Source organism: Lagenorhynchus albirostris, chromosome X (assembly GCF_949774975.1).
Source record: "Lagenorhynchus albirostris chromosome X, mLagAlb1.1, whole genome shotgun sequence".
Taxonomy (NCBI): Eukaryota; Metazoa; Chordata; class Mammalia; order Artiodactyla; family Delphinidae; genus Lagenorhynchus; species Lagenorhynchus albirostris.
The window spans coordinates 63222987-63367165 of record NC_083116.1 but is presented as its reverse complement, the minus strand read 5'-3'; the positions used below and the strand labels follow the sequence as shown (position 1 = coordinate 63367165).

At 37.0% G+C, this 144179-nt stretch overlaps 1 protein-coding gene across 1 annotated transcript; it reads left to right on the top strand.

Moving 5' to 3' along the window:
• Positions 1–33888: 33888 nt before the first annotated feature.
• On the top strand, positions 33889–125360 carry SH3BGRL (SH3 domain binding glutamate rich protein like). Its single transcript, XM_060137259.1, has 4 exons — positions 33889–34142; positions 105565–105750; positions 110172–110252; positions 123821–125360. Exons 1-4 carry the CDS (start codon positions 34098–34100, stop codon positions 123851–123853), a joined length of 345 nt encoding a protein of 114 aa, XP_059993242.1. The 5' UTR covers positions 33889–34097; the 3' UTR covers positions 123854–125360.
• Positions 125361–144179: the final 18819 nt, after the last annotated feature.

Here is a 144179-nt window from a genome sequence, read left to right as displayed (position 1 = left end):
CTTCCTAGTTTATTAAGAGGCCTTAGAAATTGATATGAAAAAGACAAGTAATCCATTAGAAAAAGGAGAAAAAGACATAAATGCACAGTTCAGGGAAAAAGGAATATGAATTCCCCATATATATAAAAAATGCTCAACCTCACTCATAATAAGAGAAATATACATTAAGATACAAATAGAATTTTTACCAATCAGCTTTGGGAAACAAGCATTCTCATATATTTCGGTAGGTTAATTCCTATGGATAATTTGGTAATTATCAAAAATACAAATGAATTTATTCTTTGACTCAGTACTCCTAATGAGAATTTCTGTCTACATATATACTTGCATATGTATACAAGGATATTTATTGGTATACTGTTTGTAATTAATAAAAGATTGGAAATAGCTCAAATGTCCATCACTAGTTTAGTAAATTATGGGATACAAATACAATGGAATACTATGCATCTGTTTACAAAACAAAGGAACCTCTCTATATATACTGATATGGGAAGACCTCCAGGATACATAGTTAAGTGAAAAAAAAGTAAGAAGAGGAATAATTCATCCTTTTGAATAAATAAAGGTTGGAAGTGATAATGACATATATCTTCGTTTTCTTGTATTTACATAAACAATGGAAGTATACACAAGAGCTAATAAAAGTAGTTACTTGGAGGATAGGGAAGAGTGGTGTAGATAGGGAGGGGATGGGACTTAATATAAACCTTGATATATTGTTATATTTTTGAACCATTTGAGTATATTACATATTCAAAACAATATAAATAAATAAAATTTTAAAAGTTAACTCCTCAGCAAAACTTCTTCATTTTATATCATACAAGATTAAGTCTTTTCCTTTACTGTTCTCCCACATTATTTTATATGCAGTTTTTTATAACACTCCACAGTTAGTAGCATAATTTTTGTTTATTTTCAGTCAATCCTACAAAGGTATGAACTTAAGTGTAGAAATCTTATGTTAATGCATCTCTGTCTGTTTCATAATGTGCACAGTGCCTGGCATGTGATAGTTGCCCAATAAATTGTCTTTTGAATGAATATAACTTTTTCAGGTACACCTTGTCTTAATGAATCTTTTCCTATAGCATCTTGCTTTTGCCTCTTTTATTGCATTTGTAACTCCCTTGTAGTAGAATTATTTACTTAGATGTGTTTGTCTTTATGAGATTGTGAATCCCTGAAGTATAGTAGGTATTCAATTAGGATGGTGAACTTAGAGACCTTGAAAAATTAGAAATAATTTTTCCATAACTATTAACAAATGATACCAATACTATCATAATATGTAGTGATATCTAAGATGAGCACTCTCCAGTAAAGTAATAGAGTCTTGGTAGTGGAAAATAAGAATCTAAACTTTGAGAAAATCTTTGTTCATTACACTGATACCTTTATCCATGGAGACTTCACACATCCTGCAGTCCTTTATTCAAGGGTATGCAAAATCTATTAAGCTATTTTTACAATCTATTTTTGGTTTAATTTCCAGAATTTCAATGATTAATTTTGAAATACATTAGTGGCATTTAGTCAGACTTTATAGAAGAACAACATTACATAGAACAACACTAATGAATTGGAATTGAAATTCCAAGAATGATAGGGATATTATGCTAGAGCACATAAATTACTTGAATGCATGAAAGTCCCTTGACCTAGCTGAAATATAGTTATTTATATATTCATTCATTCAGCAAATATTTTTTGAGCAACTACTATGCTAGGCATTCTGAAGTATCACAATATAAATAAAATATGGTCTTTGTCCTCAAGGAGGCATTATAGCATAGTGGTTAAGAACACATTGACAAAAAAAATTATAAATCACTATATTGTACTCCTGTAACTTATATAATATTGTACATCAACTATACATCAATAAATAAGAATGTGAAAAAAAGTGCACGTGAAATCAAATAAACCTACTTTTGAAATATTGCTTCTCTCTTTACTAGTTACATTAACTTGAGCAAGTTATTTAAACACTGTGCTTAGTTTTCTGTCAAACAGGGACAATAATAGTTACTTCAGAGGATTTTCATGAAGGTTGAAATGAAATAATGGACATATAGTGGTATACACAGTTGTTGGCACATAATAACCACTCTCAAAGTGTTTCTTTTCAGTCTTATCGCCTAAAAATAGAAGTGTTCTTTTCTCCAGTCAACCTTTTCATAATATTAGCATTCATCTGCTTTATTATAGTATATCACCCCATTCCAAATACTTACAGGTAGACTTGGTATTCACACATGGTACGCTTATCTTAATTCTCAGGCTCTATGAGGCATGGGGGAACAACTTCCTAGAGTAGTGAGGATTTTAGTGAATGGAATTGATGAATGATTATTAGTAATCTTAAGAAGAATAAAAGAGGTTCCATAAGACTGATGATGGGAGGATATCATGTTATTTATTTGAGTGAAACAATGGAATTCTAAGAAAGATTCTAAATGTACTAAAAGGTACTTTGAAAGGAAATGGTGATCACTAAATGTCAGTATGGGTTCACTAAGAATATATTATATATATTATGCTACTCCAGTAGACCACTGTTACCTAACTGGTATCCTTCAGAACATTGAATGTTAATAGGATAGTGCTGCTAAAACAAACATACAATAAAAACACACACACACACACACCAAACTTTTATATGACCAAATAAATTTAGGAAACATGAGATTAAGCAAAGTTAAACATGCCTTCACATGTATTTACTGTAGGACTTTTCAGTGTCTTAATACACTAAAGTGTGTTATACTTTTCCAGTAGCATAACATAGTACATAGTATTTCCCAAATGGTAACATAGAACTATTTTGTGGTGTGTGTGTGTGTGTGTGTGTGTGTGTGCACATTACTTATCAACATTACCCAAACTAATATATATATATACTTTTATATATTTTTATATATATATATATATATATACTTTTTTTTTTTTTTTTTTTTTTTTTTTTTTTTTTTTTTTGCTGTACGCGGGCCTCTCACTGTTGTGGCCTCTCCCGTTGTGGAGCACAGTCTCCGGACGCTCAAGCTCAGCGGCCATGGCTCACGGGCCCAGCCACTCCGCGGCATGTGGGATCTTCCTGGACCGGGGCACGAACACGTGTCCCCTGCATCGGCAGGCGGACTCTCAACCACTGCGCCACGAGGGAAGCCCCCAAACTAATATTTTATAAAATTGTTTTGGAAACACAGGTCTAGTTCTTTTCTTTATAGTTACTAGAGTAGTAGAAAGAATAATGAGCAGACATATTTCAGTTTTTAGAGGGCTGAAAAAATTAATTTTATGAATCTAAGATGAAAAACTGTCTTCTAGATGAGTCAGCTTTAAACATTTTTCTTGCATAACCCCTGAAAGAATTTTGAAAATAAATTATCCTCTCACACATTTTTAAGTTGACATCAAATGTTTTTCATCATAATTTAAAATTTATTTTTTTTAGTCTGTATTTTTTTTATTGGAGTATAATTGCTTTACAATGGTGTGTTAGTTTCTGCTTTATAACAAAGTGAATCAGTAATACATATACATATGTTCCCATATCTCTTCCTTCTTGCGTCTCCCTCCCTTCTACCCTCCCTATCCCACCCCTCCAGGCATTCACAAAGCACAGAGCTGATCTCCCTGTGCTATGCGGCTGCTTCCCACTAGCTATCTACCTTACGTTTGGTAGTGTATATACGTCCATGCCTCTCTCTCGCTTTGTCACAGCTTACACTTCCCCCTCCCCATATCCTCAAGTCCATTCTCTAGTAGGTCTGTAAAATTTATTTTTTTAAAAAGTTGGATCACAGGACATTTCTGGTGTTGCAGTGGTTAAGAATCCGCCTGCCAATGCAGGGGACACAGGTTTGAGCCCTGGCTCAGGAAGATCCCACATGCCGCAGAGCGACTAAGCTCGTGCACCACAACTAATGAGCCCACACGCCACAACTACTGAAGCCTGCATGCCTGGAGCCTGTGCTCCATAATAAGAGAAGCCACTGCAATGAGAAGCCCGTGCACTGAAATTAAGGGTAGCCCCTGCTCGCCACAACTAGAGAAAGCCCACGTGCAGCAACAAAGACCCAGTGCAGCCAAAAAAAAAAAAGTTGGATCACAGATGCTCAGAATTGCCTTCATTATAAACATTTTTAATGGCATACTCTATTTATTGGTCTCATACATAGAGTACTTTTAGTTATATATTTAGTAAATCAGTATTTATAATATAATAGCATGCACAAACCCAACACTCAAAAGGAAACTTTGGTCTTGACAGTAATTTGACTTTTAACCATATATTTTCCCCCTGCTGTTCCATTCCCCTGGGACACCTATCCTGAATCCTGTGTTCACTGTTCCCTGGCTTTCTGTTTTATTTAGCTTTATTGCATTTGTTTTTATTCTGAAGATATATATCTTATATATTATATATGTTATATATATATATATAATTTTTGATGTTTTAACTTTATAAAAAAGGCTTAATGCTATCTATAACCTTCTGGAAATTAATATTTTCATTCAACGTTATTTTTCTAAGGTTCATGCATATTTTTGGACATCTTTGTTTATTATTTTAAAAAAATATTTTATTCAAGTATATAACATATGTAAAACATATATACCCAAAAAAAGTGTGCAAATCATAGGTACAACTTGACGAATTGAAATAAACAAAACTGTCTTACTACTACCTATATCAAGAAATAGATTTATGTAGGTATTTGATATATTTTATATTATTTAAATGATGTTTCAAAAAGTTCATTTCCGAAGTTTGTTGTTAATATGTTGGAATAGTATTTTATTTATGTATTGATCTTGCAACCAGCTATTTTGCTAAATAAATTCATTTATTATTTAAAGTAGTTTATCCATACACTTCTTGGATATTCTATATACATGTATATTATTTATAAAAATACATTTAGATTTCTTCCCTCCTATAATTTATGTCTTTTTTCTTAACACCTTTATTGGAGTATAATTGCTTAACAATGGTGTGTTAGTTTCTGCTTTATAACAAAGTGAATCAGATATACATATACATATATCCCCATATCTCTTCCCTCTTCCATCTCCCTCTCTCCAACACTTCCTATCCCACCCCTCTAGATGGTCACAAAGCACCAAGCTGATCTCCCTGTGCTATGTGGCAGCTTCCCACTAGCTATCAGTTTTACATTTGGTAGTGTATATATGTCCATGCCACTCTCTCACTTTGTCCCAGTTTACCGTCCCCCCTCCCTGTGTCCTCAAGTCCATTCTCTAGTACGTCTGTGTCTTTACTCCCATCATGCGCCTAGGTTCTTCATGACCATTTTTTTAAGAGTATATATACATATATATATATATATATATATATGTTAGAATACAGTATTTGTTTATCCCTTTCTGACTTACTTCACTCTGTATGACAGTCTCTAGGTCCATCCACCTCACTACAAATAACTCAGTTTCGTCCTTTTTATGCCTGAGTAATATTCCATTGTATATATGTGCCACAACTTCTTTATCCATTCATCTGTTGATGGACACTTCGGTTGCTTCCATGTCTGGGCTATTGTAAATAGAGCTGCAGTGAACATTGTGGTAAATGACCCTTTTTGAATTATGGTTTTCTCAGGGTATATGCCCAGTAGTGGGATTGCTGGGTCGTATGGTAGTTCTATTTTTAGTTTTTTAAGAAACGTCCATACTGTTCTCCATAGTGGCTGTATGAACTTATATTCCCACCAGCAGTGCAAGAGGGTTCTCTTTTCTCCACACCCTCTTCAGCATTTATTGTTTGTAGATATTTTGATGATGGCCATTCTGACTGGTGTGAGATGATATCTCATTGTAGTTTTTATTTGCATTGCTCAAATGATTAATGATGCTGAGCATTCTTTCCTGTGTCTGCTGGCAATCTGTATATCTTCTTTGGAGAAATGTCTATTTAGGTCTTCTGCCCATTTTTGGATTGGATTGTTTGCTTTTATAATATTGAGCTGCAATGAGATGCTTGTAAGTTTCGGAGATTAATCCTTTGTCAGTTGCTTCATTTGCAAATATTTTCCCCCATTCTGAGGGTTGGCTTTTCGTCTTATTTATGGTTTCCTTTGCTTTGCAAAAGGTTTTAAGTTTCATTAGGTCCCATTTGTTTATTTTTGTTTTTATTTCCATTTCTCTAGGAGGTGGGTCAAAAGGGATCTTGCTGTGATTTATGTCATAGAGTGTTCTGCCTATGTTTTCCTCTAAGAGTTTGATGGTGTCTGGCCATACATTTAGGTCTTTAATCCATTTTGAGATTATTTTTGTGTATGGTGTTAGGGAGGGTTCTAATTTCATTCTTTTACATGTAGTTGTCCAGTTCTTACAGCACCACTTATTGAAGAGGCTGTCTTTTCTCCACAGTATATTCTTGCCTCCTTTACCAAAGATAAGGTGACCATATGTGTGTGGGTTTATCTCTGGGCTTTCTATCCTGTTCCATTGATCTATATTTCGGTTCTTGTGCCAGTACCATACTGCCTTGATTACTGTAGCTTTGTAGTATAGTCTGAAGTCAGGGAGCCTGATTCCTCCAATTCCATTTTTCTTTCTCAAGATTGCTTTGGCTATTCTGGGTCTTTTGTGTTTCCCTAAAAATTGTGAAAATTTTTGTTCTAGTTCTGTGAAAAATGACAGTGGTAGTTTGACAGGGATTGCATTGAATCAATAGATTGCTTTGGGTAGTAGAGTCATTTTCACAATGTTTATTCTTCCAATCCAAGAACATGGTATATCTCTCCATCTATTTGTATCATCTTTAATTTCTTCCATCAGTGTCTTATAATTTTCTGCATACAGGTCTTTTGTCTCCTTAGGTAGGTTTATCCCTAGATATTTTATTCTTTTTGTTGCAGTGGTACATGGGAGTGTTTTCTTAATTTCACTTTCACATTTTTCATCAGTAGTGTATATGAATGCAAGCAATTTGTATGCATTAATGTTTTTCTTCTTACTTAACCAAATTCATTGATTAATTAGCTCTACTAGTTTTCTGGTAGCACCTTTAGGATTCTCTATGTGTAGGATAATGTCATCTGCAAACAGTGACAGCTTTACTTCTTCTTTGCCAATTTGGATTAATTTTATTTATTTTTCTTCTCTGATTGCTGTGGCTAAAACTTCCAAAACTATGTTGAATAATAGTGGTGAGAGTGGGCAACCTTGTCTTGTTCCAGATCTTAGTGGAAATGGTTTCAGTTTTTCACCATTGAGGACAATGTTGGGTACAGGTTTGTCATATATAGTTTTTATTATGTTGAGAAAAGTTCCCTCTATGCCTACTTTCTCAAGCGTTTTTATCATAAATGGGTGTTGAACTTTATTGAAAGCTTTCTCTGCCTCTACTGGGATGATCATACGGTTCTTCTCCTTCATTTAGTTAATATGGTGTATCACGTTGATTGATTAGCATATATTGAAGAATCCTTGCATTCCTGGGATAAACCCCACTTGATCATGGTGTATGATCCTTTCAATGTGCTGTTGGATTCTTTTTGCTAGTATTTGGTTGAGGAGTTTTGCCTTTATGTTCAGCAGTGTTGTTGGCCTGTAGTTTTCTTTCTTTGTGACATCTTTGTCTGGTTTTGTTATCAGAGTGATTGTGGCTTCGTAGAATGAGTTTGGGAGTGTTCCTCCCTCTGCTATATTTTGGAAGAGTTTGAGAAGGATAGGTGTTAGCTCTTTTCTAAATGTTTGTTAGAATTCACGTGTAAAGCCATCTGGTCCTGGGATTTTGTTTGTTTGAATATTTGTAATCACAGTTTCAATTTCAGTGCTTGTGTTTGGTCAGTTCATATTTTCTATTTCTTTTGGTTCAGTCTCGGAAGTTGTGCATTTCTAAGAATTTGTCCATTTCTTCCAGCTTGTCCAAATTATTGGTGTAGAGTGGCTTACAGTAATCTCTCAGGATCCTTTATATTTCTGCAGTGTTAGTTGGTACATCCCCTTTTTCATTTCTAATTCTATTGATTTGAGTCTTCTCCCTTTTTTTCTTGATAATTCTGGCTAATGGTTTATCAATTTTTTTTTATCTTTTCAAAGAACCAGCTTTTAGTTTTATTGATCTTTGCTATTGTTTCCTTCATTTCTTTTTCATTTATTTCTCATCTGATCTTTATTATTTCTTTCCTTCTGCTAACTTTGGCGTATTTTTTTGTTCTTCTTTGTCTAACTTCTTTAGGTGTAAGGTTAGGTTGTTTATTTGAGATGTTTCTTGTTTCTTAAGGTAGTATTGTATTGTTATAAACTTCCCTCTTAGAACTGCCTTTGCTGAATCCCGTAGGTTTAAGTTATCGTGTTTTCATTGTCATTTGGTTCTACGTATTTTTGATTTCCTCTTTGATTTTTTCAGTGATCTCTTGGTTATTAAGTAGTGTGTTGTTTAGCCTCCATGAGTTTGTATTTCTTACACATTTTGTCCTGTAATTGATATCTATTCTCATAGCGTTGTGGTTGGAAAGATGCTTGATACGATTTCAAATTTCTTAAATTTTCCAAGGCTTGATTTGTGACCCAAGATATGATCTATCTTGGAGAATGTTCCATGAGTACTTGAGAAGAAAGTGTATTCTGTTGTTTTTGGATGGAGTGTCCTATAAATGTCAATTAAGTCCATCTTGTATAATGTATCATTTAAAGCTTGTGTTTCCTTATTTATTTTTATTTTGGATGATCTGTCCATTTGTGAAAGTGGTGTGCTGAAGTCCCCTACTATGATTATGTTACTGTCAATATCCCCTTTTATGGCTGTTAGTATTTGCCTTATGTATTGAGGTGTTCCTATGTTGGGTGCATAAATAATTACAATTGTTATATCTTCTTCTTGGATTGATCCCTTGATCATTATGTAGTGTGCTCCTTTGTCTCTTTTAATAGTCTTTGTTTTAAAGTCTATTTTGTCTGTTATGAGAATTGCTACTCCAACTTTCTTTTGGTTTCCATTTGCATGGAATATCTTTTTCCATTCCCTCACTTTCAGTCTGTATGTGTCCCTAGGTCTGAAATGGGTCTCTTGTAGACGGCATATATACGGGTCATTTTTGTATCCAGTCAGCCAATCTATGTCTTTTGGTTGGAGCATTTAATCCATTTACATTTAAGGTAATTATCGATATGTATGTTCCTATTACCATTTTCATAATTATTTTGGGTGTATTATTGTACATCTTTTCCTTCTCTTGCATCTCCTGTGTAGAAAACTTCCTTTAGCATTTGTTGTAAAGCTGGTTTGGTGGTGCTGAATTCTCTTTGCTTTTACTTGTCTGTAAAGGTTTTAATTTCTCCATCAAATCTGAATGAGATCCTTGCTAGGTAGAGTAATCTTGGTTTTCTATTTTTCTCCTTCATCACTTTAAATATGTCCTGCCACTCCCTTCTGGCTTGAAGGGTTTCTGCAGAAAGATCAGCTGTTAAACTTATGGGAATTCCCTTATGTGTTATTAGCTGTTTTTCCCTTGCTGCTTTTAATATTTGTTCTTTGTATTTAATTTTTGATAGTTTGATTAATATGTTTTGGCGTGTTTCTCCTTCAATTTATCCTGTATGGGACTCTCTGTGCTTCCTGGATTTGATTAACTATTTCCTTTCCCATATTAGGGAGGTTTTCAACTCTGTTCTCTTCAAATATTTTCTCAGTCCCTTTCTTTTTCTCTTCTTCTTCTGGGACCCCTATAATTCGAATGTTGATGCATTTAATGTTGTCCCAGAAGTCTCAGAGACTGTCTTCTATTCTTTTCTTTGTTTTTTTCTTTATTCTGCTCTGTAATAGTTATTTCCACTAGTTTATCTTCCAAGTCACTTATCCTTTCTTCTGCCTCAGTTATTCTGCAACTGGCCCCCTCTAGAGAATTTTTAATTTCAGTTATTGTGTTGTTCATCACTGTTTGTTTGCTCTTTAGTTCTTTTAGGTCCTTGTTAAACAGTTCTTGTATTTTCTCCATTCTATTCCCAAGATTTTGGATCATTTTTCTGAATTATTTTACAGGTAGACTGCCTGTTTCCTCTTCATTTGTTAGGTCTGGTGGATTTTCTCCTTGCTCCTTCATCTGCTATGTGTTTCTCTGTCTTCTCATTTTGCTTAACTTGCTGTGTTTGCGGTCCTCTTTTTGCCGACTGCAAGTTCGTAATTCTCGTTGTTTTTGGTGTCTGTCCCAGTGGCTAAAGTTGGTTCAGTGGGTTGTGTAGGCTTCCTGGTGGAGGGGACTAGTGCCTCTGTTCTCGTGAATGAGGCTGAATCTTGTCTTTTTGGTGGGCCATTCCACTTCTGGTGGTGTGTTTTGGGGTGTCAGCGGCCTTATTATGATTTTAGCCAGCCTCTGTGCTAATGGATGGGGTTGTGTTCCTCTCTTGCTAGTTATTTGGCATAGGGTGTCCTTCACTGTAGCTTGCTGGTCATTGATTGGAGCTGGGTCTTGGCGTTGAGATGGAGATCTCTGGGATATTTTCACCCTTTGATATTATATGCAGCTGGGAGGTCTCTTTTTTACTAGTGTCCTGAACTTGGCTCTCCCACTTCAGTGTCACAGCCCTGACACCTGTCTGGAGCACCAGGAGCCTGTCCTCCACACGGCTCAGAATAAAAAGGAGAAGAAAAAAGAAAGAATAAAATAAAATAAAGTTATTAAAATAAAAAATAATTGTTAAGGAAAAAAAATTAGGTAATACAATAATAAAAATGAAAAAAAATCCGGACAGACAGAACCCTAGGACAAATGGTAAAAGCAAAGCTATACAGACAAAATCCCACACAGAAGCATACACATACACACTCACAAAAAGAGAAAAAGGGAAAAAGAAAAAAATATATATATATATATAATTGCTCCCAAAGTCCAGCTCCTCAATTTGGGATGATTCATTTTCTATTCAGGTATTCCACAGATGCAGGGTATATCAAGTTGATTGTGGAGATTTAATCCACTGCTCCTGAGGATGCTGGGAGAAACTTCCCTTTCTCTTCTTTGTTTGCACAGCTCCCGGTTTCAGCTTTGGATTTGGACCCCCCTTTGCGTGTAGGACACGTGAGGGCGTGTGTTCTTCGCTCAGACAGGACGGTTTTAAAGGAGCAGGTGATTCGGGGGCTCTGGGTCACTCAGCCCGGGAGCGAGGGAGGGGTACAGATGCTCTGCTGTGGCAGAGGCCAGCGTGTCATTGCGCCAGCCTGAGGCACACCATGTATTCTCCCGGGGAAGTTGTCCCTGGATCACGGGACCCTGGCTGTGGCGAGCTGCATAGGCTCCCAGGAGGGGAGGTGTGGATGGTGACCTGTGCTTGCACGCAGGCTTCTTGGTGGTGAGAGCAGCAGCCTTAGCTTCTATTGCCCATCTCTGGGGTCCGCACTGATAGCCGCGGCTCACACCCGTCTCTGGAGCTCCTTTAAGCAGCGCACTTAATCTCCTCTCCTCATGCACCAGGAAACAAAGAGGGAAGAAAAAGTTTCTTGCCTCTTCGGCAGTTCCATGGTTTTTCCCGGACTCCCTCCCAGCTAGCCGTGGTGCACTAGCCCCCTTCAGGCTGTGTTCACGCAGCCAATCCCAGTCATCTCCCTGGAGTCCTACCTCCGAAGCCCGAGCCTCAGCTCCCAGCCCCTGCCCACCCCGGCGGGTGAGCAGACAAGCCTCTCAGGCTGGTGAGTGCTGTCCGGCACTGATCCTCTGTGCGGGAATCTCTCTCTTTTTCCCTCTGCACCCCTGTTGCTGTGCTCTCCTCCGTGGCTTCGAAGCTTCCCCTCTCCGCCACCCACATTCTCCGCCGGCGATGGGGCTTCCTAGTATGTGGAAACCTTTCCTCCTTCACAGCTCCCTCCCACTGGTGCAGGTTCCGTCCCTATTCTTTGTCTCTGTGTTTTCTTTTTTCTCTTACCCTATCCAGGTACATGGGGAGTTTCTTGCCTTTTGGGAGGTCTGAGGTCTCCTGCCAGAGTTCATTCAGTGTTCTGTAGGAGTTTTTCCACATGTAGATGTATTTTTGATGTATTTGTTGTGAGGATGGTGATCTCCACGTCTTACTCTTCCGCCATCTTGAAGCTCCTCCAATTGTGTTTTTATATTGCAGTTACAGACATTCTAACTTTTTGAAAGAAAATATAAATGACTACAAACAGACACTTAATGAAGAAGGCCACAATAGGAGAACTTGCTCGACAAGTTTTCAAGATGCCTGTCTCTGTGGTCTGCGCCAGAGGTGGGCATAGTAAAATTGATAGTAATTAAGGTAGTGTGGTATTGACACAATGATAGATAAACAGACAAGTGGAATAGAAGGGAGATACCAGGAGCAGACACATGCATGTATGATCACTTGATCTTTGGCAAAAGTGACATTGCAAAGTGGTGCAAAAAGAATGTTTTTTTCAATTACTAGTGCTAGAATAATTTGATATCTATTTGGAAAAAAATTAAATTTTATCTATATCTCATACCTTACATGAAAATCAATTCTGGGTGGATTGTAGCTCTAAAAGTAATTTAAAAACCACCACAATAAAGCTTTTTTAAATGAATATGAGAACATCTTCATGCCCTCAGGGTCTGGAAAGACTTCTTAAATAACTGACATGAAGCCAATTAACCATAAAGGAAAAGATTGATGTATTTAAATAAATTAAAATTAAGAGCTATTGTTTATAAAATGAAACTATTAAGTCAGGCTGGAAGACGTTATTTACAGTACAGATAAGGGACACAAAGCTGCTATTTGGGATGCAGACAAAGAAAGGCACACAAACTTAAAAATGAGCAAAAGTTCTGAACAGATATACTGCAAAATAAAATATCAAAAAGACAATAAATGTATGAAAAGGTGCACAACTTCTTAGTATACAGGGAAATGCACAATAAGATTACCATTCCCCACTAACAGGAGAGCTAAAAGAGAAACACTGGGTCCTGAATGAGAGCCCCATAGTACTCTACATGATGCTAGTCATACCATGCTTGGAGCATGATATTCAGTTCTGGGGATCACCCTTTGCAGAAGAGAGAAATTGACAAACCAGAGCATATTCAGAGGAGAGACCTCTAGACATCTATTACAGCATATGAACAATGGTTAGAAAAACTGGAAATATAAACTTGGAGGAGAGAAGTCCTCCGTTACAAAGGCTTTCACAAGAATAGAAATGAGTTAATAACTGGAAATTATTAGTATCAAAGAAAAATAAAAGAAAATAGTTCTCAGCTCAACCTCATAAATTATTTTCTAAAGTTTTGAGCTCACGCCAAAATGGAATGGGAATGCCTCAGGAATTGTGAGTTCACTGTAACTGGAGGTGTTCACAAGCATTGCCCAGGCAACTACTTGATGAGGTTATTATTACTAGGGTGTGGAGGAAGCTAGGGCTTTAGACTGACTTCTGAGGCCCTTTTAAGATTTATAATTACATAAATCATGGTGTGTTTGCATGTGTATGTGTTTGTGTGTGTGTGTGTGTGTGTGTGTGTGTGTGTGTGTGTGTGTGTGTGTGTGAGAGAGAGAGAGAGAGAGAGAGAGAGAGAGAGAGGGAATGGGACCTCAGAGCAGGCCACTCTTTGGAAGAAATAATACCTGAGAAATCACCCTCCACCCTAACTTCGTCACATTTCTTCTAAAGACAAATGAGTTATCTTCACAGGTTGACTCACTACTTTTCTCGAATCAGTGATAACCAATGAAAGAATAAGGGGCCAGTGACCCTTACTCTAGGTATCAAAAGGTTTTCAGAAATAGTTGTTTCTCTTGCCTGGAGTCCCATTGTTCCCTGAGATATTTTCTTGTTACTGTTCAGGGACAATGGATGAAATGACATTCTAACTCTCTTCTGGAATTCTGTACAGAGCTAACAATGTTGTCTTGCTTTTCCAAGCACAGAACATTTTTCCCATGAGTATGTGGCACCCTCTAGTGGCCACAACTATGGACATAATGTCTTGGGAGAAATCAGAATTCTAGACCCAACCAAGACAATTTGTGGCACCAAGTCCTAAAGTCGTGTCCTGCTGATGCACAACACCATGTAGCAGGTGACTGAGACAGTCTTAGAAATCCTAAGTACAACACTCTGTCATTGACCTACCCTATTTCCACTGCAGATATTGCCCTTGCTGCTGAAACTTGGAAAGAACAACAGTAGGTCCTTCAGAGTGCAGGGGGTTTTTGTTTTTGTTTTGTGTTTTTGGATTTAGATATTTTTGTAATAATGTGCTGTCTCTTAATAGAAGAAAAATGTTATATTCCTAGTCTCCCATCTGCCAGAGCAGTCAGAGAGGTGGGGACCAGGGAATCATTGAATAACATTGTTGGTGGTTCCAGCTAACTATCAAGGCTCTTTGACTACCATCAAGATCCCAGCCACTGGGCGACCTTCAAGATGGCAAAGGACTAAGACGCAGAGACCAACTTCCTCTCCACAAATACATCAGAAATACATCTACATGTGGAACAACTTGTACAGAACACCTACTGAACACTGGAAGAAGACCTCAGATTTCCCAAAAGGCAAGAAACTCCCCAAGTACCCGGGCAGGGCAAAAGAAAAAAGAAAAAACAGAGACAAAAGAATAGGGACGGGACCTGCCGCTCCGGGAGGGAACTGTGAAGGAGGAAAGATTTCCACACACTAGGAAGCCCCTTCATGGGCGGAGACTGCGGGTGGCAGAGGGGGAAAGCTTCGGAGCCACGGAGGAGAGCGCAGCAACAGGGGTGTGGAGGGCAAAGCGGAGAGATTCCCGCACAGAAGATCATTGTGGACCAGCACTCACCAGCCTCGGAGGCTTGTCTGCTCACCTGTTCACCTGCCGGGGTGGGTGGGGGTTGGGAGCTGAGGCTCAGGCTTCAGAGGTCAGATCCCAGGGAGAAGATTGGGGTTGGCTGTGTGAACACAGACTGAAGGGGGCTAGTGCACCACAGCTACCCTGGAGGGAGTCCGGGAAATAGTCTGTACCTGCCTAAGAGGCAAGAGACCATTGTTTCAGGGCGCGCTTTGAGAGGGGATTCAGAGCACCGCCTAAATGGGCTCCAGAGATGGGCACGAGCCACGGCTATCAGTGTGGACACCAGAGACTGGCATGGGACGCTAAGGCTGCTGCTGCAGCCACGAAGAAGCCTGTGTGCAACCACAGGTCACTATCCACACCTCCCTTCCCAGGAGGCTGTGTAGCCCGTCACTGCCAGGGTCCCGTGATCCAGGGACAACTTTCCCGGGAGAACACATGGCGCGCCTCAGGCTGTGGCAGCGTCATGCTTGCCTCTGCCACCTCAGGCTCGCTCCGCATTCTGTATTCCTCCTTCCCGCAGGCCTGAGGGAGCCAGAGCCCCTATATCAACTGCTACTTTAACCCCATCCTGTCTGAGCAAAGAAGAGACACCCTCAGGTGACCTGCACACAGAGGTAGGACCAAATGGAAAGCTGAACCACAGGAGCTGTGTGAACACAAAAGAGAAAGGGAAATTTCTCCCAGGAGCCTCAGGAGCAGTGGATTAAGCGTTCATAATCAACTTGATGTACCCTGCATCCCTGGAATACCTGAATAGACAACAAATCCTTCCAAAATTGAGGTGGTGACATTGCGAGCAACTGTAGACTTGGGGCTTGCTTTCTGCATGTAGTTTGTTTCTGGTTTTATGTTCATCTTAGTTTAGTATTTAGAGTTTACTACCATTGGTAGATTTTTTAATTGATTTGGTAGCTCTCTTTCTTTATATATATATATATATATATACATATATATATATATATATATATATACATATACATATATATTTTTTTCTCTTTTTCTCTTTTTGTGAGTGGGCATGTGTATGCTTCTTTGTGTGACTTTGTCTGTATAGCTTTGTTTTTACCATTTGTCCTGGGGTTCTGTCTGTCCATTATTTTCTTTTTTTTAAATTGCTTTTTAATTTTTTTAAAATTTTTGTTAATTTTTAATTTTTTTTACTTTAATAACTTTTCTTTCTTTCTTTTTTCCTTCCTTCCTTCCTTCCTTCCTTCCTTCCTTCCTTTCTTTCTTTCTTTCTTCTTTCTTTTCTTTTCTTTTCTTTTCTCATTTTTCAACTGAGTTGTGTGGCTGAAAGGGCCTTGATGCTCCGGCTGCATGTCAGGCCTGTGCCTCTGAGTTGGGAGAGCCATGTTCAGGACATTGGGCAACCAGAGACCTCCTCGCTCCATGTAATATCAAAGGGCAAAAGCTCTCCCAGAGATCTCCACCTCAGCGCTAAGACCCAGCTCCACTCAATGACCAACAAGTTATAGTGCTGGACACCCCACATGAAACAACTAGCAAGACAGGAACACAACTCAACCCATTAGCAGAGAGGCTGCGTAAAATGATAATAAGGTCACAGACACCACAAATCACACCACCGGATGTGGTCCTGCCCAACAGAAAAAAAAAAGATCCATGCTCATCTATCAGGAAACAGGCACCAGTCCCCTCCACCAGAAAGCTGACACAACCCACATAACCAGCCTTAGACACTGGGGACAGACACCAAACACAATGGGAACTATGAACCTGCAGCCTGTGAAAAGGATACCCCAAACACAGCAAATTAAGCAAAATGAGAAGACAGAGAATCACACAGCAGATGAAGGATCAAGGTAAAAACCCATCAGACCAAACAAATGAAGAGGAATTAGGCAGTTTACCTGAAAAAGAATTCAGAGCAATGATAGTAAAGATGATCCAAAATCTTAGAAATAGAAAGGAGAAAACACAAGAAAGTTTAAGGACTTAGAAGAACAAAAGAGCAAGTAAACAATGATGAACAACACAACAAATTAATTTTAAAATTCTCTAGAGGGAATCAATAGCAGAATAACTGAGGCAGAAGAACAGATAAGTGACCCAGAAGATAAAATATTAGTAATAACTACCACAGAGCAGAATAAAGAAAAAAGAATGAAAATACTTGAAGACAGTCTCACAGACCTCTGGGATAACATTAAATGCACCAACATTTCAATTATAGGGATCCCAGAAGAAGAAGAGAAAAAGAAATGGACTGAGAAAATATTTGAAGAGATTATAGTTGAAAACTTCCCTAATATGGGAAAGGAAATAGTGAATCACGTCCAGGAAATGCAGAGACTCTCATACAGGATAAATCCAAGGAGAAACATGCCAATACACATATTAATCAAACTATCAAAAATTAAATACAAAGAAAAAGTATTAAAAGCAGCAAGGGAAAAACAAAAAATAACACACAAAGGAATCCCCATAAGGTTAACAGCTGATCTTTCAGCAGAAACTCTGCAAGCCAGAAGGGAGTGGCAGGACATAATAAAGCAATGAAAGGGAAAAACCTACAACCAAGATTACTCTACACAGCAAGGATCTCATTCAGATTCGATGGAGAAATTAAAACCTATACAGACAATCAAAAGCTAAGAGAATTCAACACCACGAAACCAGCTTTACAACAAATGCTAAAGGAACTTTCCTAGGTAGGAAACAGAAGAGCAGGAAAAGACCTACAATAACAAACCAAAAACAACTGAGAAAATAGGAACATACATACAGATAATTACCTTAAATGTAAATGGATTAAATGCTCCAACCAAAAGACATAAACTGGCTGAATGGAAACAAAAACAAGACCTGAATATATGCTCTCTACAGACCTAGGGACACATACAGACTGAAAGAGTGGGGATGGAGAAAGATATTCCATGCAAATGGAAATCAAAAGAAAGATGGAGTAGCAGATCTCATATCAGTCAAAATAGATTATAAAATAAAGACTCTTGCAAGAGACAAGGAAGGACAGTACATAATGATCAAGGGAACAAATCAAGAAGCAGATATAACAATTGTAAATATTTATGCACCCAACATAGGAACACCTCAATATATAAGGCAAATGCTAACAGCCATAAAAGGGGAAATCAACAGTAATGCAATCATAGTTGGGGACTTTAACACCCCACATTCATCAATGGACAGGTCCTCCAAAATGAAAATAAATAAGGAAACACAAGTTTTAAATGATACATTAAAAAAAGATTGACTTAATTGATATTTATAGGACAGTCCATCCAAAAACAGCAGATTAAACTTTCTTCTCAAGTGCTCATTGAACATTCTCCAGGATACATCATATCTTGGGTCACAAATCAAGCCTTGGTAAATTTAAGAAATTGAAATTGTATCAAGTATCTTTTCAGACCACAACATGATAAGACTAGATATCAATTACACGGACAAATCTGTAAAAACTACAAACACATGGCGGCTAAACAATACACTACAAAATGACCACGAGATCATTGAAGAAATCAAGGAGTAAATAAGAAAAATACCTACCCACAAATGACAATGAATATGTGATGACCCAAAACCTATGGGATGCAGCAAAAGCACTTCTAAGAGGGAAGTTTATAGCATTACAGTCCTACCTCAGGAAACAAGAAACATCTCAAATAAACAACTAATCTTAAACCTAAAGCAACTAAAGAAAGAAGAAGAAAAAAAAAAACAAAGTTAGCAGAAGGAAAGAAATCATAAAGATCAGATCAGAAATACATGAAAAAGAAATGAAGGAAACAATAGCAAAGATCAATAAACCTAAAGGCTAATTCTTTGAGAAGGTAAACAATATTGATAAACTATTAGTCAGACTCATCAAGAAAAAAAGAGAGAACACTCAAATCAATAACATTAGAAATGAAAAAGCAGAGGTAACACCTGACACTGAAGAAATGCAAAGGATCATGAGAGATTACTGCAAGCAACTATATGCCAATAAAATGGACAACCTGGAAGAAATGGAAAAATTCTGAGAAAAGCACAACCTTCTGAGACTGAACCAGGAAGAAATAGAAAATATAAACAGACCAGTAACAAGCACTGAAATTGAAACTGTGATTAAAAATCTTCCAACAAACAAAAGTCCAGGACCAGATGGATTCACAGGCGAATTCTATCAAACATGTAGCAAAGAGCTAACCCCTATCCTTTTCAAACACTTACAAAATATAGCAAAGAGACAAACACTCCCAAACACATTCTACGAGGTCACAATCACCCTGATACCAAAACAAGACAAACATGTTACAAAGAAAGAAACCTACAGGCTAATATCACTTATAAACAAAGATGGAAAAATACTCAGCAAAATACTATCAAACAGAATCCAACAGCACATTAAAAGGATCATACACCATGATCACGTGGGGTTTATCCCAGGAATGCAAAGATTCTTCAATATATGCAAATCAATCAACGTGATACACCATATTAAAAAATTGAAGGAGAAAAACCATATGATCATCTCAATAAATGCAGAAAAAGCTTTTGACAAAATTCAACACCCATTTATGATGCAAACCCTCCAGAAAGTAGGCATAAAGGGAACTTACCTCAACATAACAAAGGTCATATATGACAAACCCACAGCCAACATCATTCGCAATGGTTAAAAACTGAAACCATTTCCGTGAAGATCAGGAACAAGAAAATGTTATCCACTCTCACCACTATTATTCAACATAGTTTTGGAAGTTTTAGCCACAGCAATCAGAAAAGAAAAAAAAAAATTGGACAAGAAGAAATAAAGCTGTCACTGTTTGCAGATAACACGATACTATACATAGAGAATCTTAAAGATGCTACCAGAAATCTACTACAGCTAATCTTTGAATGTGGTAAAGTAGCAGGACACAAAATTAATGCACAGAAGTCTCTTGCATTCCTATACACTAATGATGAAAAATCTGAAAGAGAAATTAAAGAAACTCTCCCATGTACCACTGCAAAAAAAAGAATAAAATACCTAGGAACAAGCCTACCTAAGGAGAAAAAAGACCTGTATGCAGAAAACTATAAGACATTGATGAAAGAAATTAAAGATGATAGAAACAGATGGGGAGATATACCATGTTCTTGGGTTGGAAGAAGCAACATTGTGAAAATGTCTATACTACCCAAAGCTATCTACAACTTCAGTGCAATCCCTATCAAACTACCACTGACATTTTTCACAGAACTAGAACAAAAACTTTCACAATTTGTATGGAAACACAAAAGACCCTGAATAGCAAAAGCAGTCTTGAGAAAGAAAAACAGAAGTGGAGGAATCAGGGTCCCTGACTTCAGACTATACTACAAAGTTACAGTAATCAAAACAGTATGTTATTGGCACAAAAACAGAAATATAGATCAATGGAACAGGATAGAAAGCACAGAGATAAACCCATACACCTATGGTTACCTTATCTTTGATAAAGGAGGCAAGAATATACAATGGAGAAAGGACAGCCTCTTCAATAAGTGGTGCTGTAAGAACTCGACAGCTACATGTAAAAGAATGAAGTTAGAACACTCCCAAACACCATACACAAAAATAAACAAGAAATGGATTAAGGACCTAAATGTAAGGCTAGACAGTCTAAAACTCTTAGAAGAAAACATAGGCAGAACACTCTGATATAAATCACAGCAAGATCCTTTTTGACCCACCTCCTAGAGAATTGGAAATAAAAACAAAAATAAACAAATGTGACCTAATGAAACTCAAATGCTTTTGCACAGCAAAAGAAACCATAAACAAGATGAGAAGACAACCCTCAGAATGGGAGAAAATATTTGCAAATGAAGCAACTACAAAGGATTAATCTCCAAAATTTACAAGCGGCTCATGCAGCTTAATATCAAAGAAACAAACAACCCAATCCAAAAATTGGCAGAAGACCTAAATAGACTTTTCTCCAAAGAAGATATACAGATTATCGACAAACCCATGAAAGGATGCTCATCATCACTAATCATTAGAGAAATGCAAATCAAGACTACAATGGGGTATCACCTCACACCAGGCATAATGACCATCATCAAAAAATCTACAAACAGTAAATGCTGGAGAGGGTGTAGAGAAAAGGGAACCCTCTTGCACTGTTGGTGAGAATGTAAATTGCTACAGCCACTATGGAGAACAGTATGGAGTTTCCTTAAAAAACTACAAATAGAACTACTGTATGACACAGCAATCCCATTACTGGGCATGTACCCTTAGAGAACCATAATTCAAATAGAGTCATGTATCACAATGTTCATTGCAGCTTTATTTACAATAGCCAGGACATGGAAGCAACCTAAGTGTCCATCGACAGATGAATGGATAAAGAAGATGTGGCACATATATACAATGGAATATTACTCAGCCATAAAAGGAAATGAAATTGAGTTATTTGTAATGAGGTACATAGACCTAGATTCTGTCATACAGAGTGAAGTAAGTCAGAAAGAGAAAATCAAATATGTATGCTAACACATATATATGGAATCTAAAAAAAAAAAGATTCTGAAGAACCTAGGGTCAGGACAGGAATAAAGACAAAGACATAGAGAATGGACTTTAGGACACTGGGATTGGGAAGGGTAAGTTGGGACGACGTGAGAGAGTGGCATGGTCATGTATACACTACCAAATGTAAAATAGTGGGAAGCAGCTGCATAGCTCAGGGAGATCAGCTCAGTGCTTTGTGACTACCTAGACTTGTGGGATAGGGAGTGTGGGAGAGAGGCTCAAGGTGGAGGGGATATGGGGATATATGTATACATATAGCTGATTCACTTTATTATAAAGCAGAAAGTAACACACCATTGAAAAGCAATTATACTCCAATAAAGATGTTAAAAAAATATATAAAAGAGGCACTCTCATTTTGGAGACACTACTCCACAGTGTATCAAAATATAAAAATTCAAATGTACCTACACTCTTACCTAGATATAAATATTTAAAAAAACTATTATTAAGATTTTATAGTTTGTTTTAAATTTAAAATCATTCAGCACCATGCAATTGATTAAATTATGCTTGACAGTTATTTCTCTGCAGCTATTGTATATACTTGGGAATTCTGCTGATGTAGAAAAAAATCTAAACTCCAAATTATTTTCAAATGAAATGAAATTTTTATGAATACCAAGTTTAATATTTAAAGAAGTTGACATGGTAATATTTTGTAGAAATGTCATTAAATATTTCCTAATTGTGGTTTTATAGTCTTCTTTCTGTTTTATAGGGTAAATAATATATTAGCTTTCTCACAGTTTAAAAGTAGGGGAAATTTCTGCTCTAGCAATGGTGGACTTGGTAATCTGAACAGCCCTCTTATCAAAGGAACTTTAGAATTTTAGAACGCACTTAACAAAATCTTAAAAACTTCAAAGACCTTGACAAGAAAGAGAGGAATTACCAGTGTAAGAAAAGGGGATGAGAGAAAAGGGAATCGGGAAGATGGCAGAAGAGTAAGACGTGGAGATTTCCTTCCTCCCCACAGATACACCAGAAATACATCTACACGTGGAACAACTCCTACAGAACACCTACTGAATGCTGGCAGAAGACCTCAGACCTCCCAAAAGTCAAGAAGCTCCCCACGTACATGGGTAGGGCAAAAGAAAAAAAAAGAATAAACAGAGACAAAAGAATAGGGATGGGACCTGCACAAGTGGGAGGGAGCTGTGAAGGAGGAAAGTTTTCCATACACTAGAAGGCCCTACACAGGAGGAAACTGTGGGTGGCAGAGGGGGGAAGCTTTGGAGCCGTGGAGGAGAGCACAGAAACAGGGTTGCAGAGGGCAAAGTGGAGAGATTCCCGCACAGAGAATCGGTGCCAACCGGCACTCACCAGCCCGAAAGGTTCGTCTGCTCACCCACCGGGGCGGGAGGGGCTGGGATCTGAGGCTCAGGCTTCAGTCGGAGCTCAGGGAGAGGACTGGTGTTGGCGGCATGAACACAGCCTGCAGGGGGTTCGTGCACCACGGCTAGCCGGGAGGTAGTCCGGGGAAAAGTCTGGACCTGCTGAAGAGGCAAGAGACTTTTTCTTCCCTCTTTGTTTCCTGGTGCGCAAGGAGAGTGGATTAAGAGTGCTGCTTAAAGGAGGTCCAGAGATGGGCGTGAGCCACGGGTAACAGCGCGGACCCCAGAGACGGGCATGAGACGCTAAGTCTGCTGCTGCCGCCACCAAGAAGCCTGTGTGCGAGCACAGGTCACTATCACCACCTCCCTTCCAGGGAGCCTATGCAGCCATCCACTGCCAGGGTCCCGGGATCCAGGGACAATTTCCCCGGGAGAACGCACGGCGCACCTCAGGCTGGTGCAACATCACGCCGGCCTCTGCCTCCGCAGGCTCGCTCTGCATCCGCACCCCTCCCTCCTCCCAGCCTGAGTGAGCCAGAGCCCCCGAAGCAGCTGTTCCTTTAACCCTGTCCTGTCTGAGCAAAGAACAGATGCCCTTCTGTGACCTACACACAGAGGCAGGGCCAAATCTAAAGTTGAGCCCCTGGGAGCTGTGCAAACAAAGAAGAGAAAGGGAAATCCCTCCCAGCAGACACAGAAGCAGCGGATTAAAGCTCCACAATCAAGTTGATGTACCCTGCATCTGTGGAATACATGAATAGACAACAAATCATCCCAAATTGAGGAGGTGGACTTTGAGAGCAAGGTTTTTTATTTTTTCCCATTTTCCTCTTTTTGTGAGTTTTTATGTGTATGCTTGTGTGTGAGATTTTGTCTGTATAGCTTTGCTTTCAACATGTGTCCTAGTGTTCTATCCGTCCGTCATTTTTTTTCTTTAAAATTTTTTTTTCTTAATAATTATTCTTTATTTTAATAATTTTATTTCATTTTATCTTACTTTATTTTATTTTATCTCCTTCCTTCCATCCTTCCTACCTTCCGTGCTTCCTTCCTTCCTTTCTTTCCTTCCTTCCTTCTTTCTTTCTTTCTTTCTTTCTTTCTTTCTTTCTTTCTTTCTTTCTTTCTTTCTTTCTTTCTTTCTTCCTTTCTTCCTTTCTTTCTTCCTTTCTTCCTTTCTTTCTTCCTTTCTTCCTTTCTTCCTTTCTTCCTTTCTCTCTTTCTCTCTTTCTCTCTTTCTTTCTAATTATTCTCCCTTTTATTCTGAGCTGTGTGGATGAAAGTTCTTGGTACTGCAGCCAGGAGTCAGAGCTCTACCTCTAAGGTGGGAGAGCCAAATTCAGGACACTGGTCCACAAGAGCCCTCCCAGCTCCACATAATATCAAATGGCAAAAATCTCCCCGAGATCTCCATCTCAACACCACCATCCAGCTTCACTCAACGACCAGCAAGCTACAGTGCTGGACACCCTATGCCAAACAACCAGGAAGACAGGAACACAACCCCACCCATTAGCAGAGAGGCTGCCTAAATTCATAATAAACCCACAGACACCCCAAAACACACCACCAGTACATGGACTTGCCCACCAGAAAGACAAGATCCAGACTCATCCACCAGAACAAAGGCACTAGTCCCCTCCACCAGGAAGACTACACAACCCATTGAACCAACTTTAGCCACTGGGGACAGACAACAAAAAAAACGGGAACTATAAACCTGCAGCCTGCAAAAAGCAGACCCCGAACACAGTAAGATAAGCAAAATGAGAAGACAGAAAAACACACATCAGATGAAGGAGCAAGCTAAAACCCACCAGACCTAACAAACAAAGAGGAACTAGGCAGTCTACCTGAAAAAGAATTCAGAATAATGATAGTAAAGATTATCCAAAATCTTGGAAATAGAATAGAGAAAATGCAATAAACGTTTAACAAGGACCTAGAAGAAGTAAAGATGAAACAAGCAATGATGCACAACACAGTAAATGAAATTGAAAATACTCTAGATGGGATCAATAGCAGAATAACTGAGGCACAAGAATGGATAAATGACCTGGAAGATAAAATAGTGGAAATAACTACTGCAGAGCAGAATAAAGAAAAAAGAATGAAAAGAACTGAAAACCGTCTCAGAGACCTCTGAGACATCATTGAAAACTTCTCTAATATGGGAAAGGAAATAGTTAATCAAGTGCAGGAAGGACAGAGAGTCCCATACAGGATAAATCCAAAGAGAAATACACCAAGACAAGTATTAATCAAACTGTCAAAAATTAAATACAAAAAAAAATATTAAAAGAAGCAAGGGAAAAACATCAAATAATGCACAAGGGAATCTCCATAAGGGTAACAGCTGATCTTTCTGCAGAAACTCTGCAGGCCAGAAGGGACTGGCAGGACATATTTAAAGTGATGAAGGAGAAAAACCTACAACCAAGATTAGTCTACCCAGCAAGGATCTCATTCAGATTTGATGGAGAAATTAAAACCTTTACAGACAAGCAAAAGCTGAGAGAGTTCAGCACCACCAAACCAGCTTTACAACAAATGTTAAAGGAACTTCTCTAGGCAAGAAAAAACAAGAGAAGGAAAAGACCTACAATAATAAACCCAAAACAATTTAGAAAATGGGAATAGGAACATACATATCGATAATTACCTTAAATGTACATGGATTAAATGCTCCTACCAAAAGACACAGACTGGCTGAATGGACACAAAAACAAGACCCATATATATGCTACCTACAAGACACCCACTTCAGACCTAGAGAGACATACAGACTGAACGTAAGGAGATGGAAAAATATATTGCATGCAAATGGAAACCAAAAGAAAGGTGGAGTAGCAATTCTCATATCAGACAAAATAGCCTTTAAAATAAAGACTATTAGAAGAGACAAGGAAGGACACCACGTAATGATCAAGGGATTGATCCAAGAAGAAGATATAACAATTGTAAATATTTATGCATCCAATATAGGAGCACTTCAATTCATAAGGCAAATACTAACAGCCATAAAAGGGGAAATCGACAGTAACACATTCATAGTAGGGGACTTAAACACCCCACTTTCACCCATGGACAGATCATCCAAAATGAAAATAAATAAGGAAACACAAGCTTTAAATGATACATTAAACAAGATGGACTTAATTGATATTTATAGGACATTCCATCCAAAAGCAACAGAATACACATTTTTCTCAAGTGCTCATGGAACATTCTCCAGGATAGATCATATCTTGTGTCACAAATCAAGCCTTGGTAAATTTAAGAAAACAGAAATTGTATCAAGTATCATTTCTGACCACAATGCTATGAGACTATATCAACTACAGGAAAAGATCTGTGAAAAATACAAACACAAGGAGGCTAAACAATACACTACTTAATAACAAAGAGATCACTGAAAAAATCAAAGAGTAAATCAAAAAATATCTAGAAACAACAATGGAGACACGATGACCCAAAACCTATGGGATGCAGCAAAAGCAGTTCTAAGAGGGAATTTTATAGCAATACTATCCTAACTCAAGAAACAGGAAACATCTCGAATAAACAACCTAAAATTGCACCTAAAGCAATTAGAGAAAGAAGAACAAAAAAATCCCAAAGTTAGCAGAAGGAAAAAAATCATAAAGATCAGGTCAGAAATAAATGAAAAAGAAATGAAGGAAACAATAGCAAAGATCAATAAAACTAAAAGCTGTTTCTTTGAGAAGATAAACAAAATTGATTAACAATTAGCCAGACACATAATGAAAAAAAGAGAGAAGACTCAAATCAATAGAATTAGAAACGAAAAAGAAGTAACAACTGACACTGCAGAAATACAAAAGATCATGAGAGATTACTACAAGCAACTCTATGCCAATAAAATGGACAACCTGGAAGAAACGGACAAATTCTTAGAAATGCACTACCTGCCAAGACAGAATCAGGAGGAAGTTGAAAATATGAACAGACCAATCAAAAGCACTGAAATTGAAGCTGTGAATAAAAATTTTCCAACAAACAAAAGCCCAGGACCAGATGGCTTCACAGGGGTATTCTATCAAACATTTAGAGAGCAGCTAACACCTATCCTTCTCAAACACTTCCAAAATATAGTAGAGGGAGGAACACTCCCAAACTCATTCTACGAGGTCACCATCATCCTGATACCAAAACCAGACAAGGATGTCCAAAGAAAGTAAACTACAGGCCAATATCACTGATGAACATAGATGCAAATACCCTCAACAAAATACTAGCAAACAGAATCCAACAGCACATTAAATGGATCATAGACCATGATCAAGTGGGGTTTATTCCAGAAATGCAAGGATTCTTCAATAGACACAAATCAATGAACGTGATACACCATATTAAAAAATTGAAGGAGAAAAACCATATGATCATCTCAATAGATGCAGAGAAAGCTTTCAACAAAATTCAACACCCTTTTATGATAAAAACCCTGCAGAAAGTAGGCATAGAGGGAACTTTCCTCAACATAATAAAGGCCATATATGACAAACCCACAGCCAACATCATCCTCAATGGTGAAAAACTGAAAGCATTTACAGTAAGATCAGGAAAAAGACAAGGTTTCCCACTCTCATCACTCTTATTCAACATAGTTTCAGAAGTTTCAGCCACAGCAATCAGAGAAGAAAAGGAAATAAAAGGGATCCAAATCAGAAAAGAAGAAGTAAACCTGTCACTGTTTGCAGATGACATGGTACTATACATAGAGAATCCTAAACATGCTACTAGAAAGCTACTAGAGCTAATCAATGAATTATTAAAGTAGCAGGATACAAAATTAATGCACAGAAATCTCTGGCATTCCTATACCCTAATGATGAAAAATCTGAAAGTGAAATCAAGGAAACACTCCCATTTACCATTGCAACAAAAAGAATAAAATATCTCGGAATAAACCTACCTAAGGAGACAAAACACTTGTAGGCAGAAAATTATAAGACACTGATGAAAGAAATTAAAGATGACACAAATAGATGGAGAGATATACCATATCTTGGATTGGAAGAATCAACATTGTGAAAATGACTCTACTAACCCAAAGCAATCTACCAATTCAATGCAATCCCTATCAAACTACTACTGGCATTTTTCACAGAACTAGAACAAAACATTTCACAACTTGTATGGAAACACAAAAGACCCCGAATAGTCAAAGCAATCTTGAGAACGAAAAACAGAGCTGGAGGAATCAGGCTCCCTGACTTCAGACTATACTACAAAGCTACAGTAATCAAGACAGTATGGTACTGGCACAAAAGCAGAAATATAGATCAATGGAACAGGATAGAAAGCCCAGAGTTAACCTACAGACATGTGGTGACCTTATATTTGATAAAGGAGACAGGAACATACAGTGGAGAAAGGACAGCCTCTTCAATTAGTGATGCTGGGAAATTGGACAGGTACATGTAAAAGTATGAGATTAGATCACTCCCTAACACCATACACGAAAATAAGCTCAAAATGGATTAAAAACCTAAATATAAGGCCAGAAACTATCAAACTCTTAGAGGAAAACATAGGCAGAACACTCTATGCCATAAATCACAGCAAGATCCTTTTTGACCCACCTCCTAGAGAAATGGAAACAAAAATAAAAATAAACAAATGGGACCTAATGAAACTTCAAAGCTTTTGCAAAGCAAAGGAAACCATAAACCAGACCAAAAGACAACCCTCATAATGGGAGAAAATATTTGCAAATTAAGCAACTGACAAAGGATTAATCTCCAAAATTTACAAGCAGCTCATGCAGCTCAATAACAAAAAACAAACAACCGAATCCAAAAATGGGCAGAAGACCTAAATAGACATTTCTCCAAAGAAGAGATACAGACTGCCAACAAACACATGAAAGAATGCTCAACATCATTAAGCATTAGAGAAATGCAAATCAAAACTACAATGAGATATCATCTCACACCAGTCAGAATGGCCAACATCAAAAAATCTATAAACAATAAATGCTGGAGAAGGTGTGGAGGAAAGGAACACTCTTGCACTGCTGGTGAGAATGTGAATTGGTACAGCCAGTATGGAGAACAGTATGGATGTTCCTTCAAAAACTACAAATAAAACTACCATATGACCCAGCAGTCCCACTACTGGGCATGTACACTGAGAAAACCATAATTCAAAAAGAGTAAATTACCAAAATGTTCATTGCAGCTCTATTTACAATAGCCCAGTGATGGAAACAACTTAAGTGTCCATCATCGGATGAATGGATAAAGATGTGGCACATATATACAATGGAATATTACTCAGCCATAAAAAGAAACAAAATTGAGCTATTTGTAATGAGGTGGATGGACCTAGAGTCTGTCATACAGAGTGAAGTAAGTCAGAAAGAGAAAGACAAATACCATATGTTAACACATATATATGGAATTAAAAAAATGTCATGCAGAACCTAGGGGTAAGACAGGAATAAAGACACAGACCTACTAGAGAATGGACTTGAGGATATGGGGATGGGGAAGGGTAAGCTGTGACAAAGTGAGTGAGTGGCATGGACATATATACAGTACTAAACGTAAAATAGATAGCTAGTTGGAAGCAGCCGCATTGTACAGGGAGATCAGCTCAGTGTTTTGTGACCACCTAGAGGGGTGGGATAGGGAGGGTGGGAGGGAGGGAGATGCAAGAGGGAAGAGATATGGGAACATATGTATATGTATAACTGATTCACTTTGTTATAAAGCAGAAACCAACACACCATTGTAAAGCAATTATACTCCAATAAAGATGTAAAGATGTAAAGAAAAAAAGTTCAAAAAAAAGATACTAGAAAACGAAAATCATATTAAAGCTAAAGCAAAAAAAAAGAAATAAGATCAATGAAGAAATCAATATGACTGAAAAAGAAGATAGAAAATCAGTGAAATCCAAATCTGTTTCCCTGAGAAGACCAACAAACTCAATAATCTTCTAGCCAAAGAGATCAGAAAAAAAAATAAAGATGCAAATTTCCAATGTCAGAAATGAAAGAGGCGATACCAGTAAAAATTCTACACATATTAAAAGGAGAATAAGACAATATTATGAACGACTTTATGCCAATAAATTCACAACTTAGGTGAAATTGAAAAAAAAAAAAAGAAAAGAAAAGGGGATGAATTTTAACTTCAAAGAGCTCAGTGATGAGTTAGCACTGCTTTTGCCCAGAGTGGGAATTTGCTGAGCAAGATAATGAAGCTTCTAGGCAGACCTTCTCTTTCAGCATGCGGAATGAAAATAACCCACCTGGAGACAACTAACCCTGAGAGGGTTGTGAAAGCATAAGCAGTCTCCACTTGCAAAAGGTAAAAGCTGTCCTGACGAAGTAGGTATCAGTTAAGGCAAGGAGATAGAAGGAAAATTCAGAGAAATGTTGATGTAGGAGAGTTTTCTCATCATAAAGCAGAACCTCTAGTGAATACAGCAAAAATGTTTCAGAGGAGTGAAGCATGGAGATTGAAACCTGAGGTAGAATTTCTGGATGTGAGACGTCTTCTAGTTTACATCCTATGTCATATGCACGACCCATATCTACCAGAATTTATTAGACACCTGTGTGAAACCATTCCATGTGACAGATATCCTCAATTCTGTAACCTTCATATTCTATCTGTTCACCTGTGCCCATGCCATTCACCCCAATTCTACCACTGTATGTACATCTCACTGAAACTGTCCTATGCCCTCCAGCTCAGCAGTTGGCCCAAAAATTCAGCACAGAGAACCAAAATGTATGTTTCTGTGTAGTGCTGTATTCATTCTAATGCCATTACCAGTATGAGTGCCTGGTGCATCTAAGGAGGTATGGGGCAGGGAAGTATATGTAGGAACTTACCTGCCACCTCAGCAAAGTTCCAAACGTTAGGGACTTATATCAGGAAAATCAGTGAGGGAGAAGAGGAGAGTAAAACCTGCCAAGAACTGTCCTTAGATTCCATTCTCTACAACCATGGCCATAAAGCCTCTACTCAAACCTCCCCAACCGAATTCTTGTGATTGGGAAAACATCAGCTAGTTTTTCAATGAAATCAACATTCTTTTCCTCTCAGATCAGGGCAATACTGGGTCCAAATTATAACATTATAACAATAGGCTGGAGTAACTCTCCAGTTTGCCAGCAATTGCACATCTAGGAATTTACTTTGAAAAAATTTTTAGAGATGTGGGCAAAGATTTATTGATAAATGTATACTGCAGTCCTAACTACATAGAATAATTAAAAACAAGCAATATGTTCAATAATACAGAAATGTTTAAATACATTTTGGTACATCTGTAAAATGGAATCATGTAAAGCCATTAAAATCATGTAGGATAATATTTTCTGTCCTGTGCTAAGTTTTAAAATATATTTTCTAAGTGACAAAGAGCAATTAAAAAATAGTATGTATCTTGTAATAAATTGGAAAAATACATTCTCTCTCTCTCTTCCTCTTTACCACTTCTCTCAACCCCTCAACCCACCCTCATCTATCTATCTCTGACTAGGTTGGAAAGGCTTATGCCACCATATTAAAAGTAGTTATCTCCAGATACTACTTTTAATATAGTAGTATTACTATATTAAATAGTAATGTGGGTGATTTTTTTCTTGTCAATGTTTGTTAAGTTTTCTGCACACAGTATAAAATCATTTTATAAGTTATGAAAAATATTATTTCATTAAAAAATGAATAGATTTCCTGTGGCAATTGGTCACAAATACTGTTTGAAAACCCTTGATCCATCTTCTTTAATCAGACCTTAACCTTTCCAGTTGAATTATATGAACAGATGGTTTTGGAGACTGCTCTATGAACTATTAAAATGAAGCAAAAATGACCATTCTAAAATGTACATTCCAGAGATGGTTAACTATAGTAAGGAACAAGTATAATATAACCTACAATGTTATTTTCTAGGATAAAATCATTGGTAAAGCCCCCCTGCCCCTTGTATCCCAAGTATTGTTAATAAGGACCAATAGATTTTGTTTATATATGAATTTATGGGGAAAATTTTCACTTAGGTTAATACATCTGTATTTAAAAGAAATGAAACACCAGGAATTGTCTTCCCATTTCTCAAAGTTCCTGATAAGATCCACTGGACTCATTGCTAATCCTGTCTGCCACTCAGTTTTCTGGAGATGTTAATTTTGTCATATGCGTATGTAGAATACATAGAAGAGTTTTCCTTTCTTTCTCTTTATTTTTTTATCAATTCAAAATAAACTATAGGTCCAAATAGAATATATATTGACCACTGAGAGGTGGTAGGTTAGATTATGTTATTACATGGCAAATTATGCCCATTATGCCAAATCACAACCTGAAGGAAGATTTTCCTGTTCTGTGGTCTAGGAAGCACAATAACAGTCACCCTGATGTTGACCATGATGAGGGTGGCTAGGTCACCCTGACTTACTTCAGTCTGATCATTTGTATAAAGATTTTGATTTGCATCTAATAAAGGTAAGAGTTGGACAGATGGAGAAGGCAGAAAAGTATGACGATGTGGGGAAAAGGCAAAGAAAGGAACAGGAAGAGCAAAGGCATGGAAATGGTAATAAGTATGGTTATTGCAGTGGGGAGTCACCAATGATTATTCAAGGAAGTTAGTTTGGGGGAGCAATGGGTAAGACTGTATGGATAGTGTAGGGCCAGATTACGGTGGGAGCACTTTAGAAACATAATCTAGCAATGGAAACCTATCTTTTTTTTTTTTTTTTTTGCTGTGTGCGGGCCTCTCATTGTTGTGGCCTCTCCCGTTGCGGAGCACAGGCTCCGGATGCGCAGGCTCAGCGGCCATGGCTCACGGGCCCAGCCGCTCCACGGCATGTGGGATCTTCCCAGACCGGGGCACGAACCCGTGTCCCCTGCATCGGCAGGCGGACTCTCAACCACTGCGCCACCAGGGAAGCCCTGGAAACCTATCTTAAGTATTTCAGCCTACATTGTCTTTAGTGACACATGAAACTGATATTTTAGGAAGAAAAATAGCTAACAATTATTGAGTACTTTCCCTGTTACAGGCAGTGTATTAAAATGATATTTAGGAGGGTGGCCTTTGGAGTTGGTTGGACTTGAAGACCAATCTTAACTCTGGAATTTACTAGCTAAATAACTTTAGGAAAAGTATTTTCCTGGGTTTGTTTCTTCATCTGAAAAATTGATGTGATAATATCCACCTCTTGAGGTTGTTGTATGGATCACAGAGTTTGGAGAAGGGAGAATCTGTGAACAGGGAACAGTTAGGAAGCTGTTACAATTACTGAACCTAGACAAAGATGATAAATCACTAGAATGGAGAGGGAGGACAAACTTCAAAGTAAAGGTAAAGAAGTAGGGCAGGCGACTGACACCCTTTCTCCACTCTCATTCATCTTGCAAGTTCCTTATTTCTGTTCATTTGACATAATTTGGGAAGGTGAAATTACACTTTTGAAGTATATAGTCCCTCTCTGGGCATTACCAATTGTTTGCTCATTTCCCTAGAGCTACAAATAACCATTTGCTCTCTCTGTTCACCATTTCCACATCTCCTGCAACATATGATACAAACTCCCTTTCCCCAGTCAGTTAGAAAGCAAACAAAACGTAACAGAAATCTTTCACGTTCTTACACTGTATTTTCCTTTTTTTTTTTTTTTTTTGATTTGCAGTTTCTTCCTCCATTCTTGAGTTTGCCAGTCAATCAGGTTTCCTGCAAATTCTCACGGAAGCAGGATTCCGTAATTTAACAAAAAGCAAAACTCAAAAAGAAAACCAATCCTGCTGTTTCTGGGCTTTGGGAAACTTGACACTTTTCCTAAACCTTCCAAGGCAGCGCTCAGTGCTTCAAAGTCCAATTCCTGCCACCAGCTAACATCAGAACAATCACTACGTAATAGGAGTCTTAAAATGCACAAGGCTTTGAGAACTTGGTCTTTATCACTAGTGTCTGGATTCAACGCAGAACTTCCTCTTTTAAAGAAGACATCTTATTTGCATACACTTCTGAGCAGGAAGTTACACGCAGAACTTTGAGTCTATGTGGGAAAATATCCTTCATCGCAATCTAATTTAATTCAACGCTCTCTCTTTCTTTTTCTTTCTCCTTTCCCTCTTCTCAGAGAAGGAATGGTCAAAAATAAATGTTTCAACAGATCTCGCGGTGCTATTCGAGATTCCCAATTAAAAAAAAAATTAGAAATGATGTAAACGAGCCTGTGCCTTCCGGGGTTTGGGGCTGGGACTGCCGCCCTCTGAGCCCAGTGAAAGCAGCCAAGGGAGGAGGCGGGGCTCTGGCGAGTTCCCCTTCCACCTTCCCCCACCCTTCTTTTCCAACCTCTGTAAGGCCCCTAGCTTGATTCCAGCCTTTGCTGCAGCTGCTTTCCAGGCGTTTGCAGGACTCAAACAACTACAGCCGCTGTTCCCAACCAAGATGGTGATCCGTGTGTATATTGCATCTTCCTCTGGCTCCACGGCGGTAAGGAGGGTGGGAAGCCCACCTTTGTTGTTTTTCTACACATCAGTCTCCTGCTGCCCCAGAACCGTTAAATTGCAGAAGTTAGTCTGGCAGTTTCTCCTTCGTTAGACACCCGCATTTCCCACCCCACCCCCTTCTTCCCTTTCTTCTCTTTGTTGCATCGATTTCATTTTTCCATGGAGTTTAGCTTTGTTTGCCTAGTGATGTTAGTCCCACATTTCTTCTCTGAAGAAAAAAAGAAAGCTACCGAGTTTTGGTAAATGGGAGATGGTGGTATAGGGTCTTTGGGGTTAGGTGAAGAAGTCAAGAAAGTCTCACACTGGTAAGTTTCAAGAGTGGGACATTTCACATATTTGCTGTAGGTACTGAGGCAGGGGCAGGAGTGCACATCTGTAAAGGATGTAAAACATGCTGTTACTGATGATGACTGAGTGGAGGCCTACTGAGGCACTGTGATTATATTTCACAGAGTGAGACCCTTGTAATCAAATAGTTATATTTTGCCACTGTGTAGGAGGGGGTATTTAACTTCAGCCTAAAGAGTCTGTTAGAACTAGACAGAATGGGAGTAGAAGTTGGGAACAATGATATAAAGTTGTGGGTTTTCTTTTTAAACAATGTAACAAGGGACCTGTTTTTCCCTTCCATATTGTCCCTTATTTTGACCTTTTCTTTTCTTTCAAAAGATGCTACTTCAAACAGTTTCTAACTGCTTCAAATACATTGAGAACTGGAAGGGAACTAACAAGTGCCTTCTTGTGTATTTGCGGATTCCAGTGGTGGCTTCTTCAAATGATAGGGAAACCCTCTCTCATCCCCCGTGCTCTTAATTTAGAATAACAATTTTCACCAGTTGTGGGGAGAAATAGGCTAAGCTGGAGTGAAAGCAGAGTGTATATTCATGGTAAATGAAAGTGTCTCTGTGTTTCACAGCTCAGGAGAAAAGCCAACAGTGGCAAGAGCAGATGTGTGGGATCAGAATGTAGAATGTATGAACCCCCTCCCTCTTCTGAGCTTCAGAGCAGCAGCTATCCCATGTTTTCTGTTGCTGTTGTGTTTTTGTTTTTGTTTTGTTTACCCCCTAAGAGGGTTTGGAATAGAACTGAAAGTTGCGTGAAATCACAAGGAGTTTGAACCTTCAACTTGTCTTCTCTGGCTACCACTTGTGGGTGTGTTTAGACAGTTTTGAAATAGAATACTTAAAGTTACACTTTTGGAGCAAGTTTAGGTTGGAAAAAAGAAAACTTTTTATATTGTCTTTGAACTTCACTTTATGAGCCTCTTGCCTTATTATTTTCCATATATATTATGATATTTAAAATATGTTAAAGCTGCCCAGAGTCTCAATTCCAATAAAATAATTGTAAAATTTAAAACATCAGCTTAATACCTTTAGTTAAATCCCTAATTAGGTTGGGCAGATCAGAAAGCTAGTTTTGGTGATTTCACTTTGGGTGACGTGCAGTTTCAGTACTGCTATTTATTCTTTGCTTTCTTGCTCTTCTACCCCTCCCTGAAAAGCAGATTCAAGAAGAAACTCCTTTCAGAATTTCTATTCAAATAAGAACAACTATACCTCTCTCTTTGTTAAGACTTAAGTTTCTTAGGGCCTTAAAAATGACTACTGTCTCCTACTATGTACATTATTAGATTCCATTGTTGAAGACTATGCAAATAAGAAATATTTATGCTTTTTTTGTTTTGTTTCAATTGTTTTTCTTATGGGTAATTATAAATTTGTTTGTTGTTGCAGTAATTATAGTTCCTATGAACCTGATATCAAAATTCTACTGCATATTGCCAAAATAAATTCTTATTGTATTATAATCTTATAGTACTTTTAAATAATATTAAAACAGGATAAAATGAGTATACTTCAGAAGAGCTCCTTTGTAACATAAATGGGGACTCTTCAGCTTGCAATACTAAGGTTTTTTCCTTTAAGAAAGCTGTCATGTTGTTTTTAACATACGGTTTAGAAATTTTGGGGCAAACATCCTAACACGAATCCAGCAATTGTACAAAGTGAGATGCTTCTATAAGTGACTAAGTGTAGTTTTCTGAAGAGCATTTAAAAGAAAGCTTTTGGTTTTGGATTATGAATCTTTGACTATTTTCTTACTCCTGCTAGTGATTTTCATAAAAATAACCAATACTAGATGTTGTATCAGGCAAGGGAGGATCTATGATGATTGCAACTTAGTGTGACCTTAAGACTCCCTTTCCTTCATAGACCAATTTAAAAAAAAAAACTTTTCAAACTTGTACTCAACTCTGCCGTAATACAGAGGTATAGCACTTGCTTCTCAAAAGTTTATAAATGAGGGCTTCCCTGGTGGCGCAGTGGTTGAAAGTCCGCCTGCCGATGCAGGGGACACGGGTTCGTTCCCCTGTCCGGGGAGATCCTACATGCCGCGGAGCGGCTGGGCCCGTGAGCCATGGCCGCTGAGCCTGCGCATCCGGAGCCTGTGCTCCACAACGGGAGAGGCCACAGCAGTGAGAGGCCCGCGGACCGCAAAAAAAAAAAAAAAAAAAAAAAAAAGTTTAGAGATGAAAGCAGGTATATTGGTTTTTTTTGTTTGTTTTGTTTTTTTTCTGCCTCTCCCGTTGCGGAAGACAGGCTCTGGACGCGCAGGCTCAGTGGCCATGGCTCACGGGCCCAGCCGCTCCGGAGCATGTGGGATCTTCCCAGACTGGGGCACGAACCCGTGTCCCCTGCATCGGCAGGCGGACTCTCAACCACTGCGCCACCAGGGAAGCCCAAGATACATTAGTTTTTGCAATGGATTTCTTGATAGTAGCCATAATAGTGTTAGTAAGTAGGAACACTTAAGTGTGTCGGGTAGATTCTCATTTTTTCTTGGTAATTTCTAGTCCTATGAGTTAGATACTATGATTATCTCTGTTTTCAAGATAAGGAAATACAGGTTCAGAGAGGTTAAACAACTTTCTCAAGGTCACACAAATAGTAAGCCACAGAGCTTGAATTCAACACAAGCTGTTTGAATCCAAATGACATATGTTTAAAGAAATACATTGTCCCAGTGATGCATGACATCTAGGAGGCGTGCAGAGATAAATGTGAACATGAGATGAGAGGTACAGAAGGGAGTAAGTCCTGTAAGTGGAATTGCTTGGGCATATACATACAGGAGAATAGAAAAATGAGGAGCTAGTGTAGAGGAGGGATAGCATGTCTAAAGGTGAATGTCAGTAAGTAGGCTAAATTCACTGAAGGCCAGGAAGATAGAGAAGATGCAGATTTGGAACTGGTCTAGTATAGGTCAAGGTGAAAATTCAGGTCTTAATACTTTTTTTTTTTTTTTATGAAAACCATTTAGCAAGAATGCACCTCCCAAGTTGTTTGTCAGTAGGAAGTGATTTCTGCCTGTTCAAAACTGTTTGTGCATGTTTTGACCTATTGTAACAAAATAATATACGCCATATTTTTCCTCGAAATTGTAATGTCCTGTAAGTTTGCATTTAATGGAAAAAGACTAGTAAGCACAGAACCTATAATAAACTTAATAAATTTCAATAACTTTTAACAAAAATCAACATTGGCCTTTGATCAGGATTGCTAGAGAGATGATAGCTTGGAGAATTATAACTGGTTTGGAGCTTTCTTCCCATACTTCTTTTCCTCAGATCCATAATAATCTGCATTTCACAGTCTCTATGCATTTTAGGTGTACTTGATGTAGAAATTTTAAGATTGTGGTAGATAGATAGATTGTATATTTCTGAGGGTGTTATTTATGGTCTAACTTTTGTAAAATGATCTCTTTTATGACTGTTAAAACATAAACTAGTTGTAGCTTGGATTGTCCATATAGTAAATGAAATATATGTGATTTTCCTCTGTGGCATTATTCTGTGCACAAGTTATAGAAACAAGCAAATAAAATGAACACTTGCGATTGCCAAATCATTAGTCACTAGGCAGTATTTTCTTCATTGGGATAATATGGATGTAGAACAACAAGCCACAGTTCTTCATCTATATGATTCAAAAGTAATTGCATTTAGGTGAAGAGTATTTTGCTCCTCTGTCTCTTTTTTTTTCATGGGAAGGCATTTTATTTTAAATATGACAGTGTGTGTATGTCAATCCCAAACTCCCAATCTATCCCCCCCACATCCCCCCTGGTAACCATAGTTTATTCTCTAAGTCTGTGAGTCTGTTTCTGTTTTGTAAATAAGCTCATTTGTATCATTTTTTTTGATTCCGCATATAAGCGATATCATATGATATTTGTATTTCTCTGTCTGACTTACTTCACTTAGTATGATAATCTCCAGGTGCATCCATGTTGCTGCAAATGGCATTATTTCATTCTTTTTAATGGCTGGGTATTATTCCATTATATATATATACCACATCTTCTTTATCCATTAATCTGTCGATGGACATTTAGGTTGCTTCCCTGTCTTGGCTATTGTAACAGTGCTGCAGTGAACATTGGGGTGCATGTATCCTTTCCAACCATGGTTTTCTCTGGATATATGCCCAGGAGTGTGATTGCTGAATCATATGGTAGCTCTATTTTTAGTTTTTAATGAACCTCCATACTGTTCTCCATGCTCGCTGTACTAATTTACATTCCCACCAACAGTGTAGGAGATTTCCCTTTTCTCCACACCCTCTCCAGCATTTATTGTTTGCAGACTTTTTGATGATGGCCATTCTAACTGGTGTGATGTGATATCTCAATGCAGTTTCGATTTGCATTTCTCTAATAATTAGCAATGTTGAGTGTCTTTACATGTGCCTCTTGGCCATCTGTGTGTCTTCTTTGTAGAAATGTCTCTAGGTCTTCTGCATATTTTTGATTGGGTTATTTGTTTTATTTTTGATATTGAGCTTCATGAGCCGTTTGTAAATTTTGGAGATTAATCCCTTGTCAGTTGCTTTGTTTTCAAATATTTTTCTCCCATTCTGTGGGTTGTCTTTTCATTTTGTTTATGGTTTCCTTTGCTGTGCAAAAGCTTTGGGGTTTATTTAGGTCCCATTTGTTTATTTTTGTTTTCATTTCCATTACTCTGGGAGATAGATCAAAAAAGAACTTGCTGTGATTTATATCAAAGAGTGTACTGCCTACGTTTTCCTCTAAGAGGTTTATAGTGTCTGGTCTTACATTTAGGTCTTTAATCCATTTTGAGGGTTTTTTTGTGTGTCTGGTGTTAAAGAATATTCTAATTTCATTTTTTTATATGTAGCTGTTCAGTTTTCCCAGCACCATTTAGTGAAGAAACTGTCTTTCTTCCATTTTATAGTCTTGTCTCCTTTGTCATAGATTAATTGCCATAGTTGTGTGGGTTTATTTCTGGGTTGTCTATCTTGTTCCATTGAGCTATAATTCTGTTTTTGTGCCAGTGCCATACTGCTCTGATGACTGTAGCTTTGTAGTATAGTCTGAAGTCATGGAGCCTGATTCCTCCAGCTCTGTTTTTCTTTCTCAAGATTGCTTTGGGGCTTCCCTGGTGGTGCAGTGGTTGGGAGTCCACCTGCCAATGCAGGGGACACGGGTTCATGCCCTGGTCCAGGAAGATCCCACATGCCGCAGAGCGGCTGGGCCCGTGAGACATGACCACTGAGCCTGCGCGTCCGGAGCCTGTGCTCCACAACGGGAGAGGCCACAACAGTGAGAGGCCCACATACTGCAAAAAAAAAAAAAAAAAAAAACACAAAAAACAAAAAAGATTGCTTTGGTTGCTTGGGGTCGTTCGTGTCTCCATACAAATTTTAAGATTTTTTTGTTCTAGTTCTATGAAGAATGCCATTGGTAATTTGATAGCGATTGCACTGAGTCTGTAGACTGCCTTGTGTAGTATAGTCATTTTGACAATACTGATTCTTACAATCCAAGGACATGGTATATATTTCCATCTGTCTGTGTTGTCTTTGATTTCTTTCATCAGCATCTTATAGTTTTCGGAGTACAGGTCTTTTGTCTCCTTAGGTAGGTATATTCCTAAGTTTGTTATTTTTTTTTTGATGTGATGGTAAATGGTATTGTTTCTTTAATTTCTCTCTCTGATCTTTCATTGTTAGTGTATATAAATGCAACAGATGTCTGTATTAATTTTGTATCCTGCAACTTTACTGAATTCATTGATGAGCTCTAGGAATTTTCTGGTAGCATCTTTAGGATTTTCTGTGTACAGTATCATGTTGTCTGCAAACAATGACAGTTTTTCTTCTTTTCCAATTCGAATTCCTTTTATTTCTTTTTCTTCTGTGATTACCGTAGCTAGGACTTCCAAAACTATGTTGAAAAAAGTGGCTAGAGTGGACATCCTTGTCTTGTTCCCGATCTTAGAGGAAATGCTTTCAGCTTTTCACCATTAGTATGATGTTAGCTGTAGGTTTGTCATATATGGTAGCTTCTCTGTCTTTGTATTTATAAATTGAACATCAATTTGATGTATGCTATGGTCTTTGTTGTAGCTGCCAAGGTTTGTTTGAATGCTGTGTAAAGTTATTCATAAACTAAGAGAAAACTTAGAAACTCTTCATGAGTTGACTGTTTGGATATGCTTTCTGGATGCCCTGAACAATGGAAAATGGCAGCTCTCCCATGGCAAATGCGGGAACTCAAGATCATTGCCTTCAGATTGGTGCCCTATATTTGGTGACTGATTTCCTTAAACACACAGCAACAATGGCAAAGCCTTTGGAATACTTTGGCCCAATTTAAAGAGGCTTGGGAAACACAGTTATCAATGATGGTGATTATATGGTACTTGAAAGTAGAATGGTTATAAGAAAGAATATATTGCAGAAGGGTAGTAAAAGTTTCCTAATCTGGTAGGATAAAGGGATAAAATAGGTTCATTTTTGCTCAAAGACTAGTTACTCTATTGAGGAAAGGGTTTTGATCAATAAACTGTAAGGTCAACCCTCCCCCTAGGTTGAGCTGGAAAAAAAAAATTGAAGCCCCAGACACAATCAGATAGAATGTTCTAATTCTCTGTAGTTAATCTCTAAATTCTTTTCTAAAATATATATTGTGCCACAAAACATATATATTTTACAGGAATATTTTCTGCTTTAATTGAATTTTCAAGGGTGAATGTTGTGTTTCATTTCTTACCGATAAAATTAAACAGGTTGATAATTTGTTGATGACTATCTGACCATCTGTTTGCTTTCAGCTCTAATTTGCAACCCACCAGAAAACCTTTTAAACCCAGTACTTAATTACTTCTTCTGATGCAGACCAAAATTAAACAAACATATGTTTAGAGAGAAGGGGCAGCTCATTTATGATGACTATTTTTATTAATATGAGAGCAAAGCTGACTTTTCACACTTGGCCAATAGAGAAGAATTCTAAGCAAGGGGATTATTTTCTAGCTCAGTCCCTCACGTTCTGGCTTTATTAGTTTGTTTGAACTGTTTTAGGTTGCCAGAACATCAGGCAAAAGTTAAATATAAACTATAAAATATCATGACCAATTAAAAAATTATTATATTTAATAGTATTCAGTATTAGTGATGCTAGATTTTTGTTTCATTACTTTTCATTAATGTGACTAATCAAGATTTGACTTTAGTAATAGTAAAGCCTAACATTTATTTATGCATTGTGTATGTCAGGCACTGTATCCAGTGCTTTACATACTTTATTTCAATTAGTTTAATACTTGTGGTAACATTTTGAGGTAAGTACTAGTAATAGATCCATTTCATGTAAGTGGAAGGGATATCTCTAAGACCCAGAAACTAGGTACATTGCTCAAGATCAAACAGTTAAAAATGGCAGAACTGGGATTAGAACCCAGGTTGTTCTGACTCCAGAACTGGCTCCTAAACACTGTGCTATTTACACTCCCTTTTAGAGTAGAGATATTGGACAGAAATTGTGTCAATAATACATTAAAATCTTATCATGTGATTGGGAATCTATAACTGCCATTTAATAACTGGATGATGCCTGAAAAGAAAGAGAAAGGCTGGATGATGCCTAACTAGGCAAATGTGCCTTCATCCATAATCTGCATGTGAGAGTTAGGTGGAAGTGAGGGAGATAGGTTAGTAGCAACAATTTCATATACAATTTAGTTCTTTTTAAAATAAAATTGCCTAACCAAGGGCACATTTTTAAATAGCATTTGTGACACATATTAAACTTTTATGACTTTGGTTCTCTTCCCTGAAAACTATCTTTGTGTGGTTATAGACCAGCATAATTAAAATGTGGCTTTTTATGATTCTATAAATCTGAATTGATCAAGAAAGCAGTACATCTATGGCTTGTAAACTCTGGTTCTGGACTCTAGCCTTTGAGTTCTGTTCTTTTTGCTTAGTCCTTTCTGGAAATAAGACCCTATCATAGGGTTAGAGCAGAGCCAGTTTTGCTGAGGGGATTTCCAGCAGTGAGTCAAGACAAAAAGAACTTCACCTTTTAGACACCGGAGAAAGTTCATCCCAGTTAAGAGTTACAACATGGGAAAATTTTGTCTGTTTGTTTCACCACTACTCAGCCAATTGTTTTACCATTAGTGCAGCATATTTCTCAACACTGAAATTAAAACAGTAAATATATATTTAATAATGGCTGTATTTTATGAGAAACCATTCTATCCAGTGTGATTTGGAAGCAAGATGAGTGTAGACAAGTACTTAATATGTTAAAAATATGGTAAAACATTGCACTTTAATTTCTCATGCAAATAATTTGTCAGCTTTAGTTGATAATAATAACAGCTATCATTCTTTGAGCTCTTAAAATGTGCCAGGCATAGTGGTAAGAACTTTAGGTGTGTTATTTAATTCTTGTGACAACCCAATGAAGTCAGTATTCCTATTATGTCCATTATTTTCTTCCTTTTTTTCCTTCTTTTTTATTGTGATATAGTTGGTTTACAATATTATATGTTTTAGGTGTACAACCAGTGATTCACAGTTTTTAAAGGTTGTGCTCCATTTATAGTTAATATAAAATATTGGCTATATGCCGTGTGCTGTACAATATATCCTTGTAGCTTATACATTTTACACATAGTAGTTTGCATCTCTTGATCCCCTGTTATTTTTCCTATTTTTAGGAAGAGGAAACAGGCTCAGAGAGCTAGCAATGTCAGAGAGCTAGCAAAGCACCCCTCGTGTCTGTCTGATTCCAGAGCCCATAATCTTATCCTTTATGCTGTTCTGCCTACTGAGTGTTATTTATTCATAACCCAGTATGAATGTAGCTATGAAACTACTTTAAAAGTCATTGTAAAATTGCTTTTCTTCTGAACTTGGAAAATCATGAAAAGTACTTCTTAATTGGTCTATAGCAGTACCAAGAATAATTCTAGTGGCCTGTTACATCATGTAAAAAACTTAAAATTCTTTAGAGCAGAAAATTAAAGTCATAATAGCTTAGTGTATATGATTAGTTAGATTGCAGAACATGTACTTTTATCCCAATATAAGAAAATTACCTTGTGTAAGACAGTCTAACTAAAAGTAGATAAGACACATTGGTTGGGGAAGGGAATTTAAGTTTTTAACTAGAGCATGTAGATTTAGGGTGAGGTATGCGTTATGTCCTGTTGTCTGTGTGATTTGAGTACATCACTAAACCTTTGTTTCTCATTACCCTAACAAGTGAAATATAAATGACATAAAATTAAGGGTATTATGGAAGAAAACTTCTGCAAGTATCGTCATTGGAAATCTATTACTGAAAATTGTAGAACCTGATCTCATACTTTCAGAAATTTAAACATAATTAATTGGTCTTGCACATCAACTAAATATTTTGAACTCAAAAAACGGAAGTGGTTGGGGTGAAGATTTTTCAATGAGTTTCTACTTAAAAAATTTAGAAATAAATGTCTTAACTTAAATCTTCAGAGCAATATTGAGGGGGCACTCAGGCGTGGTGGTGGTGATATAGAGACTGGGCCAGGCAATAAGACAAACACCTGGTGAGTTTTTTAACATCTTAATTGGAGTATAATTGCTTTACAATAGTGTGTTAGATTCCGCTGTATAACAAAGTGAATCAGCTATACATATACATACAACCCCATATCTCCTCCCTCATGCATCTCCCTCCCACACTCCCTATCCCACGCCTCTAGGTGGACAAAAAGCACCAAGCTGATCTCCCTGTGCTGTGTGGTTGCTTCCCACTAGCTATCTATTTTACATTTGATAGTGTATATATGTCCATGCCACCCTCTCACTTTGTCCCAGCTTACACATCCCCCTCCCCGTGTCCTCAAGTCCATTCTCTATGTCTGCGTATTTATTCCTGTCCTGCCCATAGGCTCTTCAGAACCATTTTTTTTTAGATTCCATATATATGTGTTAGCATATGGTATTTGTTTTTCTCTTCCGGACTTACTTCACTCTGTATGACAGACTCTAGGTCCATCTACCTCACTACAAATAACTCAATTTTGTTTCTTTTTATGGCTGAGTAATATTCCATTGTATATATGTGCCACATCTTCTTTATCCATTCATCTGTTGATGGACTCTTAGGTTGCTTCCATGTCCTGGCTATTGTAAATAGAGCTGCAATTAACATTGTGGTACATGACTCTTTTTTTGTTGTTGTTTAATTAATTAATATATTTTTGGCTGTGTTGGGTCTTTGTTTCTGTGTGAGGGCTTTCTCTAGTTGTGACAAGCAGGGGCCACTCTTCATTACATTGTGCAGGCCTCTCATTGTCGCGGCCTCTCTTGTTGTGGAGCACAGGCTCCAGATGTGTAGGCTCAGTAGTTGTGGCTCACGGGCCCAGTTGCTCTGCAGCATGTGGGATCTTTCCGGACCAGGGCTCGAACCTGTGTCCCCTGCATTGGCAGGCAGATTCTCAAGCACTGCGCTACCAGGGAAGCCCTACATGACTCTTTTTGAATTATGGTTTTCTCAGGGTATGTGCCCAGAAGTGGGATTGCTGGGTCGTATGGTAGTTCTATTTTTAGTTTTTTGAGGAACCTCCATACTGTTCTCCATAGTGGCTTTATCAATTTATATTCCCACTAAAAGTGCAAGAGGGTTCCCTTTTCTCCATACACTCTCCGCATTTATTCTTTGTAGATTTTTTGATGATGCCCATTCTTACTGGTGTGAGGTGATACCACATAGCAGTTTTGATTTGCATTTCTATAATGATTAGTGATGATGGGCATCCTTTCATGGGTTTGTTGGTAATCTGTATATCTTCTTTGGAGAAATGTCTATTTAGGTCCTCTGCCCACTTTTGGAGTGGGTTGTTTGTTTTTTTGTTATTGAGCTGCATGAGCTGCTTATAAATTTTGGACATTATTCCTTTGTCAGTTGCTTCATTTGCAAATATTTTCTCCCATTCTGAGGGTTGTCTTTTTGTCTTGTTTATGGTTTCCTTTGCTATGGAAAAACTTTTAAGTTTGATTAGGTCCCATTTGTTTATTTTTGTTTTTATTTCCATTTCTCTCAGAGGTGGGTCAAAAAGGATCTTGCTGTGATATGTCATGGAATGTTCTGCCTATGTTTTCCTCTAAGTGTTTGATAGCGTCTGGCCTTACATTTAGGGCTTTAACCCATTTGAATTTATTTTTGTGTATGGTATTAGGGAGTGTTCTAATATCATTCCTTTACATGTAGCTATCCAGTTTTCCAAGCACCACTTATTGAAGAGGCTGTCTTTTCTCCATTGTATATTCTTGCCTCCTTTATCAAAGATAAGGTGACCATTGGTTCATGGGTTTATCTCTGGGATTTCTATCCTGTTCCATTGATCTATCTTTCTGTTTTATTGCCAGTACCATACTGTCTGGATTACTGTAACTTTGTAGTATATTCTTAAATCGGGAAGCCTGATTCCTCCAATTCCGTTTTTCTTTCTCAAGATTGCTTTGGCTATTCGGGGTCTTTTGTGTTTCCATACAAATTGTGAAATATTTTGTTCTGGTTCTGTGAAAAATTCCATTGGTGATAGGGATTGCATTGAATGTGTAGATTGCTTTGGGTAGTAGAGTCATTTTCACAATGTTGATTCTTCCAATCCAAGAACATGGTATATCTCCCCATCTGTTTGTATCATCTTTAATTTCTTTCTTTCGTGTCATAGTTTTCTGCATACAGGTCATTTGTCTCCTTAGGTAGGTTTATTCCTAGGTATTATATTCTTTTTGTTGCAGTGGTACATGGGAGTGTTTCCTTAATTTCTCTTTCGGATTTTTCATCATTAGTGTATAGGGATGCAAGAGCTTTCTGTGCATTAATTTTGTATAGTGCTACTTTACCCAATTCATTGATTAGCCCTAGTAGTTTTCCGGTAGCATCTTTAGGATTCTCTCTATATAGTATCATGTCATCTGCAAACAGTGACAGCTTTACTTCTTCTTTTCCAATTTGGATTTCTTTTATTTCATTTTATTCTCTGATTGCTGTGGCTAAAACTTCCAAAACTATGTTGACTAATAGTAGTGAGAGTGGACAACATTTTCTTGCTCCTGATCTTAGAGGAAATGGTTTCAGTTTTTCACCATTGAGGATGATGTTGGCTGCGGGTTTGTCATATTTGCCCTTTATTATGTTGAGGTAAGTTCCCTCTATGCCTACTTTCTGGAGGGTTTTTATCATAAATGGGTGTTGAATTTTGTCAAAAGCTTTTTCTGCACCTATTGAGATGATCATATGGTTTTTCTCCTTCAATTTTTAATATGGCTTATCACATTGATTTATTTGCATATATTGAAGAATCCTTGCGTTCCTGGGGTAAACCCCACTTGATCTTGGTGTATGATCCTTTTAATGTGCTGTTGGTTTCTGTTTGCTGGTATTTAGTGGAGGATTTTTGCATCCATGTTCTTTATTGATATGGGCCTGTAATTTTCTTTTTTTGTGGCATCTTTGTCTGGTTTTGGTGTCAGGGTGATAGTGGCCTCGTAGAATGTGTTTGGGAGTGTTCCTCCCTCTGCTATATTTTGGAAGAGTTTGAGAAGGATAGGGGTTAGTTGTTCTCTAAATGTTGATAGAATTCACCTGTGAAGCCATCTTGTCCTCGGCTTTTTTTGTTGGAAGATTTTAAATCACTCTTTCAATTTCAGTGCTTGTGATTGGTCTGTTTATATTTTCTATTATTTCTTCCTTGTTTAGTCTGAGAAAGTTGTGTTTGTCTAAGATTTTTTCCATTTCTTCCAGGTTGTCCATTTTATTGGCATATAGTTCTTGTAGTAATTTCTCATGATCCTTTGTATTTCTGCAGTGTCAGTTGTTACTTCTCCTTTTCATTTCTAATTCTATTGATTTGAGTCTCCTCCCTGTTTTAATCAATGAGTCTGGCTAATGGTTTATCAATTTTGTTTATCTTCTCAAAGAACCAGCATTTAGTTTTATTGATTTTTGCTATTGTTTCCTTCATTTATTTTTCATTTATTTCTGATCTGATCTTTATGATTTCTTTCCTTCTGCTAACTTTCAGGTTTTTTGTTCTTTTTTCTCTTATTGCTTTACGTGTAAAGTTAGGTGGTTTATTTGAGATGTTTCTTTTTTCTTGAGGTAGGATTGTTCTGCTATAAACATCCCTTTTAGAACTACTTTTGCTGCATCCCTTAAGTTTTGGTTCATAACGTCTTCATTGTCATATGTTTCTTGGAATTTTTTGATTTCCTCTTTGAGTTCTTCAGTGATCTCTTGGTTATTTAGTAGTGTATTGTTTAGCCTCCTTGTGTTTGTATTTTTACACATTTTTTTCCTCTAATTGATACATAGTCTCAGAGCATTGTGGTTGAAAAAGAAACTTGATACAGTTTCAATGTTCTTACATTTACCAAGGGTTGGTTTGTGACCCAAGGTATGATCTGTCCTGGAAAATGTTCCATGAGCACTTGAGAAGAAAGTGTAATCTGCTGTTTCTGGTTGAAATGTCATATAAATATCAATTAAGTTCATCTTGTTCAATGTATCATTTAAAGCTTGTGTTTCCTTACTTATTTTCATTTTGGATGATCTGTCCATTGGTGAAAATGGGGTGTTAAAAGTCCCCTACTATGATTGTGTTCCTGTTGATTTCCCCTTTTATGGCTGTTAGTATTTGCCTTATATATTGATGTGCTCCTATGTTGGGTGCGTAATATTTAAAATTATTATATCTTCTTCTTGTATTGATCCCTTGACCATAATGTAGTGTCCTATTTTGTCTCTTGTAATAGTCTTTATTTTAAAGTCTATTTTGTCTGATATGTGAACTGCTACGCTATCTTTCTTTTGATTTCCATTTGCATGGAATATCTTTTTTCCATCCCCTCACTTTCAATCTGTATGTGTCCCTAGGTCTGAAGTGTGTTTCTTGTTTTTGTATCCATTCATCCAGTCTATGTCTTTTGTTGGGAGCATTTAATCCACTTACATTTAAGGTTATTATCAATATGTATGTTTCTATTACTATTTTCTTAATTGTTTTGTATTTGTTATTTTAGATATTTTCCTTCTCTTTTGTTTTCTGCCTAGAGAAGTTCCTTTAGCATTTGTTGTAAAGCTTGTTTGGTGGTGCTGAATTCTTTTAGCTTTTGCTTGTCTGTAAAGTTTTTAATTTCTCTGTCAAATCTGAATGAGATCCTTCCAGGGTAGAGTAGTCTTGGTTGTAGATTTTTCCCTTTCATCACTTTAAATATGTCCTGCCACTCCCACTCCCTTCTGGCTGGCAGAGTTTCTGCTGAAGAATCAGCTGTTAACCTTATGGGGATTCCCTTGTATGTTATTTGTTGTTTTTCCCTTGCTGCTTTTAATATTTATTCTTTGTATTTAATTTTTGATACTTTGAATAATATGCGTCTTGGTGTGTTTCTCCTTGGATTTATCCTGTATGGCACTCTCTGTGCTTCCTGGACTTGATTGACTATTTCCTTTCCCATATAGTTTCCTATTTTCAACTATAATCTCTTCAAATATTTTTTCAGTCCTTTTATTTTTCTCTTCTTCTTCTGGAACCCCTATAATTTGCATGTTGGTGTGTTTAATATTGTCCTAGAAGTCTTTGAGATTGTCCTTAATTCTTTTCATTCTTTTTTCTGCTCTGCAGTAGTTATTTCCATTATTTTATCCTTCCGGTCACTTATCCATTCTTCTGTCTCAGTTATTCTGCTATTGATTCCTTCTAGAGAATTTTTAATTTCATTTAGTATGTTGTTCATCATTGTTTGTTTACTCTTTAGTTATTTTAGGTCCTTGTTAAATGTTTCTTGTATTTTCTCCATTCTATTTTGGATCATCTTTACTATCATTACTCTGAATTCCTTTTCAGGTAGACTACCTATTTCTTTTACATTTGGTTGGTCTGGTGAGTTTTTACCTTGCTCCTTCATCTGCTGTGTATTTTTCTGTCTTCTCACGTTGCTTAAGTTACTGTTCTTGGGTTCTCCGTGTCGCAGGCTGCAGGTTTGTAGTTCCCGTTGTTTTTGGTGTCTGCTCCCAGTGGGTAAGGTTGGTTCCGTGGGTTCCATAGGCTTTCTGGTGGAGGGGACTGGTGCCTGTGTTCTGGTGGATGAGGCTGGATCTTGTCTTTCTGATGGGCAGGACCACGTCCAGTGGTTTGTTTTGGGGTGTCTGTGACCCTTTTATGATTTTAGGCAGCCTCTCTGCTAATGGGGTGGGGTTGTGTTCCTGTCTTGTGAGTTGTTTGGCATAGGGTGTCCAGCACTTTAGCTTGCTGGTCATTGAGTGGAACTGGGTCTTAGCGTTGAGGTGGAAATTTCTGGGAAAGCATTTGCCCTTTGATATTACATGAGGCCAGGAGGTCTCTGGTGGACCAATGTCCTGAACTCGGCTCTCCCACCTCAGAGGGTCAGACCTGACACCTGGCCAGAACACCAAGACTGTTTCAGCCACATGGCTCAGAAGTAAAGTGAGAAAAAGAAAGAAGAAAGAAAGAAAGAAAAGAAAGAAAGAAAGAAAGAAAGAAAGAAAGAAAGAAAGAAAGGAAGGAAGAAAGAAAGAAAGAAAGAAAAGAAAGGAAGGAAGAAAGGAAGAGAAAGGAAGAAAGAAAGATAAATTGATAAAATAAAATAATATTATTAAAAAAGAAAAAAATATTTAAAATTAAAAATGAAAAGATCTAATAAAAAAAGAAAGAGAGAAAGAAAAAAGAAAGCAACCAAATCAAAAAACAAATTCACCAGTGATAACAAGTGCTAAAAAACATACTACAAAAAAACAAAATGAACAAAAAAAAGGACAGTCGAAACCCTAGGACAAATGGCAAAAGCAAAGCTATACAGACAAAAATCACACAAAGAAACATACACATACACACTCACAAAAAGAGAAAAAAGGGAAAAATAGATAGATAGATAGATAAAAAAGAGATCAACCATATCTATAAAGAAATCTACCAATGATAATAAGCTCTATATGCTAAACTAAGATAAACATAAAACCAGAAACAAATTAGATGCAGAATGCAAACCCCAAATCTACAGTTGCTCCCAGAGTCTACCACTTCAACTTTGGGATGATTCGTTGTCTATTCAGGTATTCCACAGATGCAGGATACATCAAGTTAATTGTGGAGATTTAATCTGCTGCTCCTGAGGCTGCTGCGAGAAATTTCCCTTTCTCTTCTTTGTTCTCATAGCTCCTGGGTTTCAGCTTTGGGTTTGGCCCCCCTCTGCATGTAGGTCGCCTGAGGGCATCTTTTGGGAAGTTTGAGGTCTTCTGCCAGAATTCAGTTGGTGTTCTGTAGGAATTGTTCCACATGTAGATGTAGTTTTGATGTATTTGTGGGGAGGAAGGTGATCTCCATCACTTATTCCTCCACTGTCTTGACGGTGCCCCCACACCTGGTGAGTTTTAAAGGGTATAAGTAGGAAGTGTGACAAGATCCAGAATAAGGCCAATTCTGTACCAGACTTGGAGTTTATGTGATTTTTTAAAAAAGAAGTTGTTGAAAGGCAAATATAAAAATATTGTAGGATAATGTGACTAAATATTTACTTTGTCCAGTTGCATTAGGACTTATCATTATACTTTGAAGTTCAAATTGAAGAATGATTTTTGTTTAGTATGTATTTGTATCCCTTTTATTGTATGGTTATGATCAGGGTCTGCATGGGGGCTTAAAAGAGGTGTATGCATATATCTGTCTTGGCATTTAGTCTGACTCTACCGAAAAGTTGACCTTGAACTAAAGCTACACATCCCAGTGGATCCTTACACTGCCCAAATGTCAGGGACTGTGTGAGGGAGGTCCCACCAACCACACAGCATGTATATTCTTTCAGAAATTTGGTGACTCTAGATTTCATGAAAAGTGATGTACCATGTGATGTTTTGAAACACAAAGCATCTAACACAATATTATCTAAATAATTCATGTCTGGATACCTAAGTAGATTTACTATAAATCAATATCTAATTACTTTTTGAAAATCATTCATTTACAGAGATGGATTTTAGTTTTTCACTGCATAACGTGGTTGAATAGAGAAGTATTAGAATTGTACCTTCAGGTTAATGTATAAAACTAGGGTCACAGTGTGTAAACGTCTTATTGCTTGGAATATATAGAGAACATCTAAAAAGGGGCTATCATTATAAGAATTAAATACCATATTGTGCAACAGCTTATGTTAAGAGATTCTGTGGGAAGAAAAATTGCATAACCTGAACTTTTGGGTTGTCAAAACATGTATCTGTCCAGTAAGCAATTAAAAGGAAAGGTAGTTAGACAATTTCCTAATGAGTGAGATAATTATGACCTAATTCTATACCCATGTTTGCAAAAGGACCACCATTTAATGTCCTTATAAGGCTTTGTGAAAATATTTGAAGTTGCAATGGTGGACATTAATTTATGTGTCTATTTTGTTTTAATAAAAATGTATAGCAATTTTCATTTCATATGATTAGTTGTGAACCTTTATTATATGTAAAAGAATATGATAAAAAAGACAGATGCATGTTGTTGTATATAATAGCATTAATTTTTTTTCTAAATATTTTCTCAAGCTATAGAGATTGTTTCTACTATAGTAATTGTTTTCAAGTTACGTAATGCAGGTTTCTGTACATAAAAGAACAGATATTAAAGCCAAGTCAAAACATTGAACAAACTTAATAGTATATGTATACATACATACCATATAAACACTTGGCAGAGATGCTCAAGTGCAGAGCCTTACATAGGGTAGACAGTTTGAATAAATTATATGGGCAGGTCCTGCTAATGCTGGACCTATAGGCTGTGTTGGGAATTTTCTTCCTTTCACCCCCGAATTTATTAATTCATTGAGAAAATATTTATTGCCATCCACTGGGCTAGACTCTGGACCCAGGTCCTCAAGGGAAAAAAGCCAGGAATAAAGATTCCTCAGCCTCTTCCCTGAGCCAGAGGATGTGAGGTAGTATGGAGATGTCAATTTTAGGGACTATGTTATACAGTCTACAAATAAGGAGTTGTATGTGAGGGGCTCAAAGGCAGAAGTACCTCAGGAACTACTTGCCTGAAATTTGGTATGCTGTCTCACAGGAATCAACATTCTACCTCCCAACGAATGTCTCAAAGTACTTTGTCTACCCCTTCTAGTCACCCTGATGATGATCTCCTCCTTGAATAACTATTCTGAAAACAACAATAGTTTATTAGTTCAATTCAAGCTTTACTTAGTTTTCCTGCCATTTCACTAGAGAAGGGTGTGGGAAGTAGATCCTAGGCACAATTTGCACTTTCTTCTTATATGTGAACATTTTTCACAGGCATGATTATTATACAGTTATGATTAAAGCCAAATGTAGCAGTGATGACAAATTAAAGATTTGTGGTATCATTGCCTAACTATTTCTATCAGTTACCTTGGGATTCTGGAACAAAGCATGCTATGCCCCTTTTTCATTATCTGAAAAATGCCTTTTAGATTTCTCTATAATTCCTTCACTTTGGGACCACCCTGACCTTGAGCTTTTGTGTAAACAATTATGCCTTACAAAAATCTGAGGTGTATTCATTAACTCTTTTATTTATAACACCCCAACCATTTTATGTTCATTCTCCCTTCCTGTTTTCCTTGGCTGTTTCTTTTTTTTTCCCAAGGATTATAGGATTAAACCAACAATATGGTTTAATGTTTGGTTCAGGGTTCTACGTATCAATGCCCTTTATTTACTTTGGGTTTAACTCATGCCACTGCTATGCTAAATTTGATAAGGATCATCTCTTGAGCCAGACTTTCCAGTGTGGAAGCTATTCAGTGTTTGCCTTTGGTCAAGCATATAGCAAAGAGGCTAAGTGCTGAAATAATCAATATTTCTCCCTACGTTTCCACCAAATCATTAGATAAATAAAGAAAATTTTAGCTCCTCCTTCCCCCTCCCAACATATTTCTAACTCTCCCCACCACAAGCATTTGAACCTGATCAAAAATGGTTCCATCCATTACCAAGATTAATAGCATCGAAATCCAGTTGGGCCTTATTGTTCTTGTGGATAAATTTTCTCCTAGTACCAGACTGTTCTTAAAATAGCATTATGGGGAATTCCCTGGCGGTCCTGTGGTTAGGACTCCACACTTTCACTGCAGGGGACACGGATTCTGTCCCTCGTTAGAAAACTAGTATCCCGCAGGCTGCGTGTGGTGGCCAAAAAAAAAAAATAGCATTATGGCTTTCAAATGTTTATAACAGTGCTTTAGTGGGCTAAAGCAACTATATCTAGATAGAAAGGGCATGGTAAAAATTAATCTATTTTTTGATTAATGTCACTTGTTATTAAGAAACCTAGAGTATAACACTGGAAGTCCCTTCTTCATTGTGAAAACAAAAATGGCTTTCACTCTTTTCCATTTTTCTCAGCATCAAACAGGCTAAAAATAAAATATTAAAAGCATCTGGGTAGAAGGAATCATAGGAGGTCATCCAGTCTATACACATAATGACTGCCTGTGAACTGTCCCAGAAAGATCGTAATCAATTTTCTCTTAGAAAACTCTCCAAAGAAGGAAATATACAACCTCCCTTGATAATATGCTACAGTACTACTTTCTATTCCTTGTTGTTCTAGACTCTGGGACTAAGATTGTGGAAATCTGGGTGACCAGTGAAGGTTATTTTTTACCTCTTTTTGTATAGTGAAGAGAAAGATTAGATTCTTGAAGCCGTGGAAGCAAAGGAAGTAAAGCACTGTACAGTACATAGAGATCCACCAGTAATCAATTCAACACATATTTCCTGAATACCTGCTGATAAAAATATTCAGCTCTGTGGGGGACAAGGTATTCATCCTGAAAGAGTTTACAACCTACCTTGTTTTAGAAAGCTTAAAATAGGTCTGATTTTTTTTTCCTCTTCTCTTCTGCCCCTCTCTTTTTTAGGAAGCATTCTGGGCCTTGTTCATGCCTGTAGATTAGTACACTCTAAGATCATGCCATAAGAGAATATTCCCATATATTGGTTATTTTGTGAGATGTGATTTATTGAATTTATACTAATCTCAAAATCAGCATCAGAGTAAAAAAAAATCATGAAAAAACATTTTAAAATCAATAATCCCCTAAGTCCAAGTATTGGGCATTGTTCATTCATAATAGTTGAATGTGTTATTAATGAAAAAAATCATATGGCATGGCTAACGTAAGACCTAATGTGATGCCTTTAAAAGGTTCAATTTTGAGAAAAATATTTTGTTATAAAATTATGGATTATACTACTTACTGTTGTAGAGAAAACACAGCTGTTTTAGAACTCTGAACTGAAGGCTGTGATTTTTTAATGTTGTTTAATAGTAATTTGTTTGGAATCCTTCCGATCATTAGTGTACTAATCAACAAGGGAGCCTTGGATCAGGGAGTAAAGGCGTTAGGATAATGATTAATCTCTATGCTTTTTTTCCCCATGTAAAATAGAAGAAATGACCTTATCTCCACTTCCCATGAATGTTAGATTTTTTAAAATGTGATGAATAGCAAGTACTTTGAGTTTCTTTGAAAGGAAAGGATTTTTCTTTAGCAGCCTGAAACATTTTGGCAAAACTCTTAAGGCAGAATGGTCTTTTCTATTTTTCTTTTATAAGTTGGCATTTTGCATTTTGTTTTTAGTAGTCCAAGATTAGGCTTCAAGAGAACCTCAACTCCTTGTTTTCTTTTGAAATCCTAATATTGCACATGAGAGAGTTTTACCTATCATTCTTTTCCATTGAAAATTAACTAACCTGTCTCTCACTTTGTCACAAGCGAGAGAGAGGCATGGACATATATACACTACCAAACATCAGATAGATAGCTAGTGGGAAGCAGCCGCATAGCACAGGGAGATCAGCTCGGTGCTTTGTGACCGCCTGGAGGGGTGGGATAGGGAGGGTGGGAGGGAGGGAGACGCAAGAGGGAAGAGATATGGGAACATATGTATATATATAACTGATTCATTTTGTTGTAAAGCAGAAACTAACACACCATTGTAAAGCAATTATACTCCAATAAAGATGTTAAAAAAAAAAGAAAATTAACTAAACTCTTAAGGAGAAATACTATAGACTTTTATGTTGTCTCTCTCCTCTCTCTCTCTCTCTCTCTCTTTTCTTTCCTCCACTTCCTCCCTTCCTCTCTCCCTCTCTCTCTGATTCTTTTCTATGCCCTTGTAAGAATGCACAGTGATATGCAGTTAGTTGAATGTGACGTTTAATAACAAAGTTGAGACCTGAAGAAGTTACATTTTAAGCTAGGAAAAGGGTACTAAGAAAAGATTATACAGGACCTTCAACTCAACTCTAGAAAATAGGCTAATAATGCTGTTTGTGACATTCACATTTCCGAATTGGAGTTGACACATATAAAAACTTATAAATGTATATTATTGTGTTCTAGAAAGAGAATTTTATGCTATTGAAAATGATCACATTCTTTTCATTGATAATCACTCTTTTTGGATGATTTCCTCCTTATCCTTCATTTCTTCTGAATCTATGTCAGTAGCTCTTATGCTTATTTGTAAAATATTAAAAATCTACTCTCTTTGGGTATTTTTCAGCTATTTCAGGCAAATTTACAATAGGTTCCGGTCTCAAGACCTTCCTAAAATTTAAACAAATTTTGTGAAACCGTATTATATATACCCCAAATATGGCTTCTTTAAAGTAAAATTTATGAACCAGGAAGACAAGCTGAGGCACAGGTTATGTGCTTAACCCCAAACTACATAGTTCGAAGCAAAACTGTGAGTGAATCAAGAATAGACACTAAAAGGCCTTTTTGGGGGGTCACAATCTGTGAGATTAAGATGGTTTGTATATACTAACTTAATTTTATACAAAAGCTTATTTTGAGTCTCCTTTATGATTCCACTGCATTTGTCTTAAACTCCATTTTTTGACATAGTATAATAAAAGGACCACTAATCATCCTTTGTTCAGCCCTTTTTTTTTTTTTGTCAACAGTCTTTTTCCCCAACTCTGGGACTGGGAACACAGTTTTGTTTTGCTTTTTGTGTTTTTTGAAAATTTTTTTGGCTGTACCTCATGGCATGTGGGATCTTAGTTTCCTGACCAGGGATCGAACCTTTACGCCCTGCATTGGAAGCACGGATTCTTAACCACTGGACTGCCAGGGAAGTCCCCAGTTTTGTTTTTTTTTTTAAACAAAGTCATTACAGAAACCATGAGGGGGTGGTGGTGTTAGTTTCTTCTTGGAGATTGCTGCTTAAAGCTGACTCAATTTCTGTCTTTTCTAAAGAAGATAATAGATCAGATAATGACCTGATGAGTGAAATGTAGAGCTAAGTAAACCTGGCATCCTCCTAAAGGCCCTGCACAAATGGAGACTATATTTCACTCAACACCCATGCCTTTCTTCAAGGCTTTCAAGCCTGAAGAAAGTTCTGCCACCCCCAATACCAGTTCTATTAATTTTATATAATTAAGAGTAAGGAAACATAATGATCCTAGTTGGACTGTTAATCAAAATTTGGGCCACTACCAATTATATTGTAAGTAAAGTCAAGGCCTCAGAAAGACGATTGCTGTACCTTAACCTAAGTATGGGTAGTAATTTAATTTTTCTTTGGAAAAAAATGAAGTTTCTTTTTAAAATTAGGCCTTTGTCACATTTTTAGGCATCTGCATTCAGCCCAATGTTCTTCTGAATATTCTTTGGTGAAACCGATGTATTTATAAATATTAGCTGACCTTTTGCTCCTATAAAGTTTTTTTCCCCATAATGAGTGAGGTTATGTTGATAATATTAATCTTGAGAAATAGGAGGACATGAATTAGGAATCTTAGCATCCATTTGATAATATATATATTTCTGAGAACTACAGGGTAAAATGCCAGCTGACTTAAATTGATACTTTATCTTTTATTGGGAGAAAAATCGTTCTCTCAATTGTCTCTCCCTCTGCAATCCATTCCACACAGGATCCTCATATTAACCTTCCTAAATATACTTTAATCTTTTCCAGAAGACACCCTCAACTTAGGTTATGTGTCTTTTTATAATCTAGTAGCACCTTGTGCATATTTTTATATCATAGCATATTGGATTGGCCAAAAAGTTCGTTCGGGTTTTCATATGAAAACCCGAACGAACTTTTCAGCCAACCCAGTATTATAATTTTCTGTTTATATCTGTCTTTCCCACTAGACTGTGAACTCCTTGGGCTCAGGGTCTTTGTTTTGTGCACCTCTGTTGTATTCTCAGTCTGTAGCACAGTGCCCAGTCCCCAGAACTATGTAATGAATACATGCTTATGGACTTAGTGGATGTATAAATGAATGCATGTGTGAATAAAGCACTTGATTTATCCCAAACAATGATTTCAGTAAAATCATGGATTTAATGTGCTAATTACCTATTTTTTCTATTACACATTAGCATAAACACATACAATTAAAGAAACATCTTTAATCAGGTACTAAAAATCACCTTGTGTGCCATCAATGGAAAGCGCTGCACTAGAGGCACTGTTTGGTCCAGACATCTGAGTTTACTACTTCCTGCATGTGTCAGGTATATCATCACCTCTGTGCCTTTGCTTCCAGTGTTTCCTCCACCTGAGTTATCATTCTTTTCCCATTCCACAGGCCTTGGTCTTACCCATCTTTACCCCTCCTCCCTAATGAAGTCTTTTCTGGCTACTTAAAGTAAGGCAGTTCTCTCTACCTCTAAACTCCTTTAGCATTCATTTTCTATGTTTCATAAGGGGTACTCATCATACTGTTAGCTATGTTCTGATTACTCCATTAAAGTCTCTGAGGATGGAGACTATATCATATATGTCTTCAGTCCCTAGCCCAGAGAGACGTTCAGTAAATGCTTGTTGCTCAATTACTTTTCTCAGTGATGTTATTGCCTTAATAAAATAAGCAACATTAGTGTAAGATTTTATGTGAAAGGAATTGTATCTATCAGTGAAGTCTAATTCAAGACCCATATAATTTTTTAGGTGAACTGGACCTATAGCCCAATCTGTCTAACATTTTACCCAATGCAAACATGTTTTTTTAACAGCCTTTTAAATATTGACCTTCTCCATGGATACTTCTAGTAATTCTTCAAATAGATTGCTCCATTGTCAGAAAACTCTGGTTAATGTATACTAATAACTACTACTATTAACTCCTAAGTTAGTAAATAGAACTTCTAGAAGATATCCAAGTCCTAATTTCTGGAACCTGTGAAGATTACCTTAAAAAGGGTAAACTTCACAGGTTCCAGAAAAAGGGACTTTGCTGCTATGATTCAGTTAAGGATCTTGAGATAGGGAGATTATTCTGGATTATCTAGGTGGGCACTAAATGTAATTATAAGGGTCCTTATAAGAGGGTAGCAGAGGAAGATTTGATGACAGAAGGGAAAATAGGAGATATGATGATGGAAATAGGTTGAGAGTGATGCAAGGAAGGGGTCATAAGCCAAGAAATGCAGGTGGCCTCTAGAAACTAAAAGAGGCAAGGAAAACAGAATCCCTCCTAGAGCCCTCAGAAGGAACCAGCGCTGCCACCATCTTGATTTTAGTTCCATGAAACTAATTTCAAACTCTGACCTCTAGAACTGTAAGTGAATAAATCTGCATTGTTTTAACCTACTAAACTGGTGGTAATTTCTTTTTGTGACCATAAGGAACTAATAGAACTCCCAGCTCTGCCATTGATAAGTCATATATTCTTGGCCAAGTCACTTAACTCTGTCAATATTTTTGTTTCTCTTAGGTAAAGAGAATGGATTTAACATTGCCTATATTACAGATCATTCAAGCCTGTTGTGAGGAAATTCGTAAAGTTGTACCTGAAATAAATGCTTTGGGCTTTTACAACAGAGATATCATCATGAAAAATGGAGGGCCAAAGACCAAATGAGAAATTGGTTGTTAGACCCCCAACACCAGTTAAAAACGTGGTGCAAATTTTTAGATACTTCATGGATTTTAGACTGCCACATTTTATTTTGATCTGAAGGAAATTCCAGAGCTATTACTAAGGCAATCAGTTAGTCTCTCATTTAAGAGTTCTATTTTATTTTTCTGCTTAAAAGCAACCAAAATGTTCTCTTCTGTACATTTCCCACCGCCATATGCCCTTACTCTGCTGATCTATTTCAGAACAGAGAGCCTGTCTCATTGCTTACAAAACCCTTGAGGCTCGAATCTATGTGGAGGATGCACAATAATTCCTGAACAAACTATCAGATGGGACTGTTGACAGCTTCCTAGTTTGAAGGAAACCAGTTGTCTTATGTTTTCACTTTTGCTTTAGAAATGAGTTATTTTTTACTTGCTGTCTTGATAAGTTTCTAAAAGGCACAATGATTTCATTTGCTTTTTAAGCTTTTAGTAATAATAATATTTTACTTGCAAATATTCTTTAAATCATAGGATTTTTGAAAATCAGTTGTTTTTTAGTTATTGTAAGCTAGACGTGCTATTAAATTGCCTAAACCAAGAGTGGGTTGAGTACAATGAATGGTGAAATAATGCTTGGAGTATTAACCCACATGATAACATATTTCACTCATTTCATGGATTTGCACTCTCTTGTAATTCACAGAAGTTATTACAAAATAAACTGTGACCATGTTCATATGTTCATGTTCTCTCATATATTTCACTAAGCAGGGAATTTTAGGTACTAGGGCTCTAGAAAATACGATTACAGTGATTGCACATAAATATGTATAGACATTTCTTTGTGATAGTTAATGTGTTTACAAGAACAGTCCATTTTAACAGTCCAGAGTATATAGCTAATCCACTTTGTTTATATGTTTTGTGTATATAACTCTAAATTCTTTTTTTCAACAAAATGACATGAAGTGTGACACATGAGGTATAGCTTGTGAGTTACATATAGAACTTAGAGGTTTTAAGATTAGCCCCACTGAAGTTTGGGAATCCTGAGTGGCCTGGATGGAATGGTGGTCCTCTTTTGAAAAGAACATAGATAATTGGTTAACTCTTTTTTAGGGAAGTCTGTGATGCATATTCATCTCAGCTGCCTAGAATTCATTTTCTAGGAGGCTACAGAGGAGGTATCAATGATTAAATTACATGGAGTTACTAGTAATTAGAGAGTTTCCGGCCATGTGGTATAGTGGAAAATATACTGGATTTGGAGTAGAAAGTTCAGAGGTTGAGTTTTAGTTCCACCATTCATAGCTATCTTATAGTTTCCCTAGTTTCTGTGAACCTCGGTGACCTCAACTAAAAAATGAATATACTAATACTTGTTCTACCTATTCCATTAGGTTATCGTAATGAATGAGTGAATATATATTCATTTATCAAGTATATTTTGAACATTTTCTATGTGCTTGGTTCTGTATTAGGCCCCAGGGATTCTGCAGTGAACACGATTGACATAACTCCTACTTTCATTAATCTTACATTCTGATGGAAAAATTAGTAAACACATAAATAAATATGTAATTACAACTTGTGATAAGTGCCATGAAGGAAGAAGACAGGGTTTAGCATGAGAGAGTAACAAGAGACTTACTTTAGGTAGTGTGGTCAGGGAAGGTCCCACTGTGAAGGTGATAATTAAGCTTAGTCCTGAAGGGAAAAAGGAAGAACCTGGTAGATGACATGAAAGAAAAAGAATATTTCAGGCAGAGGAATAGCAACTGCAAAGACCAAGAGGAGGAAATGAGCTTGGCATACTTGAGGAATACAGACAATCCCTGGTGTAGCTGGAACAAATTGAAAAATTTGAAATAAAAATGGAGTAGAAGTCAGAAGATAGAACAAATAGAGCCTTGATAGTACAATGGCAAACTTTATGAACTGTAAAATCTTCTGTAAGTTTAAAGTGGTGATAGCATTGGTGGCACCACTATTATCAACATAATATCCCTGAGTTCTTTCATCCCTTTAATATGTGGTCTTAAGTGACTCGACATGTGAAGATAAAGCCTGTGGATTCCTGTATTTGTACTTAGAGCTAAATGGGATGAAAACCAGATTTCTCTCACTTGCCTTAAGATCAAAAGTATGCTAGGTGTCTTCCATGATTACTTTCCCCCAAATGAGATTATTGGTTCCTTGGAGTTTCTAATCACTTCATACTAGGTTGAAGAGTTTTAGCTGTTTGTAACATCAACAGTTTCATTCATGTAAAATGAGTAGAGAATTCTTCTATCGAGAGTGGCCACTAGAAGGTATACGTCTTTACATAACACTTTTCAGGTAAAACAAGGGCTTACTTTTCCAACTAGTTTCTGGAGGAGATAGAGATTCAGGGAGAACTGCACATCCCTTACCCTACCTGGATTATCTGGTTGTTAAAATGGAAGACTTCTTGGGACAACAACATAGCAGAGTAGGAAGTGTCCTTAGAAATTAGCTATTTCATATTCCTTGTTATATATATAAAGAACTGTAGCTCAGGGACTAGACTCCAGGTCACCTGACTCCCAGGTCAGTGCTTTTTAGAACAATGTGTTCATATGTTGAAGTAAGGCAAATATGTTCTCTAGTTGGTGGTCTGTGGCTCTTCAGGGAGAGAAACCAGAAAAAGCATGTTGAATTGCCCTTGGAAAATTTTCAAGTAGAAATGGGTCTAAATATTGTTTTAGTAGAAGCCTGTGAACACAAGCATTGTTCACTCTTAATCTTTTATGAAAATAGTTTTCTGCCAACAAAAATAATACATTTCACCAGACATATCTAAAAAGATGGACTTGCAGATGAAGTTTTATTTGTAAATTCGGAGGCAAGCAAATACTTATCACTCCTAACTCCTTTTGTCATTTAAAACAGCTGTGAAGAACAGTGTCTTTTTTTTTTAAGTGAGGAGAGTTGAATTTCATTTTGTGTATATTATTAGCCTTTGAAGGTATCAGTATATATCGTTTGTCATTTTTAGAACAGAAAAATTAGGTTATATTTTTGGACACTTCCTTTTAATAATCTTTTCTATCTGAACCTAAGGATCTAAACAAAGTAGTAAACTGTATTATGGGATTTTTCCTCTGTTAGAAAGCAGTCAACTTGTTGCTATAGCAGATTAGAAGGGGGATTCCTAACTCTTAACAACTGCTAGTAGTTATCAATTTAACTGAATTGCTATCTGTTAAATGATGATTGTGTTGTCAATTTTTGTGAAGAACTAGTCAAATTTTTGCTGAAAAGTTAAGTATAGTTAAGTTCAAAAGAGATTATCCAATATGTGTAAGATTAAGGTGTGCTAGCAGTTTTCAAAATGACTCATAATTTAAGTATTTGAATAACATTGTGATATTATATATATATATGTGTGTATATATATTTTTTGTCTGTCTCTGGTTCCTGGCACAGAACTCCTAAAACCTTTGGAGTATCCTTAGAGATAGGAGTGCCTTTTGTTATTCATAATGGCACCTTTCAACCACACCTGAGTTTATGCTGATGAGGTGGCTCTTGTCAGAGTGGGGCCTCTAGATAGCTTCCAGGATTGGGGGGCTGGTCTCCAGAGACACCAACCAATAGATTAGAAGGTTGGAACATTTACCCCCCACAACCCCGGGGAGGGAGAAGTTCTGGAGATTGAATTCAGTCACCAATGGTCAATGATTTAATCAATCATGCCTACATGAAACCTCCATTAAAAACTCCTAAATAACAGGGTCTGGGGAGCTTCCAAGTTTGTGAATACTATATTCACATTCCAGGGGGTGGTTCACCTTGACTCCACAGGGACAGAGGCTTCTGTGCATGGGACCCTTCCAACCCTCACCCTATTTACCTATTCAACTGGTTGCTTATTTGTATCCTTTATAATAAACTATAATAGGAAGTAGAGCACATTCCTGAGTTCTATGGGTTGTTCTAGTGAATTAGCGATGCTGAAGGGGGCTTGTGGGAGCTTGAATTTGTAGTTGGCCAGGCAGAAGTGTGAGTCACCTGGGAACTCTACTTGTGGTTGGCATATGAATTGAGGGCAGTCTTGTGGGACTGAGCCCTCTAATTTGTGGGATCTCATCTAACTACAGGTAGTGTCAGAACTGTATTGATGGATACCCAGTTGGTGTTGGAGAATTGGTTGTTGGTATAGAAAAATGACATGTAGTTGTCAGAAAAACCACACAATCATGTTGGTCAGTTTCTTTTGAGATTAGAAGTGAATATTTGCCATTTAAATTCCAAGAGTCTTTTTTGATTCTGGTTTCATAACCTTATTAGCTTCTGTAGGTTATAGCAGTAATATCTCTATGAGAACATTTTGGAGCCTTATACTATATGGAACTCAGTCAGATAAAGACTAATGCCAAGTTGATAGAAGGACTCCAGTTGTAAAAATGGCTGCTTTGGGTTCAAGACTGCAGTAGCAATATTCTCTGGGCATGAGCAAATGAAATTAAATGAGACAATGTATGTGGTACTTAGCATAATAATCTGCCACAAAGTAGATGCTAAATATATTACATATATGTTCATATATATGTGTACATATATATGTATCTATCTATCTATCTATCTATCTCTATATATATGGTTAAAAATGATTAGATAAAACAATTTAGGAGATACAAACTTTAACACTTCATGAAGCAGGCCGCCTCTATTCAGAGAACTGCAAAATGGGACAGAGGGCAGGAAACTTTTATAAGATAAAGAATAATGAACAAGGAAGAGAAAAATAGAAAATACTTAATTGGTTGGGACCACATAGTCAACCTTGTTTGGGGTAAGAAGGCCCAGGGTTGGCTTGGCGTTTGGGGATTGGCTGACTGGATATACTGCATTTCGGTCAAATGGAATATTTACAGGGACATGAAAATGGTCTATGTTTGGGTTTGCTGACACGGCACCCTGGGCAGGAGCAGCTCCATCTTGTGTCTAGAAATTTATTTCAACTATACAGTTGACCCTTGAACAGCAAGTTTTGGAACTGCACAGACCCATTTATAGGTGGATTTTTTCAATAAATATAGTATCTGTTTTTTTTCATTTTACAGATCTTTAAGTTAACTAAGTTTGGGAAAAGTTAGTGTTTAATTAGAGATCACAATATGTGGAATCACAAGAACTAGGGTTTGAATCCTGATTCTATCCAAACTGTTTCAGCTTCCTGCTGGTGGGTGAGTCATTTATCAATCAATTTGTTTTTGAGGCAGAGATTTCCCCTGGGGATTTTTGACTGTGTCAGGACGCAACACCCCTAACTCCCACCTTCTGCAAGGGTCAACTGTGTGTGTGTGTGCACGCACGTGCATGCACACACACACACAGACACACAGAGAGTAAAAACAGTGATAGTTAAACCTAACTTCCTTGGCTGCTATAAAGTTTAAGTGAGATAAAATGTTTAGCACAGTGCTTAAAACAGTAACTGTTCAGTGTTATTTGATATTATTGTTTTTATTATTTTTAAAATTATTATTATTATTTTATTAGTTATTATTTATTTTTATTATTGTTTTTATTATTGTTATTATTTTAGGTATACCTGGATATATTCATATTGTCCCTAAACTTCTTTACTAGGTTCAACACTGTATACAAGTCATTTAATTCCTTCTGAAACCCAGTTAATAAAATGGGGGTAATAGTACATATACATCACAGAATCATTGTGATGACTAAACAGGATGAAGCTCTTAATGTAGTGTTTTGCATACTGTTAAGTATTCATCAAATAGTAGTGATGATGATGATGATGATGATAAAGAAGATGATGTCTCCTGCCCTCTGGAAAATAAGTGTAGGCTAGCTGTCGCCTTTCCAAACAGTAAGACTTTTACTGCTTCACTGATACTCTCCCAGAACTCTTTTTCCTATTACTAAATTAAGACTTTCAACATGTATACCCATCTCTCTCTCTGTTCTCATGCCTTCCCCAGAGCTCTCATATTTGCAGTGTTCTTTGTGTGCCAACGGCAACTTTTTATTTGTGAAAGCACTCTCGGCATGGATTAGCTTACTCTTTTGGAGATCCAGCTAAAAACTGTAATGAACACTGTGTATTGTAAAATAATGGCCCAGTATTTGATTCTTCTTTAGACATTCAGGGTCAAATCCTCAAAATGCCTATGAACCAGAATCTGACCCTGCACTTGTCTGACTCATCTCATTTACCTCCCCACAATCCTGGCCCTGTCAGATCATGTCTTATTTAAAATTTTGGTATTTTGTTCATTATCTATATTTGCATTAATTTTTAATTAAAAATTTCTTTAACATGTTATCTATCTTGATTACTGCGCTTTTCTGTGACCCTCAAATTTTCAGTTGAAGTGAGTACCTCACTTCCTTCACCCTAGTCCAGGCTTGCTCGAAACAACTGGAGAATGTCATACAACAGTAGAAACACGTGATAGTGGGAGTCAGCTTTTTCAGAGTATAAATATGGAAATCTACCATAATATTAGTTAAATTTTTACTATCCTTTGGCTAAGAAAATAAATAACAAAAACTACTATACCACTTTCTATGGGGATATATGTATAGCTGATTCACTTTGTTATAAAGCAGAAACTAACACACCATTGTAAAGCAATTATACTCCAATAAAGATGTTAAGATTTCAAAAAAAAAAACTACCATAAATTTGCTAACACTTTGAAATGAATTTGTATTTTAATTTACACAACAGTATCTATACATATTAGAAAAGAGTTGTATGTTTTAGTGCAAAACTTATTCTTTTAGTCTCTAGAAAATGCTTTGTGTACTTAGAGATTTGTCGGCTTTTTGCAATAACTGTTCTTCCCTCTCCCTCCCCCTCCCCACAGTGATCTCTGGACCACAGATCAAAAACTACTGCTATAAGAATTCAGATCTAAGAAAAATCAGTGCGCCTAAAATATATTCTAGGGAAGGTAAGGCTTGAGTTTGAAGAATGAGTAGGACAAAAGGAGGAGATGGGTGTGGAAAGACTTTCTATTTATTGAGTGCCTTTGGGGATCCAGGCTCAAAGCCAGGCACTTTATATTCCTCTTCTCATTTAGCCCTTACATCTCTAGGAAGTAGGTGTATTATGCCCATTTTACATATAGGAAAACTGAGTCTCAAAGTGCTTGAATAACTTGGCCTAGGACTTACAGCCAGTAAATTTGCAGAGCCAGTATCCATACCCAGCATTTTACATTATCGTTAATCTAATAAGAAGGGCAGAAGTCAGCTACTGTTAATGCTGGTAAAGAAAGTGTGAATTTGAACTGGTAAGCCTGGAGAACATAGAAATTATAGCAGTTGTACTTTCTCACTTGGCAGACCCATCTTAATTACCTCAATGTTTTTGAATATCCTGTTGAGAAAGCTTATGTTGTTTCTAGACTATCATTCAACAGATTATTTCATCTTTGACTTTACTATTAATGTTTAAATCTACTGCCTGGACTCATTCTATGGTCCAGAATAATCTATTTTCAACAGGCCATCTGAAGCAGGGCATAAAAACATCAGTGGTCCTGTGATTGACTCTCTAAATTCCTCAAATTGCACATGAAGAAGTAGCTTCCCATTACAAATAGGTTGCGCCAAAATAGAAATACCTTAACTTGCTCACTTGCTGAAAATAATAAAGCAAGAAGTATAAAATCAATTCTGCATTATTCATGAGGAAATGGTTTTCCTTACTTTCTCTTTAGTTGTCTTTGATTAATTTTGCAAAGTGCATTTGTGAATAGTTCACTGAAACTTTTATTTTTAAGATTTCAATGATTCTTTTCTTCCAATGTTGTTCTGATTATTTTACATCCAAAGATAGCCAGTAGATGTGATTGTTGATTACATTATTTTAAGATTTCTGTTACAGCAAAGTGTTCTTCATTGAGTTTTTTTTCCCTATAACATGGAAGAACTTTCTTCTATTGTCAGAGGATACAGGACTTTTAACATAGTAATAGACTTTACGGAAATTTCAAAATTTTTAGATGAGATGTAATTGGAATTACTCATCATTGTATCTCCCCCATCCTGTCTCCCTCTAAAATTATTAAACCTTTCTGGATCTTGAGGCACACAAATACTTGATCATGATTGTAAAACTTGGTGGTAGAGGTTTACCAGGTATGTTTTAATATCATGAAGGATTTTAATTCTGGGCTTTAGACTGTGTCCTTTTTCCCTACCTTTAAAATTTGTGCATCAGTGTCTTTGCCTCATGCCAGTAGTTACTGAAGATATTTATGAGCTGGCAAGTAGTCATGAAACACCTGTGTTTCCACAGGCTGCATAAGTTCAAATCCCATGTAGTAGTTTAAACCACCATTTACTGGCAGTTGTCTTGAGTAGGTTACTCAACTTTTCCCGCTCAGAGACTCTGTTCCTTTATCTGTCAAATAAATATAATAATATCAACCTTACAGATTTCTTTTGAAGATTAAGAGAAAATGTGATATGCTTCACACTGTGCCTAGTGCATAGTGGATACGATAAAATGTAAGGGATGATGATGATGTTTAACTTTAGCAAAGTAAACGTGTTTATGAGCTTAAGGATTTGGGATCTAGTATGCCTGTCAGAGACCACCTACCAAGCTGTCTCAGAAACGTAGTTGTCCTTATCCTTTGGAAAGTTTAAAGGAGTTTCTTCCCATTTAGGTCACCACAGAGCATTGAGTAGAGTTCCCTGTGCTGTACAGTCAGCTCTCACTAGTTATATATTTTATTCATGGTATCAATAGTGTATATATGTCAATCCCAATCTCCCAATCCATCCCAACCCCCTCCTTCCCCCCTTGGTATCCATACATCTGTTCTTTACGTCTGTGTCTCTATTTCTGCAAAGAAAAAGGAGTTTCTAATTTAAAAAACCCAGATCTTGGAAGAATGGGGCAAAGAGGACAGAGGGAAAGAGGTCAGAGAATTTATCTTTTTAATGCTTGGGGTTCCTAGGTAGTTGGGTATCTCTGAAAGGCTGAAGTGGAAATAGGGAGAAGGAGAGAAATAGTGCCTCAAGCAAACTGAGAAGCAGTAGTTCAGTTTCTTATACATGATTTACACACTGCTCACTTGCACCTAGAGGGGTGTTTTTTAATGCAGATCCCTGGGCCATGTCTAGAACTCCTGAATTATATTCCAAGTCACATTAAGGTTTGAAAATCCATTAGTACAGAGAAATCAGATTGATCTGGGTTCAGATCTCTATTTTGCCATTTATTAACTATACTCATGGCTTCCATCCTTCTCAAGTGTCCCTGCCATCTCTGCTCTTAGCTCCCTCTTTCCCTTCTTTTCCCCTTATTATTTTATAACCTACACCAACCACACAAACTCACTTAGGCAGTTGTGCACTAGCCATCTTTTTCCCTGAGACCATTGAGGTGTTATCACTTGACTAATCCTTACTGAACTTGTACAATTTTCTAGCTGACAGCTATTTTTATTTGTTTATTTCTCATTCTCAATCGTTGGTCCTGACATGGCTGACAGCCCTCCTTTCTAGTTTCTATGTGGTTTGAGTTACTACCCTGACCAATCAGATGCTGAGTATTTTTTACTTTTCTATTAGTCTACCCAATTTACAGGCTTTATAGCAAACTTAACTCAAGGGCACAGACTCAGATGTAAAACTTCAGCTTATAAAATCTAAAGACCCTATCATCACTTCCTTGTACCCCAGTGCTGATAATGTCCCATAGCTTGTTCAATAGAAAAGAGCACATCTGCTGGGTATGGGGGAAATGGACCAGGAGGCTGCATTTGAGCTGGATCTCAAAAACTAAGCAATATTTTCATTATTAGAGAAAGGGAAAGATCATTCCTGAGAGAGGCAACAGTAAGAGCAAAGATATGACTAGGGGACTCAATGTCAGGTGTTCAATAAACATTTCATTGTTTCTCACAGTGTATAGGGGGATCACCTGCTTCAGAAATCTCACAGGATGCTTGTTCAAAATTTCATTCATGGATGCTGTAAACCTATTGAATTAGAATCTATGGGAATATGACTCAAGAAGCTGCATTTTGAGCAACAGGGACAGTGTCAAAAAGCAACAAGTAGCTATGTATAATAAGACTACAGAGCTGAGGACCTGGGAAGACAAAGCCAGCTGTTTTTTAAAGGGGTAAAAACTACATAATTTGGAGAATGAATACTGACTTTCTGAAAGAAGTGGCAGTGTTTGAAATTAGTCTCAGTCCATGGAACCAACCGAGATATAATACATAGGATTTTAGGAGAAAAGGAAGGAAACTGATCTGAAGTCCAGTAAGTTTTGTGGTTGTATGTGTGTATGTGTGTGTGTATGTGTGTGTGTGTGTGTGTGTGTGTGTGAGAGAGAGAGAGAGAGAGAGAGAGAGAGAGAGAATAGGATAATAGTGCAAAGAATTACTGATATGGCTTTGAAGTACCAGGGAACCTATAGTAAGAAAGCAGACACAGCCTGGAGACTTTGAGACCATGGGAATTAGATAGACTTAAGTGAGGAGTACGATAGTGAAAGAAAAGTTGGATGATTATATTGAATTACATCTTTATTTGATTATATTTTCAAAGTTCTTTCACATACATTTGCAGTAATACTCATGATAACTTATAAGTGTAAGCACCCATGTTACTCTATTGGACATTAGGAAGCAGAGGCCCAGAAATTTAAGTGACTTGCTTATGATTACATATCTAGTAGGTAGAATAGACAAATTTTTAAACAAGCTTTCTGACTCAAAGTCCAGTATTATTGCCAATACACCAATACTGCCTCTCTCACCTCTGGATATAATAATAACTTCAGTAATAACAACAACTTAACATTAATTGAATCATATGTGTCAGACATTGTTTAAAGCACTTTATATATATTAATTCATTTTGATCCTCTTTCTTATTGAGTGATTTTTGTCTGTCAAAGATTGGTTTCCCATCCTGACTTCTAAAATCTTTATATTTAACATATGTGCCTTTCCTATGTAGACCCGCATAACTCTATGAAACAGACCAAAAGAAAAAAAAAAGTGTGAGAAAAGCCAAGAAAAAGGAGTGGTGGAAGGACACATAAATTACAGAACTGGACAGGTCATGTTTACTTGAGTTATGTTCATGAAGCCATCTCTGCCAATCAGTTGTGATACAGTAGATAAGTAGTAAGGCACCACCTAATTTTAAAGTGTTGATCAACATGAAAATTTTAACTGAGCCTCATCTTTTATGAACCTTGAGGAATTATGACTATACGCAGCACATAATTTCATGCCTGTAGCTCAAAGGTATATTTTTCATCTTTGAATTGTTTCCCTTCTCAAAATAGACAGGGAGAGAGCAAAAAACAGTTGTGTATATATAGTAATCTTTGAACTTTAACCAATTCTAGATAGCTCTTCTAGTGGCTCATACATCAAGTATTTGGTTAACAGCTTTAAGAAAGAGTCTTTACTGTCCACAAACAGAGGACATTTTAGGAGTTGGGGAGAGGAAAATAAAATCCTAGGAGTAGTCAGAGATGTTAGCAAAGCATTTTTACTTACTTCACTCCTTTGCCTGACTCTTTTCTGGCTTAGTTCTTGGGCCTAAAAGTTCGTATATTCTGCTTTTCTTGAGTTCCTTTACTTCTTATTTAGAATTAGACCAAAACAGGCTTTGATTAAAAAATGAAAATACTGCTTACAGTGGTAACAGTGCCAATAGAATAAATCCAGTTAGTATTCTCAGGACAGGAGAACCATCAAAGTGATGCATTATGTTTTAAATAAGATCTTGAAGGGGTCTTTACTTAAAAGTATTTATTGAGTACTAGCAATGTATAAGGCATTCTGTTTGGTATTCTGAGGGACACAAACATAAATTAGGTAAGTAACCTGCCCTTGAGGAGATTGTAATCTAGTAAGGATAACAAGACTTATATGTTAATATGTGTATATATTTTTTTCAGAATTTTTTTTCCACACAAGGACTAGTAGGATGAGCAAGCGTGCTTTTTCTCAACAGTTAACTGTGAGAGTAGAAAGCAAAAGAGAAGCACAATGAATTGATTTACCAATTCTTCATTCTCTACTGTGAATAGCCATTATATGTTTATAATAAACTGAAACCTCTTCACTTGTAAAGATAGCATTTACTGAATATATCATCTTGTTTTGCTGTACCAAGGTAGTTTTAAAAAAATTCTGATAGTACATTTGTTATCATACTCATGGGTTGTTTCCTCCTGAAAATAGAAGTCTTCTAGCTCAATTTATTTAAAACTTAACTCATCGTCTTTACTCTCTGCCACTCCCCTCACCATTCTTCCCTTCTTAGATATACTGCCCCCCAACATATACAATACACATACATATCGAAGGTCTGCCTTCACAATGTCCTGTGTTTGCCAATGGTTCCATGTTATTGTAAGTATCATCTTTTAATTAAATGAGATAATTTGTCTTAAAAAGCCTAGTCCATTAATTAGTACATATTTAGTTCCCTTGCACTTGTCCCTTTGTATCCTGGAAGTCATCTTTCATACTGATACTTTGATAACTTATGGAATTTATCAGTTAATCACTGTCTGAAATTATTTTGTCTATTAATTTGTTTTCCTATTATTAGATTATAAACTGTTTCCTCTCATTAGATTATAAACTCTGTGGGGGAAGAAACCTTCCTTGTCTGTCTTGTTTATTGCTCTTTCTCTGATGCCTAGAACCAGTGCCAGGAACCTAATAGACTCGGCTCAATAAATACATGTTAAATGAGTGATTGATTAAATAAATCTTATTCCTTAAACTTTCCCAACGTATCCATCAGTGAAGCCTATCAATTTTTCTTTTAATAATGTCTCTTAGATTCTCCTCTGCACTTTTACAGCTCACACCTTCCAACTGACCCTGTACCCTTTAAACCTAAACAATAACTTCTTACCCATAGTCTGTTTTCAACTCATCCATATCAACTCATCCATCCTGCATACTACTGCTATTCTAATTTTCCTCAAACACTGTTTCCCTCATCTCATTTCATGGCTTAAGAACCTTCTCCAAATGCTTCTTGGTTCAAATGAAAGTAATGGGTGTAAAAGCTTAAAGTTCTATGTGAAGGTTGTCTTTCTGTTGCTTATTGGATTGTAAGATTTACCAGCAATCATTTCCATCCTGCCTCTTCCATTGTTATTTCCTTTCTAAAACACCTATGGATCTTTCACTGTAGTCACCCTGATAACCTGATGGAAGCTCTGGAGCTTCCTCCCAAAGACATACACATATACATTTTAGGGGAGTCACAGACCCTAAGTTCTAAGTTAAGAATCCCTTTCATAATCTCACAACTAAGCATTCCATCAAATAACGTCTTGTACTGCTGTAAAGTTTCACATGCCTATGAGCTCCCTTCTTATGTAGTATTTTTATCTTCTCTTGTAGTCCCCAGAGAATGTAGTGCAATGCTGGGCCCAGAACAAACGTTTCATAAATACTTGCTGACCTGACATACAGACCCTTATCCATTTGTTTCTGTGAAAAAGCTAATAATAAGAATTCAGCAAAAGGGTTGAGAGAAACTGAGAAACCAGTAAGTAACTAGTAGTTAAGAAGAATATCTGTGAACTGAAATTTTAATTATAAAGACTAATGCTGCAAGGGGGGTAGCACAAGGGAATTTTCGGGGGAGTCAGAGAATTTTCTGATTGTGGTGGTGGTTACATGATTCTATGCATTTGTGAAAATCCATAGAAATGCATACCAAGTGAGTGAATTTCACAGTGCATAAGTAAAAATAAATTAAAAATATTTTTAATATAGTAGAGGTTTTTGTTTTTTGGCCACACCACGTAGCTTGTGGGATCTTAGTTCCCCAACCAGGGATTGAACCTGGGCCCTCAGCAGTGAGAGCATGGAGTCCTAACCACTGGACCGCCAGGGAATTCCCTATAGTAGAGGTTTTAACTTTTAAAATTCAGTCTACTAAGCAGCATTCTGGTCTCCATGCTTTAGAATTATGGACTTGTGATTATTCTAATCTAAGTCATAATACCTTCTATAATGCAAATTTGGTGTTGTACTTCCTCTTCCTCGTCTCCTTTTTCCTCCTCCTCCTTTAAAATTAATTTTTTGGTATGGTTGGTGAAAGTTTGCATTCATTGGTATACAATAGCCTAATTTATATAAAGTTTACAAACTTCAGCTAAATTTTTTTCCTTTAAAGAACAAATTTTCAGGGCCAAATTGTGGTTCTTCATAAGGGGAGCCATATGTGCATTAAAAATACAGAATTTAGACCTTAATTTAAGCTTTTTTTCCCCTCACTAAATGGTGTTCACAAACAAGCATATCTTTTTTTCAATTGTACGAGTAGATTTATTAGAATCATGTATTGAATGTATGCAAATGTGTTCCTTCCCTCTGCTGGATGAAAGAGCTAGAGACCTTCATTCTGTGTCCTGCTGCCCCCGCTGAATAAACAGAAATTATGGGTATCTCCTTTCTAGACCAGGCCATGCCATATAAATCAGTTCTCTTGCCATGAGGGAGGGTTTGGTGAGGGCCCTACTCTGTGCTAGGCTAGAGGGAAAATTACTCCGATATACCAGATATCTTGATAGAAAAGGGTGAAATAATTGCAGCTGTCCTTTCAATGGAAAATTTTAACATTGCAAATAAATTCCATCTGTGTCTGCACATGTAGTAGTTACAAAAAAATATGCCACCCTTAACTTTTGGTCAAACGACTTCACAGTGTTTCGATAAGAAAGACCAGAATTTCCAGATCTTCACTAAACACACCTTCATCTAGATGAATGCCACAGATCATACTGATCAGAAGTTGTAATGAGAATTGTTCTCCGAACTGGTCAGCAGCTGTGTTGATTTAGAAATGAATGTATTCAGTACAGCCTCAAGGGAAATATATTCGATAATATACCATCTGGTGGAGAGTAGAAACGAAATACAGTTTTAACTTATACCATAGATCTTACTCTAAATTTCTGATATTTCACAAAAAAAAAAGCCTGCTGGTTTTAAATGAATACTACATAATTAAAGAAATTTCCTAGGACTTTCCCAAAGCAGGGAACACCTAGCTCTCTCCTTTTTATCAGAAACTAAGTTGGGCAATCTAATAAATTGTATGGTTATTGCTTGCTTTTTATACATTTTAAATCCATTTTTAATTTTAGTTCTAGTTTTGAAAAGAAAGTAATGCTGGGAAAATGTATTAGACAAAAATATGTACTAAAATGGATAAAACTGCTTAAACTATGTTTCTGTAAGTCTTAAAAGAAAGTAATTTTATATTTTAATCTTATACTTTTCTAAAGCCATTGGTTTTTTCATTGACTACTGGTTACCTTACTCCTTTTCAATCCTTAGAATGAAAACTTTCCTAATTATTTAAAATATACTAGCATTATTTTCTTATTTATACCTCAATTACTTAACTTCCATTTGTATAATGTGGTGGATTCAAGCAGCTGGAGTCAAGCTGCTTACTTTGAATCTCCATTCCACCATTATCTCACTGTGTCTTCTTGGGAAAGGTTAACTGCTCTAAGAGCTGTATTCTCATCTATTAAAATGAGATAATGCATGTAAAGTGCTTAGTGTAATATTTAGCACATGACATAAATATTTTAAAATATTTACCTATCACAAATATTTTACTGAAGTGTAGCAAATTGAATTTAGTGTCCTACTAAATTTTAAACTTTTCTAAAACAGGAATGGTGTTTTCTCCTTTTATGTTCCCTGAAGAGCTAGGCTGTGGAACAAGAACTTATCTACAAGATTTTGGGGTGGGCGGGGGGAGATTTCATGGACTGAAGAAAATAGAAAAAATATTTAAAATTATTTTTAAATTAAGTACAGTATAGCAGCAAATCTCTTTAAACTATGTTCAACACTTTTACTTGTTTTTACACTAAGAAAAGTAGATTTAGTGATTTTTCCCTGTTACCCTACAAGACTAGTCACCGAAGTGTTTATGTGTCTAAAACCTAATGTTAAAAATTTGCAGGATACTATGATGAAGAATCATTAACAAATACTTCTCATGTAGATCTTTTAAAAGTTCCATTAATGCTTAAGGAAACTGCATATCTGCCAATCAACAAACAGGTATTATGAGATTTTATTGCTTTGGTAGATTGCACAGAGTTAATAAGTAACATTCAAATTTTAGAAAGGCCATGATAGGCATGGATTCAATACTTGTTTTCTGTTAATTATACCTGTGATTCTTTTCTATAGAATGAGTGAGTCAGATGCTTAGGGAAATTAGATATATGTCAGTAAATTATCTACTATCAGATCATGAGGTGATTCCTTGGAATAATTCATTCCCCTGTGCGTATAAATTTTAATGAAGAGAATATATCTTATTGGCTTCCCATGGAAAATGTCCTATAATCTGTTGTAAGCAGTGAAACACTTTAAAAATCATAAGGTAAAATGAGTATTTTAATTTCAGCAATTTATATTCCTTACAATTTATGCTTCCTTTTAATATTGATTAAAATCAAAACAGAACAAAATAGAAAGCAATTATCCTACATAGCATTTTAGTAGTAACACCAGACATTAAAATCCTTCTTTCATATACTTTACTTTCAATAAGAATTCTGTAAATATAACTGCCGTTTTTTTTTCTTTTTTAAACTTGACTAGTATTAGATTTATTTCAACAAATCTTTTCCTGAATCAGGAACAAAATCCTTAGGGTAAAAGCATGTTTACAGAGAGAATAAATGCTTTGCAGCTTGTCTAGACTTTAAAATGAGATCATGATTTAGTTTCTGTCTTTTGGCACACATATGGATATTCGGGTTTAGAGTGAGAGAAGTTAAAGATGTAACATTGGTCACAAGAATTGATTTTACCAATAAACAACCCATATTATGAGGGACTGCTGAATGAATGTGTTATCCCTGGATGTAGAATAGTTCAGTCTTACAGAATCCATGATTTCTATTTTTAATTGAATTGCTATACAACTTCACTCCTACAATTTTCTATTCAGCCAGGTGGTGAAATTACAGGATTTCATCACCCAAAACTGCATTTAATGTTGATATTAGCTTCACCTTCAGAAATGTATAGGACAAGAGCTGAGAACTCTATAATAGCCAAATAGGTTGTACATGGTAGATGCTGGCAGACAGTTTTCCATTCATCTCTTGTATTTGCGTACATCTTGTAAGCAGAGGCAATGACTTTTTGTTCTGTATTATCTTTTCAAGGATGCAAACAGCCTTAAAAAATGAGATAGTGTCTGTCTCTAAAGCAAAGGGAAGATTTGCTTACTGCTCATTATGAAAGATCCAGGTTCCCTAACCTGGCACCCTGTGTCACCCTATAAGAATTGAGGATCAGGGAATAGGTACAAGAAAATGCTGATACTCTGGCTACTGCTGTTGCTATGACCCAGAAATCTCATGTTTTCTGCCACCATCCTTAAAACTGTGGCAGGTTTACTTATTAGTTTGCAAGTGGAGTAAAAATAGCAGACATTTCACCATCCTTGACAGCAGTTCCTATTGCTGGACATGCTGTTGTTCTCGATGGTCATAGTCCAAATAACAATGGTAGCAATTAAATTGCACCAAAAAGTCACTGATGAGCCCACAGAACTACCTGACTCAGGCCTCTTTTGTTTTAGCAGCCTTAGCTTGCTAGTTGGTTAATTTCTTGGACCATTTGATCCTAGTCTTATTTAACTAATTAGGTAATACATGGCAATTGTTCTCAGCTGGACAGTTTGGAATATGCTTTATGGCTTGAGTCTGGGAGTACATTCATATTGTTCTCTGGAATGTTCATGTGGGGCACACTGTTCAGGCTTCAGACTAATTTTTTCTCCTATGGCAAATGGATTTGTTTGGGCAAGGATACAGAATGCTCTGAGTTGCCATGCTCCCTTGAAAGGAAAGTGTTTAATTTCCTTTGTTATGAAATATTAATCACCTCACCAATTATAGAAGAAAAAAATCAGTACTACAGCGAAGTTAGTGTGAAATGGTAGTATTTGGGTTTTGTTTGTTTGTTTGTTTATGTGTTTTCTGAAATCACAGGCAGCCCTTTAGGTGTAAGGATTATGCTATGGACCCACCATTAGCTGGATGTGGTTAGCAGTTATTTTCCCAGAAGGGTCTAGAGAGAGTGACCAGGGACATGCAGTTTTTTGTGTATGTGAAGGTAACCAGACCAAGAATTATCTACCAACTGAGCCTACAACCCTGAAGAAACATTCATATAAAAAACTTTTAGATTGTTAAACATTTAGTAATATACATTTCTTTGTGGATATTCTCACAAATTCCATTAAAAAAGCAAAAAACATGTAATCATCATATGTTTGTGTAAGGCCACTTAAAGTCCTTTACCTTAAATAGACTGTAACTGAGGGTAGCTTTAAATTGGGTGGCTATATTTGTTTTCAGTATGAAAAAAAGTGAAGTCATACCTATTTGTCTCACTATATGACAGTAATAAAGCATGCTATTTAGTTAGATAAGGTTTTAATTATTTGGAAAGCTGACCCTGTGATCTAAAATCTGACAACTATTTGTGAAAATTGCCCCATTAGATAACGTATACAAAGATTCACTATCTCCTGTTATTACAGATTTGATAAAATAGTAATTTTAAGGGTAAATAAATTGAATTTAAGGAAGATGAACTGGAGCATTTTGTGTCATTTCCATGAATTTGATCAATGTGAAAAGATTATGGTTCTTTTCTGCATTTGATGCTTTGCTTCACGGTGGGTGTTAGACTGAGATTCTCTGCCTACTTTGAGTGATGCCATTAGCAATATGTCAGACCTCCCTGAAACATTCTTTATGTTTTGTTCCCCTTCTGTCTATTGCTACAATAATATGACTCTTGAATTTGAAAAAGTAATTGCCTTAAAATATTTTTATTGTACTGAGGGAGAATTTGGTCATAGCAAAGAGATGTCTTTGGGTTGAAAATTCAGTAAGTCATATGTAAATACAGCTTCCTTTCCCTCTGAAAAAGTAAAAGGAAGTGGAGAAATCATTTTCTTTCAACCTAGAGTGATTAGAAATTGCATTTCTGAGAATGTGCATGTGTCTTTGTCTGTGTGAGTATTATTTTTTTTCTTCACAAAATGATTTGGGGGACTTTCAGAGATTGAGTCAATGACTTCCTTACTCATTGTTCACCAATATTTTTGGTCTTCCCTTTTTCACAGAAACAAATATTGGTGGATTTTTACAGTGACCACTAGCTGAGTATTGTGGGTATAAGTTTTGTGATTCAAGTTGACTTAACTTTGGAATTTTTTCTACTGCTTCAGATTTATTTATCAATTGGGAGCCTTTTAATAGATGCCAGGAAAAGAAGCCAATCTATGAAAAAGAACAATTTTACAATATGGCAGGATGTTTTTAATGGAAATTGACTAGGTCTCAAGGAATGTATTGCTAGACAATATTTAACTGCCAGTCAATTTTCTATTAGATTCTCTTATATTAGAAGTACTTTTTAATGGATTGTTACCAGAGTAATTTTTTTTACTTTGGTAGACACTTTTTCTGAACACAATGCTGGGATTTTGATGTAACGCAATAAATAGTTGCATCTTTCTGAGGTTTCTCATGGAGAATTTTACAGTCTCTGAGTGGTCCCTCAAACATTTCCTGGATGTGCTAAATAGCCCACCTTACTTCTCAAGAGCCCCATGAAGTGACTGAGGAAAGTCATTAGACATTACAAATGTTCAGGCATCAGTCCAGCATTTTACAAACCACTCATCGTGACTATCTAGTGACTACACTGCTTGATTTAAATACCTCTTTTATCATCTTCATATAAGTATATTTTCTATTGATATTGATAGCAGTTTATCGAAAGATTACATTGAATTGTGCAGATACAATTTTCTTATGTTTGATTCCAGAGTCTGGCTCCTTATCTGCATATCCTCACTATCATACTGCTCCAGAAAGGCTGTCCTATATTGTGATTGATGCACTATGGGGTAATTCATTGTTTTTAATACCTTGAAGGCAGGGGTTCTCTTTCAATTATGTATAACTACAGTTCCTTATGTATATTTAAAGTAGCTACATTTCCTTGAGAGCTTATCTCATTTATTTATTCATTTGGTGCATATTTATAGAACACCTGCTATGGGTCAGATATGATTATAGACACTGTATAGAATGATAAGCAAGATAGATGAGGTTTCAGCCTTCAGAGACCTTATAATTTACAATCTAGCATATTTTGTGGCAGTCAGTTTTAAAGGCACATTGCTTCTGTTGTCTGTAATTTTCTGTACAACAGTTCTGGGAGGCGAGTATTATTACTCTCAATTAATAAATGAGGAATTTGAGAGTCAGAGAGGTTAATCAACTTGCTCTGTCACACAGATAATAAGTGAAGGATCTGAGATTCAAACCCAAGTCATTTGAGTTCTGTATTAGTTTTCTATGCTGTTTAACAAATTACTATAAATTTAGTGGCTTAAAATAATACACATCTATTATATCACAGTGCCTGTAGGTCAGGAGTCCTGGTATAGCTTAGCTGGGTCCTACAATGCTGTAATCAAGGTGTCAACCAGGACAGGTTTCTCATCTGGAGACTCTACTATAAAAGAATCCATCTCAAACTCATGTGGTCATTGGCAGAATTCATTTCCTTGAAGCTGTTGTATTCTTGGCAGTTGCTTCTTTGTATCCAACAAAGGGGAGAGAGACTCTAGTGTGAGTCAGCTAGAAAGATAAAGCCTGGTGTAATAACATCATCACTAGAGTGACATCCCAACACTTTTGCCATATTCTACTGATTGGAAGCAAGTAACAGCTCCTGCCCACACTCCAGGGGAAGGGATTCTATAAAGAAGTAAATGCCAGGAGGTGAGGATCATGGGGGCTATAGTCAGTGGTCTTTCCATTATATTGTATTGCCTCTACTATGAGTTCAATATACATGAATTGATTTTTTTGAAATTTTTTTTAAAATTATGTAAAGCTATATAAAACCACTGGAAAAGTTTGGCAGGGGGAATTCCCATAATCTCATAATCCCAGCACAGCTTAATTAGTCGTCTGAGCAAGGTGCTAAGCCCTCACTCCTGTTCTAAGAGGTTGTGATAATTGTGTTTGAATTCCTGTCTAGTCTTTTAAAAACATACATAGTTCTCCTTTTCACAGTTGGAATCACAGCTAAAACATGATTCTGTAGACTTCTTTTTTCACTCTTTATATCATAACTATTTTTCCTTGTTGCTACATAATTGTACAGTGGTCAGTTTTAATGTGTTCATAGCAATCATTTGAATGATCACATCACTGTTTATTTAACTAAGTATAAATGGTTGGACATGCAGGCAACTTTCAATTCTCCACCACTAAAAAACAAACAAATTAATGAAAACAAGAAAAACACACCAAAACATTGCATAACCTCTTCAGGCACACAATTTCTACCCTCTTTTGGATTATTTACTTAGACTAGGAATCTAGAAGTGAAATTACTGGATCAAGGAACATGAAGGTTTCCATGGCTCTTGATGCACCCTCTCAGAATGCTTTTGGTTTTATTTGACTTTGACTGAATTAGCAGCTTTCAAAATTACCAAGGCATATTGATAATGCTAATTAGAATTCTATGATCATTGGAAAAAAGGACAGTATCTTACCTGCTGTTAATCATGGGGTTTTGGTAGTGAGAAGTAGGGGAAATTATCTTTTCTTTATGTTGTTCTATTCTTGAGTTTAAATGAGGACAAGGATCCCTGCAGGCCTTATCTTTAGTATCAAATGATGTCACTTATATGGATATTTTTCTTAGTCATAGTGTAGGACAGTGCCTTCCTTACAATGGGGCAGACACTATTCTCATGGAGCTCTTGGGAAATCTGTATTTCTTTCTGTAGGCAGATTGGACTAGTTTATTTAGATGTAATACCCTGTTGCCCACTTCGGCTGCACATTTCACAGTAGCCTTTCCTGCCGCAGAAAAGGAAAGGATGAAAAAGGCAAAGCTGGTGTAATATATGGTAGACTGGATCATATTTGTCATCCAGTCAGCACTAATAAAAATAGATTAATTGCTTATTACTTTTCTTGTGATTCAAGAACTTGGAGTTCATGGTTGCAGGTTTTTTTTTTTTAAGTATCTGTTGTGAGCTGGAGAATTTAACTACCATATTTGGTTCTCATGTGCCTGCCCTGTGACCTTACATCAGCCTGTTGGAGGATTTGTGTGTTTTTGCTTACCCTTATATGGCTGCCTGGCGAATCTGTCTGACTGGAATTTGAAGCCCTGTAGCATTTGCAGGAAGTGTGGCTTTAGGAGAAAGCTGTGGTTTTAGTAATTAGGTTTCCTCACTGCCAGAATTTGTTTCATAGAGAGGTGGTGAGTTGGAGAACATCTTTGCTGACTATAAAATCACCAGCGTTTTATACCTCTTCATTTTATATCTCTTCATATACCAAATTCCCTTCCTTCTATTATGACAAAATTCTCCTAAAGAGGAATGAAATCTGTATAGTAACTCACTGTACTGAGTTGATAATGATAGTGATTAAGGCAGGGAGGTGGAAGCTGAAATGAATTGGTCCGTTTATTTTTAAATTCTTAGTGCAAGCAATCTGAAATTTTATGGAACATAAAATCCACCTATGTTAGACTAGTAATTGTCACAAATATTTAGCTCTGATGTTTGATTGTATTGTAACAGTGTGATTTGTTTCAAGGAAGGCTTTTGCTTTAAGGACACTCCAAAAGCTGCCAGAACAGCCTCAAGCACCTGTTACCCTATTTCCCCCTCAGCACTCATTTCCCATAGGCACCTTTGGTCACAAGTCACTGATACTTTTGTGGAAACACTTTGGACTGTTCTCAACTTCATATTTTATTTGTCCAAACAATTGGACTGTTCTCAACTTCATATTTTATTTGTCCAAACATATGACAGTTTTAAATGAAGATAACTTTTTCTTCTTTTGGTATAAGCGATGGAATTAATATGAATCATTGATTCTTCATGGTAACTTTTTCTTACCAAGTCTTAAAGTTCCAGGAGGCTTTTATTGCTTTTGGCATGTTTCTTTGTTTCATTATCACAGTACTTCAGAGTGGGAAATGACTGAAGGGGTCATCTAGGAAAATCTATCCTGTGTATTAAACTTTAAAAAAAATCAACAGGTTTTCTTGCCCTTACTTTAGACCAAGCTTTAGAATTAAGAAGGATACAAAAGAATTATGAGCCATTTCTGCACTCCTGGAGATGTCATTAAGTTGACAGACAGTCTAATTAGCATGAGATAACAAGTATGGTAATATTTTGTTATTCATTATGTTTAGTGTTTAAGTGGTGCCTTTTACTTTGACAGATCTTGGGCAAGTGTGTGCTTAGGAGAAAGTTTCTAATCCATTTAAATATTAGTTTCTTCATCTGTGAATCTGGAATGAAAATAATAGCAGCTCATAAGATTTTTGTGATAATTAAATAATGTAAGCAAGTATAGTGCCTGGCCCATAAAAAACACTTAGTCAATAATATTATTATACTATAATTTAGAGTAAGAGTAAATTTGGTGCAAAGCAGAGAGGGACCTGCTACATATAAAATTCTGTGGTCCATTGTTAGCACACCCTAAATCGGGGTCTGTGTCCCTTTGTTTCCTTTTATCAGCCCATTCCTAATCCACACATTTCCCTTCAGCAGAAAGAGACCAGTCTTTGATTAAGGGATGGGTATATTCCATTGCTTAAATCACCTGCTAGTATGGAATTTATAATCTTATAGTTTATAAATTCCTTGAACCCATAAATAACATCTCTATCTTATTTTATTTTTACTGATATTAAGGTAAGAACAATGGCCTTCAGGCCCAGTGTGTACTTAGGAACTTCATTCTTTCTTTTACTCTTTTTTCACAGAAAGATGCAACTTTATTTTTTATCCAGTATTACTGAGATATAATTGACATACAACACTGTATAAGTTTAAGGTGTACAACATAATGTTTGATTTACATAATCATGAAATTATTACTACAATAAATGTAGTGAATATCCATCATGTCATACGGATACAAAATTAATTAAATAGGAAAAAAACATTTTCCTTGTAAAGAGAACTCTTGGGATTTACTGCCTTTTTTTATATATATCTTTATTGGAGTATAATTGCTTTACAATGGTGTGTTAGTTTCTGCTTTATAACAAAGTGAATCAGTTATACATATACATATGTTTCCATATCCCACCCCTCTAGGTGGTCACAAAGCACCGAGCTGATCTCCCTGTGCTATGCGGCTGCTTCCCACTAGCTATGTATTTTACGTTTGTTAGTGTATATATGTCCATGCCACTCTCTCTCTTTGTCACAGATCACGCTTCCCCCTCCCCATATCCTCAAGTCCACTCTCTAGTAGGTCTGTGTCTTCATTCCTGTCTTACCCCTAGGTTCTTCATGACATTTTTTTTCTTAAATTCCATATATATGTGTTAGCATACGGTATTTGTCTTTCTCTTCCTGACTTACTTCACTCTGTATGACAGAATCTAGGTCCATCCACCTCATTACAAATAGCTCAATTTCGTTTCTTTTTATGGCTAAGTAATATTCCATTGTATATATGTGCCACATCTTCTTTATCCATTCATCTGATGATGGACACTTAGGTTGTTTCCATCTCTGGGTTATTGTAAATAGAGCTGCAATAAACATTTTGGTAATTGACTCTTTTTGAATTTTGGTTTTCTCAGGGTATATGCCCAGTAGTGGGATTGCTGGGTCATATGGTAGTTCTATTTGTAGTTTTTTAAGGAACCTCCATACTGTTCTCCATAGTGGCTGTACCAATTCACATTCCCACCAGCAGTGCAAGAGTGTCCCATTTTCTCCACACCTCTCCAGTATTTATTGTTCTTAGATTTTTTGATGATGGCCATTCTGACTGGTGAGAAATGATATCTCATTGTAGTTTTGATTTGCATTTCTCTAATGATTAATGATATTGAACATGCTTTCATGTGTTTGTTGGCAGTCTGTATATCTTCTTTGGAGAAATGTCTATTTAGGTCTTCTGCCCATTTTTGGATTCAGTTGTTTGTTTATTTGTTACTGAGCTGCATGAGCTGCTTGTAAATTTTGGAGATTAATCCTTTGTCAGTTGCTTCATTTGCAAATATTTTCTCCCATTCTGAGGGTTGTCTTTTGTTCTTCTTTATGGTTCCCTTTGCTGTGAAAAAGCTTTGAAGTTTCATTAGGTCCCATTTGTTTATTTTTATTTTTGTTTCCATTTCTCTAGGAGGCGGGTCAAAAAGGATCTTGCTGTGATTTATGTCATAGAGTGTTTTGCCTATGTTTTCCTCTAAGAGTTTGATAGTGTCTGGCTTTACATTTAGGTCTTTAATCCATTTTGAGCTTATTTTTGTGTATGGTGTTAGGGAGTGATCTAATCTCATATTTTTACATGTACCTGTCCAGTTTTCCCAGCACAACTTATTGAAGAGGCTGTCCTTTCTCCATTGTACATTCCTGCCTCCTTTATCAAAGATAAGGTGACCATATGTGTGTGGGTTTATCTCTGGGCTTTCTATCCTGTTCCCTTTATCTATCTTTCTGTTTTTGTAGAAGTGTCATACTGTCTTGATTACTGTAGCTTTGTAGTATAGTCTGAAGTCAGAGAGCCTGATTCCTCCAGCTCCGTTTTCTTTCTCAAGATTGCTTTGGCTATTCGGGGTCTATTGTGTTCCCATAAAAATTGTGAAATTTTTTGTTCTAGTTCTGTGAAAAATGCCAGTGGTAGTTTGATAGGGATTGCATTGAATCTGTAGATTGCTTTGGGTAGTAGAGTCATTTTCACAATGTTGATTCTTCCAATCCCAGAACATGGTATATCTCTCCATCTATTTATATCATCTTTAATTTCTTTCATCAGTGTCTTATAATTTTCTGCATACAGGTCTTTTTTCTCCTTAGGTAGGTTTATTCCTAGATATTTTATTCTTTTCTTTGCAATGGTAAATGGGAGTGTTTTCTTGATTTCATTTTCAGATTTTTCATCATTAGTGTATAGAAATGCCACAGATTTCTGTGCATTAATTTTGTATCCTGCTACTTTACCAAATTCATTGATTAGCTCTAGTAGTTTTCTGGTAGCATCTTTAGGATTCTCTACGTATAGTATCATGTCATCTGCAAACAGTAACAGCTTTACTTCTTCTTTTCCGATTTAGATTCCTTTTATTTCCTTTTCTTCTCTGATTCCTGTGGCTAAAAATTCTGAAACTATGTTGAATAAGAGTGGTGAGAGTGGGCAATCTTGTGTTGATCCTGATCTTAGTGGAAATGCTTTCAGTTTTTCACCATTGAGGACGATATTGGCTGTGGGCTTGTCATATATGGCCTTTTTTATGTTGAGGAAAGTTCCCTCTATGCCTACTTTCTGCAGGGTTTTTATCATAAATGGGTGTTGAATTTTGTCAAAAGCTTTCTCTGCATCTTTTGAGATGATCATATGGTTTTTCTCCTTCAATTTGTTAATATGGTTTATCACGTTGATTGATTTGCATATATTGAAGAATCCGTGCATTCCTGGAATAAACCCCACGTGATCATGGTGTATGATCCTTTAGTGTGCTGTTGGATTTGGTTTGCTAGTATTTTGTTGAGGATATTTGCATCTATGTTCATCAGTGATATTGGCCTGCAGTTTTGTTTCCTGGTGACATCCTTGTCTGGTTTTGGTATCAAGGTGATCGTGGCCTCCTAGAATGACTTTGCAGTGTTCTTCCCCCTGCTATATATTTTTAAGAGTTTGAGAAGGATAGGTGTTAGCTCTTCTCTAAATATTTGATAGAATTCGCCTGTGAAGCCATCTGGTCCTGGGCTTTGGTTTGTTGGAAGATTTTTAATCACAGTTTCAATTTAAGTGCTTGTGATTCGTCTGTTCATATTTTCTATTTCTTCCTGATTCAGTCTTGGCAGATTGTCATTTCTAAGAATTTGTCCATTTCTTCCAATTTGTCCATTTTCTTGGCACAGAGTTTCGGGTAGTAATCTCTCATGATCTTTTGTATTTCTGCAGTGACAGTTGTTACTTCTCCTTTATCATTTCTAACTCTATTGATTTGATTCTTCTCCCTTTTTTTCTTGATGAGTCTGGCTAATGATTTATCAATTTTGTTTATCTTCTCAAACAACCAGCTTTTAGTTTTATTAATCTTTGCTGTCGTTTCCTTCATTTCTTTTTCATTAATTCCTGATCTGATTTTTATGATTTCTTTCCTTCTGCTAACTTTGGGGTTGTTTTCTTCTCTTGTCTCTAATTGCTTTAAGTACAAGTTTAGGTTGTTTATTCGAGATGTTTCCTGTTTCTTAAGTACGATTTTATTGCTATAAACTTCCCTCTTAGAACTGCTTTTGCTACATTCCATAGGTTTTGGGTCATCGTGTCTCCATTTTCATTTGTTTCTAGGGACTTTTTGATTTCCTCTTTGACTTCTTCAGTGGAAACTTTGTTATTAAGTGGTGTATTGTTTAGCCTCCACGTGTTTGAGTTTTTTATGTATCTTTTCCTGTGATTGATATCTAGTCTCAGTGTTGTGGTCGGAAAAGATACTTGACACAATTTCAATTTTCTTAAATTTACCAAGGCTTGATTTGTGACCCAAGATATGATCTATCCTGGAGAATGTTCCATGAGCACTTGAGAAGAAAGTATGTTCTGTTGCTTTTGGATGGAATGTCCTATAAATATCAATTAAGTCCATCTTGTTTAATGTACCATTTAAAGCTTGTGTTTCCTTATTTATTTTCATTTTGGATGATCAGTCCATTGGTGAAATTGGGGTGATAAAGTCCTCTACTATGAATGTGTTACTGTTGATTTCCCCTTTTATGGCTGTTTGTATTTGCCTTATGTATTGAGGTGCTCCTATGTTGGGTGCGAAAATATTTACAATTGTTATATCTTCTTCTTGGATCCATCCCTTAATCATTATATAGTGTCTTTCTTTGTCTCTTCTAATAGTATTTATTTTAAAGTCTATTTTGTCTGATATGAGAATTGCTACTCCAGCTTTCCTTTGGTTTCCATTTGCATGGAATAACTATTTCCATCCCCTTACTTTCAGTCTGTATGTGACTCTAGGTCTGAAGTGGGTCTCTTGTAGAAAGCATATATATGGGTCTTGTTTCCGTATCGATTCAGCCAATCTGTGTCTTTTGTGGGAGCATTTAGTCCATTTACATTTAAGGTAATTATCAAAATGTTTGTTCCTATTCCCATTTTCTTAATTGTTTTGGGTTTATTATTGTAGGTGTTTTCCTTCTCTTGTGTTTTTTGCCTAGAGAAGTTCCTTTAGCATTTGTTGTAAAGCTGGTTTGGTGGTGCTGAACTCTCTCAGCTTTTGCTTGTCTGTAAAGGTTTTAATTTCTCCATCAAATCTGAATGAGATCCTTGCTGGGTAGAGTAATCTTGGTTGCAGGTTTTTCTCCTTCATCACTTTAAATATGTCCTGCCACTTCCTTCTGGCTTGCAGAGTTTCTGCTGAAAGATCAGCTGTTAACCTTATGGGGATTCCCTTGTGTGTTATTTGTTGTTTTTCCCTTGCTGCTTTTAATATGTTTTCTTTTTATTTAATTTTTGACAGTTTGATTAATAGGTGTTGTGGCATATTTCTCCTTGAATTTATCATGTATGGGACTCTGTGCTTCCTGGACTTGATTAACTATTTCCTTTCCCTTCTTAGGGAAGTTTTCAACTATAATCTCTTCAAATATTTTCTCAGTCCCTTTCTTTTTCTCTTCTTCTTCTGGAACCCCTAAACATTGAATGTTGGTGCGTTTAATGTTGTCCCAGAGGTCTCTGAGACTGTCCTCAGTTCTTTTATTTCCTTTTTTCTTTATTCTGCTCTGCAGTAGTTATTTCCACTATTTTATCTTCCAGGTTACTTATCCGTTCTTCTGCCTCAGTTATTCTGCTATTGATCCCATCTAGAGTATTTTTAATTTCAGTTGTTTGGCTGTTCATCGTTGCTTGTTTCATCTTTAGTTCTTCTAGGTTCTTATTAAATGTTTCTTGCATTTTGTCTATTCTATTTCCATGATTTTGGATCATCTTTACTATCATTATTCTGAATTCTTTTTCAGGTAGACTGCCTATTTCCTCTTCATTTGTTAGGTCTGGTGGGTTTTTTCTTGCTCCTTCATCTGCTGTGTGCTTTTCTGTCTTCTCATTTTGCTTATCTTACTATGTTTGGGGTCTCCTTTTTTCCGGCTGCAGGTTCGTAGTTCCCGTTGTTCTTGGTGTCTGTTCCCAGTGGCTAAAGTTGGTTCAGTGGGTTGTGTAGGCTCCCTGTTGGAGGGGACTAGTGGCTGTGTTCTGTTTCATGAGGCTGGATCTTGTCTCTCTGGTGGGCAGGTCCACGTCTGGTGGTGTGTTTTGGGGTGTCTGTGGACTTATTATGCTTTTAGGCAGCCTCTCTGCTAATGGGTGGGGTTGTGTTCCTGTTTTGCTAGTTGCTTGGCATAGGTTGCCCAGCACTGTAGCTTGCTGGTCATTGAGTGAAGGTGGGTGCTTTTGTTGAGATGGAGATCTCTGGGATATTTTCGCCATTTGATATTATGTGGAGCTGGGAGGTCACTTGTGGACCAGTGTCCTGAAGTTGTCTCTTCCACCTCAGAGGCACAGCACTGACTCCTGGCTGCAACACCAAGAGCCTTTCATCCACACGGCTCAGAATAAAAGGGAGAAAAAGTAGAAAGAAAGAAAGAAAGAAAGAAGGAAGGAAAGAAAGAAAGAAAGAAAGGGAGGGAGGGAGGGAGGAAGGAAGGAGGGAAGCAAGGAAAGAAAGAAATAAAGAAGATAAAATAAAATAAAATAAAGTAATATAAAATAAAGTTATTAAAATAAAAAATAATTATTAAGAAAAAAAATTTTAAAGAAGAGAAAAAAACAGGACGGATAAAACCCTTGGACAAATGGTGGAAGCAAAGCTATACAGACAAAATTTCACACAGAAGTGTACACATACACACTCACAATAAGAGGAAAAGGGGAAAAAATCATAAATCTTGCTCTCAAAGTCCACCTCCTCAATTTGGGATGATTCGTTGTCTATTCACGTATTCCACAGATACAGGGTACATCAAGTTGATTGTGGAACTTTCATCCACTCTTTCTGAGGCTGCTGGGAGGGATTTCCCTTTCTCTTCTTTGTTTCAAAGCTCCCGGGGCTCAGCTTTGGATTTGGCCCCGCCTCTGCGTGTAGGTCGCTGGAGGGCGTCTGTTCTTCGCTCAGGACGGGGTTAAAGGAGCAGCTGCTTCGGGGACTCTGGCTCACTCAGGCCTGGGAGAGGGAAGGGTACGGAGTGCGGGGAGAACCTGTGGCGGCAGAGGCCGGCGTGACGTTGCACCAGCCTGAGGCGCACCATGCGTTCTCCCGGGCAAGTTGTCCCTGGACCCCAGCACCCTGGCAGTGGCGGGCTGCACAGGCTCTCCTGAATGGGGGTGTGGATAGTGACCTGTGCTCGCACACAGGCTTCTTGGTGGCGGCAGCAACACACTTAACATCTCATGCCTGTCTCTGGGGTCCGCGCTTTTAGCCACAGCTCATGCCCATCTCTGGAGCTCCCTTAAGCAGTGCTCTTAATCCCCTCTCCTTGCGCACAGGAAACAAAGAGGGAAGAAAATGTCTCTTGCCTCTTTGGCAGGTCCAGACTTTTCCCTGGGCTCCCTCCCAGCTAGCCGTGGTGCACTAACCCCCTGCAGGCTGTGTTTACGCCGCCAACCCCAGTCCTCTCCCTGCTCTCCCACCGAAGCCCGAGCCTCAGATCCCATCCCCACCCACCCTGGCGGGTGAGCAGACAAGCCTCTCGGGCTGTTGAATGCACGTCGGCAGGGATCCTCTGTGTGGAAATCTCTCCACTTTGCCCTCCGCACCCCTGTTACTGTGCTCTCCTCCTTGGCTCCAAAACTTCCCCCTCCGCCACCTGCAGTCTCCGCCCGCGAAGGGGCTTCCTAGTATGTGGAAACTTTTCCTCCTTCACAGTTCCCTCCCACTGGTGCAGGTCCCGTCCCTATCCTTTTGTCTCTGTTTATTCTTTTTTCTTTTGCCCTACCCAGGTACGTGGGGAGTTTCTTGCCTTTTTGGAGGTGTGAGGTCTTCTGCCAGCGTTCAGTAGGTGGTCTGTAGGAGTTGTTCCACGTGTAAATGTATTTCTGGTGTATCTAAATTAGTAAGCAGGAATCCAGATTTCAGGACTCTCAGTTCGAGTCCCGTTTCCACCATTCCAATTCAGGCTGATGATGTTTCTTCCCAAACATGGCGAGGAAAAACAAAACAAAACAAAATCAAACAAAACATCGCTTTTTGTTGGTTTCTTGGAGCCAAGGAGCCTATTTGTGGTCTCTTTGAACAACAATCCAGCCAAAGTGGGATGCTGGGCCCTTCAGTGTTGTGAGGCGCGGGCAGGACGGAATCAACAGCCTCTGGGCCGCGCAGCGGAGTTACTGTCTTTAACAACTTTCATATATAGTATATAGCTGTTTTAATTATATTTCTTAGTTGTACATTACATCCCTAGCACTCATTTATCTATAACTGGAAATTTGTACTTTTTGACTACCTTCATTGAATTTCCCCTCCCTCCAACCTGTGCCTCTGGTAACCACAAATGTAATCTCTTTTTCTATGAGTTTGTTTTACTGTTTAGTTTTGAAGTATAATTGACCTATGACACTATGTTAGTTCTTGGTACACAGCACAGTAATTCAATATTGCTATATGTTTCAATATGATCACCATAATAAGTCTAGATACCCTCTGTCACCTTACAAAGATATTACATAATAATTGTCTATATTCCCCACACTGTACATTTCATACCCTTAACTCATTTATTCTGTAACTAGAACTTTCTGCCTCTTAATCTCCCTCACCTATTTCTCTCCTCCCCAGCTTTCCCTTCCCTCTGCCAACTACCTGTTTGTTCTCCTTATCTGCGACTCTATTTCTCTTTTGTTATGATTGTTCATTTGTTTTGTTTTTAGATTTGACATATAAGTGATATCATATAGTATTTGACTTTTTCTGTCTGACTTATTTCATTTGTATAACACCCTCTAGGGCCATCCATGTTGTCACATGTGGCAAGATTTCATTCTTTTTAATGGCTGAGTAATATTTCAGAGTGTAGGGACATCCCTGGTGGTGCAGTAGTTATGAATCCACTTGCCAGTGCAGGGCACACGGGTTCAGTCCCTGGTCCTGGAAGATCCCACATGCTACAGAGTAACTAAGCCTGTGTGCCACAACTACTGAGCCTGCACACTAGAGCCCATGAGCCACAACTACTAAGTCCCTGTGCTGCAACTACTGAAGCCCAAGTGCGTAGAGCCCGTGCTCTGCAACAAGAGAAGCTACAACAGTGAGAAGCCCTCTCACCACAACAAAGAGTAGCCCCATCTCGCCACAACTGGAGAAAGCCCGTTTGCAGCAATGAAGACCCAATGCACCCCAAAAAATTAAAAATAAATAAATAAAATACACAACATAAAAAAATTAAATATTCCAGTGTGTATATATATCACATTTTCTTTATCCATTCATGTATTTTTTTTATTTTTATTTTTTTTTTTGCTGTATGTGGGCATCTCACTGCTGCGGCCTCTCCCGTCGCAGAGCACAGGCTCCGGATGTGCAGGCTCAGCGGCCATGGCTCATGGGCCCAGCCACTCCATGGCATGTGGGATCTTCCTGGACTGGGGCACAAACCCGTGTCCCCTGCATCGGCAGGTGGACTCTCAACCACTGCACCACCAGGGAAGCCCCTCCATTCATGTACTGATGGACACTTAGGTTGCGTCCATATCTTGGCTATTGTAAATAATGCTGCAATGAATATAGGTGACCATGTTTCTTTTCAAATTAGTGTTTTCATTTTTTTTTGGCTAAACACACAAGAATGGAATTGCTGGATTGTATGGTAGTTCTATTTTTAATATTTTTGGAAAACTCAGTATTGTTTTTAAATAGTGGCTGCACCAGTTTATATTTGCAGTGTTACTGCATGAGGTTTTCCTTTTCTCCATATCCTTGCCAACACTGGTTATTTGTTGTCTTTTGGATAATAGCCATTATGACAGGTATGAGGTGATATCTCATTTTGGTATTGATTTCCCTGATGATTAGTGATGTTGAGCATCTTTTCATGTGCCTGTCCATCTGTATGTCTTCTTTAGAAAAATTGTCTATTCAGGTCTTCTGCCCACTTTTTAATCAGCTTGTTTTTCTTGATGTTAGTTGTTTGAGTTTGTTGTGTATTTTAGATATTAACACCTCATTGGATATATTGTTTGTAATCTCCCATTAAGTAGACAGCCTTTTCATTTTGTTTAGTTTCCTTCACTGTGCAAGAAGCTTTTTAGTTTAATGTAGACTCATTTGTTTATATTTCTTTTGTTTCCATTGCCTGAAAAGACATATCTAAAAAGTATTGCTGAGACTGATGTCAAAGAGCATACTGCACATGCTTTCTCCTAGAAGTTTTATGGTTTCAGGTCTTACATTTAAATCTTTAATCCATTTTGAGTTTATTTTTGTATATGGTGTGAAAAAGTAGTTTGGTTTGCTTCTTTTACATTTAGCTGTACAGTTATACCAGCACCATTTATTGAAGAGGCTTTCTTTTCCCCACTGTATATTCTTGCCTCCTTTGTCATAGATTAATAGGCCATATAATGGGTGCACCTCTGGGCTATCAATTCGGTCCCAGTAATCTGTGTCTGTTTTTGTGTTGGTACCATACTGTTTTGATTACTGTAGCTTTTTAGTAGAGTTTGAAATCAGGGACTTTGATACCTTCAGCTTTGTTCCTCTTTCTCAAGATTGTTTTGGCTATTTGGGGTCTTCTGTGTTTCCATAGAAATTATATAATTATTTGTTTTGGTTCTGTGAAAAATGCCATTGGTGTTTTGGTAGGGATTGCGTTGAATTTGTAGATCACCTTGGATAGTATGTTAATTTTAACAATATTAATTCTTCTACTCTATGAACACAGTATATCTTTCCATCTGTTTGTGTCATCTTCAATTTCTTTTATCAGTCTCTTATAGTTTTTCGAGTACAGGTCTTTTATCTCCTTACTTAGATTTATTCCTAGGTATTTTATTCTTTTTGATGTGACAGTAAATAGGGTTGTTTTCTTAATTTTTCTTTCTGATAGTTTGTTTTTAACGTATAGAAATATAACAGATTCCTGTATATTAATTTTGTATCCTGCAACTTTACCAACTTCATTGACGAGTTCTAATAGTTTTATTGTGGCATCTGTAGGATTTTCTATATGTAGTATCATGTGATCTGCAAATAGTGACAGTTTTACTTCTTCCTTTCCAATGTGGACTCCTTTTATTTCTTTTTTTTTCTGTCTGATTGCTGTGGCTAGGATTGCTAATACTGTGTTGAATAATAGTGGTGAGAGTGGGCATCCCTGTCTTGTTCCTGATCTAGGAGGAGGTGATTTCAACTTTTCACCATTGAGTATAATGTTAGCTGTGGGCTTGTCATATATGGTCTTTATTATGTTGAGGTGTGTTCCCTCTATGCCCACTTTCTGAAGAGTTTTTATCATAATTGAATGTTGAATTTTATTAAAAGCTTTTTCTGCATCTATTTAGATGATCATATGGGTTTTTTCCTTCCATTTGTTAATGTGGTGGATCACATCAATTGATTTGCTGATATTGAAAAATCCTTGCATCCCTGGGATAAATCCCACTTGATCATGGTGTATGATCCTTTTAATATATTGTTGGAGTTGCTATGCTAATATCTTGTTGAAGATTTTTGCATATATGTTCATCAGTGATATTGACCTGTAATTTGCTTCTTTTGTGTGAGATCTTTGTCTGGTTTTGGTATCAGGGTGATGCTGGCCTCATAGAATGAGTTTGGAAGTTCCTTCCTCTTCAGTTTTTTGGAATAATTTGAGAAGGATAGGTTTTAACTCTTCTATATGTTTGTTAGAATTCACCTGTGAAGCCATATGGTCCTGGACTTTTGTTTGTTGAGAGTATTTTAAATTATTAATTCAATTTCATTACTGGTAATCTTTCTGTTCATATTTTTTATTTCTTCCTGATTCAGTCTCAGGAGATTGTACATTTCTATGACATTGTTCATTTCTTCTAGGTTCCCCATTTTATTAATGTATAATAGTTCATAGCAATCTCTTATGATCCTTTGCATTTCTGTTGTGTTGGTTGTAACTTTTACCCTTTTATTTCTGATTTATTGATTTGGACCCTCTCTATTTTTTTTCTTGATGAGTCTGGCTAAAGGTTTATCATTTTGTTTATGTTTTCAAAGAACCAGCTCTTAGTTTCATTGTTTCTTTTTCTATTGTTTTTTTTTTCAGTATTTCATTTATTTCTGCTCTGCTCTTTATTATTTATTTTCTTCTACTAACTTTGTTCTTCTTTTTCTAGTTCCTATAGATGTAAGGTTAGACTTTTATATGAAATGTTTCTTGTTTTCTGAGATAAGCTTGTATTGCTATAAACTTCTCTGTTAAAACAACTTTCACTGCATCCCATAGTTTTAGGACCATTGTGTTTTTATTTGTCTCCAGGTATTTTTTTATTTCCTCTTTGATTTCTTCAGTGATTCATTGTTTAGTAACATAATGTGTAGCCTCCATGTGTTTGTCTTTTATTTTTTGTAGCTTTCTTTTTTAAATTGGGGTATAGTCTCTTGACCATATTGTGTTAGTTTCTGCGGTACAATGAAGTGAGTCAGCTATATGTATGCATATATCCCCTCCCTCTTGGACCTCCCTCCCCAACATCCCATCTATCTAGGTCACCACAGAGCAGTGAGCTGAGCTCTCTGTGATATACAACAGGTTCCTATAGCTATCTGTTTTACACAGGGTAGTGTATATATGTCAATCCCAATCTCCCAATTGGGGAAAGAGGGGCAGGAGGAATTGGGAAATTGGGATTGACATATATACACTATTGATACCATGTATAAAATAGGTAACTGATGAGGGCATACTGTGTAGCACAGGGAACTCTACTTATGCACTGTGGTGACCTAAATGGCAAGGAAATCAAAAAAAGAGGGGATATATGTATATGTATAGCTGATTCATTTTGCTGTACAGTAGAAACTAACACAACTTTGTAAAGCAACTCTACTACAATAAAAATTAATCAAAAAAAAAGGAAAATAGGGGGCTTCCCTGGTGGCGCAGTGGTTGAGAGTCCACCTGCTGATGTAGGGGACACGGGTTCATGCCCTGGTCCAGGAAGATCCCACATGCCGCAGAGCAGCTGGGCCCGTGAGCCATGGCCGCTGAGCCTGCGCATCCGGGGCCTGTGCTCTGGGACAGGAGAGGCCACAACAGTGAGAGGCCTGCGTACCACAAAAAAAAAGAAAGAAAGAAAATGCAGCTGTTTATCTTATATTTTATTTCTTGTCTCATAGCACTATGGTCAGAGAAATGCTTGATATGATTTCAGTCTTCTTAAATTTACTGAGTTGTTCTGTGGCCTAGCATGTGATCTATCCTGGGGAAAGTTCCATGTGCACTTTAAAAGAATGTGTATTCTGTTGCTTTTGGATGGAATGTTCTATATATGTCTATTAAGCCCGTTTGGTCTATTGTGTCCTTTAAGGCCTGTGTTTCCTTATTGATTTTCAGTCTGAATGATCTGTCCATTGATGTAAGTTGGCTGTTGAAGTCTCCTACTATTATTGTGTTACTGTCAGTTTCTCCCTTTATGTCTGTTAATATTTGCTTTATGTATTTAGGTGCTCCTATATTGGGTGCATATATATTTACAATTGTTATATCTTCCAGTTCTGTGTTTTAAACTCTATTTTTTCTGTGTACAAAGGAACTCATGTACACTGTTGGTGAAAATGTAAATTGGTGCAGCCACTATGGAAAACAGTATGGATGTTTCTCAAAAAACTAAAAATAGAACTACTATATGACCCAGCATTTCCACTCCTGGGTATATATCCAGAAAAACCCAAAACACTAATTCAAAATGATACCACACCCTGATGTTCATAACAGCATTATTTACAATAGCCAAGATATGGAAGCAACCTAAGTGTTCATCAACAGATGAATAGATAAAGAAGATGTGGTATATATATACATATATACAATGGAATCCTATTCAGCCATAAAAAAGAATGAAATTTTACTGTTTGCAGCATCATGGATGGACTTGGAGGGCGTTATGCTAAGTGAAATGAGTCAGAAAGAGAAAAACATATACTGTATGATATCACTTATATGTGGAATCTAAAAAATACAAGTGAATATAACAACAACAAAAAAGAAGCAGACTCACAGATATAGAGAACAAACTAGTTACCAGTGGGGTGGGGGGAAGGGCAATACAGGGGTGGGTGAATGGGAAGTACAATATGGGTGAATATAGCCAATATTTTGTAGTAACTGTAAATAGAAAATAATCTTTAAAATTTGTATACAAAATTTAAAAAAAAATTAAGAGATGGAAACAAAAAATAAGAATTTACTGGCACCATTGTCCTTGAAGTAGAATGAGCTCACAGAAATGGCTACTGCCAGAGTCTGTGTCCTAGTGTGATTCCTAGCTGCCTCCTGCCTCTCCAGGAGGCTCTCCAAGATCAGAAAGTTGGTCTGACCCAGGCTTCTTTCGAATAACTGCTTCTGCCCTGTGTCTCAGAGTGTGTGAGCTTCTGTGTACCCCTTTAAAGAGTGGAGTGTCTGTTTCCTACAGCATTCTGGTTCTTCCAAAAGTAAGCCCCACTGGCCTTCAAAGCCAAATGTTCTGAAGGGTCATCTTCCTGGTGCAGGACCCTGGGGCTAGGGAGCCTGCTGTGCATCTTGGATCCCTCACTCTTTGGGAGGAACCTTTGCAATTGTATTTATCCTCCCATTTGTGGGTCACCTACCCCGGGGTATAGGTCTTTTGACTATACCTCATCTCTATCCCTCCTACCTGTCTCTGTGGTTTCTCCTTTATATCTTTAGTGGTTGAAGACCTTTTCTGCTAGTCTTCAGGTTGTGCTCATTGACAGTTGCTCTGTAAATAGTTGTAATTTTGGTGTACCTGAGGGAGGAGGTGAACTCAGAGTCTTCCTACTCTGTCATCTTGGTCAGTCCATGAACTGCATTCCTGACTGAATGGTAGTGTCTAACATCACCTAGGCAGGAGTCTGACACTAATCCTTTCCTAGCAGCAGAGGATCCTAGAGTTGGAATTGGGTATTCCAGTCACTTTTTGCTCATAATAATTTGAAGATTGATTAGATTGTGTGCATACTCACTTGGATGATAATGGGAACAAAATCACGGTCTGGTAAGTAGAATTTAGAATTAAATTATATAGTAAGAACACATCAAAAAGTGGTATTACTCTTTGTAAGAGCTTGTCGACCTTATATAAAAATCTCTTAAGAAAAAATATCCGTGCAAAATATCTTGAAGCTAGACAGGGCAATGTATTGGAACAAACTTAATCATTGGAGTTAGAGACATTTAGGTTTGAATACCAGCTCTGCCACTGACTAACTTTGTGACTTTGGGTAAATTTACTTAACCTTTTTGAGCCTCAATATTCTAATCTATAAAATGAGGGTAATAATATTTACCTTACAGAGTTATTATGAATATTAAGTTAAATAATGTATCAAAACACCTGCTTTAGCAGCTGTCACTTAATTGGCCTTCTATAACTGGTATGAATAATAAGACAATATCTGTCTCCCAGTCTTGTCTGTACTCAAAATTCCTGTGAATTTGGGAATAATTCCTAAATACCTTCTGATACCCCAACATATGCTGGATGAACCCATAGCTTCTTTGAGTCCAAAAGCTCTAAATCTTGTGAAATTTTTGAGCTTTAATTCTTCTAAGCTTTGCTTAGAACAGCTGCTATCTCCCTACCATGGAATGTGCTAGCAATGAGGTGCTCTGTTTGGGTCTGGAGATTTCTGAAGGCTGTATTTTATAATCAGCTTTGTTCTTGGATTGCCAAGTGGTAATTTGGAGAATAAAGACTTACTTTGCTAGTTAGGGATGAACGAGAGTCTATGTGCAAACAGTAATAACCAACAATATTTCCCTGCACTCAAATTCTAGGTAATTGGAATTTATATTGTCATATTGTACATTCCAGTCATTAGTACTTCAAGGGTTCAGGAAATATCTGATATTGAAAACAGTGGCTAAAACATAACTAAAACCCACCATTAAATGGCATTTTTTCCAATCCCTTTTGGAGAACCCATCAATCTAATATGATGCACGAAATGTTTAATCCTGGGAATTCTTTTGAAGACATATTTCCAGATAACACTTAATCTTTGAGAAATCCAGCCCAGTCAGCCACAAAGACTAATGTATATTACTTTAGAATAGGCTTTAATAGGTTTTAGATTATAGCTACCTACTTTTCTCAAACTTCCCTGACTCTTTTGAAACTTTCTTAGAAAGTATTGTCAGATTCACAGTATGCTGTAAGAGTTTTAAAAAGAGACACTTTTCTTGCTTTATATAGCTGGAGTTATTTTTTTCCAGATTTATTGATGTATAATTGATTTATTGAATTGCTTCCAAAACATAGAGTGTGGAAATATAATCATCCAAAAAACATCAGACAAACCTGAATTGAGGGGCATTTTACAAAATACCTGACCAATACTCCTCTGAACTGTCAAGATCATGGGAAACAAGAAAAGTCTGAGAAACTGTCACAGGCCAGAGGAGACTAAAGAGACATGACTAAATGTAATGTGGTATCCTGGAAGGGATCTTGAAACAAAGAAACAGACCATAGTGGAAAAACTGGTGAAATCCAAATAGTCTGGAGTTTAGCTAATAGTACTATACCAATGTATCAGTGTTGGTTTCTTAGCTGTGACAAATGTGCCACTGTGAGGTAAGGTGTTACAATAGGGGAAACAGTGACAGTTATATGGGAACTCTCTATATTATATCTGCAAATTTTCTGTAAATCTAAAATTATTCCAAAATTGAAGTTTATTAAAATAAAAAACTAAAAACAAGCATTTTGGAGGTCCTGGATTTAAAATGAAGTTGTTAGATCAATCAGTATTAACTACTTTGTGTCCAGCCTATGAGGTGAGCACTATGTAGGAAAGCTTAAACAAAAGGCATGGCCCCTACCTTCAGGTGGTTTAGCAACTACTTGAAGAGATGAGACTTTGACATGTGAAAAGATTAGCAATCATTGGTACTATTTGATTAAGCTCCAAACTGGGTGATACTGACTGTAGGAGGTCAGAGGGAGAAGACTGGAGTGGCCACCAAGGGTTTCACAGAGGGAGTGCACCTGGATGAATAAGTTAGAATTGTATCAGTGGAAAGAGGGGAGACTTGCAGTAGAAGGTAACAAAGAGAAAAGCACTAAGGTCTTGGGCACAGCAAACTCAGGGAAAAATAAAGGCAGCTTGATATGTTGTGGGGCGCCCAGGGAATGCATATTTTTAGAGAAGATAGAACATTATGCAGAACCTTGAAAGTTAAGCAGTAGGGGTTGAGGTTGAAACTGGCCACAGGGAACCAGTGTAGCAGCAGTAGGATTACAGTATATGTTTTGATTCTGTGGCTTTCAACCTTTTGTCAAATTTGTCTATTATTTATTAATCTGCTAACACTTCACTTGGCATGTACATTTGATAAGACTATGTGGGGATGAAATTCACCTGCAAGAGATGAAAGTACAGTCATGCTCATTTTCTGAATTAAAAGGGCTTTTCTTGACTAAATGAAATTTCAGTTCTGAATAATCTCATCTTTATAAGATGATGAGAATTTGGGAATGATTCCTGAATACCTTTCTTGCCTGGCACTTTTCTCTGTCCATACTGTTTCCCAGAGTCAGAAGGAACTTTTATCCTGCTGTTACTGACTCAGTAAAAGCTTGTTTTTACTTTCTTTTTTTTTTAAAAAAATATTTATTTATTTATTTTGGCTGCATTGGGTCTTCATTGCTGTGCGCGGGCTTTTTCTAGTTGTGGCAAGTGGGGGCTACTCTTCATTGTGGTGCACGGGCTTCTCATTGTGGTGGCTTCTCTTGTTGTGGAGCATGGGCTCTAGGTGCACAGGCTTCAGTAGTTGTGGCACACAGGCTCAGTAGTGGTGGCTCGCAGGCTCTAGAGCGCAAGCTCAGTAGTTGTGGTGCACGGCCTTAGTAGCTCCGCGGCATGTGGGATCTTCCCGGACCAGGGCTCAAACCCATGACCCCTGCATTGGCAAGCAGATTCTTAACCACTGCTCCACCAGGGAAGTCCCTGTTTTTACTTTCAAGTGAGTAGTGCATTGTGTTCAGATAATTTTGCTCTTTGAAAAGGTTGTTGGACTTTCTTTTTTTAAAGTGATGGGTACATTGCTTATTTTAAAAAAGTAAAGAATGGGAGGGGTCTGATGCCCTTGCACTTTCTCATCTGTTTCTCTGTAAATTTAAAGTACAGAAATACGCCTCTATACCAGCTTTGCCCACTCAGAACTATTAAGTTACCGAGCTCTTGACAAAGGGGAGACATGGGCTACATTGTTTTCAGTGTAGTCAGCAACAAACCAGAGGCCTCATGACATTCCATTCAGTTCTTCTGTGTGCATGCTGCCCATGTGCAAGCAAGCCCACAAGTTGGTGGGCTTAGGAACTCAGTTTAGACTGGTCAAGGGGAAAGAGACCATAATAACTAGGAAATCAAATTCAGTAAATTAGACTATTTGGAAGAGAACATAAGATATCTCAGCTTTTGTTGTCTTTGTATTTTGTATCACATAGTTTAGAAGAACTCTTCCATATATTTCCGTCTTATTTCCCCAGCAAGATTGGGAATTCTAATATGTACTGCATGTATTGAAAAAGAACAGGGTTTTGCAGTCAGATAGCTTTATATTTTTAATTTAGTACAGGCAATTAAGAGATCATTCTTCTTGCGCAGGTATCTTAACCTATCTAAGCCTCAATTTCCTTTGTTGTAAAATGGGGATAATCATACTAACCTTTCAGAATTGTTATGAGCATTTCAGGGGATATATGTACATAGCCTCACAAAGAGTTTGGTACTCAGCAAGCACTCAACAAGTCTTAGTTCCCTTTCTCCTTAAAGGTCTTTATCTGGTACAAATCTTAACCCAGTACTAACATATAATAAGGCTTGGAAATTTCCTCTTGGGATTATCTTGGGAGGCCATTCCTGGTACACATTTTGTGTACCCCTCTATTAGAATTATATAGGGACAACTCTGGCAAAATTCTAAGGCAGACAAAGAAACGTCACTGTTTCCTTGCCTTTCTTCTCTCCGGGCAATCCCTCCCTCCACTCCAAATATGCACACTGACTGCCCTTTCTATGAAGACCAAACTGGTAAACCCGTCATGGTAGAGTTTCAAGCATCAGAAGAATTGAATTTTAGGGTAGATGGTACTCCCAGTGCTCCTTGTTTCACAGCCTCCTGGGTCTACACATACAGCCATGTCTGAAGGAAATGGAGAGAGACTGCAGTTCCTTCTGACTCTGGAAAAAGCTCCAGATTAGAAAGGGCTGGATCCTCTTTAATAAGTGGTGCTGTGAAAACTGGACAGCTACATGTAAAAGAATGAAATTAGATCACTCCCTAATACCATACACAAAAATAAACTCAAAATGGATTAAAGACCTAAATGAAAGGCCAGACACTATAAAACTCTTAACAGAAAACATAGGCAGAACACTCTGACATAAATCACAGCAAGATCCTTTTTGACCCACCTCCTAGAGAAATGGAAATAAAAACAAAAATAAACAAATGGGACCTAATGAAACTTAAAAGCTTTTTGCACAGCAAAGGAAACCATAAATGAGGAAAAGACAACGCTAAGAATGGGAGAAAATATTTGTAAACGAAGCAACTGACAAAGGATTAATCTCCAAAATATACAAGCAGCTCATGCACCTCAATATCAAAAAAAACAACCCAATCCAAAAATGGGCAGGAGACCTAAATAGACATTTCTCCATAAAAAGAGAAACAGATGGCCAACAAACACATGAAAAGACACTCAACATCACTAATTATCAGAGAAATGCAAATCAAAACCACAGTGAGGTATCACCTCACACCAGTCAGAATGGCCATCATCAAAAATCTACAAACAATAAATGCTGGAGAGGGTGTGGAGAAAAGGGAACCCTCTTGCACTGTTGGTGGGAATGTAAATTGATACAGCCGCTATGGAGAACAGTATGGAGGTTCCTCAAAAAACTAAAAATAGAACTACCATATGACCCAGCAATCCCACTCCTATGCACGTATCCAGAGGAAACCATACTTCAAAAGGATGCATGCACTCTGATGTTCATTGCACTATTTATAATAGACAGGACATGGAAGCAATGTAAATGTCCATTGACAGATGAATGGATAAAGAAGATGTGGCACATATATACAATGGAATATTACTCAGCCATAGAAAGGAACGAAATTGAGTTATTTGTAATGAGGTGGATGGACCTAGAGTCTGTCATACAGAGTGAAGTAAGTCAGAAAGAGAAAAACAAATACCGTACACTAACGCGTATATATGGAATCTAAAAAAAACGGTACTGATGAACCTAGTGACAGGGCAGGAATAAAGACACAGATGTAGAGAACGGACTTGAGGACACAGAGGGCAAGGGGAAGCTAGTATGAAGTGAGAGAGTAGCATTGACATATATACACTACCAAATGTAAAATGGATGGCTAGTGGGAAGCTGCTGCATAGCAGAGGGAGGTCGGTTCGATGCTCTGCAAAGGCCTAGAGGGTTGAGTTAGGGAAGGTGGGAGGGAGGCTTAAGAGGGATGGGATATGGTGATATATGTATACATATAGCTGATTCACTGTGTTGTACAGCAGAAACTAACACAACATCGTAAAGCAATTATACTCCAATAAAGATAAAATTTAAAAAGAATGGGCTGGATAGATGAGATTTTTCAGAACTGATAAAGAAAAGCCTTTTTAACCCAGAAAATTAGGCATGACTGTACTTTCTTTACTGTGACCACCTTAAGACATAGCTGTTTTTGAGAAACTACCTTTAAATATCTACACTCCTCTTTTCACACAAGGCTCTACTGAAATTACTTAAGCCTTAACATCTCTCTAGACATAATGTGGTAGAATTGCAACTGAAAAAGAAAGTAATAACAGTATTTGGGGAGGCAGACAGCGGTAAAATAGCAAACCTTACATTGTGCTCTTATGCTGCCACATCTTGGAACATCTGTCAGGAGAACTCCAGGGAGCTAGGGGTAGAGATAGGAGATCAACAAGAAAATTCTTAATAGTCTTACCCTAGATTTGTTGTAGACTTGTTGGTAAAGAGATGTGAATTACAAGCTTTACATGGCTGATTGTGACCAAAGCATTTTTTAAAATATTTCAAAACAGGCAAGCTGAAAACAAGTGTTTCTTGCTGTGGTTATACCATTAGATTAAGCAGTAGGAAGCCAGTGGCTTAAGGACTCATGACAGTATTCATTTAAAATGCACACAGATCTCTTTGTTTACCAAATGACTACACAGTGGCAACACTGCAGTAGTCTAGTGCCAAACAGACTAACTGGGGATTCAGACTTGATTTTCCTTTTGGGTGTATTTTGTAAGTAGATTAGTAAAAGACTGAAAAGGCAGCTTTAAATTCTATTTGTTCATGCTTCCTTCACCCCATTCTTAAATCGATAGGCACTGGCTAGGCAAAGACAGTCTTATTATTTAACTACAAATTAGTGTAGCCCTTCTTGTGGCAGCATTTGAAACAAACAGAACCAATTGGAAGGAATTTATATATCTGAATTTCTCTTTGCAGAAGTTGACTGGGTCACAAATTATAACCTATTTAAAAAGACAAAATACACACCCACACAAGTGTTTATTCATTTAGAGACTTCAATTATGTGTAAGAATTTAGTCATAGAAATTATGAGCATCCATTTAGAAAGTTTCCAAGTTTATTTTGTAATACTGTACCTTTATTGTTCTAGTTCAATATGCTATAATATTTGTGAGCTCATTTTTCACAGCTGGACAATTATATTAAACTTTACTAAGTATATCATGCTTTCACTAAAACCATAGACTGCATGCAATATAGATGGATGTAGTATGCAGCATGTGTGCTGTCAGTATTAAGCTTAGTCTAAGTGGCATCACTCATAGCAATAAGCACTTGCTCTCTCTTTTAAGTTCCTTGCACTCTTGGCTTTGTCATTCACTTGACTCCTCTCACCTGACCACCTTAGCTTCATATTTAAATACCATGTTATAATTGAAAATTTTAATATATCTATGTCTAATACCTCCCTCTAGATTGTAATTTTAGGAGGGAATCTGCTATTTTTCTTTAGACATTTTAAAGAACCTGATAAATTTCTTACATACTTAAGAGGCACCAAAGAAATATTGTTGAATAGCTATTAAATACAGTTTCGGACAATCATTTTAGATTTTAGTGCATCACAGTTGGAACCTCTGTTGATCTTCAATAAAGTGTTAGCTGAGAAAATACGACAGGTTGATTATAAAACAAGACAAAGCCCCATCTTGATTAAATGTGTTGTTGTAGCTCAGCACTTTCATGAAAAAGACTCTTGTTTACTTGTTGTTTCTGTTCCAAATGATGAAAATTGACACATAGAGTCTTGTAACATTCTCAAGGAAATATTCATTTCTGTTAACTGTATGATGCTTATTAAGACAGGAAGTAGACTCAGGTCGTTTGGAATGACTTTCAACAAAGGCTAAAATTAAGAGAGGCTTGTAGATAATCGGGAAACACACCTTGCCACTACTCAAACTTTTGAGTTAATTGCACTTGAGGTTATTGCTATGTATCAGCTATCTTTTCTTCTTCGTGATTAGATGTGAGCATTTCAGTGAAAAAAAGGAAAAGTTGGGTTGATAAAAGGATCTGTGAACTGAAAGCTCTTCAATCCACTTGTGAGACAACATTAACAACAAAATAATAGAGGGAAAACTATGTATCTTCTGTTAAACCACAAATCTTGATCCATGTCTGAATTCATTTCTGCTAGTTCATTAACACATTTTTTGTTGAATATGATAAAAATAATAAAAGCTGTTTGTTCAACAATATAACTTCTTGTCCTTTGGGCCCTAGATTAAGAAGAAACAGCAAGATGTGCTTGGTTTCTTAGAAGCTAACAAAATAGGATTTGAAGAAAAAGATATTGCAGCCAATGAAGAGAATCGGAAGTGGATGAGAGAAAATGTACCTGAAAACAGTCGACCAGCCACAGGGTACCCCTTGCCACCTCAAATTTTCAATGAAAGCCAGTACCGTGGGGTAAGGAACCAATTAAAATTCTTGTTTTTTTTTAAAAATGGATTGCCTCAAACCCATCCACTTTCTTTTACTCCCACCCCATATCTACATACAGTCATTTCTCCTGTTCATCCTCTACATCCATCCTAGGCAGCTAGGGTATTTTGCCTTCTACTAGAAGGCAAATGGATGAGTCATTCACCAAAAAATTATCTGTGAATGTATAAGTACAGACCAGAGCATTTATATTATTTCTGGTATGTCCATGAAGAAGCCACTGAAAACAGGTGAGCTGTTTTACTTATTTAGATTAAAATTAGTTTAAAAAGAGGAATATCTCAGTTTCTGCTTCAAGGTAGTAAAACTTTTATTTGAGTATTATTAATGAATTTTCTTAAAATTTTGAGTTAGCTAATTGAACTAATGTATGGATGAGGGAAACAGGAGTAGAGTTTTTACTTTTTGACTGGTGCTTTCAAGTTTGTCATCTTGGTTAGCCTTCATTTAAACCATGAAGTAGTTCCCTTCAATGTTCATTCACTGTGTATTTAAGTAACATTTGTAGCCTGTGGCCACTCTAGGTACCATGGCAAGTACAAGTATGTATAAAACAAAGCCTCTTTTCTTAAAGAGCTGATTGGGAGTGTTGTGTGGGTAGAATCAAACACACCTGAAACAGAGAGAGTGGTTATGAGGCCACATCCATGTGATGACATGGTACAGAAAGCATATGTAAGGGCTATAGGAATTTCCAGTAAAGAACTGTTTGCTTTGCTGTGTCCTCAGAGTTAGCATAATTGAGGAACAAATGTTTTTAGAGCCAGCAATCCAAATCTTCTAACTCATGTGTTTATATGGGAGTGAGAAGGAGAACACCTAGGGGAGGGTATGGCAAAATTGAGAAGTTCATTAGCATAAAATATTTTCTCTGTGAATTGAATTTGTCACTTCTGAGGAGGGGCCAGAAGATTTCTTCTGCTGCTGCAAACAGGGCCAATGTGTAAAGACATATTATGTAGATAAGGAAAAGACAATTAGGCTATTCATTTAGATGGTGAAACCTCAGTGCTTCTATATTTGAAATTTCTGCAAATTGTCAACTCTCAGGGGCTGAAACAGGCCTCAGAGGTCATCCAGTCCAATCTAAGCCAGCATATATTGTCTTAATCTCTCCTTTTTGAAGCAGGAATTTCAATTTGTTTGACTTTTTAAAAGAAACACATTTTGGGTTATAAGGGTGATGTTTGAGAAGCCAAATTTACCTGGTTTATTTCTCCCTCGGAAGCCATACTATAAGGGAATGGAGTATGTTATGGAAAAAAAGGCAAGTATCACTGAGAAATGGGAAGATGAAAAGGAAGGTGCAGGAGGTGAGATGCAAATCAAACAAATATTTGTTAATGGAAAAGGAATCCATTTTCTATTGAGTGCCTGCTGTGTGCCAGGCACTGAGTTAGGAGTTTCATAACAATAATTAAGATTTGTCCCTATACAGACGTTAGGGAGAAAAGTGTATAGCAACCGTTCATAGAAAGCATATTATATGTCAGCTATTGTGCTACATACTTTATGTGTACTATATTAATCAGTTCTCATACTAATCTCATGAGGTGTAGATATTGTTATTCCTGTTTCATAGATGAAGATATTGAGGCCTAGAAGAGGTTAACTAACTTCCTAAATCATACAATTATTAAGTGATGCAGCTAGAATTTAAACTTAGATCTGTCTTATTCTGAAGTTCTTACTCATTCTATTAAACCACTGTGCTGTTAATTTTCCTGTTTACTCAAAGATCCCATCTTCGTTCTTTTCTTGTTTCATTCTGTATTGTGGGAGGCTGACCTCAGCAAATTATATTTCCCAGTGTCCATTGCCAACTGGCTGCCTATTAGGTTTGGCTGGTAATAGGATGCACTGGTTGGATGAGTGGAGGGCAGGAGGAGAGGAAAAGCCAAGGTATCCCCCCTTTTTCTGGAGGTGTCCATGACAGTGGCTACATCTCCTTTGTGGTACCAGCTCTGTAATACTACCTTCTCCACTTTTCCCTTCAGCAGTAGCTGTGGTAGCAGCTTCCTGCTATTTCTAGTCTCTGGGCTGCCTCACCGTCTCCTGTCTGCCTTTCAGCTCTTTAATCTTTTGTAAGTGGTTCTTCATATTAAATTCCCTTGTTTAAACTGTCCCAAGGTTTCTCAACCTTGGCAATACTGATATGTTGGGTTTATGGGGGCTCCCTTGTGCATTGTAGAATGTTTAGCAGCATCCCTGGCTTCTATCCATGAGTGCTAGTAGCACCCTCCCAGTTGTGAAAAAACAAAAATGTTTCCAGATTTTGCGAGACATCCCTGGGGGAAAATTACCTCCTTTTTTAGAATCATTGAGCTATAGCTTAGGTTCTATTTCCAGATTAAAATGTAACTGAAACAATTACCCTGCCAACATAAATGAAGCTCTGCTATAAACGATACAAAATTTTTAAGGGTAATCTATGTTCTGAAAGAGCTTATGCTGTGTATATGAAGAACTAAAGCACATTTTCATGAAATAATTAATATGATACAAATATATGGTAGAATACATTCTGGATTAATGTTGTTGGAATCCCAAATATGTAAATAAAGTATATTTTCCTCAAGAGAATTCCTATAGAAGAAGCAGACTATGTTTTGTTTACTCTTGTATTCTTAGCACCAGGAACAGTGATTGGCATGTAGTAGGTGCTCAATACATATTTGTACAATAAATTAATTAATCCTGATTAATTGAGAAGATGATATTCTTTTCTCTCAGAGCTACAAATCTGTTTCTGTGTGCTAAGTTCAGGGCCAACAAATAATGTACTGTGATTCCCCAAACACCTGAAGCAGAGATAACTAGATTACCCTACATAGTATTTTATGATCAGATTTCAATGTATTTGAAGATCTACTTTCTTGCACATGAGTTTAAAGATTGACACAGACTGTTTTTATTGATTTGATTATAGTAAGAAATGTCTCTTGTATAACTGTTACGTTCTTTTAACTAGCATTTTGAGGTTACTTCCAAGTGGCTGAGTATAGATATGATGTATATTGCTTGTTTACCTTGAGTAACTTATAGGTCATGTGTCTCAGTATGGATTTTGTATCAAGATCCAGTTAGTTTCACTTTTGAATAGTGAGTTTAAAGAATATAGGAGGCTGGTCATAAATGCCTGTTGTTTATGATTTAATCCTTTGTCAACATCTAGGGTACACAAAAAGATGCTTTGAGACAATCCTTGAGGAGATCTCTGTGGCTCTAAACAATACTGACTGTGTTAAAAGAGTCCCTAAATGAGAGAAATTCTGATGTTTCTTGAGTTAGGGGTCAGATTTAGGGTCATCAATGGCTTGAGAGACCATAAACTTTATACCTCCAGATCCTCCAAGTACCAGGAACTATATATGCTAGAAAAGAACCTTGTAATTGGTGATCTGTTGGTGAGGCAATCTCTACAGAAGCCAGCAAATTATGAGTTCATTTTACCTCTAATAACTCAGCCAAAATGCCAAGCTTATCTCTGTGTTTTTGCGTTTTTTTAGAGAAAATTTGAAACACTTTATTATTTTTTTAATTTTTAATTTTTTAAATTTTTTTGGCCATGTCATGAGGCATTTGGGATCCCCGACCAGGGATAGAAACTGTGCCCCCTGCATTGGAAGGGCAGAGTCTTAACCACTGGACCACCAGGGAAGTCCCTCTCTGTGTGTTTTAAGTCAAACAAACTAAGGCCAGGTATAGACAATGGCTGTGTTTTCTAAGTATATTTGCTATTTATTATATGTCATAGTCAAATGTAGGCAGTTCGGTTGTTACTTTTGGAGCATGCATGGTGGTTTAGAGGATGACAATGGGAAGCCCAACTGAATTTAGTCACGTGAAGCTTTTATTGGATCCCCGGATTGTTTGCTCTTCCAGTCATATTTCATGAAAATCTCATACCCTTCCTCTGAACACAGCACAGATTTACTATTCTTATGGCCATGGGATAGCTAAAATCTGGTCTGCTGTAGGTTCTGAGGGCATCTCTACCTTAATGAATAATGCAAGAGAAATAATGGCAAACTGGAACAATAGCCTCCTCCCAAAAGTAAGCAACATCTTACTGGCAAATAGTTGGCTGCTTTGGGCTATGGAGAAAGCTGCTTGCCCTGAGGCAGATTTAAGTTCTATGCAGTATGAAATAAGTCCTTTTGCTATTTCTGTCTCACAGATCAGCATATCTTCTAACCCACATTAGTTGAGATCCAATGAGCCTTGACTCTTTACTACTCCTTCCAGAATTCTAGCATTATTGAAGTTAGCTAGCCTGTTTGCCTTCAAAGATATTGACCAGTCAGATAATTTTGAATTAATTTCCCCTTTTCTTTCCTTTGTTGGCTGTATATTGCTAATTCTTGTTGCCTTCTTTTATCAAGGACTATGATGCCTTCTTTGAAGCCAGAGAAAATAATGCAGTGTATGCCTTTTTAGGCTTGACAGCCCCACCTGGTTCAAAGGTATGATTCATTTTTCCCCTTCTTTATAGGCCATTTTATTGCTGCTGGGTTTTTTTAATCAGTAAGATTTGCACTTTATTAAGTACTCAGATTAAGCCAGAGGCAGTGCAACATAGCTAAAAGGAAATGTCCCTGCTCCGCATATACTTAATCCCTAGTAGGGAAGACAGATGTGCATAATTAAATACATAAAGTATGTGGATAGAAGGTAGGCCGAGTGACTTCCCTATCAAGCTGCCCAAGGCAGCAAATTTCTCATTGACCCATTCACAAATAAGTGGTTAACAATTTTAAAGACACCATTATTCCAGTTGCCATGTATGGTATTACGTGGACAGAAAGCATCTTAGTTCAAAGTAATCTTCTTGTTAGTATCTATTGTCCTTGTGTGACATCAAATGCTAGAGTCACCTATTCAAATTAACTAAGAGCATTTGAGTATCAAAACTCATCACTAAATTGCTGGCTGAATTTGGAGCTTTTCCCCTGCCAACAACAAATTAATTTTTCAAGTGGTGGTGTTCCCAGGGAAGATCATACAAAGAAAAATATAAAAAATTAAGTTGCCTGTTTAAAAAAATGTCTCAGAGCTATGGACTTTAAATATACGTTTGCCTTTTACCATATTTCTTCTCCACAAAGGCTGGTTTAATCAAAGTGTATGTCCCCTGCTCTATCATTTTACATTTTGTTCTCAGAAGCTAATTTTTGTTAAACAGATTCTTCTAACTCCAGCTCCTTCTCCAGTTTTGAGAGTCTGTGTTATTGTCTGTATTTTCACTAGAGACTGTTTAGAGGCATTGTTGTCTGAGTCACTATGAAATTCCGTTTTCTTGCCAAACTTTCTTTTCCCATGGATAAAATGTCTTATTTTAGGCTTTGTATAATCTAAGTTGTAGGAAATCTTAGGTAAGGCATTTTTATTTAAACAAGTTAGTAAAACCCAAGTTAAGTCATTGATTTCAGTGCATATTGGAGGAAGTATAAAAGGAAAGATAGTCTGTTTTCTGTGACTGATGACTCTCTTTCCTTCAGTGAAAAGTATGAGCCATTCATTCATTTATTCATTCAATAAATATTTACTGAGTGTCAAACATTGACTTGATACTGATGATAGGGCAAATACGGAGAATACAACATAATCTCTACCTTCAAAGTGTTTATAACCTAGTGAGGAACATGTATATGAATAATTATACAATAAATATGTCTACAAATAATTATGATATAGTATGGTAAATTTTGTATGGTTGGTATGAATAAAGTACAGTAAGCATCCAAAGGAAATAATCATAAATTACTACTAAGGAGTTTGGGGAAGGTTCCACAGAGGAATTGGCATTTGAGCTGTTACGGATTCTAAAACACTGAAGTAACACTAGGCGTCTTTCACAGTGGCTGCAATAGGAACCACTGCATTGGGATGTACCTGCACCCAATGGTATGTTCAGGGAGCAGAGTATAATGCAACATGAATCTGCTATAGAACATATTAAATAAGGGAGATGCATTAGGAGGTAATATTGGCTAGGTAGGGTGGGGCCAGATTATGAATACTGTGCTAGATACTTTCGGCTTTATTCTCTAGGCATCTAAAAGCCATGGTAGGGAATGAGAGAAGACAATGATGTGATTATCTTTGTATTTTAAGATGTGATTTGATCTATGTCTCAAGAAAATAAATTTGGCAGATGTGTGGATTGTGAAACATTGGAGAAATGAGATATTAGAGATGGGCTGACCCATTAGAGTGTTCCTTAAGAGTCCAGAAAAGCAATGGAGAAGGCCTAAAGTGGGACTGCAGTTACAGAAAGGAAAAGATGGATTTAGGAGACACAGAAAAATCACTTGTGATAGGATTTGACAATTTATGAGATGTTTATGTATGGAAAGAACTGGGAAGGATTGAAGCTATCTCTGAGGCTTCTAACCTGGGTGATAGGGAAATGAAGCAAAAGTCATGGAGGAAACAGAAAAGTGAGTGATCCAAGGGAGGAGTTAGTCTTGGAAAAGAGAGGGCATGCAGTTTTCTTCTGAGACTGGATGGAATGAAGAGAGAAGGATAAAAATAGAAATTTTAATGTGTGGGGAGGTTAGGGAAGTTCACATTTGAAAATGTCTTATCTTTAGTATGAGGTAAGAAGAATGATCATCTGCTAGGAGTGATGGGAAATTTGAGAATTGAAAAGATGCATTTGCTGAAAATAAGCTAAAGAGTAGGCGAAGATCATGAATGGAAGGATGACTGAGCAAGATAAAATTCCCTGTTGAAGTTAGAGTTGATGAGCCCACAGTGGAACCAGTCAGCTTGTTTACAGTGTTTTTTTTTTTCATCCTTGTTTAACCCTAGAAGTAGGAATAGAGTAAAAGGACAGCAGATGTTATCAAGGATTGAACTAGAGGGAGCTGATAGATCGGGATAAAGAAAAGAGGTCTGGAATTGACAGTGGAGTTGAAGGGTGGATTGGTAATAGGGAGATTTTGAATGTTAGTATTTAATAGGTTTTCCCCAAGATTAAAAGTGATAAATTTGATATCAGAAGGATGATTTTTCTATCCTTCAGCTCAGCTTTCAGAGTTTTCCCCTTTAATTTAATAGGACAATAAGTCTTCCAGAAAGAACTGGCTGAAAAGAAAGTATACGCAATAAGAAATACAACTAATTAACCCGCATTGGAAAAGTGCATTCATAATAAAAAGAAATGTGATAAAATGAGATACAATATTCATCTGTGAAGTTAACAAAGATAAAACAAAGTGATAATGCTCAGTGCTGAGAAGTGTGCATTAAAACATATTCTCTCATATATTACTGGTGATGATATAAATTGGTACTACTGTTTGAAAACCAAAATAGCAAATATATATCAAGGACCTCAAAAATGTTTATACTTCTTCATCCAGTAATTGTACTGGGTAGTAAGGCCTAATGAAATAATTCATACATGGAAAAGTCTTTATGGATAAAAAAATAAATCAAAATGTTATTTTTAATCTTAAAAAATTTGAAAACAAGTTAAATGTCTAAAAATAGGGTCAACAGAAATGATTTATCCACTGAGTGAACTCATGCTCTCATTAAAAAATGAGAGTTTGTGAAAAGATACATTATAATGAGCTACAGAACTGTTTTTACTGTGTAATTAGCATTCTATTGATAATTACATTTAAAATCTATGTACAAGACAAAAAGAGACTGAAAGGAACCATAGCTAATAATATGAATGTTTTTCTTTTTTCTCCATTTATTTATTTTCCAAATAATTAGAATACATTCTCTTTACATTTAAAAATTATTGAAAGCCAGTGCACTGGAAAGCTTGATTTAAAAGTACCCAATGGCAAATATTTCTATAAGGCAAGGAATCCTCTGTAAGACAAATAATTTTTTTTTATTCTTTTGTATATTAGATGCAGTTAAACATGGTATATAAATATTTGCTCTTTACTCTTCTATTAATACAGAAGATAATTTCATAGCACTAGCATTTCTTATATTGCAGTATAGTTGATAGTTTTGATATGGAATAAAATAACTGATATATATATATATTTTTTTAACATCTTTATTGGGGTATAATTGCTTTACAATGGTGTGTTAGTTTCTGCTTTATAACAAAGTGAATCAGTTATACATATACATATGTTCCCATATGTCTTCCCTCTTGCGTCTCCCTCCCTCCCACCCTCCCTATCCCACCCCTCCAGGCTGTCACAAAGCACCGAGCCAATATCCCTGTGCCATGCGGCTGCTTCCCACTAGATATCTACCTTACTACGTCTGTTAGTGTGTATATGTCCATGACTCTCTCTCGCCCTGTCACAGCTCACCCTTCCCCCTCCCCATAACCTCAAGTCCGTTCTCTAGTAGGTCTGAGTCTTTATTCCTGATTTAACCCTAGGTTCTTCATGACATTTTTTTTTCTTAAATTCCATATATATGTGTTAGCATACGGTATTTGTCTTTTTCTTTCTGACTTACTTCACTCTGTATGACAGACTCTAGGTCTATCCACCTCATTACAAATAGCTCAATTTCGTTTCTTTTTATGGCTGAGTAATATTCCATTGTATATATGTGCCACATCTTCTTTATCCATTCATCCGATGATGGGCACTTAGGTTGTTTCCATCTCCGGGCTATTGTAAATAGAGCTGCAATGAACATTTTGGTACATGACTCTTTCTGAATTTTGGTTTTCTCAGGGTATATGCCCAGTAGTGGGATTGCTGGGTCATATGGTAGTTCTATTTGTAGTTTTTTAAGGAACCTCCATACTGTTCTCCATAGTGGCTGAACCAATTCACATTCCCACCAGCAGTGCAAGAGTGTTCCCTTTTCTCCATACCCTCTCCAGCATTTATTGTTTCTAGATTTTTTGATGATGGCCATTCTGACTGATGTGAGATGATATCTTATTGTAGTTTTGATTTGCATTTCTCTAATGATTAATGATGTTGAGCATTCTTTCATGTGTTTGTTGGCAGTCTGTATCTCTTCTTTGGAGAAATGTCTATTTAGGTCTTCTGCCCATTTTTGGATTGGGTTGTTTGTTTTTTTGTTATTGAGCTGCATGAGCTGCTTGTAAATTTTGGAGATTAATCCTTTGTCGGTTGCTTCATTTGCAAATATTTTCTCCCATTCTGAGGGTTGTCTTTTGGTCTTGTTTATGGTTTCCTTTGCTGTGCAGAAGCTTTGAATTTTCATTAGGTCCCATTTGTTTATTTTTGTCTTTATTTCCATTACTCTAGGAGGTGGGTCAGAAAGGATCTTGCTGTGATTTATGTCATAGAGTGTTCTGTCTATGTTTTCCTCTAAGAGTTTGATAGTTTCTGGCCTTACATTTAGGTCTTTAATCCATTTTGAGCTTATTTTTGTGTATGGTGTTAGGGAGTGATCTAATCTCATACTTTTACATGTACCTGTCCAGTTTTCCCAGCACCAGTTACTGAAGAGGCTGTCCTTTCTCCACTGTACATTCCTGCCACCTTTATCAAGGATAAGGTGACCATATCTGCGTGGGTTTATCTCTGGGTTTTCTATCCTGTTCCATTGATCTATCTTTCTGTTTTTGTACCAGTACCATACTGTCTTGATTAATGTAGCTTTGTAGTATAGTCTGAAGTCAGGGAGTCTGATTCCTCCAGCTCCTTTTTTCGTTCTCAAGATTGCTTTGGCTATTCGGGGTCTTTTGTGTTTCCATACAAATTGCGCAATTATTTGTTCTAGTTCTGTGAAAAATACCAGTGGTAGTTTGATAGGGATTGCATTGAATCTATAGATTGCTTTGGGTAGTAGAGTCATTTTCACAATGTTGATTCTTCCAATCCAAGAACATGGTATATCTCTCCATCTATTTGTATCATCTTTAATTTCTTTCATCAGTGTCTTATAATTTTCTGCATACAGGTCTTTTGTCTCCTTAGGTAGGTTTATTCCTAGATATTTTATTCTTTTTGTTGCAATGGTAAATGGGAGTGTTTTCTTGATTTCACTTTCAGATTTTTCATCATTAGTATATAGGAATGCCAGAGATTTCTGTGCATTAATTTTGTATCCTGCCACTTTACCAAATTCATTGATTAGCTCTAGTAGTTTTCTGGTAACATCTTTAGGATTCTCTATGTATAGGATCATGTCATCTGCAAACAGTGACAGCTTTACTTCTTCTTTTCTGATTTGGATTCCTTTTATTTCCTTTTCTTCTCTGATTGCTGTGGCTAAAACTTCCAAAACTATGTTGAATAAGAGTGGTGAGAGTGGGCAATCTTGTATTTTTCCTGATCTTAGTGGAAATGCTTTCAGTTTTTCACCATTGAGGATGATATTTGCTGTGGGCTTGTCATATATGGCCTTTATTATGTTGAGGAAAGTTCCCTCTATGCCTACTTTCTGCAGGGTTTTTATCATAAATGGGTGTTAAATTTTATCAAAAGCTTTCTCTGCATCAATTGAGATGATCATATGGTTTTTCTCCTTCAATTTGTTAATATGGTTTATCACATTGATAGATTTGAGTATATTGAAGAATCCTTGCATTCCTGGAATAAACCCCACTTGATCATGGTGTATTATCCTTTTAATGTGCTGTTGGATTCTGTTTGCTAGTATTTTGTTGAGGATTTTTGCATCTATGTTCATCAGTGATATTGGCCTGTAGTTTTCTTTCTTTGTGACGTCCTTGTCTGGTTTTGGTATCAAGGTGATGGTGGCCTCGTAGAAGGAATTTGGGAGTGTTCCTCCCTCTGCTGTATTTTGGAAGAGTTTGAGAAGGATAGGTGTTAGCTCTTCTCTAAATGTTTGATATAATTCACCTGTGAAGCCATCTGGTCCTGGGCTTTTGTTTGTTGGAAGATTTTTAATCACAGTTTCAATTTCAGTGCTTGTGATTGGTCTGTTCATATTTTCTATTTCTTCCTGATTCAGTCTTGGCAGGTTGTGCATTGTTAAGAATTTGTCCATTTCATCCAGATTGTCCATTTTATTGGCATAGAGTTGCTTGTAGTAATCTCTCATGATCTTTTTTATTTCTGCAGTGTCAGTTGTTACCTCTCCTTTTTCATTTCTAATTCTATTGATTTGAGTCTTCTCCCTTTTTTTCTTGATGAGTCTGGCTAGTGGTTTTTCTATTTTGATTATCTTCACAAAGAACCAGCTTTTAGTTTTATTGATCTTCGCTATTGTTTCCTTCATTTCTTTTTCATTTATTTCTGATCTGATTTTTATGATTTCTTTCCTTCTGCTAGCTTTGGGGATTTTTTGTTCTTCTTTCTCTAATTGCTTGAGGTGCAAGGTTAGGTTGTTTATTCGAGATGTTTCCTGCTTCTTAAGGTGGGCTTGTATTGCTATAAACTTCCCCCTTAGAACTGCTTTTGCTGCATCCCATAGGTTTTGGGTCGTTGTGTCTCCATTGTCATTTGTTTCTAGGTATTTTTTTTATTTCCTGTTTGATTTCTTCAGTGATCACTTCATTATTAAGTAGTGCATTGTTTAGCCTCCATGTGTTTGTATTTTTTACAGATCTTTTCCTGTAATTGATATCTAGTCTCATGGCGTTGTGGTCAGAAAAGATACTTGATACAATTTCAATTTTCTTAAATTTACCAAGGCTTGATTTGTGACCCAAGATATGATCCATCCTGGAGAATGGTCCATGAGCACTTGAGAAAAATGTGTATTCTGTTGTTTTTGGATGGAGTGTCCTATAAATATCAATTAAGTCCATCTTTTTTAATGTATCATTTAAAGCTTGTGTTTCCTTATTTATTTTCATTTTGGATGATCTGTCCATGGGTGAAAGTGGGGTGTTTAAGTCCCCTACTATGAATGTGTTACTGTTGATTTCCCCTTTTATGGCTGTTAGTATTTGCCTTATGTATTGAGGTGCTCCTATGTTGGGTGCATAATTATTTACAATTGTTATATCTTCTTCTTGGATCGATCCCTTGATCATTATGTAGTGTCCTTCTTTGTCTCTTTTAATAGTCCTTATTTTAAAGTCTATTTTGTCTGATATGAGAATTGCTACTCCGGCTTTCTTTTGGTTTCCATCTGCATGGAATATCTTTTTCCATCACCTTACTTTCAGTCTGTATGTGTCTCTAGGTCTGAAGTGGGTCTCTTGTAGACAGCATATATAAGCGTCTTGTTTTTGTATCCATTTAGCCAATCTGGGTCTTTTGGTGGGACATTTAGTCCATTTACATTTAAAGTAATTATCGATATGTATGTTCCTATTCCCATTTTTTAAATTGTTTTGGGTTCGTTATTGTAGGTTTTTTACTTCTCTTGTGTTTCTTGTCTAGAGAAGTTCCTTTAGCATTTGTTGTAAAGCTGGTTTGGTGGTGCTGAACTCTCTCAGCTTTTGCTTGTCTGTAAAGGTTTTAATTTCTCCATTAAATCTGAATGAGATCCTTGCTGGGCAGAGTAGTCTTGGCTGCAGGTTTTTCTCCTTCATCACTCTCAGTATGTCTTGCCACTCCCTTCTGGCTTGTAGGGTTTCTGCTGAGAAATCACCTGTTAACAATATGGGGATTCCCTTATGTGTTATTTGTTGTTTTTCCCTTGCTGCTTTTAATATGCTTTCTTTGTATTTAATTTTTGACAGTTTGATTAATATGTGTCTTGGCGTATTTCTCCTTGTATTTATCCTGTATGGGACTCTCTGTGCTTCCTGGACTTGATTAACTATTTCCTTTCCCATATTAGGGAAGTTTTCAACTATAATCTCTTCAAATATTTTCTCAGTCCCTTTCTTTTTCTGTTCTTCTTCTGGAACCCCTATAATTCGAATGTTGGTGCATTTAATCTTGTCCCAGAGGTCTCTGAGACTGTCCTCAGTTCTTTTCATTCTTTTTTCTTTCTTTTGCTCTGCAGTAGTTATTTCCACTATTTTATCTTCCAGGTCAGTTATCCGTTCTTCTGCCTCAGTTATTCTGCTATTGATCCCATCTAGAGGACTTTTAATTTCATTTATTGTGTTGTTCATCATTGCTTGTTTCATCTTTATTTCTTCTAGGTCCTTGTTAACTGTTTCTTGCATTTTGTCCATTCTATTTCCAAGATTTCGGATCATCCTTACTATCATTATTCTGAATTCTTTTTCAGGTAGACTGCCTATTTCCTCTTCATTTGTTAGGTCTGGTGCATTTTTATCTTGCTCCTTTATCTGCTGTGTGTTTTTCTGTCTTCTCATTTTGCTTATCTTACTGTGTTTGGGGTCTCCTTTTTGCAGACTGCAGGTTCGTAGTTCCCGCTGTTTTTGATGTCTGTCTTCAATGGCTAAGGTTGGTTCAGTGGGTTGTGTCGGCTTCCTGGTGGAGGGGACTAGTGCCTGTGTTGTGGTGGATGAGGCTGGATCTTGTCTCTCTAGTGGGCAGGTTCACGTCTGGTGGTGTGTTTGGGGGTGTCTGTGGCCTTATTATGATTTTAGGCAGCCTCTCTGCTAATGGGTGGGGTTGTGTTCCTGTTTTGCTAGTTGTTTGGCATAGGTTGTCCAGCACTGTGGCTTGCTGGTCGTTGAGTGAAGCTGAGTGCTGGTGTTAAGATGGAAGTCTCTGGGAGATTTTTGCCGTTTGATATTATGTGGAGCTGGGAGGTCTCTTTTTGACCAGTGTCCTGAAGTTGGCTCTCCTACCTCAGAGGCAGAGCCCTGACTCCTGGCCGGAGCACCAAGAGCCTTTCATCCACACAGCTCAGAATAAAAGGGAGAAAAAGTAGAGAGAATTATTATAAGTATGAGGAAAGAAAGAAGGAAAGGAGGGAAGGAAGGAAGGAAGGAAGGAAGGAAGGAAGGAAGGAAGGAAGGAAGGAAGAAAGAAAGAAAGAAAGAAGGAAAGAAGGAAAGAAGGGAGGGAGAGAGGGAGGGAGGAAGGAAGGAAGGAGGGAAAGAAGGAAAAAAGAAAGAAAGAAGATACAGTAAAAATAAAATAAAGTATAATAAAGTTATTGAATTAAAAAATTCTTATTTAGAAAAAAAAATAGGGACGGATAGAACCTTAGGACAAATGTTGGAAGCAAAGCTATACAGACAAAATCTTACACAGAAGCATACACATACACCCTCACTAAAAGAGGTAAAGGGGGAAAAATCATAAATCTTGCTGTCAGAGACCACCTCCTCAATTTGGGATGATTCGCTGTCTAAAGGAGGGAAGGAAGGAAGGAAAGAAAGAAAGAAAGAAAGAACGAAGGTAAAATATAATAACGTTATTAAAATTAAAATTAATTATTAAGAAAAAAATTTAAAAAAACCATGGACGGATAGAACCCTAGGACAAATGGTGGAAGCAAGACTATACAGAGAAGATCTCACACAGAAACATACACATATACATTCACAAAAAGAGGAAAGGGGAAAAAAATATCATAGATCTTGCTCCTAAAGTCCACTTCCTTAATTTGGGATGATTGGTTGTCTATTCAGGTATTCCACAGATGCAGGGTATATCAAGTTGATTGTGGAGCTTTAATCCGCTGCTTCTGAGGCTGCTGGAAGAGATTTCCCTTTCTCTTCTTTGTTCTCACAGCACAGGGGCTCAGCTTTGGATTTGGCCCTGCCTCTGCGTGTAGGTCGCTGGAGGGCGTCTGTTTTTTGCTCAGATAGGACGGAGTTAAAGGAGCCGCTGATTCGGGGGCTCTGGCGCACTCAGGCCTGCGGGGAGGGAGGGGCACGGAGTGCGGGGCGGGCCTGCGGCGGCAAAGGCCGATGTGACTTTGCACCAGCCTGAGGCCCGCCGTGCGTTCTCCCGGGGAAGTTGTCCCTGGATCCCGGGAACCTGGCAGTGGCGGGCTGCACAGGCTCCGCGGAAGAGGGGTGTGGAGAGTGACCTGTGCTCGCACACAGGCCCCTTGGTGGCGGCAGCAGCAGCCTTAGCGTCTCCCGCCCATCTCTGGGATCCGCGCTTTTAGCCACGGCTCGCGCCCGTCTCTGGGGTTCGTGCTTTTAGCCGCGGCTCGCGCCCGTCTCTGGAGTTCCTTTAAGCAGCGTTCTTAAACCCCTCTCCTCACGCACCAGGAAACAAAGAGGGAAGAAAAAGTCTCTTGCCTCTTCGGCAGGTGCAGACTTTTCCCCGGACTCCCTCCCGTCTAGCCGTGGTGCACTAACCCCTTCAGGCTATGTTCAAGCCGCCAACCCCAGTCCTCTCCCAGCGCTCCGTCCGAAACCGAAACCCGAGCCTCAGAGCCTCAGCTCGCAGCCCCGCCCGCCCCAGCGGGTGAGCAGACAAGCATCTCGGGCTGGTGAGTGCCGGTCGGCACCGATTCTCTGTGCGGGAATCTCCCCGCTTTGCCCTCCGCACCCGTTGCTGTGCACTCCTCCGCGGCTTCGAAGCTCCCCCCTCCGCCTCCCGCAGACTCCGCCCGCGAAGGGGCTTCCTAGTGTGTGGAAACTTTTCCTCCTTCACAGCTCCCTCCCACTGGTGCAGGTGCCGTCCCTATTCTTTTGTCTCTGTTTTTTCTTTTTTTCTTTTGCCCTACCCATGTACGTGGGGAGTTTGTTGCCTTTTGGGAGGTCTGAGGTCTTCTGCCAGCCTTCAGTAGGTGTTCTGTAGGAGTTGTTCCACGTGTAGTTGTATTTCTGGTGTATCTGTGGGGAGGAAGGTGATCTCCGCGTCTTACTCTTCCGCCATCTTCCTCTCCATTCTCTAACTGATATATTTTTACTAAAAAATAAAAATCCAGTGATATTCATGTTGAGAGGAATACCACTCCTCTGGAAAAGCCGTGTTCACTAGTAGGTTGAGGGTATAGAACATGCTGGTTAAAGAAGTGTTCTTATTGGCTTTGGTTAAACCATCTAGCTTTAGGGAGGGGCCATGAAAATCTGCTTCTGCTGTGAGATTTGAAGCATTCCTATTTCCAGTAAGCCCATCCCATTTTATTGCATCTCCAAGAGAAACTGTATGTTAATAACACTTAGCTGTGGTGTTGGTCTTAGTGACTAGGCAGAAAGTGGAAAGGAAAACGTTAGGAAAGAAGTCTGGATACCTGCAATGGACTAAGCATTGAGCTACACAGTTCACATTCATCTCATTTTATCTTTACTTCGTCCTTATGTGCTAGGTGTCCTCAGTACCATTTTACAGAGGAGGAAACTAATGATTAGATAATTTAAGTAATTTGTCCAAGGCTACATAATAATTCAGTAGCAGATATGGAATTTGAACCCGGGATTATCTAACTCAAAACCAATGCATTTATAGAATGATGTATATAGTGGGAGTAGAGGGTGAGAACACATCATATGCCTGTTTCTAGAGCTCTCTGGTTGATTAAATAACTCATGATACTATAAATACTGACTACTTACTTTTAGATAATAATAAAGCTTGTAGCACAATTTACATATTTGATGAATAAAACACAATTAGAAAAGTAAATAATTTAAATATGATGTATTCTTAAATACAAATTACAAAGAAGTTTGAATTGCCTTTTGTTTTGGATTTTTATGCTAGTAATTTCTTCCATTAAAAAGGATAAGTGAGAGCTAAGGAATTTATGACAAATTACAACAAAGATTGATAAGTGTAACTTTAGGGAACTAGGCTGTCTCCAAAATACTAGTTACTCAGAGGCATTACATGCTCATAAGAAGAAGGACTTCACATTATCATGTGTTCACATTTTTATACCACTGCTTCCCCACCTATATATGCTATGCTATTGAGGGGTTTTATTTATTTTTATTTTTTATATTTATTTATTTATTTATTTATTTTTAGCTGTGTTGGGTCTTCGTTTTGGTGCACAGGATTCTCACTGTGGTGGCTTCTCTGATTGCGGAGCATGGGCTCTAGGCATGCGGGCTTCAGTAGTTGTGGCACGTGGGCTCAGTAGTTGTGGCTTGCGGGCTCTAGAGCACAGGCTCGGTAGTTGTTGCGCATGGGCTTAGTTGCTCCACGGCATGTGGGGTGTTCCTGGACCAGGACTCGGACCCGTGTCCCCTGCATTAGCAAGCGGATTCTTAACCACTGTGCCACCAGGAAAGCCCCACTGAGGGGTTTTAGTATAAAATTCACTGTGTTGTGTGAGGAAGTTTTTGGAAGCTTGTTCTATAAAATGAAACAAAATACATAATGTGGGTCTAAGATATATTCATTTAGACAGCCAAACACCATGTTAGAAATTTCAAAAGAGCTTAGGGAAGTTTGTTTTTGGTTTTTGACTAAGAGTTTTTGAAGGTGAGTCAGTAGTGTATTACATATGTTTTGTTAAGGATGTATTAAGAATGAATTACACTGTCCTCTGGTTTCCTTCTTTCTATCATTTCTACCTCTCTCTCTTTTTTTTTTTTTGGTAAAAATATAGCATCTTTTTGTTTGTTTTTTCCCCTTCTTCTGGGGTTAGCATTAGAGGCTTATTTTGGAATATGCAGCTGCTGTCACTCCTCCTGAGACTGTCAAGTACTCAATTAGTGACAGATGTTTAGAGTGACATTGTCTAGCATACATGATTTCTACAGCTCAAGTCTGAGGTTTCTTTCACCAGAGTCACTCTTGCCACCCATCCTTATTTCCAGAAACTTTCCTTGACGTGTATTTTGTGTTAAGTACTATGTTAAGTGCCAGAGCACGCCTATAGGTCAGAGTTCCTATGCTAGAAGTACTCACCATCCACAGGAATAGAAAGACAACCTTACCTCTTCGAGCCTACTGCCATGAAATTTAAAAGCAACAATACTTTGGCAAATAACACATTTTCTAAGTAGCTTAATCCTTAAACAAAACTCACGTGACTGTAACTATAGGTGACAATGTTTTTGAACACTTAATTTTTGTGAAAAATCATTCAAAATGGAACTTAGCTACTTTTAAATAAAATGTCAACTATAATTGTAAATCACTTGCTTTTATGGAATTATAGACAGTCCTCTATGACATCTGTTTCTAGGCAGAAGTTTCTATTTTTTAATTTTTCTATTAAGAATTTTTAAGCAGTCTTTTCTGGCGGCTATTTTTCTGATTTTGAATATTCTTAGCAATTTGAGGTAATATAGTCTAACCAAAATACACATGGATGCCTGCTTTGTGATATTTAAATCTGTGTTGTTTGTTTTTCATTTCAGGAAGCAGAAGCTCAGGCAAAGCAGCAAGCATGAACCTTAAACATTCTGCCTTAAGCATCCTGACAAAGGAGTCTCCACTGCTTTTTATAAAATAGCAAAATTATCTTGGCTTCAAAAGAAATAGGCTTAATGTTGAAATAATAGATAGTTGTTGTTTTCACATGCAAACAATCAAAATGAATACATAATTAAAATGTGAACATTATGATGAGGAGAATGGGAGATGAACTTAAAATTTTAAGAGGTGTCATGGAATAGTATTGTTGTCTGCTAAGGCATTTTATGTACTTCAGTGATTTTAAAAAGCAAACACCTGTTCCCTTTTTTGATATTATTATTGCAGCTTAAGTATATCTGTAACTCTACATTAAGTAACTTTAAAAGATGAGTGAGAAAGAATCTGTCTCTTGTTCCCAAATTGCCTCAATTTTAGTGAACAAAAATATGTACCTTTTTGATGTGAAATTATTGTGATTAAAAAGTAGTTGCAGATAATGTTTATGATATGTCAGACATTGTAATTTCTGATGGTAATTATAACATTTACATTCTTTTGTAGTTAAAACTTCTATGTACTGAACCACAGGTTTTCTAGGCTTCTAAATGTAGCCTTTCATTGCATGTTTCAGTGATCGGAACAGATGACCTCCCACCAAAATAAAGATGTATTCAGTTGACAAATTTCTTGCTTAACTACACAGCTATGATGCAATCATGTTACTAAGTTGCTTGCCCCAGTGAAATATGCATATGTATGCTATGGAAGTATGATGGCAAATAAGTTAAAAACGGCATCCTTTTGCAAAGAGTTCAGACTTTTTTTTTTTTTTTTTTTTTTTTTTGTGGTACGTGGGCCTCTCACTGTTGTGGCCTCTCCCATTGCGGAGCACAGGCTCCAGACGCGCAGGCTCAGTGGCCATGGCTCATGGGCCTAGCCACTCTGCGGCATGTGGGATCTTCCCGGACCGGGGCACGAACCCATGTTCCCTGCATCGGCAGGCGGACTCTCAATCACTGCGCCACCAGGGAAGCCCCAGAGCTCAGACTTTTAATTAAATATTTTAAAATAGGCTGGAACTCATTTTTCCCCTTTTAAAACCACTTGTGATCACGAATGCCACTATCTCTCAGATATTTAATCTTTTGGTTTCAGCTTAGGCATATATTGTATGAGTACATTAATCTAAGCAGAGAAAATCTTTTCTATGCCTCTATTCCAGTGAATAGCGTAAGTATCAGATAAAAGGATCAATTTAAAAAATGTTAATTTTGAAAACTTCTAAGAAGATAAGAAACATTATGGCCTAAATCACCCAGAAGACACATATATTGTACTTTAGTTCCACATTAATATTGTACTTTAGTTTCACATTACTAAAAGCAAACACCTTTTACTTTAAATTACTTTATCATATCATTTGATGTATGCAAGTCTGTGCTCTTTGCCAAAATCAATATACAATGAAGACATGGCTTTGTTTACTGAGATTCAAACATGATGCAATGCTTTAAAATAAACTCAGTACTGTCAGAAACATAATTTTTGTGTTCGTGTTCATGGAGTTTCTAAATAGTGTAATAATAATTTTAGAAGGGTAATATATTTTTTAGATGGTGGGGAAGGAGAAAAGAGAAAATAATAGAAAGAAAATAATTTGAATAAACTTTCTAAATTTCCTATTTAGGACTCTGAATTTTGCAATACACACTAGAATCAAACAACTAATCCATTTTTTTGTGTACAAAAATATGCTATGGAGAACTCTAAAGTAAACAAGGTATCTTGTAATAAATTCTGGAAAATGCTAAAACATTTTTCAATATTTTCTCCTGAGCTATATCAAATGCAGATGATGATACTTGCAATATTTTATGTGGGCATTTTTACTTTAATATCAAATAAGTTAACACTGTCAAAAATAGACATTCTTTAAAAACAGATGACATTTTTGAGATGTGTATATCTACTAGACTATACCTTACAATTAGCATATATGTATATTTAAAGTAAAATGTTTTATTGAGTCTTGCCAAATTGAAATCTTTCTTTTTGTCAGCTGAATACTATATGTCCTGTAGATACAAGAAAAGCAAGTGAAATTCTGAATATTAGAGAGCTGCCTTCAAGGCTATGCTGACGCCCCCCCCCACTTTTTAAAATTTTTATTTTATTTATTCATTTTTTGTCTGTGTTGGGTCTTCATTGCTGCACATGGGCTTTCTCTAGTTGTGAGCGGGGGCTACTCTTTGTTGTGGTGCACGGGCTTCTCATTGCAGTGGCTTCTCTTGTTGCAGAGCACAGGCTCTAGGTGTGTGGGCTTCAGTAGTTGTGGCTCATGGGCTCTAGAGTGCAGGCTCAGTAGTTGTGGCACGTGGGCTTAGTTGCTCTGCAGCATGTGGGATCTTCCCGGACCAGGGATCAAACCTGTGTCCCCTGCATTGGCAGGTAGATTCTTATCCACTGCGCCACCAGGGAAGACCCTGAGGCCTCTTTTAAGAAGGACTAAAGATGTTTCACTGTCCTAAAGACACACTAAACTCCAAGAGATAGTAGGAAGCTGCAATAACTAAGCCAGTGAAACCAGTACACAAGCCTGAAAGCAAAGCAGCGGGAAGGTGGGGTTTGGGTCTCTGGTATTCCATGAGCAACAGAGCCCCTGCTTTCCTAAATTGCTCTTGATTCAACTTTCTGAGGTTGGGAGTGTATACTCATTTTCTGAGATACCTACTCCCCAAAGTCTCCACCTCCATCGGTGTGCTGGTCTGCTCTGTTCCCTCCAATTACCAAGCAGCACACTAAGCAGGGTAGTAGCATGGTTCCCCACTGTTAAAGCTCTCTTGGTTTCCAGAACCAAGAAACAAGAAGCTTTAGAAACAGCTTCATTAGTAGTAGTAGTAGTAGTATTTAGGGAACAATATATAACCATCTACTTGTATGTATGAAATTAAACCAATATAGATACAGATGTGTGTGTGTGTATGTATATGTGTGTATATATATATATATGTATGTATATGTGTATATATATATATATATTCACACAGCACCATCTACTATGACTCTTGGGGTATGTTAGGGAGTTAAGCAGGATTGCAAAATTCTTTTTGCTCTACTAAGGTTTTCCAGAAATGCCTATAAGGGAAGAGGTTTTTGGAAGCAGGGAGAAAAATTCCTAACTTCCTCCTGACAGGCAGGAACCCCAGGATTGAATGGAATTCCTTGTATCACGTGACTATTCTAGCTGGTGTGGGAAATGCCTTCATTTCCTAATGGCTCATTCAAGCTTCCAGATTATGGAACCTAATGGTGATCATGCAAGAAGTATCTGGAGAGCGGGAGCAGGCATCTTACTCTTGCTAGGCAGCCTTTTAAATTAAGATTATTTTCAGCATAAGATGACAGACCACTAAGCGTTTCTCCCATCCCACTTCTGTCACTTGTACTAGAAGAAGTGCTCTTCAGTCCCCTTGTTATGACACCCCATAACCTTTATGCTTCATTTTTTAAAACCACTATATGAAATATAAAGAGGATTCCTCTGGACAAAAAAAAAGGATCTAGAAACTCTGCAATTGAGGGGTCTTATATGCAAAGGGATAAATGTTAGTACCCCAAGGAAGAGGACTGTATAAATACAGAGGGGTTTTATATGCATATTAACCTTATTTATAATTTTGGGTCTCTTTATTTCTTCCTGTGGAATTAAGTTAACATCTGGTGTCATTTCTTATTCCAGTATAGCTATATGCCCTTAGGACAACTTCCAGAACTTTCAGTTACTTTTGAATTTTCTTCAGTCAAATTGCTGTTTTGATGGGGGAATTTCTGCCATACTCCTTACTACACCATTACAAAAGCACAGCATGATTGTTTTTCATGATAAAATATATCTCATTTTCTCATTTCCTCCACAAGTTAAAACATTTTAACATTAGTTTTCTTTGGCTCTAACATGCTTGGAATGTCCATGGAAATATAGTATGCCTTCAGTCCCTCCAACCTATCATGCCATGGGATTTATGAGAAAAATAAGTTTCCTCAAAGTTTTAGCAAAATGACACAGCCTTAAAAGTAGGTGATCTTCCTAGGTTTCTTATTAAAATATACTGTGGGAAGGTTAACCTCATGACCAAAGTTAAAAATGAAAGGACAAAGAAAAGGTCTCAATTTCAGAAATTGTTCAAGTCATTGAGATTCTTGAAGACCTTGAGTTATTAATTCATATTACTACTGGAGTAATTAATTTGCATTACTGCTGAATTAATGTAGGAGAAGAGACAGAGAGACAGAAGTGGGTACTTGTTTTAGCAACTTAATTTCTACTCTCCCACTTTTAAGTAAAGAAAAAAGAGCTACAGAGCATATAGAGCACCTTTTCCTTCTTCACTTTTTTCTTCACTTGAATCCTAATTATTTAGATTGTGACTGGGCATAGTGAAGGCTGTGAATCAACTCTGGGCATTCTGCTAGGTCATATGCCTACATAATTTTACTTAATCTTCACAACAGTCATGAGAAGTAGGTGTAATGGTTAAATTTATGTGTTAATTTGGCTAGGCTAAAATTCCCAGATATTTGGTCAAACACCAGTCTAGATGTTGCTGTGAAAGTATTTTTTTAGATGTGGTCAACATTTAAATCAACAGACTGAGTAAAACAGGTCACACTCCATACTGTGGGCAGACCTTTTCCAATTAGTTGAAGGCTTTAAGAGAAAAAGATCTAGACCTCCTGAGGAAGAAGGAATTATGCCTCCTGACTGCCTTTGGAATCAAGATTGCAACGTCAACTGTTGCTGGAATTTCCAGCTTGCTGTCCTGCTTTGCAAATTTCAAACTTTCAGACTTGCCAACTACTACAATCACATGAACCAATTATTTTAAATGGATGTATGTGTTTTTTCTATTGGTTCTGTTTCTCTGGAGAACCCTAACTAATACAGTAGATATTATTATCTCCATATTTTTTATGGAAAAACTGAAGTTCTATAACTTGCTTGGGTCACACAGCTGGGAAATGGTAGTTACCTAAGTCTTAGTAACTCTAACATCTGTAGTTTTTCGTCACCCTAAAAATTATCATGAAAGGAATCTTCATTTTCTGCCCATCTCTACTCTTAGGGCCCATATATGAAATAAATACATTTCTGAAAAATTGACTATAAAGTCAAATTCTGGGGCTTGAATACTTTTGTAAAATTTACTTACATTTAAAAATTAAATCCTGGTCCTACTGAATATTGCTGTTGCTATGACAGCATAAAGTCTGAGCTGTGAAATGGAATTCTGAGGCAAATACATGCAAGCAATTTAGAAAAACAAAGAGGAAGTATAGATTTTACTTCAACGATTTTGCTTGTCCAATTTAAATTTGTCTCTTCACTCACAAAGCATTTTGATTCTTATGCTGACTTTATCAGCTCACTCAGGTGAAAAAGTCAAATAAGGTATTGGATTGACAGCTTCTGGCCTGACTTCAATTGATTAAGTCAGTCAAAACAAGCAGGTTTGTTCATATAGATGGAGCTTGGGATAAATTATGGATAATTCCATTTCTTTTCATTTTACTCTCAATAGAGGAAACATATGCAAATCACATGTGGTTTTAGCTATTTCTAAGTATTAGTAAAATATTAAGTGAAAGCATTGGAGAAGACTGTGCATTAAATTTATAATAACTAGCTTGAAGTGGAGGTGGGAAAAACCACAAAGTAAGCACCTGGTATAGTGACTGACACCTCAGCAAGTGGTACATCAGTCTACGTAGCTGATGGCAAATAGCCTTTCCAACTCCATTCTACATATTTTGTTTGCTGCAATGGATTTGATATGCTCTGAGGAAATAAAAAATGCATTCCTGGTCATCAAAGAACTTTGTTTTAAAAATCTTTTTCTCTACATTTTATAATGTCTAAATTTTAAGGTGCTACTATGAGGGGTAATTATAATTAATCATTCAACCCATATTTTTAGTCACATACTGTATATTGATAGCAGGCACATTTTTAGGGGTGAGAATACTGCCATGAACAAGACATTATCTCTACTTTTAAGAAACTAATAGTGTAGTGTGGGATGATGTACAAATTGCTAGGCATTTCTAATACAGAAAGGTAAGTGGTGCTAAGAGAAGATTTAGGAGCGATACCTCATTATGTGTTGTATGTAGGAGGTGATCAGGCATACTTTCCTATAGGAAGTGATATATAAACTAAGACATAGAGGCTAAGAAGGAGTTAGGTATAAAAGTAAGGGGAGTGCAGCAGTGTGTTCCCCGGCTTGGATACGAGAGACATCATGGAGCGTTAAAGAAACTATAAGTACATCAGCATGGCTAAGGTAGAGACTATCCGTGGTCAGCACACATATTACAAATATGAGGGTGCTTGTGATAAGAAGCTAGGGAGGTAGGCAAGTCTTATATATATATATGTTTGTTTGTTTTGGCTGCGTTGGGTCTTAGTTGCAGCACGTGGGATCTTTCGTTGCAGTGTGCAGGCTCCAGACCACACGGGCTGTGTAGTTTGCTGCACGCAGGCACTCTAGTTGAGGAATGTGGGCTCAGTAGTTGTGGTGCGCGGGCTTAGTTGCTCTGCGGCGGCATGTGGGATATTAGTTCTGGGACCAGGGATCAAACCCATGTCCCCTGAATTGGAAGGCGGATTCTTTACCACTGGACCACCAAGGAAATCCCTTTAATATATTTTTATTCTTCTTTGAAACTTCCTACTGCCATTATTTGGCAGTCTGCTTTTGTAATGAGTGGTCCATGTAATTTTTTTCAGTTTAAAAATTAATTAATAGATTACTTTTTAGAGCAGTTTTAGGTTTAAAGAAAAATTGAGCAGAAAGCACAGAGCGTTCTCACATATTCCTCTCCATCTCCCAGTTTCCAGTATTATTAACATCTTGCATTATTGGAGTATATTTTGTTATGATTGATGAACCAATATTGATAAATTATTATTTACTTAAGTTCATAGCTTACATTAGGCTTTACTCTGTATTTTACAATTCTATGCGTTTTGACAAATGTGTAATGTCATATCCATTAGAGTGTTATAATGTTACATTACATTACAGTAACAATAATTTCATTGCCCTAAAAGTCCCTTCTCTTCCACCTATTCATCCCTCCCTCCCTGCCCCATTCAAGTCATTTGATTTTCTATCTGCTCAGAAATTAATTGCATTTACTCATTTACTCATATGCTTTACATTTTACTTGATGTACTTTTTTACTTTTTTAAAAAAATGTTACATTCCTTAAGATTGGAAAGGATTTTAAGAGATCGTGTAGCCCAGGGATGTTAAATAAATTGCCCAAAAGTTTTCCTTACCCATTCCATTGTCCATGGAAAATATTGTTAAAGGATCATAGTGCTCTTTCCTACTGTGCGTCAGAATCCTTCTAAACACATTACTTTAGAAAGGCAATAACACTCACCAGATTTGGCACAAGAGTTAAAACCTATTTGCTACTTTAATCTTTTCTAAACCAACCTCATTTTACCAAAAAGGAAATTGAAATCCAGAAAACTCAATTGATTTACCCTAGGACACAAAGCTGGTAACTTGCAAAATAAGAATATTTTGCAAGTTACGTATTCAAGAGTCTAGGGTTTCTTACTCAATCCAGTGATGTTTCTACTATGCCTCTCTTAGGGTCATCTTGAAAAAGAAGTTGGTGAAGTGACAAAAAAATCATTATAAAGGGCATACTTCAAGATTTTTTTCAAAAACATGCATTTCTATTTCCAATACTGATCACTTCTGGTTACGAAGCAATCACCAGTTAGTGCTTTTTAAAGCTGATCGGTACAACTTTTTCTTCAAGGTAAATATGAAGTAGGTGCCCGGTATGGAAGACATGCACGTGGAGTTTTTCTGATTAAAATAGGTGTGTGTTTATATTTGTATTTGGGGGAATATGAGTCATGCTGGCTCTACTTTCTCCCCCGTACTCTGCCAAACATCAAATAATTCTAGGGAACTCCTAAGACTCTAACAAGAATAGTTTGAAAGCCTTTGCACTAGAGGAACAAGTATTTATGCCTAAGGAATTATTAACTGTATATATTCATACTTTACAATATATTTCCACATCTCAGATACCATATATCTTTTCTTAACACAAAGGCTCATAGACTGATGTATCGATTATCTCCCCAAATTATTCCAACAAATTATTAATGACTCATCTTTATAATGTACTTGATTTAATAAACAGACTTCATATTAGATAATTAAATCAGGTCAAAGCTGCTATAGGAGACTATCTCTGTATAAGTAAGGTAAGATTATTGAAATATACCTTGCTTACTTATGCTATGTTATACACAATACTTCTGTTTTTTAAAAACTAACTTGAAATATATTCTAATCTCATTATTACGCCCCTGTCATAGAAGGAAGGGACTCAGAACAATCCAAATGTTCTTTAGCCAGCCTCTCTCTCTCTCCCTCTCTCTCTCTCTCTCTCTCTCTCTCTCTCACACACACACACACACACATACACGCACAGTCTGAAAAAATGTATATTTTTTTAAAAAAAGAATGTAAAAAAGCCTTAATTTTAGGTTTGGGTCATCTGTTTCAACCCATTACAATAATGGCTTTCCAACTTTGTTGGTTATGATCTCCAGTGACACACACATCCTAAATCATGATAATAAATAAATGAATACACATCTATATGTGTATGCACCTCTGTCTACACCTATCTCTCTATATACACATTTATATACATGTAATCAATTTCTCCATATATGTTTATAACTGGAAAATAAATTTTACAAAAGAGTATTTTTTTCCTTTCCCCACTTTCTCTAATGCAATTAGGAAGAGTCTACCAATCTCATTATATTTGTGAGTTTGACAAAAATGTTCTAAGGCATCAAATACATAGTCACCCAGAACCTTGCCTTTTATAAGTATTTTATTAGGAGTTCCAATGGCAATATTTTGCATTTCTCTATTAACACATAATTCCTGGACTATTGATTCCCATTTTACCATTGAAAATAGAGTCATTAATGCATTTAAATCTGATAAGTTTAGAGAGACAATTGCAGAAACCTCAGAAACAAAAGAGAAAAAACTCAATCTTTAAGGTTCTGTTCCTGTAAAACCGCTCTAGGTACCAAAATCTCTATCAGTGAGGGTTCTTCAGAGGAACAGAACAGAAGAACAAATAGGATATATATGCATATCTAGGATATATATATATGTCCTATATATATGTAGGAATTATTTTATATCAGAATTATAAATATATATTAATTATTTTAAGGAATTGACTCACACGATAATGGTGACTGGAAAGTCTGGAATTTGTAGAGCAGATTGGCAATCTAGAAACTCAGATAGGAGGTAATGCTGCAGCTTTTTGTTTGTTTCCTTATTTGTTTATTTTATGAAATTAAACCTCCTTGTCCATTAAGCAGTTTATTCCCATTCCAACTCCCCCAAGCACCAGGCAACCAAAAATCTGCATTCTGTCTTTATAGATTTATCTATTCTTGACATTTCATATAAATGGAATCGTACAATATGTGACCTTTTGTGTCTGGCTTCTTTCACTTAGCATAATGTTTTGGAGATTTATTCATGATATAGCACGTATCAGTACTTTAATCTTTTATGACTGAATAACATTCTATTGTTTGTATATACCAATTTAACTACTCATCTGTTAATGGACATTTGGGCTGTGTTCACCTTAGGCTATTATGATTAGGGCTACAATGAACATGTGAGTACATGTATATATATCTAGGAGTATATGTTTGGGGTCATATGATAATTCTATGTTATTTTTGAGGGACTGATCAACTGTTTTCCAACAGGGCTACACAATTTTGCATTTCTACCAGCAGTGCACAGAGTCCCAATTTTTCCGCATCCTCTCCAACACTTGTTAATATCTGTTTGTTTGATTTTTTTTGTTTTGATAATAGCCATCCTAATGGGTGTGGGGTGGTATCTTATTGTGCTTTTCAATTGCATTTCCCAAATGACTAATGATGTTGAACATCGTTACCTGTGTGTTGGCCATTTGTATATCTTCTCTGGAAACATGTCTATTCAAGTCCTTGCCCATTTATTAATTGGATTGTTTGTCTCTTTGTTTTTGAGTTATGAGTTCCTTATATATTCTAGATACTCCACTCTTACCAGATACAAGACTTACAAATATTCTATCCCATTCTGTATGCTGTTTCTTCACTTTCTTGATAGTCTCCTTTAAGGTGCAAATATTTTTAATTTTGATGAAATCCAATTATTTTTTATGTTTGGTTGCTTCTGTTTTGGTGCAAGAAACTACTACCTAATCAAAAGACACAAAGATCTAACTCTATGCTTATTTCTGAGAGGTTTATAGTTTCTGATCTTACACGTATGTCTTTAGTCCATTTTCAGTTAATTTCTGTACCTGTATATGGTTTGAGATAGAGGTCCATATTAATTATTTTCCATGTAGATAGACAGGTGTACCTGCATAATTTCTTTAAAAGACAATTATTTGCATTAATTTTGTATCTGCTACTTTACCAAATTCATTCATTAGCCCTAGTAGTTTTCTGGTAGCATCTTTAGGATTCTCTATGTATAGTATCAGGTCATCTGCAAAGAGTGACAGATTTACTTCTTCTTTTCTGACTTGGATTCCTTTTATTTCCTTTATTGCTCTGATTACTGTGGCTAAAACTTCCAAAACTATGTTGAATAAGAGTAGTGAGAGTGGGCAACCTTGTCTTGTTCCTGATCTTAGTGGAAATGCTTTCAGTTTTTCACCATTGAGGAAGATGTTTCCTGGGGGCTTGTCACATATGGCCTTTATTATGTTGAGGAAAGTTCCCTCTATGCCTACTTTCTGCAGGGCTTTTATCATAAATGGGTGTTGAACGTTGTCAAAAGCTTTCTCTGCATCTATTGAGAAGATCATATGGTTTTTCTCCTAAAATTTGTTAATATGATGTATCACGTTGATTGATTTGCATATATTGAAGAATCCTTGCATTCCTGGAATAAACCCCACTTGATCATGGTGTATGATCCTTTTAATGTGTTGTTGGATTCTGTTTGAAAGTATTCTGTTGATCATTTTTGCATCTATGTTCATCAGTGATATTGGCCTGCACAGAAATCTCTGGCATTCCTATACACTAATGATGAAAAATCTGAAAGTGAAATCAAGTAAACACTCCCATTTACCATTGCAACAAAAAGAATAAAATGTCTAGGAATAAACCTACCTAAGGAGACAAAAGACCTGTTTGCAGAAATGTATAAGACACTGATGAAAGAAATTAAAGATGATACAAATAGACGGAGAGATATACCATGTCCTTGGATTGGAAAAATCAGCATTGTAAAAATGACTCTACTACCCAAAGCAATCTACACATTCAATGCAATCCCTATCAAACTACCACTGGCATTTTTCACAGAACTAGAACAAAAAATTTCACAATTTGTATGGAAACACAAACGACCCCAAATAGCCAAAGCAATCTTGAGAACAAAAAACAGAGCTGGGGAATCAGGCTCCATGACTTCAGACTATACAACAAAGCTACAGTAATCAAGACAGTATGGTACTCGTACAAAAACAGAAAGATAGATCAATGGAACAGGATAGAAAGCCCAGAGGTAAACCCACGCACATATGGTCACCTTATCTTTGATAAAGGAGGCAGGAATGTACAGTGGAGAAAGGACAGCCTCTTCAATAAGTGGTGCTGGGAAAACTAGACAGCTACATGTAAAAGTATGAGATTAGATCAGTCCCTAACACCATACACAAATATAAGCTCAAAATAGATTAAAGACCTAAATGTAAGGCCAGAAACTATCAAACTCATAGAGGAAAACATAGGCAGAACACTCTATGATATAAATCACAGCAAGATCCTTTTTGACCCACGTCCTAGAGAAATGGAAATAAAAACATAAATAAACAAAGGGGATCTAATGAAACTTTAAAGCTTTTGCACAGCAAAGGAAACCATAAATAAGACCAAAAGACAACCCTTAGAATGGGAGAAGATATTTGCAAATGAAGCAACTGTCAAAAGATTAATCTCCAAAATTTATAAGCAGCTCATGCTGCTCAATAACAATAAAACAAATAACCCAATCCAAAAATGGGCAGAAGACCTAAATAGACATTTCTCCAAAGAAGATATACAAACTGCCAACAAACACCTGAAAGAATGCTCAACATCATTAATCATTAGAGAAATGCAAATCAAAACTACAATGAGATATCATCTCACACCAAACAGAATGGCCATCATCAAAAAATCTAGAAACATTAAATGCTGGAGAGGGTGTGGAGAAAAGGGAACACTCTTGCACTGCTGGTGGGAATGTGAATTGGTACAGCCTCTATGGAGAACAATATGGAGGTTCCTTAAAAAAACTACAAATAGGGCTTCCCTAGTGGAGCAGTTGTTGAGAGTCCGCCTGCCAATGCAGGGGACATTGGTTCGTGCCCCAGTCCGGGAAGATCCCACATGCCGCGAAGCGGCTGGGCCCGTGAGCCATGGGTGGTGGGCCTGCGCATCCGGAGCCTGTGCTCTGCAATGGGAGAGGCCACAACAGTGAGAGGCCCATGTACCGCAAAAAAATAAAATTAAATTAAATTAAAAAAATAACAACTACAAATAGAACTACCATATGACCCAGCAATCCCACTACTGGGCATATACCCTGAGAAAACCATAATTCAAAATGAATCATGTACCAAAATGTTCATTGCAGCTCTATTTACAATGATCTGGGGATGGAAACAACCGAAGTGTCCATCATCAGATGAATGGATAAAGAAGATGTGGCACATATATACAACAGAATATTACTCAGCCATAAAAAGAAACGAAATTGAGCTATTTGTAATGAGGTGGACAGACCTAGAGTCACACAGAGTGAAGTAAGTCAGAAAGAGAAAGACAAATACCGTATCCTAACACATATATATGGAATTTAAGAAAAGAAATGTCATGAAGAACCTAGGAGTAAGACAGGAATAAAGACACAGACCTACGAGAGAATGGACTTGAGGATATGGGGAGGGGGACGCATAAGCTGTGACAAAGTGAGAGAGTGGAATGGACATATATACACTACCAAACCTAAAATAGATAGCTAGTGGGAAGCAGCTGCATAGCACAGGGACATCAGCTTGGTGCTTTGTGACCACGTAGAGGGGTGGGATAGGGAGGGTGGGAGGGAGGGAGACACAAGAGGGAAGAGATATGGGAACATATTTATATGTATAACTGATCCACTTTGTTATAAAGCATAAACTAACACACCATTGTAAAGCAATTATACTCCAGTAAAGATGTAAAAAAAAAAAAAAGACTGTTCTTTCCCCAGTGAATAGTCATGGTACCATCATCAAAAATTAAGTGATCATAGATATATAGGTTTTATTTCTGAGCCCTCAATTCAATTACATTGGTCTATATGTCTACCCTTATGCCATTGCCACACTGTTTTGATTACTGTAACTTTGTAGTAAGTTTTGAAGTTGAGAATTGTGAGTTTCCAACTTTGTTCTTCTTTTTCAAGATTGTTTCAGCTATTTGGGGCTCCTTGCAGTTTCATCTGAATTTGAGGATCAATTTGCCCATTGCTGCAAGAAAAGGCTGTTGGAATTGTGATATGGTTGAATTGAATCTGTAGATTGATTTGGGTACAGTACTGCCATTTTAACATTAAGTTTTCCATTCCATGAATGCAGGATGTTTTTCCATTTATTCAGGTCTTTAATTTCCTTCATGAGTAATTGGCAGTTTTAAGTGTATAAGTCTTTCATCTCCTTGGTTACATTTATGCTTAGTTATTTTATTCTTTTGGATGCTACTGTAAATGGAATTGTTGTCTTAAATTTTTTTCATATTTTTCATTGCTCTTTTATAGAGACACAACTGCCTTTTTGTCTGTTAATCTTTTACCCTGCAACTTTGCTGAATTAATATAAGCTCTAGTTGCTTCTTTGTGGATTCCTTGAGATTTTCTATATATAAGATCATGTTATCTGTGAGTAGTAATAGTTTTGCTTCCTCTTTTCCAAATTGGATGCCTTTTATTTCTTTTTCTTATCTAATTTCTATGGATGGAACTTCCAGTAAATTGTTGAATAGCAGTGGAGAAAGCAGACATCTTTGTCTTGTTTCTGATCTTAGGGAGAAAGGTTTCAGTCTCTACCAATTTAGAATGATGTTAACAATGTGTTGTTGTTGTTTTTAATAAATTCCCTTTATCATTTTGGAGAATTTCCCTTGTAGTCCTAGTTTACTGAGAGTTTTTTTTTTATCATGAAATGGTATTGGATTTTGTCAAATGCTTTTTTGGCATCAATTGAAATGATTATGTGTTTTTTTATTTCCTTCTGTGAATGTGGTGTATAGCAATAATTGATTTTCTTATGTTGAACCACTCACATTCATAAGATAAGTCTCACTTGTGGTGTATAATCATTTTAATATGCTGTTGCATTCAGTTTACAAGTAATTTTGTGAATATCTTTACACCTATATTCATAAAAGATATTGGGCTGTTATTGTCCTTTCTTGTGATGTCTTTATCTAGCTTTGGTTTGAGGGTATGCTGGCTTCATAGAATGAGTTAGAAAGCATTCCATTGTTTTCTATTTTTCAGAGTAGTTTGAGAAAGATTGGTTTTAATTCTTTTTCAAATGTTTGGCAGAAATTACCATTAAAATTTTCTGGTCTAGGGCTTTTCTTTGTTTGGAAAATTTTGATGAGAGATTTAATCTCTTTATATAGTTCTCTCCAGATTTTCAATTTCTTCTTGAGTCAGTTTTGGTAGTTTGCATGTTTCTCAGATTTTTGCCCATTTCATTTGGGTTATCTAATTTGTTGTTCTACAATCATTAATAGTATTCTCTTATAATTCTTTCAACTTCTCTAAAATTAATAGTAATGTTTCCATCTTCTTTCCTTATTTTAATATTTTGAGGCTTTTTTCTTTGTCAGTCTAGCTACAGGTTTATAAATTTTGTTGATCTTTTCAAAGAACCAAACTTTGGTTCCATTGATGCTCTCTTGTTTTTCTATTCTTCCTATCTGGTCTATCCTAGAGAATAGTCCATATACTCTCGAGAAGAAGGTGTACTCTGCTGCCGTTGGGTGGAGTCCTTTATATGCTTAGGTTATATTGTTATTCAAGTCCCCTTTTTCCTTATTGACCTTCTATATTTTTAATTGATACCACCTTATCTGAAATAACATATAAAAAATTTGCTCTTATACAGCTTTTTCAAACACCCCTATATGTTGTTTTTTTATCACAAATTGCATCTTTATTATGTAACCAATGACACAGATTTTTATGCATTATCTTTTAATTCACATAGGAAATAAACAGAGGAGTTACAAACAAAAATAAAATAATACTGGCTTTTATATTTATCTGTGTAGTTACCAATGCTGTGATTCTTTACTTCTTTGTATGGCTTTGAATTACTGTCTAGTGTCCTTTCATTTTATCATGAATGAACCCCTTTAGCATTACTTGTATGGTAGGTCTACTGGTAACAAAATTCCTCAGCATTTGTTTATCTGGTGAAGGTGGTTTTTCTCTTTTATGATTTTCTGGCTTCTTTTTAAATAGAGATGTAGTTGATGTACAATACTATATAAGTTACAGGAGTACAATATATTGATTCACTATTTTAAAGGTTATACTCCATTTATAGCTATTATAAAATATTGGCTATATTTCCTGTTTTGTACAATATATCCTTGTATAGTATTTATTTTATACATAATTGTTTTACCACTTAATCCCCTACTCCAAAATTTCCCCTCCCCCCTCCCCCTCCCCACTGGTAACCACTAATTTGTTCTCTATCTCTAAGTCTGTTTCTGTTTTGTTATATTCACTAGTTTGTTTCTTTTCTAATATTTCACATATAAGTGATATACACTACTTGTATTTCTCTGACTTATTTCACTTAGCACAATACCCTCCAAGTCCATCCATGTTGCTGCAAATGGAAAAATTTCATTCTTTTTATGGCTGAGTAATATTCCATTGTATCTATATCTATATCTATATCTATATCTATATCTATATGCCACATCTTCTTTAACCATTCCTCTGTTGATGAACACTTAGGTTGTTTCCATATCTTGACAATCGTAAATAATTCTGCTATGAACATTGGGGTGCATGTGTCTTTTTTTTTTTTCAGATGTATACCTAGAAGTGGAATTGCTGGGTCATATGTTAGTTCTATTTTTAGTTTTTGGAGGAACCTCCATACTGTTTTCCATAGTGGTAGCACCAATTAACAATTAACAGTGTATGAGAGTTCCCTTTTCTCCACATCCTCACCAACATTTGTTATTTGTGGTCTTTTTGATGACAGCCATTTTGACAGGTGTTAGGTGATATCTCACTGTGGTTTTAATTTGCATTTCCCTGATGATTCACAATGATGAACATCTTTTCATGTGCTTGTTGTCGATCTGTATGGTTTCTTTGGAAAAAGGACTATTCAGGTCTTCTGCCCAATTTTTTTTTTTTTTTGGTGGTATGCAGGCCTCTCACTGTTGTGGCCTCACCCATTGTGGAGCACAGGCTCCAGATGTGCAGGCTCAGCAGCCATGGCTCACAGGCCCAGCTGTTCTGCGGCATGTGGGATCTTCCTGGACCGGGGCACGAACCCATGTCCCCTGCATCGGCAGGTGGGCTCTCAACCACTGCACCACGAGGGAAGTCCTTCTGCCCATTTTTTGATTGGGTGTTTTTTTGTTTTGTTTTGTTTTGATGTTGAGTCATATGAGCTGTTTATATATTTTGGATATTAACCCATTATTGGTCATATCATTAACAAATATTTTCTCCCATTTGATAGGTTTTCATTTCATTTTGTCTATGGCTTCCTTAGCTGTGCAAAAGATTTTAAGTTTAGTTAGGTCCCATTTGTTTATTTTTATTTTCATTTCTTTTGCTTTAGGAAACAGATCCAAAAAAATATTGCTACAATTTATGTCAAAGTGTGTTCTGCATATGTTTTCTTCTAGGAGTTTTATGGTTTCTGGTCTAACACTTATGTCTTTAATCCACTTGGCTTTAGTCTTGTATATGGTATGAGAAAATGTTCTAATCTCATTCTTTTACATGTAGCTGTCCAGTTTTCCCAGCACCACTTATTGAAGAGTCTGTCTTTTCTCCATTGTATAACCTGCCTCTTCTGTCATAGATCAATTGAGTATAAGTGTATGGGTTTATTTTGGGCTCTCTATTCTGTTCCATTTATCCATGTGTCTGTTTTTGTGCCAGTACCATACTGTTTTGATTACTGGAGCTTTGCATTTTTAGTCTGAAGTCAGGGAGTATGATTCCTCCAGCTCTGTTCTTCTTTCTCAAAATTGTTTTGGCTATTTGAGGTCTTTGTGTTTCCATACAAATTTTAGTTATTTGTTCTAGTTTTGTGAAAATTGTTCTTCTTATTTTGATAGTGGTTGCATTGAATCTGTAGATTGCTTTGGGTAGTATGGGAGAATTAACAATATTAATTCTTCCAGTCCATGAACACAGTATAACTTTCCATCTGTTTGTCCTTGGTATTGTTTGCCTTTCTAAATTACCTAGTATACATGGGTACTTTTGAATGCTGTAATTCCCCAAAGAAACTCATTCCTCAGGTATTCCTCCGAAGCTTTAAGCAATGTATTCTATGTCTTAATTATAATTTTTGCCCCAGGTGTCTGTGGGCTTTTAATTCACCTTGCAATGTTTTCAAGCAATACCCACTGCTTTTCTATCCTGAGTGAGTCCTGAGTTAAAAACTTTTAAAAAAGATGTGTCATGCACTATAGTATTTTCTAGTGTTTTATTTCATTTTTAAGAAATGCTGGTGGCATACATCTATGTTAATTTCATTGTGTAGCCACTTGCCTTTTCAAAATATCTGCATTGCAAAATTTATAAAAGTTACTTGGGACTTCGCAGTGACTCTTGCTTTATTCCACTAGCTTTCTCATTTGTATTGTGAACTTGGCGGCATCTGTGTGTTCATCCTCTAATGGAGTAAGGGGAAACCTCTTCCTCTTTTGACTTCACCCATGACCCTAGATGGTTTTATTCCCTTTTATCTTAATTTTGGGAAATTGCACATGGGGCATAATATTAGTTTCCTGTGACTTCCATCACAAATTACCACAAAATGGGTGACATAAAAAAACAGATATTTAATTTCTCACTACCCTGGAGGCCAGAAGTTTGAAATCAATGTGTTACCAGGTCTGCATTCTCTCTGGAGGCTCTAGGGGAGAATCCATTCTTTGCCTCTTTCAGCTTCTGTTGTTTCCAGAAATTCCTTGGCAAGAGGTCATATCACTCCAATCTCTCCCTCAGTGGTCATGGTGCCTTCTCTTCTTTCTATAATATCACTCTAATAAGGATTATTGTCATTACATTTAGGACTCACCTGGATAATTCAAAATGATTTCCTCATCTCAAGATCCTTACATTTACAAAGACCCTTTTTCCAAATAAGCCAATATTCATAGGTTGAAAGGAATAGGATGTGGACATATCTTTTCAGGGGCCATCATTCAATCCATTACAGGGGATTTAGAAGGGGACATGAGAAAAATGCCTTCTCAGGGGATGGATATTAGGGTGTTGTATCTGCAAAATCAGTGCACTTTTTATGCTACCCAGATTAATAGTCCTTTGGGCAGCTCCAGTTAATGTTGTTATGCTGAATGATAATCCTCCTCAGTTTTCTTAGTCTCTGCCTGAAAGCTGGAGGAATAAGGTGTTAAAGGAGAGAACATTTTTCACATAATAGGCATTTTCTCTGTTTTAAAGAATAAACTGATTTTAAACTGCAGATGTTATGCCTATATCCCTCTATTCTCTGGTCACCAGATTCATAACAACTCTCATCATCCATTTCCTGAATTTGAAGGTTTCTATATCTGCTAGCTCACACTCAACCACCTTTGATCCTATCTTAGAGTGGAATGTGAAACTGAATATACAAACAGACAAAGGCCAGTCCTCATATAAAAATAGAACTGAAACACATAACCTGCAACAGCTAACTCAGGAAGCCAAACCCCAACCTCTTCAGTAAACTGTGCAGGAAGTCAAACAACCTCCTGTAAGAATCAGTCCAAAAAGACCAGAACATGATAAACTGCCAGCTTCCCTAATTTTGGTCCTGCTTACAAATTGGAAGTAAGTGGAGGAAACCAAATATGCCCCCCTAACAGATTTAATCTAGGATGCCCTGCTTCTAGTTAGCCTGTTTTCAGCTTCCCCAAGGCGAACAGCTTCCAATCAGGACATATCTGAAGTCTTCCTATTTTTCCATTATAAAGCCTTCCCACTCCTTTGCCTGCCTTTGAGCTTCTAAAAAAGGTAAGTGATGGTGGCTGACTACTAGTTATAGCAATCTCTGAATAACTTTTAATTGTTCTCATTTGGTTGGTCTTTGTTTATTCCCATAAGAGGCATGGGGAAGCTTGGGGTGCCCTTTCACTCACTGTAATGGAAATGTAAGGCTTTACAAGGCTGCGCTCAATCCTATTACCTTAGACCCTCACTTAAGAATTGCAACTTCCCAGTTGTGGTGCAGTGAGAGGTTGTGAGAATTCTCTGGCTCAACTTTAGAAATAAGAGTTACCACTCTTTTCTGTTTTCTGGTTCCCCTAAAACTAGCTGGGAGTTTTAAGGACTATATCTCCCATCTCTCTGGGGGTTTTGACCATAAGAAGGGCCAATCTGTGGGACTTTTTTTATAGGGACCCACACCACTGATTCACTTTTTTGCTGCCTTCTCTTCTTTCAGATCCTCTTCTTGTTAAGAGCCTTTTACTTCGTCAATGCAATGGCTCCAAAATCTAGGTTTATCACTTATTAGCTGTGTAGCTTTTTGAAAATTACTACTTGGAAACTCATTTTCCTCATCCATAGAATGAGGATGATTATAGAACCTATCTCATAGAGTTGTAAGGATTAAATAAGGTAAGTTCATATAAAGCACTTTAGAACAGTGTCTGGAACACTGTGAGCACTGAAGAAGTATTGACAATTATGACTTTCAAGGGAGGTGAAAGTTCTAAACTGTTACTAGTGCTGCAATAAAATAGGTAGTAGGTCATCTAGGTCATAAAGAAAAATGGTGTTTCATTCTCTAAGGGAGGAAGAGGTCACAAAAGGCACCTTAGAGGAGTTTTATTTGAAATATCTGTAATTATTTGTCAAGCAGATGGTGGGATGATGTAAGCCTGCAGGTGTGTACAAAAAAAAGGCAAGATAATGCAAAGCTGATACATCCAGGAAACTACAAACAGGTAAGTAG

Bases quoted from the DNA above. Each gene is read 5' to 3' on its own strand.
- SH3BGRL (XM_060137259.1), top strand. From the start codon at position 34,098: ATGGTGATCCGTGTGTATATTGCATCTTCCTCTGGCTCCACGGCG. The intron at 34,143-105,564 runs GTAAGGAGGGTG...TTTGGGCCCTAG, and splicing joins CTTCCTCTGGCTCCACGGCG to ATTAAGAAGAAACAGCAAGA. The intron at 105,751-110,171 runs GTAAGGAACCAA...TCTTTTATCAAG, and splicing joins ATGAAAGCCAGTACCGTGGG to GACTATGATGCCTTCTTTGA.